The sequence below is a fragment of the Pseudonaja textilis genome, chromosome Z (genome assembly GCF_049901715.1).
Source record: "Pseudonaja textilis isolate UNSWEBS1 chromosome Z, rPseTex1.2, whole genome shotgun sequence".
In the NCBI taxonomy this organism is placed as follows: Eukaryota; Metazoa; Chordata; class Lepidosauria; order Squamata; family Elapidae; genus Pseudonaja; species Pseudonaja textilis.
The window spans coordinates 109,296,604-109,435,033 of NC_142008.1; the positions used below are offsets into that span (position 1 = coordinate 109,296,604).

Sequence of the window (138,430 nt, forward strand, 5' to 3'; positions counted from 1 at the left end):
TTAAACATTTTAAAGTTATACCTTAATATTTTAGTCTTTTATTAGATCTTTAAAAGTTCTGATTATCTACTTATAATACAAATACCACTATTACAATACTCATGTGTACTTTGCAGAATCCCCCTTTTTTTTAAAAAAAAAAAAAACGCATACATTACCCATTATCCCTAAAAAAAATTTCTTTTCTCCATCTTGTTTTATACCTTTGTAACTTTTTTCCCCCTTTTCCCTTTCCTTCTTAGCCCACCTAAACTTTTTACCCCCTCCTCTCCAAACCTCTGCCTTCTTGGTTTCCCCTTTCTGTTGCATTCCTCTTTCCTTTTGCTTTCTAGCATTCTGTTGTTTTTGCATCTTCTTTTTCTCTTTCATAAATATTTTTTTATTTCTTAAGTCCTTCCTTTTCGCTCCTCTCTTTCTCCTTTCTTTCTTAGTCACACCGTTTAGTTCATTAAAAATGGCTTCTTCTTCCTCGGCTTCTTCCAGCTGTTGTTTAATTTGCTGACACATGACAAGCGCCATATCTAGGAAACAAAGGGCTTTTCCCATAACATCTTTGCCTTCTTTCCTTATTTTTAAATATTGTTTTTTTTAGTTCATCAAGAGATAGAGCCATTTTGAACTGTTTCTTCTCTTTCTGTATCCTCTTATTATTATTAAGCCAATCAGTTATTTCCAAACTTAAAACAGTTCCCAAAAGTCCCAAAATCCCGCAGTCATCAAACAGTCCAGGCAGAGTACAAGCTTCTTCTTTTTACAATTTCTCTTCTAGGGGTGAAATCAAATTAGGGAAAGAAAAAACATCCAATCTGTGCTTTAAATCTTTTTTAGAATTAATTTCTATTCTCTTTATCTTCAAGGCATCTTCTCCAGCAAAGTCTTAGAGTAAAAAAATTTTTTCCCAAGCCTCTCCCTTCCCACTTATAACAAAGGAGTTTAGGTTTTACCTTCTATCAAAAGGCTGGTTTCCCTTGTCCATTTGTTAATTCCATAAGGGAGGGAGAGTAACTTCCCCTTTTCGTCACTTTTCTTCGCAGCTGAAAACATCAATCAGGAACATTGCTAGCAGCATCCAGTCAATACTTTCCCAGGTGTTAAATATGTCCTTAAGGTCCCAGTTCGACCAAGAAAAACTCCTTCTTCTTCCTCCTGCACATTCTTTATCCAGTTGCCGGCTTCTTTATGGTGGCCATAAAGACCGCCGCTCCACCGTCTTGAAAGAAGGGCATTATTGCCGGCTGGGGAGGGTTGCGATACCCCTCAATCCCCGTCCGGATCCCCCCTTTCTTCAGCTGCCCCAACAGGGCAGCCTTAGCCTCCAAATCCATCAGGATCGGAGGCACCAAGGCGGCTAGCACAGCAGGGATCGCAGAAAAAGCGAATCCCTGCTGTCACCGAAGCCGACAAACCAGAAGTCCTTACACCAAACTGGAGCCTGTTGCATTTGAATGCACCATGATGTGTGACTATAGTTTGGGCTTCTGCAGTCTCAGGATCAACCGGCAGCTGTTGATACGCTTGGGCCAGATCTAATTTTGTGAATATTTTGCCACCCACAAGTGAATGCAGGAGATGTTGAACAACTGGCACTGGGTAGGTGCTCTGCTGTAGCGCGTGATTGAGGGTGGCCTTGTAGTCACCGGAGATTCTTATGGACCCGTCAGGCTTTATGGAGGTGACAATTGGTGTCTCCCATCGGGCGTGGTCAATGGGTTCTAACACGCCTTGTGCAATTAATTTGTCCAGTTGCTCGTCAATTTTGGATTTGAGAGCAAAGGGAACGTGGCATGGCTTTAGGCGAATGGGTGCAATGTCGGGGCGAAGATTAAATGAAATAGGGGACCCCTTGTACTTGCCTAGGCTTTTGTTGAACACTTTTCGGAAGTTGTGGATGAGAGCCGCCTCCCAGTCATCGTCTTCAGTATGATGGATGCCAGCCATTCCGATTTCTAATGGCGCGAACCACTGAAGGCCCAATAGACTTGGCCGGTCTCTGTCTACGATGGTGAGTGGTAGAATTGCATTATGTCCCTTGAAAGAGACCTGGACCTGGCGGGTACCTGCGACTGGAATCTGATTGCCTTGATAGTCTTTCAGTATGAGTCTCTGACTGCTGAGGTCTTGGCATCGGATGTTGGGAATTAGCTGCTTGAGTGTTCTCCAGATACCATGGATAGTGATGACCCAGAGTCGACTTCCATGATGCAAGGTTTGTTTTCAATGGTGACCTTTACTCGGATTTTTTTAGCGTCAAGTGATGAAGCGTGGCCGATGGTTATGGTTTGATGAGCCTCCTCTCCTCTGGGTGTGTCGTTAAATCTTCGGGGTCTGCTGTACTGGTTCCACTGGTTGCTAGGGTGGTCCCTCTGTGTGGTGGAGTTGCCATCATTCCTCTTTGGGCTGCTCCCTCTCCATCTGGGGCTGGAATTTCTCTTGTTTCTGCATACCTTCGTGATGTGCCCTCGTTTCTCACAAAAATGACACATGGCGTCTAAAAATCTGCATTCGGATCGGGGATGGTTTCCCCACATCCGGCGCATTGGTAGTTGGATTTACGACCCCTCTGGTCCCGTTGCTCATGTTCTGACCGGAGCCTGTAGACTTCTTCTCCCTCGCTGTCTGAGGATGACTCAACATCTTTATTGATGGGTGGTCGATGTGTACTTGTCTGAAGGTTTCCCAGCATCGTTGGTGGGTTGGCGGTTAGTTCCGCTGGTTCAGCGTGAGATTGTGCTGCTGATTTACGAGTGGCTTCAGCTGCGGTGGCGTCTGCTATGGCATCTGAAAGCGAGATGTCTCCTTGGCCATGATCTTGCTCTGGACGGTTGGGTCTCTGAGGCCAAGGACGATGCGGTCTCTCATGGCTTCTTCGCAGGTTGGCGAAGCCACATAAAACCGCCCAGGTTCCTCAGGTCTGCCACAAAATCCCCAATGCTCTCACCTTCACGCTGGTCCCTCTGGTAGAACTCATGTCTGCGAATGAGAGTTGGCACGACTGGGGCATAATGGTTGCGCAGGATGGGAGCAAGGGTGTCCCAATCCATGGTTTTAACCTCAGCTGGCTTCGCTAAGGCTTTAGCCATCTTAAAAATGGCTGGCCCACAATGGGTTAGAAAAACGGCTCGTTTCTTTGGGCGTGGCATCTTTGAGGTTGTTGGACTCCAGGAACATTTGAAATCTGTCCATATATGAGTCCCAGTCTTCGCTAGCTGGATCGAATGGGGCGGATGGTATAGCGCTGCTGGCCAAGTCGCCGTCGTTGTGCTCTGTCATCCACGTGCTCCTTCAGCTAGCTCAAATCAATAGACTTCATTGCCTCCACATCCCATCCTCGTCGCCAGGGTTAGATCTGGGAGGATGGTTCAAGAATGGAGGCAAGACTCAGATAGCAACAACAGCTCTTTATTAGTGACTTCAGATCTGAGCAACTAATCCCAGCCACAGCAGCCCCTTATATAGGGCTGGCTGCGGCTAGGCAGCCAATGAAGGCGATTTGAGTTTGCTGCTCTTGGCAGGGCCAATTGCGGCAGCCCATTTACTGGCCAATCACATCAGTCTATGGCGACCAATCACGGTCAGCTATCAGCGGGCCAATCAGGTTTTCAGGCTTTCGAGCCTGCTAGTCCGGAACAAAATGGTTCTGGAATTCCTCCTGAAATAAAAGGTGTCCCATCCCATCCTTAAGCTTTGGGAGGACACTTTGACCCTGTTCATTGTTTCCTATTTCCTTCTCTCCAATCTCTTTGTAGGGATCACAAGGGAGAGAGAAGACATGGCTGCCAAGGGAATCCACCTATTCTGGATGCTCATTTCAGTTACTTGGATAGTTTTGAAGACTGAAGCTGATAGTTTTGAAGAATTCAAACAGAAGCATGTAGATTATCCAATAAGATATGTTCCGAATACTTACAGCTTATTGTAAATACATGGAGTCCAGACACCACACCAACTTAAGATACCATACATACAGGGGTGGGATTCTACCAGTTCTCTCCACATCTGTAGAACTGGTAGCTCTGAAGAACAGCAGACAGAAAACATACATAGAATGGGTTCTATGTCTGCTGCTGTTTTGGTCCACCTGCCTGCCCGGGCTCTTACTTGAGCTTTATCTCCTACTTTTTCAACCATAGCTGCTTTGTGCAACACGGCTGCAGTTGAAAAAGCCAGAAAAAGTGCTTTTTCAACCATTGAGCACCCTCACGCAGTGCTGCACAGCTGTCCAGGCAACTAACTGACGATAATATACACACGCACACAGCGGTAGTTACACCGGTCAGATCCTACCTCTGCATACATATATTCATATCACAGAAAGTGACTTAAGAAACATTTGCCCTAAGTGATATATTGGTCAATGGAATTCTGACAATCCTGTTCCTTATACTCATTGTTCTTACATTTCGGATGGATTTTCTGGTTATCTTTCTATTATTATTATTATTATTATTATTATTATTATTATTATTATTATTATTATTATTATTATTATTTATTGTTTGAATAGTTTGCCAGTTGAGTTCAGAACAATTAATTCAGGATAGGTGTTGAATTGATCGAGGCTTGTCAGTGTTCTGCAATAGAGAGAGGGGTAGACTGGGAACTGTGTTCTGCTGTATCGTTGCCTTAAAACCAATGTGATAGTTTTTAGAGAATCATATTTCCATTATTTTGGGTTTGTTCCTGGCTATCTTCCTTTTATAATTAATGCAATTTAATCACACCATTTATGGAGAAACAGTTGTGATTGATCTTTTAATGCATGGGTAATGGAAATATCTCCACATGAATATAATACAATAAATCTTTCTTTAAGCATTTTGTTATATTATCCCCAGTCATTTTATATACAGATCTTGGACCTGATCATACAGAGAGGGAAGTCTCACAAGAGAGAGGAGGGGTGACCCTGAAAGAGAGAAGATTATAACCCAGTGACACATTCAATAGCACTTAGCAATGTAGACTTATATACCACTTTACAGTCCTCTCTAAGCAGTTTATAGAGTCAGCATATTGCCCCCAAAATTTGGGTCTTCATTTTACCCACCTCAGAAGGATGGAAGGCTGAGTCAAGTAATTGGTGCCACACCAAAATGCTGTCAAATTGTGCCATTTGTGATGTGATCAAGAAGAGAGATGCCCAATATCCAATGGAGCATTCGCATTTCCATGGCATGGAGATAGCTTTCGGTCCCTGTTTATTTTATTTATTTTATTTGTCAATCACTTACAAGATAATAGGTATAAGTATAAACATAATTATGAATACATGAAATGGATACATATAAGAAAAATAAAAAGAATCAGTAGGACAGGCATGGTAGGCACATTGGTGCACTTATATATGCCCCCTACAGACCTCTTAGGAAAGGGGTGAGGTCAATAGTAGACAGTCTAAGGTTAAAGTTTTGGGGGTTTAGGGAAGAAACCACAGAGTATTCCAGACATTGACCACTCTGTTGCTGAAGTCATATTTCCTGCAAACAAGTTTGGTTGGTTTACCTTGAGTTTGTATCTATTGTGTGCTCTTGTATAATTATGGTTGAAACTGAAGTATTCATTGACGGGTAGGATATTGCAATGTATGATTTTATATACTGTACTTAGATCGGACCAAAGGTGGCATGGTTCTAGTTTTCTAGGTCTAGAATTCCAAGTCTGGTGACATAAGGTTGTTGCTGCCCAGCATTCAGTGCCATACAGTGAAACAGGATGGATGGTTGTCTTGTAAATCTTAGATTTAAGATGGGTTCAATGATCATATAAACCCTTGCATCAAGGTAGAAGTGGGACAATTGAATGGAGCTGAGTGTTTACTGGCTGAATGCCTTTCCTGATGCCTATGCGAGGTTTACAGCAGATATTTTTTCTTTGCACCTGGAGAGAGAAATATCTGCCACTAATCAGGATCAACCTCGTGCCCACCTTATTGTGAGGCGATAGCTCTACCCCTAGGCCACTCTTCTACTGTTTGTTCATTATGGGTATGAAAAACTTGGACTGCTCTGAAAGACTGAGGTAGCTTATTGGTGATAACCCCATCACCCCAATATTAGTAGAATTCAGAGGGACTGCAATGTCACCCTGAAAAGGAGGATATTTTAAAATAAAGAAATATTAGAAAGCAATGCAGATGTGCTGCTGCTGTTCTTTTTAGAGGTCAGAATTAGACTGAACCACAGGTTAATTGTACTATGTTTTAGCTAATGAAAGATCAGATGATTTGAGATAAGTTTAGAAAATGAGATATTATTTCATTTTTTCTCCCTGATGTTTTGTTTTAAATTCAAGTACTGTGATAGCCTGTCTGTTGATCCTTTTAAGTGATGGTAAACATTTTTTAAAAATACTGTGGAATATACTATAATTTCAGGATGGTGGAAAATGATCTTAGAAAACTTACAGATGTTGGAAATATTTACTGTACTTGCTGAAAGTATAATTACATATAATTATGTTTTTTGTTTAAATCAAGGCTCACTGTATTTATGGTTTATATAGCCAACCATCTCACAAAATGTGATGTTTCAAAGTGACCAGAAATTATATCCCCAATGATAGAAAAGCAAGGGCCAAATGTGGGAAGAAAGAAAGTCCTCATGGATGGTATGTCCAATTTGGGTTTATACCACAGCTTCTACGTCAGGTTTTAGAGAACACTTCAAAATATTGGAATTGGGTAAAAATATATACATTCATAAAAAGAATGGAAACAACCCTATTTAGTTTCAGGAAGAAGACTAATGTAACTTTTTCTTCTGATTCACTGAGATAAAAAGTCTTAGCCACATTTCTTTCCTCAACCTTCAACTATCTCCTCTTCCCCTGTAAGATCAGGTCCAGGATTTCTCTGAATGAAAGACTAAACAAAATATAAAAGGATGTTTAAAGAAATATTTATTGTATTGTTTTCTAATAAAGGATCAATCACACCACATAAACTAGAAAATAAAGAATATGTTCAAATTCCACAAAAGAATGAAGAAGGTGCAGCACAATCAGATTTGCAAGATTCGTTTATAATCACTAATTATAATAAAGTAACTTCAGCCTTCCTGTGGGGTTTATTTTCTGGCCAGGCCCACCCATTAGGGCTGACAGATGTTCCTCTAGAAATGGGGTGATTGGAACTGCAGTAATCATAAAAGAAGAACCACCAGGAACAAGACAGAGAAACCCAAAAGAATGGAAGGGAAATGTGACCCTTATGAAAAATAGGGTTGGCTTTAAGACAACATTAGAGCAACCCACAATTCCACTCAACCTCTCTCTCTATGGCAGAGCATTGTCATTAAAGGGGTCCTGAGCAAACCAACATCTGGTTCTAATCAGAATAAACAGAATTAATTTCAACGGGCAATCCTTTCCGACAATGCATAACAATCTTGCGAGTATTACTAACACCCGAAAAATGCTCAAAAATCTTTGAACAATAAGTATAATGAACAGGATTTTCTGAGATATGTTTCCCAGTATATCTGTTAGGGCAAATACGTTTTAAATCAGCATCTGAGAGATGAATAAATATATTAGCTTCATAATGGCCTCTGGACGTCATTATATTTTTACAATAATCTGCAGAAACTGTCACTGGATAATCTACATGCTTCCGTTTGAAGTCTTCAAAACTGTCAGCTTCTGTGTCCAAGACTATCCAAGCTATCGAAAAGAGCATCCAGAGGAGGTGGATTCCTTTGACAGCCATGGCTTCTCTCTCTCTCTCTCTCTCTCTCTTTCTCTTGTGGCCCTACAAACAAAGGGGAAAGATGGAAACAGGAAACCATGAAGAGTGCTTCCTCAGGGCTTGGAGGAGGTGGCATGATACACCTTTTTTTGAGGATGAATTCCAGAGTCACTTCATTGCATCATTTCTTCAGATTAACCTGGGAGTTGGTGACATTTTTATATCTGAAGATTCTATCTTATGTTATTTATTAAAGGAAAATATAATATATATGAATGATAATACAAACAGATATTGTGATAAAAATGGAAGCAGTTCAGCCTGCTCAGTAAGCTGTGACCACAGAGGGTTAAGATACAAAAAATATCCATGGGCAGACTGATATTTTTGACAGAATTGGTTGTGGGAGAGATCGTGGATAGCAAATACTTCCTAATAAGACAAAACACAATTAGAATTATTATAATTATGTATTAGACATCTTGAGACAGGGAGATCCAAGAATAAAATTCATATTCAAAGCGATTGTCCTGCAGAAATGCTTATGAAACATTTGAACATGCTTTTGTTTGTCCTCTTTGAAAATGGAGACTATTGAGGGCCCAATATGGCTTTAGACTGGTATCTCTTCATGCATATTAAAAAAAAAATCCCAAGAAAGGAAGATCTTCTTACAATTTATTCAGAACATTCTGATTAAAAAAGATTTCCTCTTATTCTAGGGAACCTAGATCCTCAACTTACATTCCATATTGTAGTTAACAAATCAAAGAAGACTACAAAAGAGAAGTTAATTGTATAGGACAAAAGAAATAGAAAATCGTAGAAAATCAGTTGCATGTTGTTAAACCTTTCACATATGTGTCTTTTTAAATTAATTCTGATAAAAGCAGCATCATAAAATTTAAGATGTTAATGAGGAAAATAAAATCAAATAGTTTGGAGTTCACAAAGAGATAAACCAGATACCAATTAACAAACACAGCCCCATCCTCTCCTGACCTGGAGTTTTTATTGTTGCAGTTTATGAATGTTAAAAGTTACAAATCAATCCATACAGCAAAGGAATAAAGGGCTTTCTACATTCCAATCTGTAATGGTTTGTTTACCATTAACATCATTTAAGAAAGAAATAACTCAAATTAAAACACAACAGAACTGTGTTAGTTAGCAAGTACAACTATAGTACAGACTCCGTGTTGTATGGCCATCACTATCCAGCATAAATATTATACACTCTCACACAGTGCTTTGATTATCTAAATAATCAAACATGTCTTTTTTCCTTCATCTTTTCTCTCCAATCTCTGCTTTAACCCACCAGTTAAACAAGTCCCGTTACATTCCAAAATATTCCCATCCATTATCTATGCATAAAAGGATTAGTCTTTCAGAAAATTAAATTAAAGATTCCTTTCAAATGCCTTAATGCCATTGTTTAATATCTTCCTCTATGGGAACATAAAAAGCTTCCTCCCTTAAAATCAGCTCATATTTGTGAAGAATTGAATCCAGTCCCTTCTGAACATTCTCTTCTTCTCCCTTCTTTAAAGACCTTCAGTTCTGATCCTTTCAATATCATATTTGTTATTTCCTGAATATCTTCTAGTTTCTCTGAGTTCTCCTTTGGAAGTTAAAACTGAACAAGACAAGGATAATAAATGTTGTATCTGGAAATCACATACTGAGTGTGAAACATGTAGTTGAGTATTATAGCAGACTGTTTAGGAATGAGTTGTCTCGGTTTCTTTAAGAAATTTAGAAAATGAAATGATTAACAATTCTCTTCTGGACTGGAAAAGATTTTATGTGAAGGAAAGGTTTGTACCCAAGAAAAGCCTCCTCAGGTGTTCAAAACACAACTGAATGCTTTCTCTGAAAAATGGGATCATTTCTTACTTTGAGGTGTGTTTCTACAAGTAGAAGATGCTGCTAGTAGCCTCATGTTACTAGTCAGGGTCATTTCACCCTAGATTCATCCATTCTGCTATAGATATAGTCAGCACAAGGATAGAATTAAATAGAGCTACACCAAGTAATTCTTTTGGCAAGAAGATCATTAAAAAAACAGATAGTGTAGATTCTTTCATCAATAGATTAAAATTCCAAATCCTCCCCTAAACTCCTGAAGTCAAATAATAAAATTGGCATATTTTGCTTTCTGAGTTCTCTCAGACCTGTTATTCTCTGTCAGCCTCATGAGATAGGGGAGACAAGAAATACAATCAGATAAACTAATTCTACTTCATTATATTAAAGAGAAACTGGAAAGTTTAAAAGTCCTTCTCTTCCCACATCCCATTTTAACCCCCAAATTAGGGAGGGCTTCTCTTAACCCAGCCACATTCCTGCTTAGCTACCATTTATCTCTGTGTTTTGGGGGTGCATCTCTTTGTCCTATGCCCTAATGTCATTCTCTCATTCCACTCCATTCTTCATTTACTTTCATCATTTCTAGACCACGAATGTGAAATCCTATGATAGTTAATACCAACCAATTCCTGCCTTATTTATGCCTCTTCAGATATGCTTAATGTGGCTTCATTCTTTTGCTTCAGTTCAATTCTTGTCTGGAGTTGTGCATCTCCAAATCACGAATGTCACTTATAGCTCTGATCTATCTGAGCTAACATATAACATTTAAATGTCTTCCTTCTGGAATTTAACTCACTAATCTATGCTATTCTTCTTACACCTCACACATATTATCACTTTGCTGCAAGGTTATGGATAGTTTCAGCTTTGAACAAAAGTGAAGGTTCTTACCTACTGCAAGGTACAGAAGATCTCTTCAGACAATAGGCTGAAAATTTTATGCTTGAGTGTTTTTGATGTTGGCTTATATAGATATATGGAGAGTGCTTTGTGGCATCATGGAAAAGAAATGGAAAGAAATAAATGGAAAAGATAATGAAGAATAATGTTGCCACACTTCAAACAAGTTAATCATCGTAAAAAACTGTTCGTCATTTTCTTAGGAATAGAACGGTTATATTTCCTTAAGAACAAAGAACATTGAAGGTAGATATGCTATACAGGATATTCTTCCCTTTTCATCTGTCAAATATTAACTTTCTTCCATCTGTCTTCATAGTGCCTGAAGCACTCTTCCTAACCTCACATGCAGGCCCTCATTATCATTGTGATACAATGTGCAGAATTTCAAATTCAAAAAATTATCTGATGATCTGGTGCATTTCAAAGTCTTGATATAAAGGGACCAACAATTTCTAAATAGGCATCAAATGGGGCAACTAAATATACTTTATTTAATTTGTACAAAATTACTTGTGTCTATTTAGGTTTTCAGGAAGATTACTATATAGAAGATGTCTGCAACAGTTGTAAAGGAAAATGGCTTTATTCTTGCCCCCTGACACATTATTTCTGAGTGTGATCATTGTCCATCCTTGATGATCAGTTTTGCAAAATGTTGAGTAAAAATAAAATATTTTCTTTGATCACATTATGTACCAACTACTTCTGAATCGGGCTGAAAGATGATTAAGGAGTGTGTTTTATTTAATTATACAAAGTTGCATATGTCAATTTAGGTCTTCAGGAAGAATTATCATAGAATATTTTTGCAACAGATATATAGGAAGCTGCTACCACTATTGTTTCCATGTGTCAAATTATTTGTGAATGGGATTTTTTTTTACTCTCTTCTTCAGATAGCACAACGTCTGACAGATGAACTGATTTAGAGAAACTATTTTGGGATTCTAGAAACCAGTACTAATGTGTCTCCTAGTTTTTTCATTTCCTAAAAGACTAGTTTGGGTGTCAGATGTATGTTGATAAGCACTCCTGAGCATTTTTATTGCTGTTATTTATGCAATAGAATATGTTTGTGGAGAATCATTTCAATCATTTTAATTTTTTTTCCTCTTAGATTGTTAAGAATTTAAAAAACTAATAGCCCTCTATTCCATGAAAGGTTTAGGCTGTCCTATGATGGACCAGAAATTTGTGGAGAATCATTCCCAAAGACTCAGGTTGGTTTTACTTGGAGTCCCACAAGTAATTTCATCATCTTTAGAAACATTTAATAGTATAGTAAGATCTTCAGAAATCTCTTATATAGATCTTGGAGGAAGAGAGGTACTTAAACTGACTTAGGGGTGCTCAGAAGATTGAAGGGAACAAATGGATATAGCAGTTTGAAGAGGACCAATGGATGCAGAAGCATCCATTGTAGAGAATAAAAATTGTGATCTTGAGCATCAGAAAATCCATTAGGTCTCTGAATTCCCTCTGAGTTCATTTAAAGGGTTTTGAAAGCCCTAAGTTTAAAGTTCAGAATTGCATTGGATATCTTGATTCAAAGATACAGTTTGAAAAGATTTATTGAGATCAATTCAATAAATGTGAATATTTGCTAACTTAAGAAAGAGCTAGCTATCAGTTGGGAAGTTGCTGTGACCTGTGGAGAGATCCAGGATATTTGCCATACTGGATAGTTTTAGCATATAGAAAACAGTTCTAAATATGACTCAAGAATTATTATTTTTTTCCCTCCAACTTCTTTATTGTCCTAAAATGCAGCCTCGTGTAAGGCACATTGCATAAATTCATTGTATATACTGGCCTTGCACTTCACGTAGTTGACAAATGGGATAGGAGGAGATAAAGTGTCCATAAATAAATTAGTAATTGAGTAAATATTTGCAGTTCTCTGAAAGTACATCTGCTTCTTTCCAGTGTCCTATATGGATCTGATTCTTTGCTACTTTGTGTTGTCGTGCCTGTTATTTATTTGGTGTATCAGACATCATGGCTGCTTAAATTCAAGGATGGGACAGAGTTTTCCAGCTTCAATTGCAAAAGTAATAACTAATTCAAGAAAGAAATTGTGCTATGCAGAGCTTTTATATCTCTAGTTGGCATGATTTATAAAGGCAGAAAAAAACCAAAGAAATAACAACAGGAGAATTTTGGACAGGGATGGGATTCAAATTTTTAACAACCAGTTCTGTGGGTGTGGCTTAGATGGTGGGCATGGCTTGGTGGTCATGTGACTGGGTGGACATGGCTTGGTGGTCATGTTATTGGCTGGGTGTGGCCAACTCAGTATCATTCACATCGAGGCATGCATCTCCTCGCCTGGCCTCTCATGACTGTGGAAATGCTGCAACAATCGTAAGTGTGAAAAAGTCACTTTTTTCAGTGTCATTGTAACTTTGAACAGTCACTCCACACAAGCAAAATGCCAGCAAAGGAGGGAGAAAAAACTCCAGAGGCATTCCTGAGACAGGAAGTCTAGTCCTGCCAAGAATGTAATAAGGGTTAACGGAGAGGCAGTTTTTGTAAGCAACACCAGAATGTTTCCTTCCTGCCTTCCTTACAGGATTAGGCCAGTAATTTCTTCTAACAATTGGTTCTCCAAACTGCTTAGAATGTTAACAACCAGTTCTAGCAAATAGGTGTGAACTGGTAGAATCCCACTCCTGATTCTGGAGACTGGTGGAATGTAATAATGTTAACCTAACTAACCCTACTTTTAATCTACAACGCATCACTAACAAATTTGTCTTCTAGAAATCTCTATATGGAATGTTGGAAGAATTATCCTTCTGGGTTCAGTTCCAAGTGGGGAAAAAGACACTGGAAACATGGAGGCTATTTGGAAAGATGATTTAATGGTGTACAGGACCACATGGCTTGAAGCTCCAAAGAAGGATGATCACATGCTCCAAGGTGAAAAAAGAAGATCAAGAAGGGCTGATATGCTGAGAGTGCCTGGGTTTTATAATCTTTGTTGGGATTTGAATTGGAGCTTGTATTCTGATTGGTCACACTCCCATGGGGCCATGCAGGGACAACTCTGTAGGCTGTCCTGAGTTCCAGGCTTGGTTGAGCCTTGCTGGATGATGATGCACTGAAAGGGCTTTCGGGCAATTGCTATAGTTTTATCTGGGTATCTTTGTTAGGTAAAGTATTCTGGCCCAGGACTTAATGGCCTGCCCATTAACAAAGATGGGGGTGAGCTTCTGCTTCTGAGGTGTTTCTGCTCTTGAGTTTCTACTCTTTTTAGGGGAAATATTCTGCCTTTTTAATATTTCTTAGGATATTTCAATTTTCTAGGAGAGGGTTGGGTGCTAACTTCCTACAGGAGCTTACTGAATATGTGGCATAAAGGGAAGAAGTGGACTGAAGAGCAAGTTGATTTCAGATAAGATTTCATTAATCAGGGGAAAAATGGTATTCCAGTCATGAGACTGTGGAAGAATAAAGTGCATGAGAAAATTCCATGCAACTTTGCTACCTTCTTTTCTTCCTCTAACATACACACGGCAGCACTGTCAATAGACCAGGCAAGCCCATAGTGCTTGAAGCATTGTCCCTAACTATGTGTCTGAGCCATTGTAGTCAGTCCTTTGTGATAAATTCTGTTTACCTGATGCTGGATTCTTTAGAAAGACTAGGAGAGGAGTGCCAGGCTTCTAATCATTTAGATCAATTTAAAACTTAGTGGCATTGTTATGCACCATCCAACTTTCCAACTGAAAATAGCAACCTGCTTTTATTCTTAAGGAAATAAAATCTTCCTATCTCTACAAAAATAGAATATCATTTTTTAAAATGTTTTTTAACTTGCTTGAACTTTGGCATTTGAAGCCATTTTGTATGGATAAAATTTGTAACTCATGAGATTTAATCTAAAAATTAATCTCATTCCTCAGCCAATATCCCATACTATTCATTAGATCTCATAATATGGAGTTGTTTAGCATGTAAGCTATTAGTAGTGTTCAGTAGACTATTTGCACAGTTAAAGTTAGGATAAGTTAGGATTAACTTAGTTAAGTCACCCTGCCAACAAAAAGTGTCTATAGTTAAGGCTATGTTTTCCCAGTTGCAATGTATGGCTGTGAAAGTTGGACCACAAGGAAGGCTGAGTGCCAAAGAATTGAGGCCTTTGACCTATAATGCTGGAGAAGACTCCTATGAGTCCCTTGAACTGCAAAGCGATCAAACCAGTCAGTCCTAGAGGAGATCAACCCTGACTGCTCTTTAGAAGGACAGATGCTGAAGATGAAACTCAAATACTTTGGCCACCTAATGAGAAGGAAGGACTCACTGGAGAAGAGCCTAATGCTGAGAAAGACTGAGGGCAAAAGAAGATGGGAACGACAGAGAATGAGGTGGCTGGATGGAATAACTGAAGTAGTAGGCATGAGCTTAAATTGACTCCGGAGGATGGTAGAGGACAGGAAGGCCTGGAGGAATGTTGTCCATAAGGTTGTGATGGGTCAGACATGACTTTGCAACTAACAATGCTTATTACAGTCCTTTTATCTCCAGAATTTTTCTGGTGTTATTTAATTTTTGTTGTTGTTGTTAATCATCATAAATCTTGCTAACCGGGTTGCTCAGAGTCTTCTTCCTTCAATTAGTTTTTTTGTTTTGCAACTTCTGTTCAATAACTCTGATGCATCATTCAATGCATCAGAGTTATTGAACAGAACAAACCACTGTGCCAGATTCAACAAACTAATGAACAGGTATTTCAACAATGATGGCAAAGATTCAGATTCAGACAGAACAATGGAAAGAAGCAGATGTATTTTCAGAGAACTCCAAATGTTCCAAGCCTTCTTAATTCTCGATTACTGATTGGGTTCCTCTGTCTCCTCTGAGCCCTTTTGTTGAATTACTGAGCCAATATATGCAATGAGTTAATATAATCTGCTCTACATCAGGCTGCATTTTTATTGTTTTATTAAAGTTCTATAGCTACCTATCTCAACCAATGATTATGGACAGCTTGCAATTCAAAATTGCAATTTTGAATTATAAATGAAATTTAACATTACAAGCTTTTAAAATGATAAGATCATTCAAAAATAAGTATACAGCTGGAGTTGAAATTGGAGGAAAGAAATACCCCTACTACTTTGTTCTATACCACAGCTGTCAAATTCATGGTGTCAACATTGCCATCATGTGACTTTCATGACATTTTTCACCTTTGTGGAGCTGGTGTGTGCATGTTACAACTTGTCATGTGTGCCACTGAACAATATCTATTATTGGAAAACACACACACACACACACACACACACACACACACACATAGGGAGAGAGAGAGACACACACAGAGAGAGACAGAGGGACACTGGGAGACAGATAGAGACAGAGAGACAGAGATTAAAAAGAGAAGCTTCAGAAGAAAAATGAGATTAAGAAAATCATAAATGAAGTTTTCAAATCAAATCAAATCAAACGTTTATTGACAATGCACAACATGTGTACAATGAAATTGTGCAGCCCCCCCACAAAGAAACACAAAATACACCTCAATAACTCAATAAATGAAAAAATAGAATCCCTAAACCAAAATAAGTAATAACTCACACACATTCCCATATATCTATATGTATGTAACATTATATTATATTACATTGGTATGAACATGTTGCATGTTGTGCTGGCCCTGGAAATCTATTATATTAAACCTAATTATGGTGTTATGTTGTGTTAAGAAGTGACAGCCCACAGATAAAAGCTATTTTTCAGCCTATTTGTTCGGCTGGCTATACTTTTATATCTCCTTCCCGATTGTAGGAGAGTAGAGAAGTGCTGACCAGGGTGTGAATCATCCCTGAGGATTTTCTTCACTCTGCTGAGGCAGTGGGTCCTGGCGATTTCATCCAGTGGTAGCAGGGGACAGCCCTTAATTTTTCTTGCTGTGCTCATTACACTCTGTAATGCTTTTTTGTCCACGGCTGTCAAGCCAGCATACCATACTGTAACACAATATGTAAGGACACATTCTAACATAGACTGGTAAAAAGTAAGTCATCAGTCATTGTTCCACCTGATATTTCCGCAAGACCCTAAGGAAATGGAGTCTGTGTTGAGCCTTCCTGACCACCTGGATCATGTTATTTTTTGTGGTGAGATCTTGGCTAAGGTGGACTCCAAGAAATTTGAAAGAGGAGACCCTCTCCACACAACCACCCTTGATGTAGAGTGGGGCAGGGTCCGGAAGCCTATCACTATCTCCTTTGTCTTTGTTTTTAGATGCAAGTTGTTTTCTGAGCACCATGTGGATAACTTCTGGACTTCTTCCCTGTATGCTAATTCATCTCCTCCTGTAATAAGACCCAGTATAGTGGTATCATCTGCATACTTTAATATCACCTTAGATGGGTCAGAAGATAGGCAGTTGTATGTGTGCAACGAGTACAGGTAGGGACTCAGCACACAGCTCTGTGAAGAGCCAATGCTGAGCTTCCGTGAGGAGGATGTGAAAGACCCAGCTCTCACTGTTTGTGGCCTGTCTGTCAGAAAGTCTTTAATCCAATCACAAGTGAGAGAAGGGAAATTCAAATCAGTCAACTTTTCGATGAGGATGTCTAGCAAAATGGTGTTAAAACCTGAGCTATAATCTATGAAAAACATTCTGAGGTAGTTCCCAGGTTTCTCTAAATGACTCACTACAGAATGTAGAGCAGTAGCAATGGCAGTAGCAACCTGTCGACCTATTTCCTCTGTAGGTGAACTGATATTGGTCGAAGTTTGATGGAAGGCATGGCCTGAGGTGTTGAAGAACCAGTCTCTAGAAGCACTTCTTCATTACAGATGTTAGTGCAATGGGTCTATAGTCATTCAGGCTGTTTATTGATGTTTTCTTTGGGACTGGAATGATTGTGGCTGCTTTCAGACATGATGGAACACTGGCTGTTTGCAGGGAGATGTTAAAAATCCTTAGGACCTCTGATAGTTGATTAACACAGGTTTTAACCACTATTCCAGCACCCCATCTGGACATGCAGATTTATTAGAATTTATGGTCTTCAATACAGTTCTCACTTCGTGTTCATGCAAGGTGAGTGGCTGGGAGTTGGAGGACTGGTGGGCTGGAGCTACAGGGTCAGGTCTCTTGAACTCATAGTGGGCCAAAAAGGTGTTCAACTCTCTGCCAATGAGGCATCAGAGTTGACTGTCTTCATCATATTGCCCTTATAGTTGGTTAGATGCTGCAATCCCTGTTAGATGGGTTGGCACAGGAAAAGAGAGGCAGAACACAGCAGGACTTGTAAGCAGACTTTATTTGAAGCCAGTTCGAAAAAGCTGCTCAACCGCAGCAGGCACCAGCTTTTATAGCTGGCGCTGTCCAAAGCTTCAGTCACTGATGTAGCTTCATTTTTTCCACCAGTGGCTGGGCCAATGAGTGGAGTCTATTAGCCGACTCCAATCTTTGGCCATATTTGGTCATATATAACACCCCTCCCCTTCTAGTTAATGTTCCTCCAATTGGTGCTCGCCTACTGTACATAATCACGTATGTAAGCAGGGCTTTGATGGGTATGACTGGAGCTGTGCACCTCACTTGCTCCTGGGGTGGTGGCCTGAGTGGATGAGTCCTCTGCTGCTTCTGTCCCCGCCAGTGGAACCATCTTGAAACTAGCTACTGGTGTGGCAGGGACTGTTGAGCCTGAGGCCTCAGAAGGACTCCCTCTCACAAGATACGTGTCTCTGATATTATTGTTCAGAGTCTGTGTCTTCGGGTATGGTGTTTGTGATCTGTGTTGTTCAGTTATTGCATATCGGGTGTTTGGTTAGTTGTCCTCATTTGGGACCCAGCCCCATAGCTGATCAATGTATCACTCCCATAGCTTCCCTTCCTCCATCTCTACTCTGTAGGACTGGGGCCCTGTGCTTTCGATTACCCTAGCTGGCACCCACGTTGGCCCTCCAGTGCAACTGTGTGCCTAGACTGGGTTCACTATGGTGAATTGTCTGCATTTCCCCATAGAGGAAGAATAACCACAAAATACTTTCTCAAAGCCAGGTCATCTGTCAGACTCCAGACTTCGTGTCTAAAGAAAGACACAAAAAACCTCATTCAGAAATAATTTGTCACAGGACAGCAACACTTTCCTTTACAACTGTTTTAGAAATCTTATATAATAACATTCTTTCAAAGGGAAATAGAACTTTATACAATTAAATAAGATGAAATTATTTCTCTCATTTCATTTCTATTTAGAAATAGTTGGATGTTTCATATCAAAAGTTTGTGTTTTGTTTTTTTGCTTAAATTTCTGTAGAAATGATCAGCATAGACTGGCAATCATGACTTAAATGTGGGTTTAGGGACAGTGCTTCAGGCCCTATGAAGGCATAGCAAGGAAAGTTAAAATTTGGCAGATGAAAAAGGAAGGACATCCTGTCTTCCCGGGTGTTCACAAATATTACACAATGCAGACAGCATGTACTCTCCAAGAGACCAGCTTCTATTGTCAATTTCTATCCCATGATGCCTGATGTCACTCTCCCTATTTTAGCCACCACTGAAAACTCTCAAGCAGACAAGAATTTTCATCCTGTGGGTCTGAAGATATATTTTGTATCTTGAAACAGGTAAGAAACTTTCTTTGGTGACATGACCAGGTTTCCAGAGGGGAGGATCTTTCTGATCCCAACTAGGAAGAGATTATGCAGTAGCATTAAGACATTTTAAAGTAACCTTTAATTTAATGTTAAGAAATAGTCTTACCACAATGCAACTGGATAATGAAAGGAATTGTCTTGGAACGTGATGAGTCCTGCTTCATTGTAGGGATTGTAGAGACCAGATGCAAGAAAAAAATATAGTTGTTTAGAAAAAAGATGTTATACGCCAAATTATAATAATGAAAGAAGAGTGTTCAAGTATTTCAGAGCCATTTTAACAGGACAATCACTTTGGAATATGAGTTTTCTCTTTGGGCCTATATATCTCAGGGATCAAATCCGTTAATTTTTTTTTGTCTTATTAGGAAATATCTGCAATCCAGGATTTCTTCTACAAATAATTCTGTCAAAGATATCACTTTGTCCAGTATGTTTTCTCTACCTCAAGTTTTTCAGCATACTCAACCCCTTTCTTTCTTTTTACAATATTTGATTGCTCTGTTATTCATACTTTGTACTGTCTCCCTTAACAAATAAATAAAATATAAAGTTACCAAATGGAAATGACACAAAATTGCTCTGGAATACATCCTGAAAGAAAAGGTGTCTCATCCTATCCTACCCCTACGCCAAGCATTGGGATGGCATGTTGAGTATGTTAATTGTTTCATATTTCCTTTCTCCCACCCTTTCATAGGAGCCCAAGGGCAAGAGAGAAGCCATGACTGCAAAGGGAATCCACCTTCTCTGGATGCTCTTTTCATTAGCTTGGGTAGTCTTGGAGACAGAAGCTGACAGTTTTGAGATCTTCAAAAAGAGGAATGTACATTATCCAAAGACCATCCCTCCAAAAGATGTTGACTACTGTGACTACATGATGAAGGCCAGGAACGTATGTCACTTAAGAGTTAATGCATTTATTCATGCCCCAGAAAGTGATTTAGAAAGATTTGCCCTAAAGACTATGATGGTCCATGGACATCTGCCAATAGTTTCCCACTTACTCTTTGTTATGATTTTGGTAGATATTTGAAGCTTTCTTTCAATCTCAGGATTGAAACATATTGTCAAAATGGATTGCCCATTGAATTTAGCACCATCAGGGTTTTTTTTCTTGATAAAATTCTGCACCAAAGAGAAAGTTAGATCAAGGATTACGTTTTGCTGAATCACTGCATTAAATCCAAACTGGTAGTTTTCAGAGGGTCACATTTCCCTTCCATTCTTTTGGGGTTTCTTTCTGTCTTTGTTCCTTGCCCTTTTCCCCTTATGATGAATGAACTTCCAATTGCCTGTTTCGGGAGAGAGTTCTATCAGCCCTGATGAGTACACCAGTCATGGAAGTGATCACCAAATGAATGTTAAAGCCCTTGTATTGAAATGGGCTGTAAAAAAAGAATCTTATAAGTCTCATTGTGCTGTTCCTGCTTCATTCTTCTCCATAGCAATGTTTGAGGTTGGAATTTGTTCTTTATTTTGTAGCTGAAGTGATGTGATTATTGGGGGATAAAGGAAATATTCCCTATCATGAAATACATTTTTCTTTAAGCATCCAATTATATTTTGTTCAGTCTTTTTTTCAGACAACTGTTGGGTCTCATCATGAATGGAAAAGAGGATGAAGGTGGGGTGACCAATAACTTTGATCTGAGTGAATCAGAATAAACATATTCACCTTCTGAAACTGAATATTTCTTCATTGGCTTTGTTTTCACTCTTGTTACAAACATATTTTTTTTCACTGTCAGATACTGTGAAGTCCTCTTTGAAGATGTAGTGGCAACTATGGTTTAACTCAATTGGAGCATCCCTTCAGTAAGGATTTTCCTTTCTGCTAACCATTTGGCTTTTGCTCTCAGGAAAAATTCCTCCCATAACTCTCCATAATCTTGCTTTGCTCCGAAAAAGGCATAACTACACCAATAAAAATTGCTTTGTTTTTTTTAAAAATGAAGTTGTGACATCCTAGCTCTGATTTGCTATCGTCATCATGGGAATATGTGGCACATAATCTTCCCATGTTGCTGTCCATTTAGGGCTGATAAAGCTCAGAATTGGAGCCTTCTTGTCTTTCTAAATTCTGATCACATACAGCCAGAAAGATCTCCAGTGAATAATAATGAACCCCAGCCTTCATAAATAGGAGCCCTGTCATTTCCATTTCAGCAGGTCTTTAGATGTGTCTCCATAAAAGCTACTGGACACATTTTTATAAATTTGGGGAGATTTGACAAATATGGCTATTTTTTAACAATGTAGCTATGGAATAAAAAAAACAGTGTTCAGAAATAAACCAGTTTTGGGTTGTGTTAATTAGATAGGCAAAGAATATTTATTTTTTAACCTCCTGTTTTACTTCCATATTTCACAATTCATTAAGACACTTTTTTCTCCCTCCTTAAACGTCTGCAGAAAAGGTCTATTCATTTTATAGATAAGGCCCAGGAATGTCTTCTGTCTTTTGGAAGATAAATCAGCTAAATGTTGGAAATGCCACCAGACACTGTGTCATATTATCATATGCAGTAGAAATGTGTAGAAGCCAAAAAGTATTGGACAAAAATACATACATGGTTGGACAATATGATAGAACAGCATATTGATTTGAAACTCAAAATATTTTTATTGGGGATTTTACCAGAAACTTATAGTAACAAAAATGTATATTTGATGATTCATGTATTAACTGCTGCTAGAATTGTATTTGCACAAAGTTGGAAAAGTAAAGAGATTCCTACAGATGAGAACGTGATTAGGAAAATATTAGAATGTACAAAAATAAATAGGTTAACACTTGCAATTAAAGAGAAGGAACATGTGACTATTTTACATTGGTTCTGTCTTGTATTTTTCCACAAGAAGAAATCTTGCTGGAAAGCACGTATTCAGCTCAGCAGGAAAGCACTGACAAGAAGGAAGTTAAATAAAAGAATAACCCGAGACAATAATGTGTATTCAAATAAGATATGCCTGTCTATAGCAGCTATAGAGGATGTGACTCATGTCACGTAAACTGGTCAAAAAAGATTAACATTGTATCTCTTTACCTTTCTGTAAATTTCCTCTCTGACCCCCTCCCTTGAATTAGCACAATAAAAGAGGACAGCAAAAGCCTGGGGAGAGAGAAGAAGGAAAAAGGGGAAGAAAGGAGGAGGAGGAGGAGAGAAGCCTGGATTTTTCCATCTGTTCCAGGGCAGCGAGGGAATCCCATCTCCCCAGGCTCAAAGTGCTGCCTCATTTTGAAGATTTCTTGTGTTTTGTGTGTTTTATTTCTTGTGCTTGCTTGGCAATCACTCTTTTGTGAGTCTTGCCTAGCCTCACCCTTGCGAGGGTCCCACTGTCTCGCCATGGAGAGGGCTACTTTAAATCTCACCCTGGAGAGGGTTATTTTCTGAGAGGAATTCAGCAATCAACCAGAAAGGCGAAACAACAGACCGGTCGCTCAACGCGACAGCTGGGGGCTCGTCCGGGATCTCTAATCGTCTGGGATCCCTTCGCCTTTCAGGTTCCAAGGTGTGACTTTTGTCTAGAAGTGCATCTTCTTCACCTCATTCTTATTCGCCTGGAATAGGCTACGTCGACAAAAAGGTAAGAATGGGCTCCTCGATTTCTCAAGTTTCGCCAGGGCATAGGGACGAACTTTATAATCTAGTGAAGAAAGCTAATTCCTTTCAAAAACCAATGGTACCACTGTGTACCCTATTTCTAAGAAATCTTTAAATAAATTTATAATTTATATTGAGGCTCACTGTCCAGCCTATCCATCTGCTGGAACTCTTAACCATTCTGACTGGGAAAAATTAGGAAAATATTTACATAAAGTTCCCAGAGCTCCCATGGATATACTTATTTCTTGGAAAGCAATAATGGCTGCTATTACAATTATATATCCTCCTTCTAGTCTTCCTGAAAATTCCTTTTCTCCTGTTTCTTCTGACTTCCACTCTTCCAATTCAAAAACTTCTAAGCCTCTTGCAGCTCATTTGGAATCAAACTCTTCCTTACCACCTCCTTATTCAGATATTTCTTCCCCCACTCATCCCCCTCCTCCTCCTCTTCCTTCTCTTTCTGATTCTCCTATTATGAATCCTATGGGAGGAATCATAACCAATCTTTTGTCATCACCTCTATCTTTAGAAACAGAAGAACCTTCTGCTTATCCTATGACTATCATCCTGGGGGAGGAGGCAATGTTCATAGTAACATTGAGTTTAAAGTTTTGAAAAATATAAAAGATGCAGTTACAACTTATGGATTGCATTCTCCTTTTACTAGGGGAATACTTGATTCTTTGGTTACAGCTAATACAGTTATGTTATTGTATGATTGGAAAATGCTTTTTTCTATGCTTATGACTCCAGCACAATATGTTGTGTGGCAATCTGAATACTAATTGAGGGGTCTTCAGCTAGCCCCGCCACAAAGGCTGAACTAACTGCCACAACGTTTCCTGTGGTATTGTTAGAGGATCTTGTGTATGATGATCCTGGTGCTGTTTTTACTCTTCCTTTAACTGCAACGCTTTTCAAACCTCTTCCTCCTTCCACACCTGTCTTGCTTATTCCCAATTCTTCTCTTACAACAGAGGGTGTGGTTGCAGCTCCTTACTTATATGATTCTTCTGCTCTTAATAATCTTGCATTGGCTACAATAGGAGATCGTTGCTTTTCTTTAAAAAAGGGGACAGTAGTTGCTACACTTCCTCTTTTTGAACCTCTTTCTTGGTTTGCATTGCAGCAACCTGTTCAAGCTTTAAAACCAACTCTTTCTGTTACACTCAGTAGTCTGCCTAATCCTAATTTGATCCCAGCTGGATTTGATCTCATAATAATAGATTTAAAGGACTGTTTCTTTTCTATACCTCTGGCACAAAAGGATAGAATCATCTTTGCATTTACAGTGCCAGAACTCAATAACTCTAAACCCACATCTAGGTATCAATGGAAAGTTCTTCCACAAGGTATGCTTAATTCACCAACCATGTGTCAATATTTTGTCAATGAGGCTCTGCATCCTTATAGATCTCAATTTCCTAATTTTTCTTGTATATCATTACATGGATGATATCTTAATTGCAGCTGATGGGCCAAAGGGACGGTACAAAAACTTTTCCGATCCTCTTGACCACATTAGCAAAAGCAGGTTACATATAGCACCTGAAAAATCCAGTCTCACTACCCAATGCAATATTTAGGTCACAAGGTTTTAGCTTCCTCAGCATCTCCACATATTCCTTCACTCACACTTCCACAGCCAACCACATTGGTTCAATTACAACAGTACTTGGGAATTATTAACTGGGCTAGACCATATCTTGCTCTAACCACACAGATGCTATCACCGCTTTTTCAAGCACTAGTAGGATTAAAAATCCTGCAGATAAGGTCTATCTTTCAGCTCAGCATCTAGAAGCTTTAAAGCAAGTAAACACAGCCCTAGCAACTCAATGGGTAAACCGTGCACTTGCAAACACACCACCTTCTCTTGCTATTATTTCCACTCATCAACTACTGACTGCAATAATTGTTCAAGTATCTAATGCAAAAAATCTTCATTTCTTGGAATGGTTACACCTACCACATACTCCAAAAACCTCTATTTTTACTAAAGCAGCACAAATGGCTTTTCTTATACAAAAAGGCGCAAGAGAACCAAAGCCCTGATGGGAATGGATATTTTTACATTGTATATTCCTTTTAAGATTAGTCAATGGGAACCTCTTTTTCAGACCTCCACAACACTACAGGATGCATTGGAAGATTGGTGTGGCCAAGTGTCATGCCACCTTCCATCTGATTCAAGACTGCAGGTGTTGAAGACAGTTCCTTTGTTTTACAATCACCTTTTGTCCAACAGCCATTGAAGGAAGGCTTAACTGTCTTTACTGATGGTTCAAAAATATTGGAGCATGTGCATGGTGTGAAAATGCTCAATGGAACAAACGTTTAACTGCCCCACAGAACTCAGCACAACAAGCTGAGTTAGCTGCTTTTTCTTTGGCCTTGTCTCTTTTTCCACAGGAATCTTTAAATGTAATATCTGATAGCATGTATGTTACTCAGATGGTTGCTCATATTTTCGATGCATATATTTCTCCTGTTACCCCTCCTTCTCTCATGACACTTTTTTACAGCTTCAGACACTGCTGAAAAGCGAGGGAAACCTTTATTTGTAGCTCATATCAGAAGTCATCAGCAATTGCCTGGATTCCTGGCAGAAGGCAATCATATGGCAGATGAGGCTTGTAAAATTATGGCCTCCTCTCCTCTTCCACAACAGCTTTCAGCTGGGAGAATCATGACTATTTCCATCAAAATAAGAAGGCCTTGGTACAGCAATTTGGGATTACGTATCAAGAAGCCACAGCAATAATTCAACAATGTCCAACATGTAGCTTGCAGGCCAAAGGTATCCCTGAAGGTGTTAATCCTAGGGGTACTCAAGCCTGTGATACATGGCAAATGGATGTAACTCATTATCCTCCCTTTGCTCCCTGGAAATACATTCATGTATCAGTTGATACATATTCAGGGTTTATTATGGCAACATTACAAAGAGGAGAGGCTACTAAAAATGTTATTAATCACTGTATTCGGTCATTCGTAACGTTGGGATGTCCAAAAATTCTCAAAACAGATAATGGTCCTGCTTATGTCAGTTCTCCCTTTGCTGAGTTTTGCCATAAGTGGCCATCACCATAAATTTAGCATACCTTTCAATAGCCAAGGTCAGGCTATTGTGGAAAGGGCAAACCAAACTCTGAAAAATGCCCTTGATCGGCAAATAGGGAAAAAGGCTTAGGCCCCCAACCTCCCGGCGTTACAAAACATCTTGAACATTACTCTCTATTCTCTTAACTTTCTTAATCTTACTGGCTCTCCTTCTTCCACAGCGGCTTCTCGCCACTTCACCAAGCGAGTAGTTCCCTCTTCCCGTCCTCTTGTTTATTTCAGACAGCTTCCAGATCCTGCGTGGAAAGGTCCTGCACAGCTCATCACCTGGGGAAAAGGTTACGCTGCTGTCCAACTTCCTGATCGAGTGCTTTGGGTTCCTGCTCGCTGTGTCAGACCTTACCATGGCAAACCTGACTCTAATTTTTCTTCTGATATCAATATTTCCTGTCTTTTCTCAATTCAGGGCATCTCCTGATGCTATTTTTACTTTTCTTGCTGACACTGTTACCTTTATTTTTAAAGATAATCTCCTTTCTACATGTAATTATGTTTTACAACACAATGGTAGCTTTCTTTCGCCTACTTCTGACATTACTGTTCACTATTACTATTCTCCTTGTTTAATATTTTTAACTATACATGTTACTCTATCTACTATAGGATCTTATTCTTGCTTAGGATTTTTTCACAATCACACATACTTCAATCACACTGTTCTATTACTTTCCACTCCTTCACTGGCATCTCCTCCACTATCCTCTGCTTTTCCTACATTGCCATCTCAAGCTAATTCTGAGACAACTTTTCCTGGAGACAAACTGCAATGGCATCTTCGTTGCTGCTTTCCACCCTGTGATGTCACCAAATGCATATTGCATCATTCATCTTCCTGGGTTCCTGTTCACTACAAAACACCTGTCATGCGAAGACGCCACCTCATCCCTGATGACACTCATCGTGTGTATCCACAGGTCATATCTGGTGGGAAGCACCTACCAAAAATGACTATATTCATATTACCCGTGCTCAAGAACATCTTCCCTGCTCTTCAATGCCTTGTTGTGGACAGAGACTAAATCCACTCAGAATCACATTTACTGCAAAAGGAAAGACACTTACAAAAAAACAATGGATGGTTGGGTTTACTTGGGGAGGATGTCAGTGGGATAGTCAAGGAGATGAAGGGAATATTTTTACAATTCGTCTTTCTATATCTATGTCTAATTATGATATTTCAAGGACAGCCATGGTATCAAAGCATGTTTAATTTTTCTCCCTGGTTAACAGCACTATTATCAGCCTTAATAGGTCCTCTTGTGTTATTGCTTCTTGCATGTACTATTGGTCCATGTGTAATAGGACGTTTACTAAAATTATTGAAGGATCGTTTGAAAACACTTGACAATGAAATTAACAATACTCAAAAAACAGTTAGCTTTCTTACATCCAGCATTGAATCAAAAGATCTGGTCAAAAAACCGCTGTTGGAATGGTACTCTGACCAAGAGTCAGAGGAGGAAATAGACATTAATAACTTCTTTTCTCCCAAAGAAAATTTCTTAACTAGGTCCAGCCACGACTCGGGGGATGAGGACTTCTCCTCGTATGAGCTGGTTCTGCAAGGCATCAACAAACCGAAGGGCTTGTTGCCACCTTGTGAGACTACTCTGGAGGAGAAAGAACTCTATCTAGAGTCATGAGCAAAAAAAAAAAAAAAAAAAAAAATTATTAAAAGAAAAGAGGAATTGTGACTATTTTACATTGGTTCTGTCTTGTATTTTTCCACAAGAAGAAATCTTGCTGGAAAGCACGTATTCAGCTCAGCAGGAAAGCACTGACAAGAAGGAAGTTAAATAAAAGAATAACCCGAGACAATAACGTGTATTCAAATAAGATATGCCTGTCTATAGCAGCTATAGAGGATGTGACTCATGTCATGTAAACTGGTCAAAAAAGATTAACATTGTATCTCTTTACCTTTCTGTAAATTTCCTCTCTGACCCCCTCCCTTGAATTAGCACAATAAAAGAGGACAGCAAAAAGCCTGGGGAGAGAGAGAAGAAGGAAAAAGGGAAGAAAGGAGGAGGAGGAGGAGAGAAGCCTGGATTTTTCCATCTGTTCCAGGGCAGCGAGGGAATCCCATCTCCCCCAGGCTCAAAGTGCTGCCTCATTTTGAAGATTTCTTGTGTTTTGTGTGTTTTATTTCTTGTGCTTGCTTGGCAATCACTCTTTTGTGAGTCTTGCCTAGCCTCACCCTTGCTGAGGGTCCCACTGTCTCGCCCTGGAGGGCTACTTTAAATCTCACCCTGGAGAGGTTATTTTCTGAGAGGAATTCAGCAATCAACCAGAAAGGCGAAACAACAGACCGGTCGCTCAACGCGACAGGAACAAACTGAATATCATATGATATGGGAACTATTCTACCAATGGCTAGAGAATAAATATCAAAAGAATAGTGAAATATAGAAAATGTATCAATAGAATTAAATAAGTTAAGATGAGGATTGTTACAGCATAAGATATGCTATGTATATCAATATCAAGTGAAGAGTAGACAAATAATGAATATGGCTGAAAATTTTAATTGTTATTGAACAAGACATTTTTACCCAGATGACTGTTTAATGGAAGATGGATTGTTTGTATTAAAATAAAAAAAAATGTATAAAAAAAGTTTGGCTGAATCAGGTGAAATCAGGTGAGAGGGGAGGGAGGGGGGAAGTAGATAGCCCAGCTAACAGTCAAAATGAAAAGTTTTCCTGTGAGAACCAACGCCATTGCAACAGGTAGCTGGGGAAGGAGGAAAGAGACCTGCCAATGTACTCATTTGACTGGTGACAATTGGGAAGGGGGAGTTTTATTCTATTAATTAGGTGAAAACCATGGGAACTGTGGTTAATTAGGTGAAAACCTTGGGAACTGTTAGAGTTGGTTTTCATTTTTCTCTCTGAAGTTTGATTTCACTGCTCTGAAGAATCATGGACATCTGCTCAAAGGAATCTTTTCATATTTGTTCCTCAAAATGGAACTCTCTCTTTATTATGTATTAACATCTTCTTTTGTGGGGTAAAATTTAATTCCTGAAATTTGTGTCTCCTTGTTCAGCCATCCAAAGAACTACCTGAATGTTTCATCATTACTCTTTTCACATTAGTTCGTACACCAAACTAATACACTTTTGTAACATTCAGGGCTTAGCCTGTTCTATAATAGATCAGATATACATTTTGGGACTCCGTCCAATGCCACTAAGCATCAGAAAATCCAGTAACCTTTTGAATTCCCTCTGAGTCTATTTAAAGTGATTTCAAAGCCCTATATTTAAAGTTCAGAATTGCCTTGGAGATCTGACCTAAAGATCCCATTTAAGTTTAATCTTCCTGAAAGTGAACATTTGGCTCAAGACTTAAAAAATGCAAGTTAGCAGTTGACAGTTGGGTTGACCAATGAAGAGATCCAGAATATTTGCCAGTCTGAATTTCTTCAGGGTTTATAAAATAGTTATAAATATTTCCGTCAGCAAGAAATGTTTAAAAATATATCTCCAATGGACCTCTTTGCCTGTCCAGAGAACTTGCAACTCCTGAGGTTCTTTGCAAGGTTTCCAGCACCGGGAGCAGAGGGGATCGATGCTCTCCAGTACAGGTGGCCCCAGGGGCTATTGTATATTTTCCCCCCTTCCCCTGATCCCAGGGACAATCACAAAGTTACTGATGGAGAGGGCGGAGGTTTTGTTGGTAGCCCCTTACTCGTCCAGGAAGCCTTGGTTCGCTGATCTGGTAGGCCTGTCGGTCACCAGACCTTGGAGAATTCCCCCGGACAGAGTCTCCCTCAGCCAGGGTCCTATTATATCCTATTATAGTTTGTTTTTTGTTTTTAATAATTTTTGTTTCATTGAAGGAGGAAATGTTGGCATGATGGTCAACAACATAGGCAAATCTAGAATTTGGGTCCTAGAGGTTATGGAAGAACAAGTTGCTTGAGAAAAATGCATGCAACCAAGGTACCTTCTTTCTTTTCTTTCAGTCTTTCAGCCACCATTCACCTGGCAGAACTGTCAATAAAGCAGCAACCTTGACACTGTCAAAGTTGATCAAGTTGGCTTTAGTCTACCAGATATTGGATTCTTCAGAAAGATTAGGAGAGAAGAGAAAGGCTGCTAATCTCTAAGGTAAAATTAAAAATTAAGCAGCATTGTGATTAGCAAAATAAGATAGATTGGACCCTGAGACCCTTTTGTCTGAGTTGTAGGGTCTCTCCCCTTAAAGGAAGGTGAACATCCAAGAAACCACTATACAACAGCTACTCCTCCTCAATCTTGAAAGGTAAAGGATTCTCTTGTTGGTTACCCTAGATATCATCTATGTGACCCTGTTGAATTTTAATTTCATCTAATGGCCATCCTTCCATTTCCCTGGAGAATTCAACATATGAAGAGGCTAAAGTTTACTCAGCTATCATAGTTCTAAACTTAAAAAAATCCCACTCCTGTTGCATAGACCAGAGTTAACTCACTGGGGTTTTTTGGGTGGGTGGGGGGTCCTAACAGATAACAGATAATCAGAATTGGAAGGGACCTTAAAGGTCATCTAGTCCATCCCCCCCATTTCCGTCAAATGGCAGTCCAATCTCTTCTTGAAAGTCTCAAGAGATGGCGCTGCCATAACTTCTGAGGGCAGGCTGTTCCATTGGTTGATTGCGCTCACTGTCAGAAAGTTTCTCTTTATTTCCAGGTTAAACCTCTCCTTGTTCAGTTTTCATCCATTATTCCTTGTCTGGCCTATAAGTGCATTAGAAAATAGCTTGACCCCCTCCTCTCTGTGGCTGCCCCTCAAATATTGGAAGATTGCTATCATGTTTTCCCTGGTCTTTCTCTTCACTAGACTAGCCATGCAACCATTCATGGTATCTTAGTATCTTCCTGCAACCATTCATAGTATCTTTTAGTCTCCAGTCCACTAATCATCCTGGTTGCTCTTCTCTATGCCTTTTCTAGAGTCTCAACATCTTTTTTATAATGTTGTGACCAAAACTGGAAGCAGCACTCTAGGTGTAGTCTTACTAAGATTTTATAGAGAGGTATTATTACCTCACTTGATCTTGATTGTATCTATCTGTTAATGCAATTTAGGATTGCATTAGCTTTTTTGGCTGTTGCTGCACACTGCTGGCTCATATTTGCACCAGGGGAGGCTCGTTTGAATTTCATCGTACACATGTTGTGCATTGTCAATAAACGTTTGATTTGATTTGAAAACTTCATTTATGATTTTCTCAATATCATTTTTCTTCTGAAGCTTCTCTTTTTAATCTCTGTCTCTCTGTCTCTATCTGTCTCCCAGTGTCCCTCTGGTGTGTGTCTCTCTGTCTCCCTATGTGTGTGTGTGTGTGTGTGTGTGTGTGTGTGTGTGTGTGTGTTCCAATAATAGATATTGTTCAGTGGCACACATGACAAGTTGTAACATGCACACACCAGCTCCACAAAGGTGAAAAATGTCATGAAAGTCACATGATGACAATGTTGACACCATGAATTTGACCCTGTGGTATAGAACATAGTAGTAGGGGTTTCCTCCAATTTCTGAATAGTATACTTATTTTTGAATGATCTTATCATTTTAAAAGCTTGTAATGTTAAATTTCATTTATAATTCAAAATTGCAATTTTGAATTGCAAGCTGTCCATAATCATTGGTTGAGACAGGTAGCTATAGAACTTTAATAAAACAATAAAAATGCAGCCTGATGTAGAGCAGATTATATTAACTCATTGCATATATTGGCTCAGTAATTCAACAAAAGGGCTCAGAGGAGACAGAGGAACCCAATCAGTAATTGAGAATTAAGAAGGCTTGGAACATTTGGAGTTCTTTGAAAATACATCTGCTTCTTTCCATTGTTCTGTCTGAATCTGAATCTTTGCCATCATTGTTGAAATACCTGTTCATTAGTTTGTTGAATCTGGCACAGTGGTTGGTTCGGTTCAATAACTCTGATGCATTGAATGATGATGCATCAGAGTTATTGAACAGAAGCTGCAAAACAAAAAACCTAATTGAAGGAAGAAGGAAGGAAGTCTTTGAATGTCCTGGTTAGTGAGATTTATGACGATTAACAACAACAGCAAAACTTTTAAATAACATCAGAAAAGTTCTGAAAACAAAAGGATTGTAATAAGTGCTGTTAGTTGCAAAGTTATTTCCAATCCAAACATGGGTCACATAAAAATTAACACATTTATTCATGTCTCAGAAAAGAGTTTAAAAGAGATTTGCCCTGAGAGGTACGTTCGTCCATGGATATCTGCCAATAATTTTCCACTTACTCTTTGTTTCAATATTGGTGGATTTAGTGGTGCTGATTTAACTCACAGGATTTTCATACATTGTTGGAATGGATTACCCACTTAATTTAGGACATTGGCTAAATAGTTTCATAATACCAAATATTGATTTCATAAAGCCCTTTCTCTTGTTAATATCCTGCAATAGAGATAAACTGATAATTACACTTTGATTCACTGCCTTAGATTCCATCTGATAGTTCTCAAAGGTTCACATTAATTCCTCCATTGTTTTAGGTTTCTGTCTGTCTTCTTTCTTCCTGGCTATTGTCCTCTTATGATTAATGCACTTTCAATTGCCCTATTTCAGCAGAGAGATCTATCAGCCCTAATGAATAGACCAGTCTACAAAGTGATCACCAAAATAAGGCTAAAGTCCGTGTATTGAAATGGACTGTAATAAAAGAATCTTGCCTGCTTGTGCTGCTCCTTCTACATTTTTCAACACTGTGACCAGGGTAATTTTGAACTTGTTCTTCATTATGGAGTCTAAGTGATGTGATTGAACCTTTATTGTGGGGTAATGAAAATAACTCCCTGATAATCTTATATACAGTATATAAAAGCTAAATACCACTCGCACATCATCACAAAATCTCTAGAACTGTAAAGCCTACAAACTTGAAATTTGTTTTATTATTCATTATTATTTTCACATTAATTAATAGCCTTTTGTAACATGAATGATTTAGGCTGTCCTATGATGGATGAAAGATATTTGTGGAATTTCATCCAAAGGCAGTAAGCATCAGAAAATGTGCTAACCCTCTGAATTCTCTCTGATTCTGATAAAATGTTTTGAAATTCTAACGTTAAAGTTCAGAATTGCCTTGGAGATCAGATGTAAAGATACAGTTTAAGGTCAGTGTTCCTGAAAGTGAATATGTGGTCAAGGCACCTCATGTAGGGTGCATTACATTAACTCAGTGGGTGGGTGGGTCATGTGGGCAGTGCAGCCTTGTGTTTCCACACAGCCTGGATTAATTGCTTTGGGAGGAGTGTTTTGGGGAGGATATTTCTCTGTGGACCACCAAAATTTTCCTGCGGACCACCAGTGGTCCCCGGCCCACTGGTTGGCGACCACTGGGATAGATCCAGTGTTACTATAAAGATACAGAGATTGCCATGCTACAGAAAAGACACAAGGAGGAAGTCAAACATCAGGAAATTATAACAGAAGATGATGCAACTTTATTTGCATGTACACATGTGGAGTTTACCAAGGTTATTGTGGCTTATCATTTAATGAAATCATCAAGTTGTTTTCAAAAAGAATCAGATCAATCAGGAAGGCTATAAATTGACTTGGAGAATACTGATATTGCCAAGCAATGAAGCCAGCTCAGCCTGAGCATATGGAGATGTAGGAGAGCAGAACACATGAGGGAAGGTTGCCAAGGCACTGTAGAAAAGGATATCTTTGGTTCCATCACATTTCTTCCCTTCTTTCAAGTGTGGGTAATATAGTGGACTGGAAGGCCCTTGGAACATGTGACTCGGATCTTCCTGATCTCACTTCTCCCTTGATACTTGCAAAAAATTGTTCTGCGGTGGTTACTCTTGATGCAGATGGTGATCGGGAACAGGGTCTTGCTGGTCTGGTTGCCATCCAGTTTTTTTCCTCTGGAGTTGCAGATGGCAATCAGCCGTTCGCTGCTGGCATGGATGAAGGTGTTGCTCCGTTGACATTTCAAGCCTTTGCTGCGCATCATTCGGTTGCAGTAGTTGTGATCATTCTGAAGGTCCGTTTTGGGGTTGTCCACATGCCTTCTGATAAATTCTCTATAGGATGAAGCTTTGTTGGGGAGGCAGATGGAAGTAGCTGAGAGACAGAGCAGGAGAAAGAGAGCCCCAAAACAGTAGGCCTTAAGAACCATGGCTCAGTCCTGAGACAGTAGCTGCAAAATATGATATAAGAAAATAAGATAAAAAATAATACAAAGTCATGGTGACATGGTGAATTAGAATGCAGTACTGCAGTCAAACTCTGCCCAGAGCCTGGAGTTTGATCCTGGTTGACTCGGACTTCCATCCCTCCAAGGTCAGTTAAATGAAGACCAGATTTTTGGGGGCAACCTGCTGTAAACAGCCCAGAGGGTGTTGTAAAGCACTATGGAGTGGTATATAAATCTAAATTCTATTGTTATTGCTAATCCCCAGGTAAAATATACCTCTTACTCAGAAAGCAAATTGATATTGTCTGCATAGAAGTATGTAGTTGTGTTAAAAAGACATCACTTAAGTAATAAACCAGATTCCCCTATTCCTGATGTGCAACATCTTTTCACCCCCTCTGCTTTTTATTTATTTGGTAGATGTCTAGCTTGCCTACCTTGATTTTTTAAAAGATGTTTCTAGCTTTATTTTACAATTTTCGTTCAAGAGATCAAGTAGGCATAAACAGTATACTTTTCTTTCAGTTTCCCTTGTAACAACTCTTGAGATATTAAAGTTCAAACCATGTCCAAAAATGTTAGGCAATTCCTGGATGCCTGGCACTCAGACAAATCAGCCATCAATAGACACATAGATATAAATAACAACTACATAAAGTACTGAGAGACGTAGGCCATAAATCATCCATTGAGCTTCTGTGGCTGAGGTGGGACTTGAATTGGGTCTTCCAAATGCCAATCCAATATTCTAACCATCGTAGATCACACTGGCTTTATAATGTTGCTCAATTAAAAGAAGTTCTTCAAAAGCTAGAGCAGTCTGCCTAAAACAGACACCATCCGTATATGTTGGATTATAATTCATTATAATACTGCCATGCATCAAAAGCATATCAGAAACCACCATTACAACCACATGAAATCAGCATAGTACATAAATCAACCAAAGCTCTCCAAAACACCCTAAGTCAACCAAAAGTCCCAACAGCCCCAGAAGAAGAAAAATAGGAGTTATCTACAACATAGAGTGTAAGACTGCAACAGCCACTACTTAGGACAAACAGATAGATATTAGCAGAACACATCCATGAACACCAATTAGCAGTCAGAAGATATGATTAAAACTTTAATTTCATGATGCGGACATACCCATGTTTCAGCTTCTGGACCAAGCCAAATCCAAAAATACTAGAAAATTCCAGGACCCCTAGCACTCAAACAATATTGGCCATCAATAGACATAGTCACAAACAACATCTACACACTGTTCAAAAAAGAGTATCAACAAGGACAAAAAAAATCAAAACACATCTCCATCAGCAATCAAAACCCAGATGAACATAACACCAAGATTAACATCAGACTAATAATCAAGAAGTAAGCAATACCCCAATCTAAGAACTGTGAAACATGCTAACAATAAACAATCGAACTGAAGAACCTCCAACACTAGGAGAAAGCTACTAGAATATAAAGTGAGAGCAAACCCCATTTCTTACTAGCACTGATGATGTTACCTAGTTTGGGTAATGAAACATCTGTAAGAAAACAACCAAATCCAGAGATCACCAAAGACCACCCATTTCAACTCTGAGCTCAAATATTCTCCCTTATCATTATAATTTCCATTACCCCAATTGTTTCAGGATGATGGATGTTGCAGTCCAACACATCAGAGGTGGTATTCAGCAGGTTCTGACCAGTTCTGGAGAACTGGTAGTGGAAAATTTGAGTAGTTCAGAGAACCAGCAAATACCACCTCTGATTGGAGATTTTACAATATCCTTCCCCTGCCACACCCATCAAGCCATGCCCACAGAACCGGTAGTAAAAATAATTGAATCCCACCACTGTAACACATGTACAATACTCTAGGTTGAGTACTGTATACTTATATCCTTAGATATAAGATAATACTGTGGGAATTAGGTGTTCAGCAGAGTGATGGCATAGAGAAAAATACTGTCCCTTTGTCTAGCTGTTTTGGCATGCAATGCTCCCTGGTGGCACCCCAAGGGGAAGAATTGAAACAGTTTATGTCCAGGATGTGAGGGGTATGCTGATATCTTCTCAGCCCTACTTCTGACCTACGCTAAAGTATACTTTTTTAAAAAAAATCTAGAAATAGCTTAGTCTTAATACAAGCCAACCTAAACCAGTTCAGAAACTCATATGGACCAAAGCATATTTTATCTGTGGCCCTCTAAGTTCCCTTTTTTTAGCTCTACAACTATGTTACTAACTTAACTGCAGTGATTCACTTAACAGTTGTGGCAGGGAAGGTTGTTAATGAGAATAGAATAGAATAGAATAGAATAGAATAGAATAGAATAGAATAGAATAGAATAGAATAGAATAGAATAGAATAGAATTCTTTATTGGCCAAGTGTGATTGGACACACAAAGAATTTGTCTTGGTGCAAATGCTCTCAGTGTACATAAAAGAAAAGATACATTTGTCAAGAGTCATCAGGATAAGTCATAAGGATAGTCTTAGGGTAAACAAGCAATCAAATCATACAATAACAATCATTAGCATACAAGCAACAAGGTAACAATCATACAGTCATAAGGGAGGAGATGAGTGAAAGGAAGGATGGGAGGATTAATAGTAATAGTAATGCAGACTTAGTAAATAGTTGGACAGTGCTGAAGAAATTATTTGTTTAGCAGAGTGATGGCGTTCGAGAAAAAACTGTCCTTGTGTCTAATTGTTCTGGTGTGCCGTGCTCTATAGCGTCGTTTTGAAGGTAGGAGTTGAAACAGTTTGTGTCCGGGATATGAGGGGTCTGTAAATATTTTCACAGCCCTCTTTTTGACTTGTGCATTATACAGGTCCTCAGTGGAAGGCAGGTTGGTAATAATTGTTTTTTCTTCAGGCAAATTCATTTAACATCTCTCTTAGCAACAGGAATATCGGGCTCAATGATAGTTATAAGTCAAGGACCACCTTTACAAATCAAGCAAAACAGTCTTCACATACACACACACAGAGAGAGAGAGAGCAACAGTGCAACAACTCCAGGCCTGGAACCCAAATTGGGTTTTAAGAGATTTCCAGAACTCTAGAATAGACGGCAACATCAATATCTGTGAAGGATACTATTCCAGAGGGTTAAGGCTTCAACAGAAAATGCTCATTTCCTCAATCCCAAAAGTTGACAATGTTTAACAGAAAAGACCTAGAGTGTACCCACTTTGGAACATACCTGATACTCCTTCCTCCTCCGATTGTCCCCAGAACAACAACCCTGTGAGGTGAGTTGTGCTGAGAGAATGTGACTGGCCCAAGGTCACGCAACTGGCTTTTCACAGCTAAGGTGGGACTTGAACTTGTGGTCTCCTGCTTTCTAGTCTTGTACCTTAACCACTAGACCAAACTGAAAATGACTGGATATATCTCTCAGATATTCAGACCTTATGCCCTACAGGGCTTCATAGGTAATAATCAACACCTTGAAGTTAAAACTCTTCAAGTTGAATAAGATCTAAGAAGCTCCTCTACTGAACTGTGCATCATAAGTTCCTAAGTTCCATATTTCCATGCCTTTAAATACCATGTTTTCAGTTACCATAAGCGAACTCAATTACCTCTGAGTGTTATTTATTAACAGATGCTAGCTATATGGTTAAATAGGTCTCTCAGGAAGTTACAGAGTCAGAATAGAGAGCTGGAAGGATCTGCTCAAGCAGGACACCCTATACCAGTGATGGCTAACCTTTTCATTGTCGTGTGCCAAAAGTGAGGCCCGCATGCATACGCAGTGGATCTCTTCTGGGCGACAGCTCGCATGCCGGCAGAAATGGCTCTACGTGCTACTTCTGGCATGCATGCCAGAGGTTCGCCATCACGCCCCATACCATTCCACATGTGGCTGTCCAGACTTTTCTTTAAAAAAACCTCCAGTGGTAGAATACCCACAACTTCTGAAGGCAAGCTCTTCCACTGGTTAATTATTCTCACTGTTACAAAGTTTCCCCTTAATTCCAGATTGCTTCTCTGCTTGATTAGTTTCTATCCACTATTTCTTGCCTTGCCTTCTGGTGTTTTGGAAAATAAACTGACCCCCCACCCTTCTTTGTGGCAGCCCCTCAAATACTGGAATACTGCTATCATGTCACCCCAGTCCTTCTTTTCACTAGACTAGCCACACCCAATTCCTGCAACTGTTCTTCATATGTTTTAGCCTCCAGGCCTTTGTGCTTTTTCTGTTCATTCATTACATTCATTGTTTTGATAAGCTGTCTATTTTTGTAATAGTGTAAACTCTCTAGAACTGTTCCAGGTCAAAACTCACCCAATTTTTCAATTTTCCCTCCTTCAGGTTCCCTTCAAGAAGAATCCAAGGTTCAGAGAATTGAAGATATCATCAGAGTCCTTTTCTCTTATCAAACTGACTGTTACATATTGCAATTCTGTGGTGGTTTGAAGAGGTTTATACATCCTTTTTCGATGTTCCCTAGTTTTGTAATCTTGCGTGTAGCAATCTTCTTGGGGAAAATATCTGCTGAACTATATACCATGGGGATAGGTGAGCCCAGTAAAAATACTTCATCTCACAGAGACACAGACAAAAATACACACAGATATACACATTCTAAATCATCCTTAGAATTTAACCCCTAAACCTTGTATTGTTAGAGCTTGTATCTTTAAGCAAAATGTATTTAGAATTAACTGCTTTCATTTGTCAAATAAGATAACAGTCCCACCATCTCTATGAAGGCAGGAAGCCTTAGTAAAGGAGTACAACAAAAAATATGAGAAAACGACTTCTTCCTGTGCATGCTGATATTCCTTATCTATCAATTGGCGTGCTTAAATCTAGGAAGCCCTCTCTTTCAACAGCTATCTAATAACTTTGACATCAACACACAATGAAAAGCCAAATAGGCTGCTGAATTCCCAGATACAGGTAGTTACATACCTACATAAAAGGTGCCAGGTTTTGACCTTCTTCACCAGTATTGGTCAACTCTGAACAAGATCCGTACCCAACATGGTATCTGCCAGGACTCATTGTTTAAGTAGGGTGTTGTCTCTACTCCTCAGCATGACTGTGGTGCTCCTCAGCAAAATATCCATCATATTGTGTCCGAATGCACACCAAGAGCTGACATCATCCCAATGTCTGATTATTTTTCAGCATAGACCACCCTGTCCTTTAATGGCAGGCTGGACCAGACATTAACATTTGAACCACTATAAGTCCATGTATTTGCCATACGCCAAATAAATAAATAACGGTCTCACTTGCACATAACCATAGCAAAAGGGTATTCTAGCTTCATATTATTTAGATTATTTATTCAGAACATGAGTAAAAGAAGCTTAGCTTATCCATAGTTGCACTGATGCAGAAGGAATACTCCCCACCATAGTTCAATACAGTCCAAAAGTATGTTCAAAGTGGCCAAATTCTGTCACTCAAAATCTTAGAGAAAAGTCACCAATGACAGTGATTTCAAACAAAATTGATACAGGTGGATCAGGGACCCTCCATGGGAATAGTAACATTCATGTTAGTTTTGTTTTTCTGTTGATTTGAGAAAGAATTTTGTACTGTTGAAGACCATTACAACATATTTTTACTTGAAGTCAAAAGAGTCATCAAACTATATGTACCAACAACAACTCCCCCCCCACAAAAAAAACCCAGATTACCCATAACAATAAGGAAACTTCAATCCAAAAAGAGATAACTCTGGGGAAAAAACAAATTTGGTCACGTTGCCAACTTTAAAAGCTGATACAAAAATTTATGCCACCAGATAAAGACTGAATGCACCAATTATTACATCAAACAAGAGAAAAACCTTCTACGCACCAATTCCACCCATGCTTTTTACAATTTTGTAAACAAACAAAAAGACTCAAGGTCCATCCCATCCCTGATAGGGCCTAATGGTAAAGACTGCAACGATGACACCATTAAAGCCAACATCTTTAACACATTCTTTGGCTCAGTATTTGTAAACAGCAATGGATCATGCCCAGTATTTCCTAGCCAAACCACAGAAAACTACAATGATCTAATACATATTCATTTTACAGAAGACATTGTTGAAAAAGCACTATGCAATCTAAAACCATCTCTGTCTATTGGACTGGACAGAACATGTGCCTACTTCTTTAAAAAGCTATCCATTGCCACAGCAGAACCTCTAAGCATAATCTTTGAAAAATCTTTTAGGACCAGCTCCTTACTTAACCTATGGTCACAAGCCACAGTCATTCCCATCTTCAAAAAGGGAGACCCCAGCCTAATTGAAAATTACAGAACAATCTCCTTATGCTGCGTCACCTGTAAAGTCATGGAATCAATTATTAACCAATCCATTATCCTCCTCTTTGAGACAAACAACCTACTCTCTAATAAACAATTTGGTTTCAGAAAAAAATTATCCTGTAATCTGCAACTCTTACACTGCAAAAACATATGGACTACACAACTCGACCAGGGCAAAACAATAGACACAATTTACATAGACTTCTGTTAAGCCTTTGATTCAGTGGTACATGACAAACTACTACTAAAACTAAAATTGTATCTCTGGACACCTGCATAACTGGATAGAAGCATTCCTGTCAAACAGACAACAAATGGTCACAATTGGGAGTGTCCTATCAAATTCTGTACCTATCAATAGTGGTGTCCCCTAAGGCAGTGATCTAGGACCAACTCTCTTCATACTCTACATAAATGATCTCTATGATCATATCAATAGCAACTGCGTTCTCTTCACTAATGATATAAAGCTGTTCAATACCACAGACAATACTGCTACCCTTCAAAAAGATCTTGACTATGTATCAGAATGGTCAAACAAATGGCAACTTCAAATCTCAACAAATAGATACTCTGTCTTACATATTGGCAAAAAAAATCAGAAAATAAAATACAAGCTGAATAGTCAAGACCTTGTTGATGATACAAGTTCTGTAAAGGACCTTGGAATACTCACTTCAAATGATCTAAGTGCTAGAGCCCACTGTAAACTACATAGCCAAAAAGGTATTAAGAGTTGTTAACTTAATGCTATGTAGCTTTTTCTCTGGTAATATCACACTACTAACTAGAGCATACAAAACATTTGCTAGACCAATACTCGAATACAGCTCATCAGTCTGGAACCCACATTACGTATCTGATATTAGCACAGTTGAGAAAGTCCAGAAATATTTCACAAGAAGAGTTCTCCACTCCTCTACTCGTTGTAGAATACCTTATGCCACCAGACTTGAAATTCTAGACCTAGAAAACCTTGAATTATGCCATCTTCAGACTGATCTAAGTATGGTATATAAAATCATACATTGCAATAACTTATCTGTCAATGAATACTTCAGCTTCAACCATAACAACACAAGAGCATACAATAAATACAAACTCAAGGTTAACCGCACCAAACTTGATTGCAGGAAATATAACTTCAGCAACAGAGTGGTCAGTGTCTGGAATATGCTACCTGACTTTGAGGTTTCTTCCCCAAACCCCCAAAACTTTAACCTTAGACTATCTACTATTGACCTCACCCCTTTCCTAAGAGGTGTGTAGGAGGCGTGTATAAGCGCATCAACGTGCCTACCATCCCTGTCCTATTGTTTCTTTTATTTTTCTTATATGTACCCATTTCATGTATTCATAACTATGTATATACTTGTACCTATTATCTTGTAAGTGATTGACAAATCAAAATAAATAAATAAGTAAGTAAGTAAGTAAGTAAGTAAGTAAGCTAGTAAATAAATAAATAAATAAATAAATAAATAAATAAATAAATAAATAAATAAATAAATAAATAAATAAATAACACAAAGCAGAGGCTAAAACATATGAAGAATGGTTGCAGGAACTGGGTATGTCTAGTTAGTACAAAGAAGGACTAAGAGTGCATGATAGCAATGTTCCAATAGCTCAGGGGCTGCCACAAGAAGAGAGAATCAAGCTATTCTCCAAAGCACCTGAAGGCAGGACAAGAAGCAATGGGTGGAAAGTAATCAAGGAAAGAAGCAACCTAGAACTAAGGAGAAATTTCCTGGAAGTTAGAACAATTAATCAGTAGAACTACTTGCTTCCAGAAATTGTGCATGAACCAACAATGGAAGTTTTAAAGAAGAGATTGGACAACTATTTTCTGAAATGGTATAGAGTTTCCTGCCAGAGCAGGAAATTGAGCTAGAAGACTTCCAAGATCCCTTTCAACTCTTCTCTTCTCTTCTCTTCTCTTCTCTTCTCTTCTCTTCTCTTCTCTTCTCTTCTCTTCTCTTCTCTTCTCTCCTATTCTATACATAACATAACATACATATATATGCACAATTCATATTGCATTTTTTAAAATAGCATTTGAAAGTAAAATATTAATTTCATTCCCAAAGAAGAAAGGAATACAATGGTACAATATTTATTTACTTTTTTTACAATACTATGGACTGAAATGTCATGACTATGCAAATCCCTATAATTTGGTCTATAAACAATCAATTAAAACTACACTCTTATAATGGAATCATATTGTCTGATCTTCTCCAGTGATAAGGAGTTATTCTGAAAGTGGAGAGGTGATCAATTTCAATTAGCCAAAGCTAAAATCTTGCATACAAATGTCCTTTCAACATCCAAGATGGCTTGCCCATTAATCTACATCAGGGCTGTCAAACTCCCAGCCCACAGGACAGATGCATCATGTGCTGGCCATGTCCACACCCAGTTTAGTGAAAGGGGAAAATGTCCTGATACGTCACATGATGCTACTGTGATGTGAGTTTGACACCCCTGCCCCACATCCAACACCCTACTTGTTGCAACTGTTTGAGCAAATGGCAGATATATGGGTGTGAATTAGACCTGCCACCCATCCCTATAAAGCAGAAGCCTGAGAGCCTTTCTGAGTTACTGCAAAGTAAACTTTTAACCTACCAGAACAAGAATATTATTCATCTTTACAGCTGTGCAGGATTTGGATTCAAAAGAGAAATAATGGTTGAATGGTAGCCATGTAGCTTCCATCAGCACCTCCTTAGCTTCAATGTAATAAATTGTTGACAAGCATAGCATGGCTGCCCCTATATACTACAAACCCTCTTCTCCTTTAGAATCTGGATAACTGCACTGGATAACTGTAAGGAGTAAATGTATACGTTATCAGCAATGTGTAAAAAGCTGGCATTGTATAGAATGCCTAGGAAATCTATAGAATGTGTGGCTACGTATGAAATCTCTGTTATTTTAATATGTTATATACTTTTCCTAGACATCATATATAATACTTAGACTTTATGCAGAATGACAAAAACTATTTAGGCAAAGTATGGCAAGAGAGTCATGAAAAGAGGTTAGAGTTATGAGTTAGGCTAACCTTTTATTGAAAAGACAGATATGAAAATGAAAGACAAAGGGCAAAATAAATTACAGGACTTCCTTATTGAAAAAAAAAGAGAAAAAGACTAGCATTGATCTACTTTTTGCAACAAGGAAGGCTAGAATGGCATTTTAGCATTTTATCCTTTGTTGGTTTGCCTTTTGGCATTGCATAAAAAGCCTAGGATGTTAAGCATTTCACACTTTGATGTCCCATTTTTGGCATTGTATAGATTTCCTAGGCATTCTGTGAAATACTTAATTTCAAACATTGACAGTAACATACATATTATATTGAATTCATTTCATTTTTATTTATTTTGTCCTGGCCCAGTTTGGTGTGTCAGCCAGAGGCCAAGTATGATCTGCATTCTTTTCATAAAGTTTGACCCATTTATTTTCTTTAATTCCTGGATTTTTAAACTGAAATAAAGTCATATAAGAAATGATGTCTGCTGTTTGAAGAAATAACAAGTCTTTGGCAATGAACCTGTCAAGAAACATAAATTATGGAAACACATATCACCTAATATGTGTCAACTGCAAAATAGAAGCCATTATTTATCTTCTAGTTTCTTCTGGGTAAATAGCCATAGCCTACTTTACCTCAGCTAATGTTGTAATTTTCTTCTGTTTGAACACAGAAACCACAATATCTTTCATTAAGACACACAGGTGGAAGGGGAAGTTCTCTCGAGATATGTTAAAAGAAGGGCCCCTAAGTTGCAAAAGTTGCAATATGATGTAGCGGATCAAGCAGTCAATCAAGATCGGATACATCTAGAATCCTAAAGAGCCTTAGAGGGGGGGAAATGGGAAAAGAGGGGTAGGATCCTTTTTCTCATTTTGTTTTCTTTTTCGTGATTGTTTTTAGCATTATATTTCCCAGGAGTTTCACATCGTATGACCTTCTCCACCTCTCTATGGTCACATGATCAGAATTCAGACACTTGGAACCTGACACATGTTTATGACAGTTGTCAGCGTCCTGGGGTCATGTGATCATGTATTGTAATCTTCTGACAAACAAAGTCAATGGGGGAACCCAGATCCTCATAACAGCCTTGTTACTAACTACAGTGATTCACTTAACGACTGGGACAAGGAAAGTCATAAAATGGGGCAAAACTCTCACTTAGCAACATAGAATTTGGGCTCAATTGTGGTCATAAGTTGAGGACTACCTGTGCATTTTGCTGCTCATATGACAAAAAATAACAAATCTAGGTAACATGACAGAATACACAAAATTTAAATCTCTTATACTTTATCAGTTCCTCTCTGATCATATTAACTCCTTTAGTAAGTTGTCTTTATATTCTGAAGCCCCAGTGCCCATTTCAGCCCCCACCGCTTTCCTACTTTTTTTGAAACAAACATTGTCTAAATTTAAAAGAAAAAGCAAATGCCAATCAAGATTGGATACATCTAAAAACCTAAAGAGCCTTAGAGTGGGGGATATAGGAAAAGAGGGGTAAGATCCTTTTTGTCACTTTGTTTTCTTTTTCATGGTTGTTTTTAGCATTATATTTCCCTGGAGTTTCACATCTCCAGTTAGAAACAAAACAAAAATTTCTAAAACATTGGACAATTTTTGGCCCACTAGTATCCAACAGGGTCTAAGTAACAAACAAGTGTCACGGCATGACAATTCACATTTCCTGAATTTTATCATTACCACGTTAGGGATTTAGGAACCTGCCTATGACATCTTTCTTAAACCTTTCTTAAACCTTTAAAACCTTTAAAACCTTTAAAATATAAAATAACATTTTAAAATAAGGTCCATATGTCTGGTGTAAGATTATTTCAGTTGTTCTTACCTGATGTTATTGCAAAAGCCTATCTAAGTACACAACCGTATACTTGTGTAAGAATACGGTTGCCTTATCTCCTGTAAAAGTCCATTTCAAAGCTGCTTCTTCACCATCTCCCAGAAATATGCCGAAAGAAATCAACAGTCAAAGTTACAGCAGTTGAAGATTTGGGACATCACCATTTCTGAGGAGACCCTTAAAATTAGCAGAAAATTGGGGAATATTCCTCAATATTCCTCACTGTAGGAGATTCATCACCGGAAGCTTTCAAGAAGAGACTGAACTGCCATTTGTCAAAAATGGTGTAGGGTCTCCTCCTTCGGGGTGGAATGGGGGGGTTGGACTAGATGACCTACAAGGTCCCTTCCAACTCTGTTAATCTGTATTGCCCACATTTGGCATTCCTGGGTACTTCATTGAAGAACTGGTTTTATTTCATTGTTCAAAGTTAATGCATTGGGGTGTCCTACACCAGTTTCTTGTATACACAACCTGGCTAACTAGAGCGATGGAATAATTTCTCAGGAACAGTGGATAAACATAGGAGAAATATGTTCAGTTTTCTCAGAAGTTAACCATTTTGTATAAAAAGCTTGATTTCTATTCTCTCGACTCAGTCACCCAAAGAACAAAAGAAAAGTGAGCCACATGCGGTCACAAAGATACATATAATATTCAGGTAGTCCTTGAGTTACAACCACAATTTATGTTGCTAAGTAAGAAATTTGTTACGTGAGTTTCATCTCATTTAACAACCTTTCTTGCTACTTTTTTCAAGCAAATCACTGCAAATTAGTAACATGGTTCCTAAGTGGATCTGGCTTTCCCCATTGATGTTGCTTGTCATAAGGTCACAAAAGGGGATCACAAGGCCCTGCACTGCAACCGTCATATTCATATACAAGTCAGTTGTCAAACATCCAAGTGCAAATTTTATGACCACCAGGATGCTGCAATAGTGTGAAAAATGATCGTAGGTCCCTTTTTTCGGGGCTTTTGTAACTTTGAACAGACATTAAATGAACTGTTGTAAGCTGAGGACTACCTGTAATCATACATACAATATATACGTACATATTTTAATCTTTCTCCACTTATCTCATCTACATCTTGGCCAGTGGTGGGATTCAAAACATTTTACTACCAGTTCTGTGGGCGTGGCAGGGGAAGGATTCTATAAAATCTCCATTCCCTCCCCACTCCAATAACCTGCTTTCCAGCTCTGTTCTCCTCTGTAGGGCAACAAAAGAACAGCCAGCTGATCAGCTGGGACTTGGGAGGCAGAGAATAGATGGGGGATGGTCCAGAGGTGGTATTTGCCAGTTCTCCGAATGAGTCAAAATTTCCACTACTGGTTCTCCAAAATTAGTCAGAATCTGCTGAATACCACCTCTGATCTTGGCCTTATCTTTTCCCAAAGTTCTCACAGCAGGCAAGACGTCTTGGTCATCTGTTTTTGTTTTGGACATTACATTTGGACAACACATATTTCAAATCTGCTTTCAACAAACCACGGTTATTTCCTTACAAATATTCCTTCCAACATGCATAGCTAAATGTCCATGGAGATTCTCAGTCATCCAGGTTGTGGTTGTCCCAAAGGTGCTTTTTCAAGAGGCAACTGGACTTTCTGGTTTTCATTTGAAGACCTTTCGTTTCTCATCCAAGAAAAATTGAAAACCCACCAAAAACCTTAAACTACAAAAAGAATGGAAGAAGCTTCTTGGATGAGAAGCAAATGTCTTCAAGGAAAAACAAAGTCCAGCTGCCTTTTGAAAAAAGCATCTTTGAATATTCCTTCCAATGTTCCTTCTCTTTAGTTTCATACCAAATCCTTTCATCACTTGAATCTTTAATCCTATTTTCTCTCCTGGAAGCTACTTGCACCTGCTTTCTAAACAATATTTTCTATCAAAATGGCTCTGCATTTTGTGTCTCATTTATCAGTGACCCCAACTTCCTCCCTTTGACCCTGTACTGGCATATCTTTCCTCCCATATATATACACATTACACATAATCTTGCCTTCAACCTTTTCAGTGATCTTTTGTAAAGGAAAAACATCTTTTTCTCAAAAAAATTACCTATGTTAAAAATGTACCTTTAGTCCTTGACTTAGAACAGTACATTTAGTGACCGTGCGGGAAAAAAAGTGATTCATGAGCATTTTTCATGCTTATGACCTTGGCCACCTTTCCGTGGTCACATGATCAAAATTCAGACACTTGACACCTGACTCATATTTATGAGAGTTGTCAGTGTCCTGGGGTCATGAGATTACGTATTGTAATCTTCTGACAAGCAAAGTCAATGGGAGAACCCAGATCCATATCACAACCTTGTTACTAACTACAGTGATTCACTTAACAACTGGACAAGGGAAGTCATAAAATGAGGCAAAACTCAAATATCTCACTTAGCAACATAAAATTTGGGCTCAATTGTGGTTGTAAGTTGAGAAATACCTGTATATTTAAACAGATAGCAGATAATCAGAGTTGGAAGGGACCTTGTAAGTAATCTAGTCCAACTCCCCGCCCAAGCGGGAGACCCTACACCATTTCTGACAAATGACAGTCCAATCTCTTCTTGAAAGTCTCAAGTAATGGCACTCCCACAACTTCCGAGGGCAAGCTGTTCCATTGGTAGATTGTTCTCACTGTCAGAAAGTTTCTCCTTATTTCCAGGTTAAATCTTTCCTTGTTCAGTTTCCATCCATTATTCCTTGTCTGGCCTACAGGTGCTTTAGAAAATAGCTTGACCTCTTCCTCCCTGTGGCAGCCCCTCAAATATTGGAAAACCGCTATCATGTCTCCCCTGGTCCATCTCTTTACTAGACTAGCCAAGCCCAGTTCCTGCAACCGTTTATTGTATGTTTTAGCCTCCAGTCCTCTAATCATCCTGGTTGCTCTTCTCTGTACTTTTTCTAGAGTCTCAACAACTTTTTTATAACATGGTGACCAAAACTGGATGGAGTACTGTAGGTGTGGTCTTACTAAGGCTTTACAGAGTGGTATTAGTACCTCCCTTGATCTTGATTGTATCCCTCTGTTAATGCAACTTAGGATTTCATTAGCTTTTTTGGCGGCAGCTGCACATTGCTGGCTCATATTTAGCTGGTTGTCCACTAAGACTCCAAGATCCCTCTCACAGTTACTGCTATTGAGCCTGGTTTCACCCAGTCTATATGTGTACTTTTGGTTTTTCTTGCCTAAGTGTAGGACTTTACTTTACTATTTTGTTATCTATATTACAAAAAAATAACAAATCTAGGTAACATTTGACATATAAATGACAGAATACACAAAATTTAAATCTCCTATATTTTATCAGTTCCTCTCTGATCATATGAGCTCCTTTAGTAACTTGTCTTTATATTCTGAAGCCCCAGTATTCATTTCAGCCCCCCCCCTTTTTTTTCCCCTTCTTTCTTTGAAACAAGAATTGTCTAAATTTAAAAGAAAAAGCAATTGTCTTCATTTGTTTTCTCTTCTGAGATAGAAACATGATCAGGAAGAGTGAAGTGTACTGAGGCCTTTCCAAGATCACAAAGAATGCACAAAGAACATCTCTTGAACTAGACCTTGAGTGATTTATGCATGTGTAACAATGTGCTACTCCTAAAGCAGTGATGAAATGCTACAGGTTCAGCCAAACAGGTAGCAAAAAAAGCACTGATGATCAGCTGAAAGGAGAAAGAAGGGAAAAGCATAGGATCGGCTCTCCCTGCACTGTTCCCTTCTTTATCCTCTCAGCTGATTAGTGTGGCAGAGCCTCAGCTGGTGTTTGGAAAGCTGCACACTTCTTAGGTGCACACGCACGCACACATAAGTAGGGAGACCGGTAGAATCCCACCATTGTCCTAAAGTTAATTATTTCTACACTAAAATTTCTCAAATGCATTCCCTAAGTACTATATAGCAGCTTCCACAGTACCCTGTAAAAAGAGATGCCATCCTCCCTATTTTTTATCTTAATTCTCCACATGATTCTAGAATAGCATTCTGACCATTAGGATATCAGGTTAAGCAGAGTTCTTACACAAGGCCTAAAATAAGAGCTTCAAATTATCATAATTTGGACACAGTTTGCAATATCCTATCTCTCTTGGAACTAGGAATGGTAGAAGGAAAGAGGAGAGGAGAAGGACCAGGAATAAGATAAGCAGCAGCCTCAGATAATAGTAGTGTTGATATAGCCAGCCATGAAAGGCCAGGCTGAGGATGGATCATCCTGGAGAAAGTCTATCTCTGTGGTTGCTAAGAGTCAGCACTGACTTGGTGACACATAATCAATCAATCAATCAACCAATCAATATTTGCTCTGGCTATCCATAGTTGGTTTTCAGTTAAATTAAATTCAATTAAACCCATCCATAGTGGTTTTCAATTAAATTTCAAACATATTTGAATTTCTTCAGCTGCCTTTTTTCTCTCAATCTAACAGGATAACAAAGTTGGAAGGGACCCTGGAGGTTTTCTAGTCCAACCTCCTGCTCAAGCGGAAAACCCCTGTTCCATTTCAGGAAGATGGTTATCCAATATCTTTTTTAAAACTTTCAGTATTGGAGCTTCCACAACTTCTAGAGCAGGGGTCCCCAAACTTGGCAACTTTAAGACTTGTGGATTTCAACTCCCATAATTCCTGGCTGAGGAATTCTTGGAGTTGAAGTCCACAAGTCTTAAAGTTGCCAAGTTTGGAGTCTTCTGTTCTAGAGAGAAGTTGTTCCATGGATTAATTGTTCTAACCGTAAGGACATTTCTCCTTAGTTCTAGGTTCTCTCTTGGTTCTCTCCTTCATCCTTTCTCGTTCACAACTGACTTTGCTTCATAGTTCCATCAAGCAACATGTTTCTTAGCTCCCATTGATATAACTACATACCCTTTTAGAACAGAAATCTTCCCACATTTTTTCAAATGGCCCTTTTCCTTATATTCATTTTCCATTCCTTCTATCGGAGTAAGGAGGAATTTCCTGACAGTTAGAACAATTCATCAGTGGAACAACTTGCCTCCAGAAGTTTTGAATGCTCCAGCACTGGAAGTTTCTAAGAAGAGATTGGACATCCATTTGTCTGAAATGGTATATACTATGGGGTCTCCTGTCTGAGAAGTGGGTTGGACTAGAATGCTTCCAAGGTTCCTTCCAACTCTGTTATTCTGTTATTAATCTAAGCTTTGAATATTTTTCTACAGGATTTATACTTTCGCCTTGGCAGTCCTTACTATTTTCGTTCTATTTTTTATTCTTTTCTTTATCTCCTATGTCAATATCCCCTTTTAATATTACATTGAGGGTATCATCACTCTTGTGACACCTTTGTAGCACCTGCAAGTATTTGCTCACATTAATTCTACCTCTTTCTGCAATCAACGTTATTTCTTCATTGTGGTTTTAGGGCCCCACAGCTACAGTTGAAACCTAACTACCCTGGTTTCACAAGATGCCTGTATACCATATTTGGTATAGGAATATTTCCTCTTTTCCCCTCTTTAATCCCACCCCCAATTCAACAGAGCTCTATATAATCATTTCAATGGCACCCTGTAAAAAGCGAGGCTATTCCTGAAGAAAGTGGTAACTATCACTCAAGACAGGATTACAACTGGTAAGTTAAAGATTAACTTTTAAACTCAAGCATCCCCAACCTGTATCTATGCCTGTAACTACTTATTTATTCTCTCAGGAAACTGAAATTAATTTCATCACAGATAAATTACAGGTAGTCCTCGACCTACGTTCCCAATTGAGTCCAAACTTTATGTTGTTAAGTGAGACATTTAAGTGAGTTTTACCCCATGTTACAACCTTTCTTGCCATAGTTGTTAAGTGAATCATTACAGTTGTTAGTAAAACTGTTGTTAAGTGAATCTGGCTTCCCCACTGAAGGTCGCAAATGGGGACCACATGACCCCAGGTCACGGCAACTGTCATAAATATGAGTCAGTTGCCAAGCGTCTGAATTTTGATCATGTGACCATGGGGATGTTGCAATGGTTATAAACATGAAAAATGGTCATGTCCCTTTTTTCAGTGCATCGTAACTTTGAACAGTCACTAAACGAACTGTTGTAAATCAAGGACTACCTACACTCTATTTTAATTCCACTAGATGACCACTAGATGTCAGCAGAAAGGTGTAGAATCTCTCTTTGAAGTAGTTATCCAGATTTTTACACCCAGATGTGGTAACTTTAAACATGGAAAATCCAAACACAAACATAAGTGAAAAGACATCAAAATGTATTTTTAAAAAATGGGTGAAAGTATCTCCCAGTTGTATGCAGCACTTTCTCTATGCAAGATGGCATCACTGAAAGCAATTTTTTTTCTCACTTTTGTATGCTTCCTTTTTTCTACCCAGTGATATGTACATATTATCTAAATCATTTTTTAATGCTTCCTGAAACTCTTGCTCCAAATCGATGTTGATTTGGATCAAGTTGATATTTGGGAGGACGATTACAAAAAAATTCTCAAACCTATTATCTAGGCTGGAAATTGTGAACTTGACTTCCTTGATATGTCTACATGGTTTTATAATGGCCTTAACTGTGTCCCCTTTTTTTACTTTATAAGTTTACAGAGAGAAATTAAGGGATATTGATTATTCAGTATGAAATCTTTCTGATATTTTGATCTTTTACATATTCCACATTGTTGTAAGCGGACTAGAATTGAAAATTTCATGAGCATGCCCTAAAATTTCACAAGTAAATGGAGCTGCTCCCCCAGTGGTGTGATTCAAAAAATGTTACTACCAGTTCTGTGGGTGTGACTTGGTGGGCATGCCATGGATTGGTGGGTGTGACTTGGTAGGCATGGCTTGGTGGCGTGGCAGGGGAAGGATACTGCAAAATCCCCATTCCCTCCTCACCCCATAACCTGCTTTCCAGCTCTGTTCTCCTGTGCAAGGCAACAAAAGAAGACACAGCCAAACAGCTGGGACTCAGGAGGCAGAGAATAGATGGGGACGTAGCCAGTCAGAGGTGGTATTTGCTGGTTCTCCGAACTACTCAAAATTTCTGCTACCGGTTCTCCAGAACCGGTCAGTACCTGAGGAATACCACCTCTGGGCTCCCCAAATAAGGCAATAACAATTCATTTGCATTTTGTTGCCCCCTTCCCAAAAAGTTATAAATTCCCCAGAAATTGAACTCCATTTATTGAGCATTTACTCTTACCTGTGGTGTTCTTGGTGCTGTCTGACCTTAGTTGTTTGGTTGCAGTCAATGTAGAGTTTGCTTCCTGTTTATATACATGGTAGCTTTCCCTGCAAGTTTTGGTGGGGTTTCTCCATACTTGGAAACCACACCCCTACTAGCCAAGGAGGAAAACACCCAATTCCTCCCCACCCATCACTGGCAGGTGAGCTATTGTATATAAACAGGGAACAAGCCCCACACTCCCTTGTGCTGATGGTGTAACCTAGTTGGGTAATGAAACATTTGCATGCACACAGCCAAACTTAGGAAGCACCCAGAATTCAACAGTTCAGCCCTGAGCTGCAGATATTTTTTTTCTACTTTTCCTTACTTTTATGTAAAAGAACAGCAAAATAACATGAGGATTATCCAATGTAAGCTTAACAGAGTGGTTCCTTTACATGAGGAATAGTTTACACTGAAAAAAATATATAACAATGTGTCTTAATGCCTCATTGAAACGTATAGTACCTTGAAACAGGTAGATCTACCCTCATTTTTATGCTTGCAGTTTCTTAGTTCTCCTTTTCTTCCTCTTACTTTCTTCCTCTTCCCCTTCCTTTTCTTATCTTCCCTCTGGGCCATTTCTACAGATCCAGATATCCCATCATGACCATCTTCAGATTGCTCCTCCAGCTGGTTGTTCTTCTTGGGGCTCTGCTGGTGCACTCCGGAGAAGCCGCAACTTTCCGAAGTTTTGCTAACAGCCACATTGATTTTCCCAAAACCAGAGCCAATAATCCAAATGCTTACTGTAACTTGATGATGCAGAGAAGGGGGCTGAGTCGAGGAAGATGCAAACCCAGCAACACTTTTATCCATGCCTCTAACAACAATATCATAGCAGTTTGCCGAGGTGCCGGAACTCGCCATCAAAGGAATTTGTTCAACAGCAGGAATAGTTTCTCAGTGACCCACTGTAGAAGCACAGGAAGATACCCAAATTGCAATTATAGGGGACGTTCTATGAACCGGAGGGTCCGCCTGGGCTGTGTCCGCAGGTTGCCTGTTCACTTTGCGCGGCTTATATAACAGGTAGTGTATAACATGCCACCTGCAGAAGTCCAAGGATATGATGGTCACAGCATCTGAGTGCTTCCTTGCTACTGCTCTTTCTGCAATGAACCTCTTAGTGCATTTCCACCACAGCTTAGCAATAGTTCCTTTTTTCCCTCCCCCAGCAAAGTCAACTATCAAATATCATAGGGTCAAGTTGAGGAACTAGAGATCCCCATCTCAAATATTTCTTCTCCTTCTTCTCTCCTGGGCTTTCCAGATGAATTTGTTCACATGATTAAAAAATTTTCCCCACTAGGATATGAGCTGGATTGTTGTCTGTTTTTCGCAAGTCATTTCAGTCTACCCTTAGCATTTCCCTTGCAAAAAAAAAAAATCATGGTCTGGAAGTGGCTTGGAGATCTGTTAATAGTGAAGAGACAATTATTGCATCAGGGACATGAACTTGTGAATCAGCCCCACTTTCCTGTAAACCAATACAGAAAAGTGTGTGTGTGGGGGAAATCAGGCGTGCATTCAGACCTTCCATTAGGGCTGTGTGACCGCTCAAGTTTAGAGGGGAAATGGTTTTCCCTCTAAATCTTAGTAGGACCTTCAAACAAAGGCATGTTTTCCTAGGATCACTTTGTAGATGCTGAGTCCTGGAATCTGCTTCCAGAAATGCAAATAAATGCTTCATGAGCACTCCTGGGTGGTCTGAAAACATCTTCTCCCGCTGCCACAACTATCATCACATAGTTTTGCATTTCCTTCCTCTCACTAGCTCTGAGAGTTGATAGGATTAAAAATGCTCCATTCTTGGGGAACTACAATCCTTCTAAAGCATTCCATAGCATGTGGAGTCCGTGGTCTAATCCAATCTGCTGAAGACCTGGAGATGACAGTGTGCATAAAAAAAACATTGCAACTATCTTTGGATAAAGATTGCCAGCTTTTATTAAGTTCATCTCATGTGTGGCATACTTGCCAAAAGATTATTTGGGAGGTGGGGTGTCTACTGTGTTCTGTACTTCAATGTAATATCTTCTTACAATAATTATTGTGTCTCATCCAATTAACCAAAGATTGCTGTGGTGTACAATGCAAATATTAAGATTGTTATTATTTTCTGCATGCCACTTGTCCCTACCCTAAAGAGGCTGCTAGAGCTTAAACTACGCCTGCTGATTTCTCTGAATAAACTAGATGACTGCAAATTGCAAATAATAAGAGTATTTTGTTATCTTTCTAAAATGTGTACTTTCTAACGCGACTGATTTTGAACTAAGTAATTATTTTCTGTTACAAGTTTTGAGAAAAATGCTGCTTTGCTTCACAGACAATACCACTCCCTTTCAGGGCGTTTCCAATTACAGGCAGACTACAAAAATCTTGGCTATGATTCGTAGGGGGGACCTTAAAAATTACCAGTCAGTCAACAACTAATGTGTGTGTGTGGGGTGGGGTTGTCATTAAATTGACTGCAGAAGAAGAATCACCTTAATTTATTTTAATTGAAAATGGTGAGGAAATTAAATTTCACATCTGCTTCATCTTCACCCAATACTCTTTGAGGCAAAACTGTCCAGCGGGCCACCAAAAAGACAAAATGCTTGGAAAAACACATGCTTTCTCTATTCCATAATATAAGATTCTAATGAACCAACATAACCCTCAATTCTGAACCACCACTTGCAGTGTGAAAATAGTAAGGAAATGATTGGATGGTTTTCAATATTGTTACAGTGCAAACCTTCAGCCCCTTCAGTTGCCCAAACAATGGGCGTGTATAAGCCGTGGACAAACTGGCTCATTGGCAGACAGAGATAATAGTTGCTCCTCTATAGTTCTTCATTTATAAGAAAGGGTGATGACACATAATAAAAAAGGCAACAAAGGTATCATACGGTAGACAATGGGGGGAGCCCAGCAAGATCCCAGGCTGTGAGAAGAGGCCTAGAAAGGTCCCAGGCGGGCGGGGGGAGCGCAGCAAGGTCCCAGGCAATGAGGAGAGGCCCAGAAAGGTCCAGGGAAGCAGGAGGAGGTCCGGAAAGGTCCCAGGCGGTGGGGGGAGCCCAGTAAGGTCCTAGGCAGTAGGGGTGGGTAGCAAGGTCCCAGACAGCGAGGAGAGGCCCAGAAAGGTCCAAGGCAGTGGGGGGCACAGCAAGGTCCCGGGCAGCGAGGAGAGGCCCAGAAAGGTCCAAGGCAGTGGGGGAGCCCAGCAAGGTCCAGGGCAGTGCGGAGAGGCCCAGAAAGATCCAAGGCAGTGGGGGCAGCAAGGTCCCAGACAGCGAGGAGAGGCCCATGAAGGTCCAGGGCAGCGGGGGGCAGTCCAGAAACATTTCAGGTGGTGGGGGGAGCCCAGCAAGGTCCTAGGCAGTGGGGAGGCAGCAAGGTCCCAGGCAGTGAGGAGAGGCTCAGAAAGGTCCCAGGCACTGGAGCGCAGCAAGGTCCCAGGCAGTGAGGAGAGGCCCAGAAACGTCCAGGGCAGCGGGGGGAGGTCCAGAAAGGTTCCCGGCGGTGGGGGGAGCCCACCAAGGTCCAGGGCAGCGAGGAGAGGCCCGGAAAGGTCCCAGGCAGTCGGGGGGGCAGCAAGGTCCCAGGCAGAGAGGAGAGGCCCAGAAAGGTCCAAGGCCATGGGGGGAGGTCCAAAAAGGTCCCAGACAATAAGGAGAGGCCCAGAAAGGTCACAGGCATGGGGGGAGGTCTGGAAAGGCCCTGGGAGTTGAGCAAGGGCCTAGCTCAACTCATAGGCTTACCAGTGAGCAGGCAGATCAGGGCTGCTCAGGCGGGGCACAGGCACCATGTGGGGAAGTCAGTTAGAAAGTCAAGCCACGAGGACCTAGAGTGCCACATAGGAAGGGAGGAGTGACTAGATGGGGCAAGCAGTGAGTGGGCAAGCGGCATGAGCGAGTGAGCATTGGGTGGGCAGGGCAATTGAGTGACCAGCAACCAGATGATCGGTTTGGAGGTATGGCAAGCCAGAAGTTACTACCGATTAAGAGACCCATGCCAAATCAACGTTACCGGTTCTCCCGAACCAGTGCATACTGATTGAATACTACCTTTGCATTCAGCAAAAAGGCCATTATATAGTATGATTGTGAATAATAAGAAAAATAAATAAATTTAGCTTTCTTTTATTAAAAGGAAACAGTGCCAACATTGGAGAGTGGGGAGAAATGGGACCTTCAACATATACTTTACAAATAATAAGAAATCTATTGCTTTACTTTTCAGAAACTTCAGTGACAAAATGACACAGTGAAGCTGGTACTGAGAGACATGGAGAGGCACATCATACAGCAGATTGCTCATAAAGTTTGTGGTGTGTTGGAAAAGAATTGATATAATAAGTGGGGAGATCAAGCAAAAGCATCAGAAGGGAAAGAGAACAAGCTGGAATTTTTCAAGATGGGAAAACAACAATGGGGTTTTAAAGAGATTTCCCATCATCAAATTATATGTATGTATACAGAGGTGGGCTACTGCAGGTTCGGACAGGTTCACCCAAACCCCTTGTTCTGATTCCACATGGTTTAGAGAGCTGGCAAATTGGACTACTGGCTGGCCGCCCCCCTTTTTGGCGGCTTTTTTTCAGCCATTTTCAGGCTGATTTTGCCTGGAAAATGGGCCTGAAAATGGCCCCAAAACTGGCCTAAAACCAGCCTCCCAAAAACTCAATCTATTTTCCAAGGTGTTTTCAGTCCGTTTTTTGTGCAGTTTTCAGGCCGATTTAATTGTACTTATTTCTGCAATCAACATTATTTCTTCATTGTGGTTTTAGGGCCACACAGCTACAGTTGAAACTAACTGTCCCAATTTCACAAGATACCTGTATACCATATTTGGTATAGGATTATTTCCTTTTTTCCCCTATTTAATGCCACCCCAATTCAACAGAGCTCTATATAATCATTTCAGGGACACCCCATAAATCAGAAGCTATTCCTGAAGGTAACTATCACTCAAGACAGGATTACAACCGGGTAAGTTAATGATTAACTTTTAAACTCAAGCGTCCCCAGCCTGTAACTTATGGTTGTAACTATTTATTTATTATCTCAGGAAACTGAAATTAATTTCACCACTGATAAATTATAGGTAAGCCTCGATCTATGTCCCCAATTGAGCCTAAACTTTATGTTGTTAAGTGAGACATTTAAGTGAGATTTTCCCATTTTACAACCTTTCTTGCCATAGTTGTTAAATGAATCATTACAGTTGTTACATTAGTAACATGGTTGTTAAGTAAATCTGGCTTCTCCATTGGCTTTGCTTCCCCATTGACAGTCACAAATGGGGACCATATGACACTGCAACCATCATAAATATGAGTCAGTTTTCTACTTTTCTTTACCTTTATGTAAAAGAATAGCAAAATAAGACTAGGATTATCCAGTATAAGTTTAACAGAGTGGTTCCTTTACATGAGGAATAGTTTACATTGAAAAAAATGTAACAATGTCTTTTAATGCCTCATTGAAGCATATAGTTCCTTGAAATGGAACTCTCATTTTTATGCTTGTAGTTTCTTAGTTCTTCTTTTCTTCCTCTTTTGTTCTTCCTTTTCCCCTTTCTTTTCTTATCTTCCCTCTGGTCCATTTCTGCAGATCCAGATTTCCCATAATGATCATCTTCAGATTGCTCCTTCAACTGGTTGTTCTTCTTGGGGCTCTGCTGGTGCATCCCGGAGAAGCCTCAACTTACCAAACTTTTGCTAACAACCACATTGCTTTTCCCATTGATCCGAGTGGCTACTGTGACTTGATGATGCGGAGAAAGGGGCTGAATCAAGTGAGGTGCAAACCGATCAACAATTTTATCTATGCCCCTCCCAGCCTTATCATAGCAGTTTGCCAAGGCGCTGGAACTCACTACGAAAAGAATTTGTTTGACAGCAGGAGAATTTTCTCAGTGATCCACTGTACAAACACAGGAAGATTCCCAAATTGCAATTATAGGGGACGTGCTATGATCCAGAGGGTCCGCCTGGGATGTGTGCAAAGGATGCCTGTTCACTTGGCACAGCTTTTATAACAGGTGGTGTATAACATGCCACCTGCACAAGTCCAAGGATGTGATTGTCATGGCATCTGAGTGCTTCCTTGCTACTGCTCTTTCTGCAATGAACCTCTTAGTGCATTTCCACCACAGCTTAGCAATAGTTCCTTTTTTCCCTCCCCCAGCAAAGTCAACTATCAAATATCATAGGGTCAAGTTGAGGAACTAGAGATCCCCATCTCAAATATTTCTTTCCCTTCTTCTCTCCTGGGCTTTCCAGATGAATTTGTTCACATGATAGTTTAAAATTTTTCCCCACTAGGATATGAGCTGGATTGTTGTCTGGGCAGGTCATTTCAGTCTATCCTTAGCATTTCCCTTGCAAAAAAAAATCATGGTCTCATCCAATTAACCAAAGATTGCTGTGGTGTACAATGCAAATATTAAGATTGTTATTATTTTCTGCATGCCACTTGTTCCTACCCTAAAGAGGCTGCTACAGTTTAAACTACGCTTGCTGATTTCTCTGAATAAACTAGATGGCTGCAAATTGCAAATAATAAGAGTATTTTGTTATCTTTCTAAAATGTGTACTTTCTAATGCAACTGATTTTGAGCTAAGTAATTATTTTCTGTTACAAGTTTTGGGAAAAATGCTGCTTTGCTTCCCATTCAGGGGCTTTCGAATTGCATGCAGACTACAAAAATCTTGGCTATGATTCCTAGGGGGGACTTTAAAAATTGCAAGTTGGTCTTTTCAATAGTATCTGATCTTGTTTTAAGTTCTTGTATTCCTTGCATGATCATCTGCAGGGTCACTTTTTCTTGTTCTTTGTCTTGTTTTAACATTGTCTGTATTGAACGTTGTCCTCCAGATGGTGGGGATGCAGAAGTAGTAGTTGAGGAACCAGGGAGTATAAGTTTCCTACTCATTTTAAACGATTCAAAATCTTCAGATTCTTCTAAATCTTAATCCAATTATGAAGTGGCCAATTATAATCCAAGGTGGAAAATAAAAAATAAAATGGTAGAGAAAAAAAACTACCCAATAGTAATAAAAAAAAAGACTTCAGGTTCTTCTAAACCTTAATCCAATCAATAGTTAAATTTAAAAAGAAAGAAAAGGAGAGAAGAAGAAAAAAGGCTTAAAAAGAACAAAAAAAAGGAGAAAAAATTATTCGGGTTCTTCAACACCTTAATCCAATTAAAAAATCTCAAGTAAAAAAAAATGCAGAAAAATGAGCCAAAAGGGTGGATGGTAGAACAAAAAAATGCTAGGAAAAAAAAAGAATTTTTTTTTGAGGCTTTCCCTTTAAAATAAAAGGCAAAGTTGAAAATATTACAAAAATAAAGGTTTAGAAAAAAAAAATACACTAAAGCTGGTAAGGAGGGGTAGCACTACTTAAAAGAAATAAAAAAGAACACACTGCACTTTATTTAGTTATCCAAGGCTCTTATTATAACTTTCTTCTCCAAAGACTTACCAGCTTTTCTTTTTGTAAGCTTGAACACCAAGTTTCAAATGTTGATAGAAATCCAGAAGAACACCTGCAATAACACTCTCTCGTGCTCTTCCCTCTATCTTATCACAAAGCAATGTCCTTGAAAGAGAGTCTCAGATCTTTCTTTCTCAGCTTTCTCAGCTTCATCTAAAGCATTTTCAAGCCTCTAGTTGGCAGTGTTACAAAGTTTCTTTACTCTCACTTTCTCTCTCCTTTCCCAAGCAAAACGTAAGTTTAAAAAAAAGGAAAAGTTATATAAAAAGAGAAATAACTAAAGGGAGCCTCTAGCCCCAAAATATTGCAAAATCAAAAAGGAGAAGAAAACGCGGGTACTTACATGTATGGCATTCAGCTTTGTTCGGGTATTTTCCCACGTCATTGTAGTTGTGCTTTTAAAGTTGTAGCAACGTTTCAGCAGAATCTCATCTGCCATTATCAGGCTTCTGTACAGAAGCTTCTCCTGGATCAACATGGACTTTGCAGTATCCCTGGGATCTACAGGATGCGCTCTTCACTATCACTGTCTCTTCGGGATGGTTTAGATCTGTTTAGACCGTCCAGGGGCAAAGATATCAGCTGCGATCTCAGATCTCCGAGATCACATGCCGTATCGTAGCGACACCAGCTCCACCCTCCTGGTGACACAGCATAAAGAGATTGGTCTGTAATTTTCAACTAGGCTGGGGTCTCCCTTTTTTGAAGATGGGGATGACCGTGGCTTGTGACCGTAGTTTTGGCAAGGACTGGTCCTGAAAGATTTTTCAAAGATTATGCTTAGAGGTTCTGCTATGGCAGTGGATAGCTTTTTTAAGAAGTAGGCACATGTTCTATCCAGTCCAATAGATAGGGATGGTTTTAGATGGCACAGTGCCTTTTCAACAATGTCTTCTGTAAAATCAATATGTATTAGATCATTGTAGTTGTCTGCGGTTCGACTAGGAAATACTGGGCATGATCCATTGCTGTTTACAAATACTGAGCCAAAGAATGTGTTAAAGAGGTTTGCTTTGATGGTGTCATCATTGCAGTCTTTACCATTAGGTCCTTTTAGGGGTGGGATGGATCTTGAGTCTTTTAGTTTGTTGTTTACAAAATTGTAGCAAGTGTGGGTGGAATTGGTGTGTAGAAGGTTTTCCTCTTGTTTAATGTGATAATTGGTGCATTCAGTCTTTATCTGGTGGCATAAATTTTTGTATCAGCTTTTGAAGTTGGAAACATGACCAGATTTGTTTTTCCACCAAAGTGATCTCTTTTTGGATTGAAGGTTCCTTATTGTTATGGGTATTCTGTTTTTCCTGGTTTTGGGAGTTGTTATTGGTACATATAGTTTGATGACTCTTTTGATTTCTCGTAAGAATATGTTGCAATGGTCTTCAACAATATTGCATCCAGTGAATAGAAATTGCCAATCAAGGGAAGAGGGATTGTTGATTATAAAATCATAGTTGCCTTTTTTGAAGTTATAATTGGGGATTTTGTTGTGATGATTTTTGTGTGGACGTATGTTGAGACAAAAGTCAATCATGTTGTGGTCACTGTTGGAAAAGGGTTCTTTAATTTGTATTCTGTAAATTGAATTCAAAGTGTTGCAGAAGATGAGATCGAGACAGTTGTTAAGCCTAGTATTGTTGGTTACTAGTTGTTCCAGTCCCAGATTTGTTACAGCATTGTAGAAGGTTGCATGTATGGGTTCAGTTTTACATTTATTTAGAGTCCAGTTAATATGACGTAGATTGAAGTCACCAAGAAAAATAAAAGCAGGGGTGGGATTCAAATTTTTTAACAACCGGTTCTGTGGCCGTGGCTTAATTGATGGTCCATGTAACTGGGTGGACGTGGCTTGGTGGTCATGTTATTGGCTGGGCGTGGCCAACTGAATATCACTCACATCGAGGCGCACATCTCCTCGCCTGGCCTCTCATGACTGTGGGGATGCTGCAATAGTCGTAAGTGTGAAAAATGCTCATAAGTCACTTTTTTCAGTGTCATTGTAACTTTGAATGGTCACTACACACAAGCAAAGTACCAGCAAAGGAGGGGAAAAAAACTCCAGAGAAGTTCCTGAGACAGGAAGTCTAGTCCTGCCAAGAATGTAATAAGGGTTAACGGAGAGGTAGTTTCTGTAAGCAACACCAGAATGTTTCCTTCCTGCCATCCTTACAGGATTAGGCCAGTAATTTCTTCTAACAACCGGTTCTCTGAACTACTTAGAATGCTAACAACTGGTTCTACCGAATAGGTGCGAACTGGTATAATCCCACCCCTGGATAAAAGCGTGTAGGCAGGATGCTGCCCGTGTTAGTAGTGTATTTAGTTTGTTTACATGTTCGATGTCATAATCAGGAGCTCTGTAACATAGTAAGAACCGAAATGTGATATTTAAGGTCAGTTCACAGATGATGGTCTCAGGAAGAGCAAACTCTTGGGTTACTTGGATGTTTTTTAGATGTAAGGACTTTTTATAGAAGATAGCAAGACCTCCTCTACGGATTTCACGATCAGATCAGTAAACATGATAGTCTCTTGATGTCAGAGGTTACCTGGATTTGTTACTTTTTGTAATATGGACAGCAAAATATACAGGTATTCCTCAACTTACAACCACAATTGAATCTAAATTTTATGTTGCTAAGTGAGACATTTGAGTTTTGCTCCATTTTATGACTTTCCTTGTCACAGTTGTTAAGTGAATCACTGTAGTTAGTAACAAGGTTGTGATGTGAATCTGGGTTCCCCCATTGACTTTGCTTGTCAGAAGATTACAATACATGATCCCATGACCCCAGGACACTGACAACTGTCATAAATATGAGTCAGGTGCCAAATGTCTGAATTCTGATCATGTGACCATGGAGAGGTGCCCAAGATCGTAAGCATGAAAAATGCTCATGAATCACTTTTTTTCCAAATGGTCACTAAATGAACTGTTCTAAGTCAAGGACTACATGTACATTTTTAACATAGGTAATTTTTTTGAGGAAAGGATGTTTTGTTCTCTACAATAAATCACTGAAAAGGTTGAAGGCAAGATTATGTGCAATGTGTATATATATGGGAGGAAAGATATGCCAGTACAGGGTCAAAGGGAGGAAGTTCGGGTCACTGATAAATGAGACACAAAATGCAGAGCCATTTTGATAGAAAATATTGTTTAGGAAGCAGGTGCAAGTAGCTTCCAGTAGAGAAAATAGGATTAAAGATTCAAGTGATGAAAGGATTTGGTATGAAACTAAAGAGAAGGAACATTGGAAGGAATATTCAAAGATGCTTTTTTCAAAAGGCAGCTGGACTTTGTTTTTCCTTGAAGACATTTGCTTCTCATCCAAGAAGCTTCTTCCATTCTTTTTGTAGTTTAAGGTTTTGGGTGGGTTTTCAATTTTTCTTGGATGAGAAATGAAAGGTCTTCAAATGAAAACCAGAAAGTCCAGTTGCCTCTTGAAAAAGCACCTTTGGGACAACCACAACCTGGATGACTGAGAATCTCCATGGACATTTAGTTATGCAAGTTGGAAGGAATATTTGTAAAGAAATAACCGTGGTTTGTTGAAAGCAGATTTGAAATATGTGTTATAAAATGTAATGTCCAAAACAAAAACAGATGACCAAGACGTCTTGCCTGCTTTGAGAACTTTGGGAAAAGATGTAGATGAGATAAGTGGAGAAAGATTAAAATATGTGTGTATATATTGTATGTATGATTACAGGTAGTCTTTAACTTACAACAGTACATTTCATGTCTGTTCAAAGTTACAACAGCCCTGAAAAAAGGGACCTACGATCATTTTTCACACTATTGCAGCATCCCGGTGGTCATAAGATTTGCACTTGGATGCTTGACATCTGACTCATATGTATGATGGTTGCAGTGTCCCACGGTCTTGTGATCCCCTTCTGTGACCTTCTGACAAGCAAAGTCAGATGAGGCAAAACTCACTGAACAAATTTCTTATTTAGCAACATAAATTGTGGTTGTAATTCAAAGACTACCTGCATATTATATGTATCTGTATGACCGCACTTGGTTCACTTTTCTCTTGTTCTATGGGTGATTGAGTCAAGAGACTAGAAATCAAGCTTTTTATACAAAATGGTTAACTTCTGAGAAAACTGAACATATTTCTCCTATGTTTTATCCACCGTTCCTGAGAAATTATTCCATCAGTGTAGTCAGCCAGGTTGTGTATGCAAGAAACCGGGTGTAGGACACCACAATGCATTATCTTCGAACAATGAAATGAAACTAGTTCTTCGCTGAAGTACACAGGAATGTCAAATGTAGGCAATACAGATTAACAGAGTTGGAAGGGATCTTGTAGGTCATCTAGTCCAACCCCCCCACTCCACCCCGAAGGAGGAGACCCTACACCATTTTTGACAAATGGCTGTTCAAACTCTTTTTGAAAGCTTCCAGTGGTGAATCTCCCACGGTGAGGAATGTTGAGGAATATTCCCCAATTTTCTGCTAATTTTAAGGGTCTCCTCAGAAATGGTGATGTCCCAATTCTTCAACTGCTGAAGCTTTGACTGTTGATTTCTTTCCGCATATTTCTGGGAGATGGTGAAGAAGCAGCTTTGAAATTGACTTTTACAGGAGATAAGGCAACCGTATTCTTATACAGTATATGGTTGTATACTTAGATAGGCTTTTGCAACAGCACCAGGTTAGAACAACTGAAACAAAATAATTTTATACCACACAGAACTTCAGTCATATGGACCCTATTTTAAAATTTTATTTTATATTTCAAAATTATTATTTTTTCTTTCAAGGGTTTAAGAAAAATGGCATAGGCATTTTCCTGAATCCCTTACCTGGTAATGATAAAATTAAGGAAATTTGATTTGTCATGTTGGATACGGTTGGACCAAAAATTGTCCAATGCTTTACAAAAAAAAAAGAATTTGTTTCTAACTGGAGATGTGTGAAACTCCTGGGAAATATAGTGCTAAAAACAACCACGAAAAAGAAAACAAAATGAGAAAAAGGATCCTACCCCCTTTTCCCCATTTTTTTCTCCTCTAAGGATCTTTACATTTCTAGATATATTGAATCTTAATTGACTGCTTGATCTACTACTTCACATTGGCTCTCCCTACTCAGTAAAACTGAATCTTAATTGACTGCTTGATCTACTACATCACATTGGCTCTCCCTACTCAGTAAAACTGGGTTAAAGTAGTGCAAAAGTAGGCAATTTAAATATAGGGCTTACTACAGGAGCTGTGAAAATTTTCCTTGACAGGATTTGTTCATTCACAAAATAGCTTCCATGCTAAGTGTGTTTAGTCCTTCAATGTCCATTTAATGGAAGACAGAGAAAGTGGCTTTCTTTCATCTCTGACAATCCTTCCACATTTTCTATCACCAAGCAATGTTTCAAAAAACTTATATGTGCATGATAGAGATCTGGCTGATAGTAGCATTTTAAAGCTTTTGAATTGGTCAGGGTTCAAATGAATATTAATAATCTCACCATAGTAGGACTGACTCTGTCTATCTGTCTGTCCATCCGTCTGTCCATCTATATCTATCTATCTATCTATCTATCTATCTATCTATCTATCTATCTATCATCTATCTATCTATCCATCCATCCATCTATCTCATCTGTCTATCATCTGTCTGTCTGTCTTCCTTTCAAACTTCTCACGGCCCATGTTGGAAGCTCAGTGGGGCCATATTATCAATTTGTTTCATAGGCTTCAAATATAGGACTAGCTATAGCCCCCAAAACGTCTTCTCAAGCTTCCAGTAACCACAATAACGTCTTCCATCAGTTCCCTCTAATTCACTTTTCATTATATTATTTCTGAAACTTTGTGGGGGTAACAGGTGAGAGCAGGGGCATGGTTCTATCGGTTATTTCCACTTCTGTAGAACTGGTAGCTGAAGAGTGATGACAAGATGGAAAACAACAATGGAGCTTGAGAAGACAGATTTCCCTTTTTATATGTATATGTATATGTATGTAGGCAGAGGTGGGCTGCTGCAGGTTCAGACCAGTTTGCCCAAACCCCTTGTTATGATTCTGCATGGTTCGGAGAAATGGCAAATCGTACCACTGGTTGGTGCCCCCACCCCCACCCCATTTTTCAGGCTGTTTTCACCATTTTCAGGCTAGAAGCGGTTATATGTCTGCTACTCTTTTGGTCCACCCGCCCGCCCAGGCTCTTACCTGACCTTTATTTCCTGCTTTTTCAACCGCAGCTGCTTTGCACAACACAGCTGCAGTTGAAAAAGCAGAAAAAGGGGGCTTTTCCAACTGCTGCTCACTTGCACACAGCGCTGCTCAGCAGGTCGTAAATTGCACACGTGATGCAGAGCAACAGAACTGGTAGTTATACCGGTTGGATCGCATCCCTGGATGAGAGGAATAAAAGAAAGCCAGCAAGTAAATGTTTGCCCCTTTTTCTACCTGCAGAAAAAAAAACAGAAACAAAATGGTTGCTATGTTGTTATTGTTGTTTGTAAAAAAAAAAAAAACCAGAACAAAACACCTTCTAGTTGCTGGATTGCATTGTTTGGCATCAATATTCTGCCTTAGCTAAAGGGGGAATTTTTCCTGGCTTGAGTGACAGAATGACACAGTGAAGCTGGTACTGAGAGATATGAGGCACATCAGAGAGCAGATTGCTCATAAAGTTTGTAGTGTGTTGGGAGAGGATGGACATAATAAGTGGAGAGACCAAGCAAAAGCATAAGAAGGGAAAGAGAACAAGCTGGAATTTTTCAATTTCAATAGTGATGACAAGATGGAAAACAACAATGGAGCTTGAGAAGACAGATTTCCCTTTTTATATGCATATGTATATGTATGTAGGCAGAGGTGGGCTGCTGCAGGTTCAGACCAGTTTGCCCAAACCCCTTGTTATGATTCTGCATGGTTCAGAGAAATGGCAAATCGTACCACTGGTTGGTGCCCCCCCCCACCCCATTTTTCAGGCTGTTTTCACCATTTTCAGGCTAATTTTGGCTGGAAAATGGGCCGGAAAATGTCCCCCAAGTTGGCCGGAAAATAGCCCCCCAAACCCCAGCCCATTTTCAGAGCTGTTTTCAGGCCGATTTAATTGTACTTATTTCTGCAATCAACATTATTTCTTCATTGTGGTTTTAGGGCCGCACAGCTACAGTTGAAACTAACTGTCCCAGTTTCACAAGATACCTGTATACCATATTTGGTATAGGATTATTTCCTTTTCCCCCCTATTTAATGCCACCCCAATTCAACAGAGCTCTATATAATCATTTCAGGGACACCCCATAAATCAGAAGCTATTCCTGAAGGTAACTATCACTCAAGACAGGATTACAACTGGGTAAGTTAATGATTAACTTTTAAACTCAAGCGTCCCCAGCCTGTAACTTATGGTTGTAACTATTTATTTATTATCTCAGGAAACTGAAATTAATTTCACCACTGATAAATTATAGGTAAGCCTCGATCTATGTCCCCAATTGAGCCTAAACTTTATGTTGTTAAGTGAGACATTTAAGTGAGATTTTCCCATTTTACAACCTTTCTTGCCATAGTTGTTAAATGAATCATTACAGTTGTTACATTAGTAACATGGTTGTTAAGTAAATCTGGCTTCTCCATTGGCTTTGCTTCCCCATTGACAGTCACAAATGGGGACCATATGACACTGCAACCATCATAAATATGAGTCAGTTTTCTACTTTTCTTTACCTTTATGTAAAAGAATAGCAAAATAAGACTAAGATTATCCAGTATAAGTTTAACAGAGTGGTTCCTTTACATGAGGAATAGTTTACATTGAAAAAAATATAACAATGTCTTTTAATGCCTCATTGAAGCATATAGTTCCTTGAAATGGAACTCTCATTTTTATGCTTGTAGTTTCTTAGTTCTTCTTTTCTTCCTCTTTTGTTCTTCCTTTTCCCCTTTCTTTTCTTATCTTCCCTCTGGTCCATTTCTGCAGATCCAGATTTCCCATAATGATCATCTTCAGATTGCTCCTTCAACTGGTTGTTCTTCTTGGGGCTTTGCTGGTGCATTCCGGAGAAGCTGCAAATTACCAAACTTTTGCTAAGAGCCACATTGTTTTTCCTAATGATCCAAATGTCTCCTGTGACTTGATGATGCACAGAAGGAAGCTGACTCAAGGGAGGTGCACACCCATGAACACTTTTATCTATGATGATCCCAAATTTGTGATTGCAGTGTGCCAAGATGAAGGAACTCACTATCAAAATAATTTGTTCGACAGCAGGAGAAGTTTCATAGTGATGCACTGTAGAAGCACAGGAAGATTCCCAAATTGCAATTACAGGGGACGTGTTAAATTCCAGAGGGTCCGCCTGGGATGTGTGCAAAGGATGCCTGTTCACTTGGCACAGCTTTTATAACAGGTGGTGTATAACATGCCACCTGCACAAGTCCAAGGATGTGATTGTCACGGCATCTGAGTGCTTCCTTGCTACTGCTCTTTCTGCAATGAACCTCTTAGTGCATTTCCACCACAGCTTAGCAATAGTTCCTTTTTTCCCTCCCCCAGCAAAGTCAACTATCAAATATCATAGGGTCAAGTTGAGGAACTAGAGATACCCATCTCAAATATTTCTTCTCCTTCTTCTCTCCTGGGCTTTCCAGATGAATTTGTTCACATGATTAAAAAATTTTCCCCACTAGGATATGAGCTGGATTGTTGTCTGTTTTTCGCAAGTCATTTCAGTCTACCTTTAGCATTTCCCTTGCAAAAAAAATCATGGTCTGGAAGTGGCTTGGAGATCTGTCAATAGTGAAGAAACAATCATTGCATCAGGGACATGAACTTGTGAATCAACCCCACTTTCCTTTAAACCAATACAGAAAAGTGTTGGGGGGAAAAATCAGGCGTGCATTCAGACTTTCCATTAGGGCTGTGTGACTGCTCAGCTTTAGAGGGGGAAATGGTTTTCCCTCTAAATCTTAGTAGGACCTTCAAACAAAGGCATGTTTTCCTAGGATCACTTTGTAGATGCTGAGTCCTGGAATCTGCTTCCAGAAATGCAAATAGATGCTTCATGAGCACTCCTGGGTGGTCTGAAAACATCTTCTCCCGCTGCCACAACTATCATCACATAGTTTTGCATTTCCTTCCTCTCACTAGTTCTGAGAGTTGATAGGATTAAAAATGCTCCATTCTTGGGGAACTGCCCTTCTTATAAAGCATTCCATAGCATGTGGAGTCCGTGGTCTAATCCAATTTTCTGAAGTCCCAGAGATGTCAGTGAACATAAAAAGAACATTGCAACTATCTTTGAATAAAGAATTCCAGTATTTATTAAGTTCATCTCATGTGTGGCATACTTGCCAAAAGATTATTTGGGAGCTGGGGTGTCTACTGTGTTCTGTACTTCAATGTAATATCTTCTTACAATAATTATTGTGTCTCATCCAATTAACCAAAGATTGCTGTGGTGTACAATGCAAATATTAAGTGTTGTAGAGCGATGGTAAGGAAGAGGCATGAGACCAGAGCGTGCAACTAACAGGCTTTATTGCAATGAATAAAGGGTTGTCGCGTCTGCTAGCTAACTCGCAGACCAGCGGGCGACAACGGGCTGGCTCTGCCCAACAGCCGGCTTATATAGCCGGCTGTCAAACGGAGCCAACCAATGGGAGCTGCTGGTGCTCCCGCTCAAACAGTGGACCTGGTTGGGAACTCCAACCAGTTCCACAGACATAACACTCCTTTCCCCCAGCTGGGAACATGCATAGTCTTGTAGATATGTGGGTTGTCTTCGCTGGCGACCAGAGCGTCGCAATTCGGGTGAACTGCCAGCCGGTGTCAAGTCCTGACTCTCGGGACGTGCCCCAGCGGTTGTTGGTGCGTAGGCTTGCCCTGGTGTGGTGTCCGGCGGTGCTGGTGAAACCCCCTGCTCTGGATGGTCCGACCGAGTCTCGAAGTCCGGCTGGTCAGCTGGGTTGCTCAGTGGTTGGATCGGTGACTCCGGTTGTAGACTCGGGTTCTCCATCCAGCCCTCTCGCTCGTCAGGGAAAACCAGGTTCCGCAGGGGATCTGCATCCGGCGTGGGTGAGGCGTCGTTGGCACTGGCAGGTTGGCACGGGTTGGCATCTGTCACGCCCGTCCGTCACCTTCTGAGTTGATCCACGTGCCTCCGCCACAGACGACCATCCTCCAGGAGGACCCGGTAGGATCTGGGGCCGGTGACCGACACGATTTGTCCTGGCACCCACAACGGGTCTCCCGCGTAGTTCCTGGCGTATACCAGGTCTTGTGGGGTGAAGTCTCTGACCAGACTATTGGACCCTAAGGGGTGTCTGGGCAATAGTGGGGGTGTAGCCTGTCTAGGGTGGTTCTGAGGCGTCTCCCCATTAAAAGTTCGGCAGGAGATTTGTTGGTGGTAGTGCAGGGTGTTGTGTGCTGGCTGAGTAGGAAACGAGACAGTTTAGAGTGCCAATCCTCCTGGCCAAACCTGGCGAGTGCCTCCTTGGTTGACCTAACTGCTTCTCTGCCATCCCGCTGCTAGCGGGATGGAATGGTGCTGTAAGGACGTGCCTGATGCCCAAGTTGGCAGTGTACATGCTGAATTCACATGATGTGAACTGTGGGCCATTGTCTGAAACCAGGGTGTCTGGAAGCCCGTGGGTGACAAATAAGCGAGTTAGGGCTTTCACTTTTGCCTGAGTGGTGGTGGTGGGAAGTAAGGCTACATCAATCCACTTGGAGTATGAATCCACGACCACCAAGAAGGTCCTGCCGTGCACAGGCCCAGCCAGGTCGACGTGCAGGCGGGACCAGGGGACATTAGCACTCTCCCATCTGGTGGGCGTGGCAGCTGGAGGGGCGGCCCTGGTTTGTTGGCAAGGTTGGCAAGAGCTTACCCAGTTGGCAATTTGAGCGTCCATACCAGGCCACCAGACATAGCTGCGGGCCAGGGCCTTCATTCTTACGATGCCCGGATGTCCCTCGTGCAGCACTTTCAGGATGGGTACTGCAGGGATGCAGGGATGACCTCTTGTTCCCCACAGTAGACAACCTTGTAATTTTGACAGCTCCTGCTGGCGGGTTTTAAAGGGGACAAAATCAGTTGTACATTGAGTTTCCGGCCACCCTTCCCACCCAGTCCAGAACCTGGGCGATGATTTTGTCCTTTTTCGAGTGCGCCGCGATGTCCTCGGCTGTCACTGGAAGCTTGAGTTCGTTGACCTCGAAAATGGCATGGATGGGCGCTGGGTCTTCGACTGGGACTGGCAGGGGGCAGCGACTAAGGGCATCGGCGTGGCTCAGGGTCTTGCCAGGACGATGCACTAACTTGAATGAGTAAGCGGCCAGAAACAAAGTCCATCTGGTCATTCTGGGTGAAAGTACCTACGGAGTTTGCTTATCTCCAGACAGAAGTCCTAAAAGAGGTTTGTGATCAGTCACTAACTCAAAGTGGTGGCCAAACAAGAACTTGTGGAACTTCTTAACTGCAGCCACTGCGGCCAGGGCCTCTTTATCGATCTGGCTATAGTTCCTCTCGGTAGGAGAAAGAGTCCTGGAAAAGAAAGCAATTGGTGCCTCGGAGCCGTTGGGGAGTCTGTGGCTCAGGACAGCCCCAATGCCAAAAGGGGATGCGTCAGCGGCCAGGACCAAGGGAAGACGTTGATCGAATTGAACTAGGACCGCTTCTGATGTGAGTAAGGATTTGACTGATTTGAAGGCATGGGCTTCCTTGGGTCCCCAGTGCCAGGGTGAGTCTTTATCTAGTAGCCTATGTAATGGTTCAGCTACAGATGCCTTGTGTGGGAGGAATGAGGCGTAAAAATTCAAGAGTCCCAGGAAGGCTTGTAGTTCAGTCTTGTTGGTAGGTGTGGGTGCCTCATGGATGGCCTTCACCTTGGATTCAATGGGGTGGATGCCAGAGGCGTCTATTCTATAACCCAGAAAGTCCACCTGCCTAGTGGCGATGGCACACTTCTCCCTCTTAAGTTTGAGGCCATGCTGCCTGAACCTCTCTAGCACTGTCCTGACTCCCTGAATGAGCTGGGGTCTGTTCATGGCTGAGACTAAAATGTCATCGAAGTAGGGGACCACTCTAGCACCCCTTGCTTAAGTAGTTTGTCTAGTTCTGCGTCCAATTTCGGACGGATGGCAAAAGGCACCCTCCGGGGTTTTAAATGAAGAGGGATTGCCTGGGGGTCTACTGAAAATGATATGGGGGTGCCCGAATAGCAACCCAGCTCATTGCTAAATACATCGGAAAAATCTGAAAATAGTGTATCTACATCAGAAGTTGAGACAGCATGGATCCCAGTTACACTAAGGCTGAGAGAAGGAAACCAATCAAGTCCCAATAGACTAGGGAGGGTACCATTAACAACCACTAGGGGCAGATGGCCTTTAAAGGTTCGGAATTGAACAAGGAACTTGCTTTTCCCGAGGACAGGAATGTTCTTGCCCTGGTAGTCTCGTAGCGTCAGGTGGCATCTTTGTAGCTGTTTCCTTGACAGCCTGGGCTGGATCCTCTTCAGGGTATCCCAGGAGATGATTGAGAGCGCGGATCCCGTGTCCACCTCCATCCTGCAGGGTTTACCTTCTAGGAAAACAGAAATTTTAATTTTATCAGGGGTTTGGGAAGTATGGTTAGCGTGGTAGCAGGTATAGCAGTCTACCACTTGCCTTTGGGAGTTAGAAGGTGGTGGAGGTCTTTGAGGTAAGGATCGCCCTGCTTGGCAGACTCTAGCGATGTGACCCTTCTTTTGGCAGTTCAGGCAGATGGCGTTTCTGAACCTGCAGGATGCCCTAGGGTGGGAGCCTCCACAGGTTAGGCACATGGGAGGTTGTTTGGGGGTGAAGTTGCCTCTCTGCCCCACTCCTACCTGTGAAGGCTTCTGATGATTTAGGCGGTTAATGTCAGACGTGTCTGTGGGGTCATCTTCGCTGATTACCTCTTCGGAATGGACAGTGTGCGTGCTGGGTTTAGATTGATTTCCTGAATCTCAGCTGCTGACTGGGCTGAGAGCTCAGTAGCCAGGGCTTCCTCCATGGCTAAGGCTAGAGTCAAGTCTTTTTCGCCAGCAAACGCCTTTGGAGTCTCAGATCTCTTACCCCACAGGACGATCTGATCCAGCAGCATGTCTTCCAAATATTCTTTGAATGCACTGCAAAGCGGCTGTTCTCAGGGTGGCCATGTATTCGTTGATCGACTCCCTCTGCTTGCTTCCTGACTCTGAAGGCATACCTCCTGGCTATTTGGGACGGTTTGGGCGAATAGTGATTTGAAAGTATTTCCTGTAGCTCGTCCCATGGGACGCTTCTGATGGCGCGACTAATGCTGTGGCAGTGTCGAAGACGGTGGCTCCGCAGTAACTCAGGAAATAGGACTTCTTCCTATGCTCCGCAGCGTCGGCTAGACCGATTGCGTCAAGAAAATGGCTGAATCGATTTTTGTAGGAGTCCCATGTTTCCTCGTTTGGTTTGAATGGAGGGAATGCTGTATTCGCGCTCATCGTGGAAGGGAAACAGGTTCGTCTGCTTCAAATCGCTATTTGAATTTGAATTTGCGCTCTTAAAAGAATGCGGCTGCGGTTGTCTCTCTGGGCTGCTTAGCTCTTTTTGAAAATCGCGCTCTTGGTGAGCGTGGGCGGCCTCGGCTGCTGTGCCTGTGGCTCGTTTCAGTGAATCAGCTCAAACAGTATCAGTTTGAATTTCGCGCGCTCTTTGCGAGCGCTGGGCGGCTGCGGCTACAGCGCCTTGGTTTCTCTCTCTGTGACTACAGCTCTCTGAAATAACGCGTCTGGTTAGCCTTCGACCATCCCATCCTCGCCGCCAGTGTTGTAGAGCGATGGTAAGGAAGAGGCACGAGACCAGAGCGTACAACTAACAGGCTTTATTGCAATGAATAAAGGGTTGTCGCGTCTGCTAGCTAACTCGCAGACCAGCGGGCGACAACGGGCTGGCTCTGCCCGACAGCCGGCTTATATAGCCGGCTGTCAAACAGAGACAACCAATGGGAGCTGCTGGTGCTCCCGCTCAAACAGCGGACCTGGTTGGGAACTCCAACCAGTTCCACAGACATAACATTAAGATTGTTATTATTTTCTGCATGCCACTTGTCCCTACCCTAAAGAGGCTGCTAGAGCTTAAACTACGCCTGCTGATTTCTCTGAATAAACTAGATGACTGCAAATTGCAAATAATAAGAGTATTTTATTACCTTTCTAAAATGTGTACTTTCCAATACGACCGATTCTGAACAGAGTAATTATTTTCTATTACACCTTTTGAGAAAAATGCTGCTTTGCTTCCCATTCAGGGGTTTTCGAATTGCATGCAGACTACAAAAATCTTGGCTATGATTCCTGGGGGGGGTCTATTGCAGAAATTCAGTTATATTTGTTAATACATTCTGTACATGATTTCTCTATTCCATAATATAGGATTCTAGTGAACCAACATATTAACTTCAGCTACTTCTCCATTTCCAAGCTGCAATGTTTTCAGTGAAACCCACAAGGTTTTAATTGGAAGGTTTGTTTGTTTTATTTTTGGCAGTTTATTCCAATTTCCTTTGAAGAAATCATGCCCATGAAAACATAAAAAGTTGCAGCAATTAAAACACAACTAAAAAACCATAATGCAATGCACTAAAATGTCTTTTCAAGCCTGGGCTACCTAAACTAATTACATATTGATACGATGCACACCAATAAGTCAGAAGCTACTCCCTCAATTCTGAACCACCACTTGCAGTGTGAAAATAGTAAGGAAATGATTGGATGGTTTTCAATATTGTTACAGTGCAAACCTTCAGTCCCTTCAGTTGCCCAAACGATGGGCGTGTATAAGCCATGGACAAACTGGCTCATTGGCAGACAGAGATAATAGTTGCTCCTCTATAGTTCTTCATTTATAAGAAAGGGTGATGACAAGGGTGATGACAAGAAACATGTTACATCTAAACCTTATCAATTTATTGACTTATTCTCCACAGCACCTGAGGGCAGGGCAGGAAGCAGAGGTTGGATGCTTCTCAAAGAGAGATGCAACCTGGAACTAAGGAGAAATTTCCTGACAGTGAGAACAATTAATCAATGGAACATTTGCCTCCCAGCGTTGTGGGTGCTCCATTGCTGGAAGTTTTCAGATTGAATGACCATCTGTCTGGGATGTATAAGGTCTCTTGCCTTGGGCAGGCGGTTGGACTAGAAGACCTCCAAAGTTCTTCCAGCCCTAGGATTTAAGTCTGTGTCTGATTTTTTTCATTCTTTCCCCAAAGTCAATTCTGAACATCTTAGTCCCTTAACAATCTAAAGAGTCTTGTAGAAGCGGGAATGGTCCAGATGTAGACTACACATTGCACAAATTGGGAATGACTAGGGGGGAGTGATTAAGTGACTTTAAGCCGATTTTACCAAGAGCCATGGTGTTGCTGTGGTTAGAATGCAGGGTTGCAGGCTAGTTCTGCCTACTGCCAGCAGTTCAATTCTCACAGGCTCTTCAGTGAGGATTGGTAAAATGTGGACCCAGATTGTTGGAAGTAATATGCTGACTCTGTGAACTACTTAGAGAAGGATGTAAAGGACTAGGAAGTGGTATATAAGTCTGCTATTGCTAATAAGGTGTTTTTCTCCATCTGTTTCCACTTTCTAGATGTTGAAAAACACTGCCCCTGATCCTCAGTCTGGGATGTTAAGAACTGAATTCCAACACATAGGAAGGAAAAGAAAGATGAGGAACAATATCATTAGCTACTTACACAGCTTCTCTTTGAGAGGTTGGATTATTATTCTAGGTAGTGGAGCACTTGGTTGGTGTAGGTGGCCTTTCAGTAGACTTGTGTTTCTAGTTCGCCATTACAATCTCCGCTACTGAGGACATATCCAGGAAACATATTTATTGTTTTCTTCTTCCCTGGTGAATTTGTTTCCTTTGAAGATGTTATGGATGGTTTTGTGTGTGATCTCTAGTTGGTCCCTTTTTATTATGGTCAAGGCATCATCTGCATACTAGATCTTTATTTTGGGTTCAGTGTGCGCTATTGATTCCAGGAGTTGCATTACAATCTCTGCTATGCATACAGAAAGCAGTGATCCCATAAATGTTCTTTTGACTTGTTGATATGTTTGTCCATCAAATTGAAAGTATGTCATTAGGCAAGGTTTGATAAGAGGCTGCAACTGGCAGTCCAGGTATGGGTGTGGGAAGGCATGGCTGGTTGGTCATGTGACTGGTTGGGTGATGTCACTCATCACACCCAGCCCCACGTCCCAGCCACTTTCCTCAAAGGAACAGGAAGGATTCAATCAGTTGGGGTTAATCCTACCACTGGCTAGCCCCACCCCTGCCCATTTTTCGGCCTGCTTTTGGGCCATTTTCAGGCCATTTTTCAAGCTGTTTCCAGGATGTTTTGGGAGCATTTTCAGGCTGTTTTCAGGCCATTTTTGAGCCATTTTCAGGTCATTTTTCCAGCCAAAATCAGCTTGAAAACAGCCTGAAAAATGGTCTGAAAACAGCCCAGAAAATGGGCTGGGTTTTGGGGGATGTTTTCAGGCCAGTTTGGGGGCCATTTTCAGGCTGATTTTCCAGCCAAAATCAGCCAGAAAATGGCCAAAAACAGCCCAAAAAACAAGCAGTGCAAGCTGGTGGTCTGGTTTGCCAATTGTCCAATCCATGCAGAATTGGAACAAGGAATTTGGGCAAACCTGTTTGAACCTGCAAAAGCCCACCTCTGCATACGTTCATATAATTTGATGACGGGAAATCCCTCTTTAAAGCCCCATTGTTGTTTTCCCATCTTGTCATCATTACCGACAGTTGAAAAATTCCAGCTTGTTCTCTTTCCTTTCTTATGCTTTTGCTTGGTCTCCCCACTTATTATATCAATTCTTTTTTTTTTTTTTGAGTTTTAAAATGAACTTTATTTGCAATGGATTAAAAAGATATAAACCTAAGAGTATACAGAAATAAAAAATGGTAAACATACTAATATGACAGTAAACATATTTCTTTCTATTACATTTGATAATAGGTTTGATAGTTCATAATAAACAATAATATATAATTGGCATGTATTTCCCATGAATTGTTTACATTGCCCTTGTGGACTGCCATTATGTTTATGTTGACTCATTGCAACCCTGAAGATATTTGTCTACAACTGTTTTCCTCCTTCAATCAAGCAACTCCTAAGGGTTGCTAAGGAAGCATCCATGGCTGTTGCTGTGTAAACAATCCACTTTTTTACCAGTCTCATTGCTTGGTGTCTTCCTTCAACTTAACCAAGTACATCTTTCCTTAACTACCATTCCCTTGACAAGTTCTCTGTGTAATATTTCAAATCTTTCTCTTCTCATCTGAGCTTCTAATGAAATTTATTATTCATTGCTGGATATTGATCTAAGCAAGTTGTTTCAGCACTCCTTTCTGAGGTTGAAATTTTCTCTTGAATTTGCAGTCATTTTGAAAAACTGAATGTTTTTCCTCTACATTTTTATTTTCTTTCATGCTCTTAGGTGGTTGAAAATTTTATTTCAGTTCTGCATCACCTAGAGTAGTGGGCCCCCAAAGGCCTGGGATGCTGCCCAGTCCAATTGGAACTGGACCGCACAAGTGGTAGGCAAGTGCATGCACGTACTGTCACTTGCATGAGCCATGGGCAAGTGTTCATGTGTATATTCATGCCAAGCTCTATTTGTGTGAGTGAAGGCCACATGTACCTGCCACATGCACAAATGGAGCTGCGCCTGTGTTCCCCTTGGTCGCATACAACCATCCCCTCTTCCCAATCCTGGTGGTTCACCAAGCTGGAAAGTTTTGATACTGCTGATCTACAGAAAATATTGAGTGTGTGTGTGTGTGTGTGTGTGTGTGTGTGTGTACATACATACATACACACACACACATCTCTGTGTACAAATAAATGTCACTATTTGTGCACCTTTATGTCTATTTATATATCTGTATGTGTTTGTATATAAATACAGCCACAGTCACAGACAAATAAACACAAAACATTCAGTTTATTACTAGATAAGGAGACCATTCAGTGCACAAACCTCAACGGATGAAACTTAGCTGCATATCATCTTGTCATTATCTGAGGTGTCTGAATGTTGGATGAAGGAGTCAGAGGATCACCTAGAATATTAATGTCAAGTTCAGGAAAACCAGGAAGTCCAGGCAGTTCAAAAATATGTATTGCAAATTTACATTCTCTACAAGAATCTTAACTACTAACAGTCAAAGCAATTTGGCAATAGATAATGGTCAATGGAATTCAAGATGAGCTGAACTGAGATCTCTTGTGGGCATAACAGGACTCGAGACTGATAACCTGTTTGACCCCTCACTCGGGGTCAGCCTGATCATCTGCTACTTTTCATCTCTCTTCTGCTTCTAATCTCTGCAGATTCCTGGAGTCTCCCACCATGCTTGCCTCTAAGCTCTCCTGCATGTTGGTAGTCTCTTTGGCCTTTCTTTTGGGGGCTCTGCTAGTCTTCCCCAGCCAAGGGCAAACCTGGTCAGACTTCTAGAAGAAGCACATTCACAGCACCAGTCCAGTGGTGGGATTCAAAGATTTTTACCACTGGTTCGGTGGGCGTGGCTTGGTGGGTGCACTTTTCCTGTGCGCACACACTTTGTGTTTGCGCACATGCCAAACGTGCACTTTGTGCAGGCACAGATGCATTGCAACTCACCTCCCGCAAGCCTGCACTCTCCCTGTCACTTTAGCAGCTGCCGTGTGGCACTCTGCTGTGCCGTGCAAAGCGATTGTACTTCAAAAGCAGGGAATAAAGGTGAGTATGGGAGTGGGCAGGTGGACCCAACAGCAGAGTGGGGGAGAGAACTGGTTCAGTCTCCGCTGCTCATTGGTGCTACCAGCTTGGCAGAACCGGGCTGAATTGGTAGAATACCACCACTGTGCCAGTCCATACCTGCCTGTCAACCTCGACTTGTGTTGTGAAAATATGATGTGGTATTGACAGATGACCTATCCTGTATGCAAATCCCACAACACTTTTATTCATTCGTCTGATGACATAGTTGAAAAAATATGCCAAAACACCTTAGGCCAAGCACTCACCTGGTAGTCTCTTTTGCCTTTCTTTTGGGGGCTCTGGTAGTCTTCCCCAGCGAAGGGCAACCTGATCAGACTTCTAAAAGAAGCACATTGACAGCACCAGTCCAGTGGTGGGATTCAAAGATTTTTACCTCCGGTTCGGTGCCCAGGCCCTGCAAAGATATTTTCACTTTGGTTTTATGCGTGGATACCGGGAGTGTTCCTTTATTTAGCTGCACCTATGAGGGATGTGTATTGTCAGAATGTATTCATGTAGCCTGTGAAAAAATACATCCCGTTCACTTCATTGGAACTGTATGAGAAGAAGAGAAGTAAAACTCATCTTCCTAAAGAAGACCTCCAAAGGTTGGACCAAAAATTCGGCTGAATTTTCCTTTATCTTTTCTCTTGCATTTTATCAAGCATGCTTTTGAAAGAAAATGTATTTTAATAAAAAAATTATCTCTTTAAACAGATATGGAGATGTGAAGCCAGTAGCCTGGAGCTTCCTATTTGCATGGCCTACTTCCTTCTGTCTCTATACAGTCTGAGTTAGCAATGCAGCTGCCCTTTTTTCCTGTCCTCTCCATCTTCTCAGAATCAATCCAATTAATCTACTGAGATTGTTGAACCTCCACCCCATACCTGGAGGTGCTAGAAAATTAAGGGGGAATTCTAATTATATACAATAAAAAGTAAGCTGAAATTGTATATTTCCTACCTGAGGGGGGAGTTGGGTCAGAAGACCTCCAACCCTATAATTATGTTATTTTGTTAAAATGAAATAATCTCCAGAATACTGCCAAGTGTCCACCACAAATCAACATTCACGGGTATAATTCTGTCCTGAGTCCTTGAATCTGGGAGTCAACATTTAGTAACTAAAGATGTGACTTTGGGATCTGTATCAAGTAAAGCAAATAAATTTCTCAAACTTCCCTGAGAATATTGTAAAAAAAACAGCCATATCAATTTAAGATTGTACAAATCTATGTCAAACTAGCCATTGAGTAGGACATGTTCAATAACCTTGAACAATAACATGTTCAAGCTTCAAATAAACCTTGAAAAACACCAACTGTGGCTAGTTTAATTAATTTGTATGGTTTGTATTTAAATATTTGTTTTTAATTTTGATCATTCTAATTCCTAAATACATCTCTTCACAAAAATAATTGTAACCAATAGCCCATCCATTTCCATTTTTCAACTCAAATTTTCTTGCATAGCCCAAACATTATCAACAAAAGCAAAACACTCAGTACTGTTGCCAAAACAAGCAAACAAATCAATGTTGACATGTTCATGAATTTAGCTGGCACTGAATATTGACCTTAAACATAAATCAAAATTATGCAACTAAAATTCAGTTACAAAAGCTCAGATTCTGAAAAGTAACCAGTGAAAGGATAGCAATTGCATATCAACCCTAATCTGTGGGTTACCTATCCTTCTATTAATCTCATTTCTTTTTGATAGTAATTAATTAACCCTATCAGGAATCTATTCTAAAAAGAAACATTAAAATATGAATGATATTATAAATCGATATTTAAAATTCAAGCTAAAATTTTAGAAATGGAAAGCAACCTTTGACCTCTGATCTTCTTTTATCTTCCAACTACCATCATTTAAAAACAATAATAGGGAATGGAAGGGAGAGTAGGATAGGATAGGATAGGATAGGATAGGATAGGATAGGATAGGATAGGATAGGATAGGATAGGATAGGATAGGGTGGGGTTGATTGGGGTGGGGTGGAAAGGGAAGGGAAGGGAGAGTAGGATAGGAATTGGATAGGATAGGAATTGGATAGGACAGAATAGGATAGGATAGGATAGGATACTTTATTAGCTAAGTGTGATAGATACACAAAGAGCTTATCTCTGGCGCATTAGCTTTCAGTATACATGCAAAACATAGTAATAATAGTCATAATATCAAAGTAATAATAATCACAATAATGATACCAATAAGAGAAAGTAATGGAACAAATGAGAAGGATAAAAGTAACTACATGGGAAAATATACTTAGATATTAGACAGTACTGTTGGAATTAGGTGTTCAAGCAGAGTTTTTTACAGAAAAAAACCCCATGTCTTTGTTTTGACATATAATTCTCTGTAGCAAACAGAATATCCAGCCATTTTCCTCTTCATTTTAATTGCTATTTTATTAGTGGAGCTTTTTTTTAGATGTACTAAAGAAACAGATATTTCTTTTGTATCTTGGAAGATATTCCTTCTTTCTGAAACCCTCTCAGCTTTGAAACATCTCTCTGTTTTTCTTCAACTGCATGTATTAAGTTCATCAGCTCCGTTCAAAAAGACCAACCAATATTTTTGGGGGGGTCCACAAAAGATTCTGGATTGCAGAGGTCAATTAGTACTCTCTTTTCATTACTGAATATTTCGGGTTTGTTTTCTAAATATTATCTCTCTGTTTTATTCTTCTGAAAATGTAAATAAATAGAAAGACACAATCACTTGCAGTGTATGAACTGATCCAATCCCACTTAGAGTAAATTATTCATTGTGTAATCAGTGAACAACTGGATGGGGCAATTCTAAAAGTCCTTGAAAAAGGTTCTGATTTAAAAAAAACATTGATGTTTTTGAGGAGTTGAACAAAAACAACCAATCAATTTACTGCCAGTCTAACTCTAAGGCTGGTTAACATGAGCAGGTCAATAGCAGGAACATTGGCAATGAATTGGTTGACTTAGAGAAAAACAAACAAAGCAATTTGAAACCTATCTTCCAATGTTACGTCTCTAAGAAACTCACCATTTCTGTTGACCTAGGAGGCCAGAGTCCTTTTTATTATCTAGATTTATAAGAGTATGAGATCTGCTATTTCAAGATGGTGAAGTGTCCAACATAGGAGCTACAAGTTTCTGTACTTCTAAAAAGGACCTAGATGGACAATATATCATAGACCAGGATGACTCATATTATCTGAATGAAGATAGTTGTTGTTAGTTGTGAAGTCATGTCCAACCCATCACAACCCCATGGACAACATTTCTCCAGATCTTCCTGTCTTCTACCATCCTCTGGAGTCCATTTAAACTCATGTCTACTGCTTCAGTGACTCCATCCAGCCTCCTCATTCTCTGTCATCCCTTCTTCTTTTGCCCTCAATCTTTCCCAGCATTAGGCTCTTCTCCAGTGATTCCTTTCTTCTCATTAGGTGGCCAAAGTATTTGAGTTTCATCTTCAGCATCTGGCCTTCTAAAGAGCAGAAGGACTGACCAGTTTGATCACCTTGTAGTCCAAGGGACTCACAGGAGTCCTCTTCTCCAGCACTATAGATCAAAGGCCTCAATTCTTTAGCATGCAGCCTTTCTTATGGTCCAACTTTCGTAGCATTACATTGCAACTGGGAAAACCATAGCCTTGACTATATGCACTTTATGACTATATTACTATACACATGAAGATTAGCAGTGCAATAATTGGGAGTGGAAGGTTGATGTTTTTAGTGGACAAGCAGTTTAAGTAAATACAGTAATTAAAGGAAACTTTTTTAGATTATGTCTGTAATCGAACCTGCCCATTACAGTTGTAATATGAGTCAGAAACATAACCAACTTATATTACAACCTCTTTTGCAGAGGTAATTAAGCAAAGATCATAGCTATAAGGTGAATCCATTGTAGATCTACTGACCTTGATGGGGCTACTTCCCAGATATTTCTGCATCAAACATCTTTGCATTAAATATCTGTAGATCTTCTTTGGGGAACACCATGAATAGCAACAAGTCAGGGAAATACATAAATTTGGAAGATATACTTAGCTTTGTGTTAATAGAATACGATCCTTTATTGGCCAAGTATGATTGGACACACAAGGAATATGTCTTGGTGCAAATGCTTTCAGCATACATAAAAGAAAAGATACATTTGTCAGAGTCAAGAATCATAAGGTATAACACTTAATGATAGTCATAGGGTACAATAAGCAATCAAATCATACTAGGAAACAGTCAATATAAATTGTAAGGATATAAGCAACAAAGTTACAGTCTTACAGTCACAAGTGAGAGGGGATGAGTGATAAGCAGTGATGAGAAGATTAATAGTAATAGTAGTGCAGACTTCGTAAATAGTTGGACAGTTTGAAGGAATTATTTGTTTAGCAGAGTGATGGCATTTGGGAAAAACTGTACTTGTGTCTAGTTGTTCTGGTGTGCAGTGCTCTATAGTGTCATTTTGAGGGTAGGAATTGAAACAGTTTATGTCCAGGATGTGAGAAGTCTGTAAATATTTTCACAGCCTTCTTTTTGACTCATGCAGTATACAGGTCCTTTATTGAAGGCAGGTTGGTAATAATTGTGTTTTTCTTCAATCCTAATTACTCTCTGAAGTCTGTGTCTGCCTTGTTGGGTTGGAGAACCTAATCAGACAGTTATAGAGCTGTAGATGACAGACTCAATAATCCCTCTGTAGAACTCTACATAATTCGACTTTCTCAAAGTAGTCATTATTGATCTCCAAGAGTTGATGAGACTATCCAAGTATTATTATTATTATTATTATTATTATTATTATTATTATTATTATTATTATTCCTAGTTTTGCTAGTTAAAGTAGTATTTATTAATTTGTAGTCATTTAATAAACATTTGGGTTTTGATGAACAATCTGAAATTTCATCAAGTTGTTGATAAGCTCAAGAGTTTGGGGAACTTAAGGAAATTCAATTCATTGTAAACTCCAGCACCCATATTTGGTCAGAAAGACATTTAAAGATAAAGGTAAAGGTTCCCCTTGCACATACATGCTAGTCATTTTCAGCTCTAGGGGGCAGTGCTCATCTCCATTTCAAAGCCGAAGAGCCAGTGCTGTTCAAAGATGTCTCCGTGGTCATGTGGACGGCATAACTAAATGCCGAAGGCCCATGGAATGCTGTTACCTTCCCACCAAAGTGGTCCCTATTTTTCTACTTGCATTTTTACATGCTTTCGAACTGCTAGATTGGCAGAAGCTGGGATAAGTAACGGGAGCTCACTCCATTAGGTGGTGCTAGGGATTCAAACCATTGAACTGCTGACATTTCTGATCAACAGGCTCAGCATCTTAGCCACTGAGCCACCTTGAAACACATTTAGGGGCAGTCTAAAAGTGACCATTTGATTTATATTGACATTACGATTTATATTGACTGTTTCCTAGTATGATTGATTGCTTATTGTACCCTATGACTATCATTAAGTGTCGTATGATTCTCGACTCCTGACAAATGTATCTTTTCTTTTATGTATACTGAGAGTATTTATGCCAAGACAAAATCTTTGTGTGTCCAATCACACTTGGCCAATAAAGTATTCTATTCTATTCTATTCTATTCTATTCTATTCTATTCTATTCTATTCTATTCTATTCTATTCTATTCTATTCTCATGGAAACCACTAAGGACCCAGACTAACCTTAAAAGCCCAGGACTCTTTTAAAAGTGATCTCTAAATTGTAATTTCAATGACTATCTATGGAGAAATGATTATATCCATGAGGCAGAACCATATGGAATATATTCCATTGTTTTGATTAAATGTTAATTAAATTGCATTAAAATTAAGCCATAGTTTGTTTCCCTTCTGGTCCCAACTACTTTTGAGACAGTGGTCTATAGCATATAGAGCTCTCAGCCACAAAGAAGACATGGATTTTTGGAAAACAATCTCCATTCATTTCTACCCAGACCCACCTTCTCCTTAGAAGATCAGTTTATCTTTCTAGAGAAAAAGTAGCAGTAAAGAATAGAAAGGAGACATTCCACATAGAATCCAAAGTCCATAGAGAAAGGGGAGGATCAGGTATGAGTTACAAGCACCTGGACGTGACTTCATAAAAGTCTCTTGGCCCATAGAAGTGCTAAAAGCTCAAGAGGCTTCATTCCAAGGCTTGTATTCTGAAATGAAACATAGACCTTAGGGTATAAATAGGAATTCTTCAAATGAAAGTGATCAGAAGACATCTAAACTTTCATTTCTCTTCCAAGGAAGGGCTCTTACACATTGACAATTTTTTCACCAGGAGGGTAAGTTTGAAACCACTTTAATCTATACCAGAGGTCCCCAAACTTGGCAATTTTAAGATCTGTGGACTTCAACTCCCATGCTGGCTGAAGAATTCTGGGAGTTGAAGTCCACAAGTTGTCAAATATGGAGACCTCTAATATATACTGTTATGAGGCTACTTTATACATAGAACTCTTTCATCCTGTGTTACTCAGGAGGGACAGCCTACCAATGTATTTTCTATCCTTCCCATCTTTTACATGTCTATATTTACGTCCATGGAAGGGCTTCTTCTTCTAGAGATCACTGATCCAAAGGAGAAAGGGAGGGAGGTTTTGATTAGCAGAATAACAGAGTTGAAAGGAACCTTAGAGGTCTTCTAGTCCATCCCCCTGCTCAAGCAGGAAACCTAATGGTTGAAAATCATGTATTTGTTCTAATCCCAAAACAGATGAAGCCCACTGCCCAGATACTCATCTCCAGCTGCTACATGTTGCACAACATTAATTGCCCTGAAACTTTGCAGGATACTATCAAAACTGGAAAGCTGAAAGCAAAATAAGTTTCCTGTAAGAATCTGTTCAAATATTAGAGGAAAAAAGAGTTGAATATATTCATAATGTCTGGGGTTTTGTGCTTCAGTGGAAGACACTGTCTAAATCTGGATAGGATAAGACCTTATTAATAATTTACTAATATAGTATCTTGTTTTGCCTTTCTATGGACCTGAGTCTGAGTGGGAAGACTTACTGAGACTAATGCCTTCTGCGTTCTATGCATTCTATGCATTTATTCTCTTCTCTTAAATTCCAAGAACTGAAGTTATAGTTGGAGTGGTACCAAAACTTACTGTGACAGCACATCTCATGATCTTGCAGGAACACCCTGACAGATATATGAAGGGCTAATTCAGATGTTTTAGCCTTCCAGCAATAGGTGAAAACACTGAGGTTTCATCAGTGGATATACTCAGGGGTGGGCTTCAAAAAGTTTGGAAGGGCCCATTTCCAGCCTCCCCAAATTTCCAGGAGGCCCGTTTTTCATTGTCCCTGAGCCTCCACATGTGCCCTGCACTTTCTGGATAAGATAAAGTACGATTCTTATTTACATTTCCTTGGGTTCCTGGAACTTAGATCAGAACAAAGCTCTAATAAGAAATATAAGAAGAAATATATTTAATAAAACAATGGCCCGTAACTAGGCTCATTTTCAGTTTTTCACCAATTATATCTTTAGGAAATAAAAATGGAAAATTTCAGTTAGGCAAACTAGGATAGCAATTTTCTCTGCCCAAAAGAATAAACATTTGAGATAAGTGAGGAGAAAGTCCAGTGCGTGACTTAGAGGAAAGTCCAGGTCAACAAGCCACTGATTCATTACAGTGGAGAGGTCAAGGCAATGTAGCCTATTCCTGCTTGCCAAAACAGTTGTTGATCTCCAAGGAAAAAAATATGTAAGAAACCCTAATGGATGGGACCATCTCTGCTTCTCAGAAGCTCTCAGGAATTTTCCTTTTGGCAGGAGGAGAGAGAGAGACTTCTCTCAAAACAGGCAAAAAACCCCAAACCATCAACTTTGGGAAATATTGGAATGGACAATTTGAGTTCCCAGGACTGAACCCATCTCCATGGAACACTTCTGTGGCCCTGACAGGCCTTCTAACCTGGATTCATTATAGTCAGCAACCAGATCGTAGTCATCCATTTTAAAACTGCAAACAAAAAAGAGAGTTCAGAGTCCACCGTTCAAAAACATTCTTCAATATATTGTAAGCCAACCAAAGTTGGATGACTGTATGAATTTGCTGAATAGAGATAGATGATAGATAGATAGATAGATAGATAGATAGATAGATAGATAGATAGATAGATAGATAGACAGACAGACAGATAGACAGATAGAAGATAGAAGATAGATAGATAAATAGATAGATAGATAGATAGATAGATAGATAGATAGATAGATAGATAGATAGATAGATATAGAGAGATAGATAGATAGATAGATAGATAGATAGATAGATAGATAGATAGATAGATAGATAGATAGATAGATAGATAGATAGACAGACAGATAGACTTACAGATAGGAGATAGACAGATAGAAGATAGATGGATAGAAGATAGATAGATAGATAGATAGATAGATAGATAGATAGATAGATAGATAGACAGACAGACAGATAGACTTACAGATAGGAGATAGACAGATAGATAGATAGATAGATAGAAGATAGATAGATAGATAGATAGATAGATAGATAGATAGATAGATAGATAGATAGATAGATAGATAGATTAGAACAAACAGTTGTACTGTCTCATGGTCATATGATCACATTTCTAACTGTTAAGTTTGGGAAAAGAGAGGCTGAACCAGAGCATGAGTGCAACAAATACTTTATTATAACAATAAAGGGCTGACCGTGCTTGCCACGCCTGGAAACTGGCTCGCAGCAATCAGCAACTGGTTGGACCCCGCAGCCTGCTTTTATAGCTGGCTGCTGGGGAGAACCAACCAATGAGTGAAGGGAAGAACGCCCACGCAAAGTGCATGGACCTGAGTGAGAACTCCTAGAGTTCTCAGGACATAACACCCTTCCCCCAGATGCGAACACGCATAGTCTTTGAGGTAGGCAGGAGGTTTATGTTGGCGCCCGGAACGGCGCAGCTCTGGAACGTTGTCTGTCCGTTCGGGGTCTGCCTGGGAAGGCAGAGCCTGCAAAGTGTCACCAGTGTGCCCCTTGGTTCGGGCATGCCCGGGGCTCGTAGGGTTGGTCACTGGGGACGTGCTCCCGTAGACTGGATCGGGCTGGTCAACCGTCTGGGCGCCGCTGTCCGTGTTCGGGCTTTCGGGATCGGCTGTTGGTGTGAACTGGTCGCCGGGCATGATGTGGATGTGGGGCTGATGATGAGGCCTCCCTTCGTCTGGTGACTCTGGATCCCTGCTGGCGAGGGTGCTGAGGCGCCTACGCAGTTGGTCTATGTGCCTTCTCCAGACACGGCCATCCTCCAGTCTGACCCGATACGACCACGGCCCGGTGATGGCTACGATCTCGCCTGGGATCCACAGGGGGTCTCCAGCGAAGTTCCTCGCAAATACTGGCTCCTGTAAGATAAAATGTCTAACCCCCAATGTGGAAGCGAGGGGAGAGTCAGGGCAGTATTGTGGGTGAAGTCTGTCCAATACAGTCCTCAGACGCCTGCCCATCAGGAGCTCAGCTGGGGACTTATTGGTGACTGAACAAGGAGTTGAGTGTTGGCTCATCAGGAACCGCGAGAGTTTGTGGTGCCAGTCATCCTTGCTGAACCTAGCCAGGGCTTCTTTAGTGGTCCTGACGGCCCTTTCAGCCAATCCGTTACTGGCAGGATGAAATGGGGCTGTGAAAATGTGGCGGATACCCAGGTTGGCAGCGAAACGGCTGAACTCGGTCGATGCGAACTGTGGGCCATTGTCGGAGACAATGGAGTCGGGTAGCCCGTGCGTTACGAACAGGCGTGTTAACACATTGGTGATTGCTAGTGTGGTGGTCGTGGATAGCTGTGCTACATCAATCCATTTGGAATAGGCGTCCACGACCACTAGGAACATCTTCCCATGCAAGGGCCGGCCAGGTCGATGTGAATTCTGGACCAAGGAGCGCTGGCGCTTTCCCATCTGGTAGGGGTGGCAATGGGGGGAGCAGGACGGGATTCCTGGCAAATGCTGCAGGAACTTACCCAATTGACAACATCCTCGTCGAGACCCGGCCACCACACGTAGCTGCGTGCTAATGCCTTCATTCTCACGATGCCAGGGTGTCCCTCGTGCAACGCCTCCAGAACTCGGGTACGCAGTGAGGTCGGGATGACCACTCGAGTGCCCTATAGTAGACAGCCCTGCAAACTGGACAACTCCTGCATGCGAGTCTTGAAAGGTGTGAATTTGTTTTCAACATTGCCACCCGGCCACCCCTCCTCACCCAGTCGAGCACCTGGGCGGCGTTTGGTCTGCCTTGGTTTTAGCAGCAATGTCAAGGGCAGTGATGGGCAGGTCCAACTGGGTGATCTCGAAAATAGCGTGGACAGGAGCAGGGTCTTCAGCCGGAGCTGGCAAGGGGCAGCGACTGAGAGCGTCAGCGTGGGACAGTGTTTTACCCGGCGGTGTATAAGTCTGTAGGAGTAGGCTGCTAGGAAGAGGGTCCACCTTGTCATCCTAGGGGAAAGGACTTGAGGGGTCTGTTTGTCCCGGCTAGTAGGCCCAGGAGGGGCTTGTGGTCCGTGACCAGCTCGAAAAAATGGCCAAAGAGAAATTGTGAAATTTTTCACGGCTGCAACAGCTGCTAGGGCTTCCTTATCGATCTGGCTGTAATTGCGCTCTGTTGCAGAGAGCGTCCTTGAGAAAAAGGCGATGGGAGCCTCGGCGCCATTGGGAAGCCTGTGACTTAGTACCGCCCCAATTCCAAAAGGGGATGCGTCTGCTGCCAGCACTAAAGGGAGGTTAGGGTCGAATTGAATAAGTACCGCCTCTGACGTGAGTAGTGATTTGACGGCGTGAAAAGCATGGTCTTCTCTGTGCCCCCAGTGCCACGGTGACTTTTTATCCAGTAATCTGTGTAGGGGTTCAGCTACTGATGCTTTATGGGGCAAGAAGGATGCGTAAAAGTTCAATAGCCCCAAGAAAGCCTGTAGTTCCGTTTTGGAGGTTGGAGTGGGTGCCTCGTGGATTGCCTTAACCTTGGACTCCAGGGGGTGAATGCCAGAGGCGTCAATTTTATAACCCAGAAAGTCCACCTGTCTAGTGGCAATGGCACATTTTTCTTTTTTCAACTTGAGGCCATGCTGTCTGAACCTCTCTAACACTGCTCGAACTCTCTGGAAGAGTTGGGGTCTGTCTCTGGCCGAGACTAAGATGTCGCCGAAGTAGGGTACTACACCAGGAGGCCCTGCAAAATCCGCTCCATGAGGGATTGAAAATACCTGGGGCAACACTTACGCCAAATTGGAGACGCTTGCATCGGAAGGCACCCCTGTGAGTGACAATGGTCTGGAGTTCCGCTGTTTGGTTATCAACAGGGAACTGCTGATATGCTTGAGACATGTCCAATTTAGCAAAAATGCTGCCTGGTTCGAATGTGTGTAATAAATGCTGAATGACGGGCACAGGATAAGCGCTAACTTGTAGAAATTTATTGATTGTCGTCTTGTAGTCCAAGCAAATTCTCAGGCTACCGTCTTTTTGAGGGTGTGACAATGGGCGTCTCCCATTTGGCGAAATCTGTTGGCTCAATGACCCCTTGTTTTAACAGTTTATCCAATTCCGCATCTAGTTTTGGCCGAATAGCGAATGGGACCCTACGCGGTTTTAGCCTGATTGGGACTGCCTGGGGGTCAACTGAGAATGAGATGGGGGTACCGTTATAACACCCCAGCTCCTCGCTGAATACATCTGAGTAATCAGCGAATAAGGAGTCAGTGTCTGAGGTTGAGACAGCATGGACTCCTGTTAGCCCTAGGCCGAGATGGGGAAACCAATCGAGCCCCAATAAGGTGGGGAGATTGCCGTTAACTACCACTAGAGGTAGGTGACCTTTAAAAGCTTTAAAACTGACAAGGAACTTGCCTCTGCCGATTACAGGAATGGTCTTCCCTGGTAGTCCTTCAGGCTAAACTGGCATCTCTGGAGCCGGCTAGTGGATAGGCTTGGTTGGAGCCTCTTGAGGGTGCTCCACGAGATAATTGAGAGCGCTGACCCTGTGTCAACCTCCATGCGGCACGGTTTACCTTCTAGGGAAACGGAGAGAGAAATTTTACTAACAGTGTGGCAAGTGTGCTTGGCAAGGTGGTGCGTGCGACAGTTCAATACTTGCCTCTGTGGTCCCGAAGTGCGGGGGGTGCCTTTGTGCTGAGCTTTGAGGGGCTTGGCAGACTCTCGCGATGTGTCCCCTTTTATGACAGTTATTGCAGGTGGCTCCTTTAAACTTGCAGGTGGCCCTCTGATGAGATCCCCACAGGCTAGGCACAGGGTGATGTGCTTGGGTGGACCGATGTTTTCTTGTTTGGCTCTTACCTGCGGCCGTCTGTCGTTGGAGAGGCGGTGGACGTGTTTTCATCACTGATGGTTTCCTCTGCTACCACCTCCTCGGAGTGGACTGGAAGTGATGTCAGCTTGGCACTTGGGCCATGGATTTCGGTGGCTGAGTGTGCTGCCAGCTCAGCTGCCAAGGCCTCCTCGACTGCTAGTGCGAGGTTGAGGTCTTTTTGGCGAGAAGGCACCTTTGCAGGTGGAGGTCCTTGACCCCGCAGACTAATTGATCGAGGAGCATGTCCTCCAGGTAGGTTCCAAACCCACAATGCAGTGCTGCTGTTCTGAGAGCGCCATATACTGATTGATGGTCTCCTTGCCTGATTGCTTCCTCATACGGAAGGTGAATCTCCTGGCAATCTGTGAGGGCCTGGGAGAATAGTGGTTAGTGAGGATTTCAAGTAACTCAGACCACGGAACGTTTTTCAACTCACGTGGAGCCACGAGTGCCGTGGCAGTATCGTAGACGGTGGCTCCACAGTAGATTAGGAAATACGATTTTTTCCGATGCTCTCCAGCATCCGCCAGGCCAACTGCATCGATATAATGATTAAAGCGGTTCTTATACGACTCCCACTTCTCCTCATCTGGTTTGAACGCTGGGAAGACTGGATTGGAACTCATGGTGCTGGGACCGGTTGAACAACCTGTGGAAAAAATCTCTCTGGGGCAGCAGACAATGTTTTAGTGCCCGTGGCAGGCAAGTGATTTCAGCTCAGGAGAGGCTTTTCGCAATCCTCTCTTTCTCTCTGGGTTAACCACGTTTGGCTGTTAGCCGTTGGCGGCATTTGGATTCGCGCCTGTGTGGGCGTCAGTGACTGGACTACAGCGCTGTGCTGTACCTTTTAGGTTTGAAATTCAAATGACAACCGTTTGAATTTCGCGCCTAATACTGAGTGGCTGCGGCTCGCAGCGCTTCACTTTCCCTGTAGCTGGGCTAACAAGCGGCTACAGACGCTTCTAACTTTCGATTCTGACCGCTCTCTCTGGCTGCGGATCAGCGTTCGCTTCTTATCGCTTGCTGGCCGCTTTCTCTGTCGGCGGATCAGCGTTTGCTCTTTTTGTTTGCTCTTTTTGTTTACTGACCGCTCTCTCTGGCTGCGGATCAGCGTTGCTCTTATCGCCGGCCGATCGCTCTCTCTGGCTGCGGATCGGCGGCTAGTGACTCAGCGGTTGCAAGGTGCTTCTGGTAGCCATCCCACCCTCGTCGCCAGTGTTAAGTTTGGGAAAAGAGAGGCTGAACCAGAGCATGAGTGCAACAAATACTTTATTATAACAATAAAGGGCTGACCGTGCTTGCCACGCCTGGAAACTGGCTCGCAGCAGTCAGCAACTGGTTGGACCCCGCAGCCTGCTTTTATAGCTGGCTGCTGGGGAGAACCAACCAATGAGTGAAGGGAAGAACGCCCACGCAAAGTGCATGGACCTGAGTGAGAACTCCTAGAGTTCTCAGGACATAACACTAACCTTCCCAGCTGGCTTCTGACAAGCAAAGTGAATGGGGAAGTCAGATTTGCTTAACAACTGCATGGGACAAAACTCCATGTTAGTTGTTAACTAGTAACTTCCTTGTCTGGCAACAAAATTTTAGGCTCATTTGTGGTTGTGAATCAAGGACTACCTGTATATATACAGTCATACAAATGTACAAATACAGGTAGTCTTCAACCTACAACAGTTCATTTAGTGACTGATAAAAATTACACCACCAAAAAAGTGGCTTATGACCATTTTTCACACTTATGACCATTACAACATCCCCATGGTCATTTGGATGCTTGACAACTGACTCACATTTATGATAGTTGCAGTGTCCTGGAGCCATCTGACCTACTTTTTGCAATCTGGTGACAAGCAAAATCAATGGGGAAGCCAGATTCATTTAGTAAACGTTATCAATTTAAGGATTGCAGCAATTCCCTCAACAAATGGGGTGAGAAAAGTTATAAAATGGGGCAAAACTCACTTACCACATTTCTCACTTATCAACATAAATTTTGGGGTCAATTGCAGTTGTATATTGAGGACTACCTGCATACACACAAACTTTCAGTTTGGCACGAGGTACAAACTCACTGCACAAACTCCAAGGGCCCACAGTTCAACTGCACATCTGGTCACTACCTGAGAAGTTTTAATATTGGATGAGGAAGTCAGAAGATCACTTACAACAGAATTCCCCAACCTTTCCGGGTTGGTGGCCTGGAGTGGGGAGGAGTGGTGAAAGAGGGGTGGTTTTGTGGGAGGGGCAGTTAAAGTTAAGTTAGTAACCCAGTTGATAAATGAATATGACTTCCCCATTGACTTTGCGTGTGAGATGGTCGCAGAATGGGATCACGTAACCTTGGGACCCAGCAATAGTCATAAATATGAACCAAGCATCTGAATTTTGATCATGGCCAAGCATCTGAATTTTGATCACAGGATCATGGGGATGCTGCAAAAGTCATAACGGTGAAAAATGTTCATCAGTCACATTTTTCAAGCTGTTGTAATCTTGAATGGTCACTTTTCTACTGTTGCAATTCAACAACTACCTGTGTACACACAAATATTTAATTTAGTTCCAGATAAGGAGACCATTCCAGTGCACAAATCACAAGGGCTCACCACCAGTGGTGGGATTCAAAAAAATGTACTACCAGTTCTGTGGGCGTGGCTTGGTGGATGTGGCATGGCTTGGTGGGCATGGCAGGGGAAGGATACTGCAAAATCTCCATTCCCTCCCCATCCCACCCCACTAAACTGCTTTCCAGCTCCATTCTCCTGTGCAGGGCAACCAAAGAAGACCCAACAAATCAGCTGGGACTCGGGAGGTAGAGAATAGATGGGGGTGGAGCCAGTCAGTGGTGGTATTTGACGGTTCTCCAAACTACTCAAAATTTTGCTACCTGTTCTCCAGAACTGGTCAGAACCTCCCGAATACCACCTCTGCTCACCACTCAACTGTTTATCTTGTCAATACCTGGGAATTCTTAAGGTTGGATGAGGGCATCAAAGGCACCCAGAATATTCAGCTCTTTTCTGCTTCTGATATCTGCAGATTCCTGGAGTCTCCCAACATGCTTGCTTCCAAGATCTCCTGCTTGCTGGTGCTCTCTTTAGCCTTTCTTTTGGGGGCTCTGCTGGTCGTGCCCAGCCAAGGGCAAAGCTGGGCTGCATTCAAGAATAAGCACATTGATAGCAAGAGCCAATACCCACCTCACAACATGAATTTATATTGTGAAAACCAGATACGGAATCGGCGCATGACCAGCCCTCGTTGCAAACCCCACAACACTTTTATCTCTGCACCTGCATCCGTAGTCCAACAAGTCTGCCGAAACTTCAGTGGCCCAACTGCCATTACCAGCACAGTTTCTTTCAATTTGGTTGATTGCAGGTATACCGGTGGCTCTCCTCCAAATAGCTGCAACTATCAAGGAAGAATGTTTACAAAATACATTGTTGTCACCTGTGTCAATTATGTTCCTGTTCACTTCATTAGGTTTGTATGAGAAACGAAGTAAAATTTACCTCCCATCTCCTGAAGAAGACAGTGGAAATTTGGTCTAAGAATTCAGCTCAACTTTGCTTTATATCTTCATTTCAATTATATCAAAATATGCTTTTCAAAGGAAAATGTATTTTAACAGAAATTATCTCTTTAAGTAGATCTAGATATGTAGTTTTGGAGGCAGGACTTCCAATTTGCATGGCCTCTTTCCTTCCACCTTCTCTATAAGAAGAATAAGTGTTGTACCTTATGATTCTTAATGAATGTATATTTTCTTTTTATGTACACTGAGAGCATATGCACTAAGACAAATTCCTTATGTGTCTAATCACACTTAGCCAATAAAAAAATCATTCATTCATTCATTCATTCATTTGATGTGCAGTTAAAAACATAGCTGTCCTCTCTTCCTGCCCTCTCACCTTCTCAAATTAATCTAATGCTAAGCAGGGGTGGGATTCAATTTTTTTAACAACCGGTTCTGTGGGTGTGGCTTAGTTGGTGGTAATGTGATTGGCTGGGCGTGGCCAACTCAACATCACTCACGTCGAGGCATGCATCTCCTCGTCTGGCTTCTCATGACTGTGGGGATGCTGCAATAGTCATAAGTGTGAAAAATGGTCATAAGTCACTTTTTTCAGTGCCATTGTAACTTTGAATGGTCATTCCACACAAGCAAAGTACCAGCAAAGGAGGGGGGAAAAACTCCAGAGAAGTTCCTGAGACAGGAAGTCTAGTCCTGCCAAGAACGTAATAAGGGTTAATGGAGAGGCAGTTTCTGTAAGCAACACCAGAATGTTTCCTTCTTGCCTTCCTTACAGGATTAGGCCAGTAATTTCCTCTAACAACTGGTTTTCTGAACTGCTTAGAATGTTAACAACCGGTTCTAGTGAATAGGTGCGAATTGGTAGAATCCCACCCTTGATACTAAGCCTGAATCCTACTGGTAGTAAAGATATAAATCTGTCTGCACATTTGTACAATAAACTGTTTTCTTCTCAATACAGAGTATTGCTGTGGCTGATTAAAGATCAAAGTGTACCCTATGTCTTTTCTTTCCATTCCATTCAGCAAAAAGAAGGACCAGGGGTGATACGATAGCAGTGTTCTAGTATTTGAAGGGCTGCCAGAAAGATGAAGGGGAAAACCATTTACCAAAGCACCAGAAAGCAAAGCAAGAATCAATGGATGGAAACCGTGGTACGATTAAAAAAAATTACTACCAGTTCTGTTGGCATGGCTTGGTGGGCGTGGCAGGGGAAGGATACTGTAAAATCTCCATTCCCTCCCCACTCCTGAGGGAAGGTTACTGCAAAATCCCATTCCCTCCTCCCCTCACTAACCTGCTTTCCAGCTCCGTTCTCCTGTGCAGGGCAACCAAAGAAGACCCAGCTGATCAGTTGGGACTCGGGAGGCAGAGAATAGATGGGGACAAGGCCAATCAGAGGTGGTATTTGCCAGTTCTCTGAAATATCAAAATTTCCACTACTGGTTCTCCAGAACTGGTCAGAACCTGCTGAATACCACCTCTGGATGGAAACCAATCAAGGAGAAATAGCAACCTAGAGCTAAGGAGAAAATTTCTAACAGTGAGAACTATCAACCAGAAGAATGATTTGCCTTTGGAAGTTGTGGGTGTCCCATCACTGGAGTTTTCAAGAAGGGACTGATGGCCACTGGTCCAGGGATGGCCTGCTGGGGGCTCGCAGGGGCTCAGGGGAACCCCTAGCTAAGACTCTGCAGAGCTTGGAGAGCCCCCAGTAATCTCAAAATACAAGCAGCCTAGAATTATAAATGGACACCTTTTCAGCTTTTGTCCTTTCTGGGCGTTCAGCCAACAGCATTTCACAACTCGTAAAAGTGTCAAGCTACACAAAATGCTTCTCGAGGGCTAATTCCCACATAATAAGAATCATATAACTCACCAGAAACACTAAGACTCCAAGATCCCTCTCCAAGTCACTGTTATTAAGCCTGGTTTCACCCAGTCTTTTATTTAAGTATTAAATGCACGAAATAATAAATAACTTTTTGGTGTATTATATTTTTTTAGGTAATTAGGGAAAAGAAGCAACATCAAGTTGGCCACACCCACCCAGTCACATGACCATCTAGCCATGCCCACCGAGTCACATGACCACCCAGCCATGCCCACCCAGCCAATCATTAGGTCAGAGATCCCCTTGCTAAAGAATTTGAAGCCCCCCTGCACTGGTCTGAAATGATATAGACGCTCATGCATGAGACACCCACAAGGTGGGTGAAGGCAAGGCATTTTTCTGGTTGATAGCTGATAGTTGCCATTGAAATTTTCTCCTTAGCTCTAGGTTGCTGTTTCTCCTTGATTGGTTTCCATCCAGAGTTGGTATTCAGCAGGTTCTGACCAGTTCTGGAGAACCGGTAGCGGAAATTTTGAGTAGTTTGGAGAACCAGCAAATACCACCTCTTACTGGCCCTGCCCACATCTATTCTCTGCCTCCCGAGTCCAAGCTGATTGGCTGGGTCTTCTTTTGTTGCCCTGCACAGGAGAAAAGAGCTGGAAAGCAGTTTAGTGGGGTGGGGAGGGAATGTGGATTTTGCAGTTTCCTTCCCCTGCCACACCTACCAAACAAAACCTACATAACCGGTAGTAAAAAAAATTGAATCACACCACTGGTTTAATTAATGAACATGTTTAGACAATGTTCACGTATTCTAAACCCTTATAAATAGATTCATTTTTTAATTCTGGCAGGTTCAGTTTTGTAGTTTCCCAATCCCCACCCCCAATGGAATAAAGACCAATGATTTTGAAATTTACATGTGGATAAACAAAGATGGAGATTGTGTTATGCATTGTAATATCAAGGGGAAAACCCTTGATATTACAAGGTTCAAAAGTCACCTAGTTCCTCTCTATTATACAATGATTATAAAAATTTACTTTCCTTTCAAGAGTTGAACAAACATTTTATCCTGGGAGTCATGATTTGAAGATTATTTGAATGTGTTTGTGTACTTTTTTCTTACCATTTAGAAAAATGATTTAAATTTTTGTCATCTAATGGTATATTCTCTTTTTTATGACCCTGTACTCCCTTAATTCAGGGTAGAATGACTTAATTCAATGGTACATGACAAACTACTCCTAAAATTGTAATCATATTGTATCACTGGACACCGGCATAACTGGATAGAAACATTCCTGTCAAACAGACAACAAATGGTCAAAATTGGGAGCATCCTATCAAATTCTGTACCTGTCAATAGTGGTGTTTACTACCAAGGCAGTGTTCTAGGATCTTCATACTCTACATAAATGACCTTTGTGATCATATTAAGAGCAACTGTGTTCTCTTTGCTGATGATGTAAAGCTATTGAACACCAGTGACAATACTGCTACCCTTCAAAAAGACTTCGATTATGTATCAGAATGGCAACTTCAAATCTCAACAAATAAATGCTCTGTCTTACATATTGGCAAAAAAAATCAGGCAATAAAATACAAGCTGAATAGTCAAGACCTTGTTGATGATCCAAACTCTGTCAAGGACCTGGGAGTACTCATCTCTAATGATCTAAGTGCTAGAGCCCACTGTTACTATATAACCAAAAAGGCATTAAGAATTGTTAACCTAATCCTGCATAGCTTTTTCTCTGGTAATATCACACTACTAACTAGAGCATACAAAACATTTGCTAGACCAATACTTGAATACAGCTCATCAATCCAAAACCCACATTATGTATCTGATATTAATACGGTTGAGAAAGTCCAGAAATATTTCACAAGAAGAGTTCTCCACTCTTCTACTTGTTGTAGAATACCTTATGCCACCAGATTTGAAATTCTAGACCTAGACAACCTAGAACTACGCCACTAAGGTCTGATCTAAGTATAGTATATAAAATTATATATTGCAATGTCCTACTTGTCAATGAATACTTCAGCTTCAACCATAACAATACAAGAGCATACAATAAATACAAACTCAAGGTAAACTGCACCAAACTTGATTGCAGGAAATACGACTTCAGCAATAGAGTGGTCAGTGTCTGGAATATGCTACCTGACTTTGTGGTTTCTTCCCCAAATCCCAGAAACTTTAACCTTAGACTGTCTACTATTGACCTTTCCCCTTTCCTAAGAGGTCTGTAGGGGGTGTGCATAAGCACACCAATGTGCCTACTATCCCTGTCCTATTGTTTCTTTTTATTTTTCTTATATGTATCCATTTCATGTATTCATAGCTATGTTTATATTTATACCTGTTATAATTGCTTGACAAAATAAAATAAATAAATAAATAATCAGGATGACTGTACAGAATTGGGCATTTACTGGGCAGATGCCCTTCCTGACACCTACACAGAGTTCACAGCAGATATTTTTTCTTTGCATCTAATTTTATACTATGACATGAATATATATTAAGACAAATTTTGATCCATACAAGAGAAATGCATTCTTTAGTGGCATCTCTCTCTCTCTTTCTCACCTTCCATGTGTGTTATTTGTGTATGTGTGTAAAATCACAGTTCAAGAACTGATTTCAAACAGAAAGCAAGCAAAACCCTCTGTATGTAAAATATTCTCTTTTTATCTTTCAGATTAAGCATCACAGGAATTGATCATGCTGGGAAGGAAATAAATGAAATGATTCATGTCCATGTATATAAATTATTTTATTCCTTAATTGTTCCATTAACTGATACCACTTCCCCTGAAAGGCGCTTTGGGAAACATGCAGGGATGATCAAGACTCAAAAAAAGTGTCAACATAATTGAGTATTTTATTATTTTAATTATTAGGGAACTTTCCCAAAGAATCTGAGGTGTAAATAACCGTCAGCACAGAACATAAAATTGCCTTTCCAGAGTTTCCTGTTAAAATTTTGCATGCAAACACAAGACCAGAAATGCTTAATACCAGGTATTATGAGTTATATTGAGCATGTTCTGTACGAATCATGATCTAAAAGAATGTCTCTTCAAAACTAAGGTCCTGATGTTCTGTTCTTCTGTAAGTCCAATTCATGCAAACCTCTCACCTTTTGGACTCAAGGTACTTCCCTACAATTCATACTTGCAGATGTAGGCATTCAGTGTGTAACATGCAGTGTTATTCCATTTAGTGAAATCTACGAGGAATAAAAACAAGTAGAGATTAAAAATGGGATATGTTTAGCCAGCCAGCCTTTGGAACTCAATGAAGCATGGTATGATTAACCCAAAATGGACAGGTGCTCCCTCAAAAGCAAAAAGGAACTCTACCCCATAGTTTATAATCTTTTGTAAACTAGAGTTGGATGAAACCTTGCAGATTATCTAGCCCAGTGGTGTCAAACTCGATTTCATTGAGGGCTGCATCAGAGTTGTGTTTGACCTTGTGGGGGAACTGTGGATGTAGGCAGGGTGGGTGTGGCCAGCTCAATGTCACTCATGTCGGGGGTGCCTATGGTGATCCAAGTGCTTTGCCAGCAAAAATGGAACACAGAAGAGCCATGCACAGCCCTCCCAAGCTTAATTTTGGCTAGCATGGGGTTGCACGAGGCCAACACAGCCGAAAACGGAGCTTGGGAGGGTCGCATACAGCCCTTCCAAACGTTTTGCTGGCATAGGCACTGTGGGCTGGTCCTTTGCTGTTTCCAGGTGGCCCCACAGGCCAGATCTAAGCAATCTGAAGGCTGGATCTGGGCCCTGGGCCTTGAGTTTGACACCCCTGATCTAGTCTAATTACCTAGTCCAAGCACAAGACCCTATACCATTCTGGACAGATGGCTGTCCAAACTGTTCTTAAGAAACTCCAATATTATTGCACTTACAACTTCTGAAAGCATGCCATTCCACTGATTAATTTGTCCTCACTGCAGGAAATGTCTCCTTAGTTCTAGGTTAGATCTTTCTTTTTCATCCATTACACCTTGTCTTGCCCTCTGGTGCTTTAGAAAATAGGTTGTCTCCCTCTTCTTTTATTTTTATTTTTTTATTATATTTTTTTGGTTTGTAAACAAGGCCACTGTGGTCTGTTCAACAAACGACATTAAAACAAATTTGACTAACAGTCTCCAGATCAGGCTGATTGTTGGGAACTGAGATTTAGACTTGTTTCTCTATGATTTGCTCTGAAGATCTTCCTTCTATGACTGTGTACATATATTCCCAGAACAGGTGCTACTTCATTCACCACTCTGTAAGTGATTCAAAGAAGGGCAAAGAATGTTACTGAACATGAGAGTGTGGCATGCTTGCAATAGGTTGGAAATTTTCACCTTTACGATTTCTGATGGGTGCTTCTTCATATTGATGATAGGACTCTTTTGAAACATTGGCTCCATGTACAGGACGGACCAACTCAACACAATATTCCTTTGTTCTCAAGTTGGGTTTTCCCAGCATCCATGCCTTATAGTTGTAGGTGGATTCATCAGACCATCTCCATTTTCCATTCTGCATGGTGAAAAGAGGGGGGAAATGCAACAGGTTCAAATCTGAATAAAGCTTTGATTCCAGATTGATCTCCATGGGCTTTGAAATAAAAGTTGGAAAAACCAAGAAAAGTATGGGAGAGAGGGGAAGAAATAGGGAGATCTCAAAGGTGCTTTTTCCAAAGGCAACTGGTCTTTCTTTTTCTTTTTTCCCTTGAAGACATTTCCTTTTTCATCCAAGAAGCTTCTTCAATTCTGTCAGAACCAGTGGTGGGCTCCTGCCAGTTCAGACCGATTGTAGCAAACTGGTAGTTCCAGTGATCAGCTGGCCCCATCCACCCCCATCCTATCCTGTCCTATATTTCCAAGTTTTTCAGCTCAGCTGATTCGCGTGTCACAGTGAATTGCTGTACCTCAGCTGTTTTACTCACCAACAGTGCTCTAGAACAGCAGTCACCAACCAGTGGGCTGCAGCCAACTGGTGGTCCGCAAGAAAATTTTGGTGGTCCACAGAGAAAGGACACCCCAAAGCAACCCCACAAAGCAATTAATCCAGGCTGCGGGGGGGACACAAGGCTATGCCTCCCACATAGCCTGGGAACACAAGGCTTGCATCATTTGCATTAGGAACAATATGAAGTACTGAGGGGAGGGGGGAAAGGGGGAGGGGGGGAACTTGCCCGGCCACCAGGTTGCTTCTTTCCGCTTCTTTGGTCTTCTGCTTTTGGCTGCACACAAGGAAAGCAGCAAAAGTCTTTCTTTCTGTCCCCCAAACTCTGGTAGAAATGAATCTTTGGGACCCTGCAAGGCATCCTGCTCCAAGAGGCTGCAAAGACTCATTTCTGGTGGAGTTTGGGGAAGAGAAAGAAAGACTTCTGCTGCTTTCCTTGCATGCAACCTGACAACGGAACTTAAAGCAGGCTAGGAATGGGGCTGCCTTGGAGGGTGTGTGTGTGTGTGTGTGAGAGAGAGAGAGAGAGAGAGAGAGAGAAAGAGAGAGAGAGAGAGAGAGATCCATTGTTGCTGGGGAATTAAATTCACAGAAAGGGGGGAATTTGCATGCCTTGACTGCTACAGAATGACCTATATCAGGTAAATGTTAGATAGTACTGTGCATTCAAATGTTTGTCCTGTAGTGACTGGAATGAAAATGGAGTGGAAATGAGTATTTCATGCTTGCTGACAAACTTTCATAAGTGTGAAAATATAGGGGGAAAAAATACTAGTTACACATTACTCTTAACAAAGACAAAACACCAGGGCTTTGGACTTTGGATCCCCCCAAACCCAAAGGATGAGAGAAGCCCTTCCTTTCCCTTCACTCTGCCCCACAATTCCCATTTATTTTTATGTTTAATATAAAAATAAATTTTTATATTAAATATATTATCTTTTTTTAAAAATTCATATTAGTGGGCCTCAGGAATTAAAAGTATAAGTTTGGTGGTCCCTGAGGTCCAAAAGGTTGGTGACCCCTGCTCTAGAAGGTAAGTTTTAGAATATAAAATTGGTGGTTTTCAGATGCTGCGTACACACTCACAGAACATATTGTTAAACCGGTTGCAGCCTCCGCTTGTCAGAACTGAAGAAGCTTCTTTGATGAGAAGCAAAATATATTCAAGGAAAAACAAAGAAAGTCCACTTGCCTTTTGAAAAAAAGTACCTTTGGGGCAACCATGATCTGGATGACTAAGAATCTTCATAGGCAAATAGGGAGATTCCTATGACTGGGGTGGGGGGGTGGAGAGAAGGCCAAAGGACAGAACAGTAAAAAAAAAATAAGAACCTAGAAAAGCCAATTTTTATTATTTGAATTCCAGACTGCTTGGCAAATAATGCCTAATCTCTGGCATTACAACAAGGATCAAGGGGAGAAAAAAAATGGATAGCCATCTCCAAGGCCTTACATTGTGTTACCATTGACTAGCTCAGTTTTTTTTATTTGTACCTGCCTTACATATCCAACACAATTTCCTCTTATTTTCTCCACAACAACCTTCTAAGGTGGGTTGAGCTGAGAAATTGTCCCAAGTTACCAACAAGTTACAAGTTACCAAGTTACCAGCTTTCGTGGCTAAGGCAGGACTTGAATGCATGGCCTTCTGCTTGCCAGCCTGCTGCTTTAACCACTAGACCAAACTGTTTCTTCAGTTGATAAAATGTCAAAGTTTCAAGTATAGCTTTTGGGGATACAAGATTCCTTATATCTTCTGAGCAGCCTTGGGCAGAAGCATCACAACTGTCCAATTTAAACTCCTTGTATAATCCTTCCTGAGGTAGAGATTACTACTGGCAACTAGAGGACACCAGAAAAGGGAGGTTTGACTTGGCTATCAAAATGAACCAAGGGAGGGGAGAACTCGGAAACATTTCTGGAAAGTAAATATCTTCTCTGAAGGATGAGTTTTGTTCCCACGTTTTAAAGTTTGATCAATTATATGTCTCGCAGAGTTCTACCTGGAAGCACAGATGGCCTAGGATACCACAAAAATATTCATGGATGATTGGAAGATTATGTGATCCATATGGTTTGGAATCTGGATATTGCAGTCTCAACACATCCCTACTGCTTGTTGAAAATTACTGGAGGTTTTTCTTATCTCTTGTAGGAAAATAACCCTGATATACAAATTGTGTGAAGCCCTTTCACCAGGAAAATAATTACCCAGTGATGCTAATGTTACATGGATGAGAAGGTGGATCAAAGCTAATGTCTCGAGGAAGAAAGAGAGTAGGTAATAGGAGGAGGGGAAAGAAGATATTTGAAAAACAATATTTTGATACAGTTTACGCTTTGAAGTGAAAAAGCAAATTGGAAGTAATGCTAAGCCAACAGTGTGTGACAGCAGCCAAAAAAGCCAATGCATTCCTAGGCTGCATCAGTAGAGGGATAAAATCAAGATCATGTGAAGTTTTAGTGGCACTTTACAAAGCCTTAGTAAGACCACACTTGGAATACTGCATCCTGTTCTGGTCACCATGATATACAAAAGATATTGAGACTCTGGAAAGAGCACAGAGAAGAGCAACAAGAATAATTAGGAAGCTGTAGGATAAAACATGAAAAATCATTACAGGAATTTGGTATGTCTAGTCTAATGAAAAGACTAGGATAGACATGATAACAGTGGTCCAATATTTGACGCAATCCTAAAAAGAAGCGCAGGGGTGTCAAACTATTTTCCAAAGCACCAAAAGGCAAGATAAGAAACAATGGGTGGAAACTAATCAAGGAGAGAAGCAACCTGGAATTAAGGAGAAATTTCCTAATGGTGAGAGCAATCCACCAATGGAACAACTTGTCTTCAGAACTTATGGGTGGTTCACTGGAGGCTTTCAAAAAGAGACTGGATAATAATTTATCAAACATAAGAATCATGAGCCAAAACTGGCCCATAATGTGGTCAGATCTGGTCCACAGAGCCATTCTGGAAAATGTAAGGGGCTGGCCTACATCACTTCATCACAGTCTACCCAATGCAAAGAGGAAACATTGGGGCAGCATGGCTTCGATCTGCTCTATCCAGTGCAAAGAGGAAATATCGGGCCAGTGTGGTTTTGGCCCAGTCTATCCAGAGCAAAGAGGAAACATCAGGCCAGCATGGCTTCAATCTGCTTTATCCAGTGCAAAGAGGAAATACCGGGCCAGTGTGGCTTTGGTCCAGCCTAGCCAGTGGAAAGAGGAAACATCAGGCCAGTGTGGCTTTGGCCCAGTCTAGCCAGTGCAAAGAGGAAACATGCCAGCAGTTGGGAGACGTCAAGCTTGTCATGCCCACCCAGTTGGTCACACCCATCCAGCTGGCCATGCCCGCCTGGCCCCCTGAGGTCAGCCACAACCCTGATGTGGCCCTCAAAGAAATTGAGTTTGACACCCCTGTTATAGGATCTCCTGCTCAAGCAGGGGGTTGGACTAAAAGACCTCCAAGGTCCCTTCCAACTCTATTATTCTATGTTCTATGTCTTCAAAGGACAGGGAATGCTTATGTAAAGAACATGAAGAATACATAGACACAGACCTGAACACAAAGAAAAACACTGATGAGAAGAATGAAGAGGTTTGCCAGCAGTATAACTATCAAAACAAGCGAAGGGCGACTCAGCTGCAGGAAATGAAGAGTGGTCCCAAATCTTATGTGTCTTCCATCAATGTCTTGGAGAGAAAAGTAGCCCAAGTAGCCAAACAGCAGGATGCCAGTACAGAGGCCAGCAAGCAGCTTCAAGGCTGTGCTGAGAAGAAGATGAAGGAAGTTAGCCTGTAAGTGGAAGATGAAAGTTGTAATGATAACAACATGGCTTCCATGGAACTTCCAAGATGATATAGTTTGGAGTTGGGAAAGGATCAGGAAAAAGTCTAGTTCAGCTGTCCTTTCTGAATGCCAAGAGGGTCATAAAACACATTTTCTCAAAAAGTTGATCCACAGATAAATCAGGGCAGGGGTGGGATCTGACAGGTTTAACTACCGGTTCAGTGATTTACAATGTGCTTCCCTGCACTCTGTGTGCACGTGTAAATTGTCATCAGCTTGCTGCCTGGACAGCTGAGCAGCACTGCATGCAGGGAAGCAGCCTTTGAAACAGCACTTTTTTCCTGCTTTTTCAACTGCAGCTGTGCCTCGCACGGCAGTTGAGGTTGAAAAAGCAGGAAATAAAGGTCAGGTAAGAGCCCGGGCAGAGTGCATAGAACCGATTCTATGTCTGTTGCTCTTCAGAGCTACCAGTTCTACAGAGCCGGACAGAACTGGTAAAATCCCACCCCTGAATCAGGGTGAAGAAAACAATCATCGATGATGGACTCCCTGTGCATTATTCATTCTTCTGAGCTTTATACCCAATTAATTGATCTCCATGTCATCTGTAGTTCATATCCTATCCTCCACAGCCACAATGCCCAATATAAGATGGTAGTAGAAATGTATTCACTTTGCATCCATTTAAATGTTAATATCTTCATCTAAAAAAAAATTCAGTGACGGTCACAACATTCCTTATTATGGTCAAAGAACAGCATAAATTAAAAGTCACATTTTAGAAGAACAGGGTTGGAAGGGACCTTGGAGTTCTTCTAGTCCAACCCCCTGCTCAAGCAGGAAACCCTTGTTAGGAATAACATAGGTTACCTAATGTAGTTTGGGTAAAATAATATATATAAACTATGATAGTAATTTTAAGTGTGTGTCACTTTAAACTGCAAAGCATATAATTTTGGGTGTGGTGTTGAACCGCCATAAGAGGAAGCAAGAGAACCTGACGATTCCCTGACGATTACTGGTCTGATGAATTGATGGTTTGTTAACTGCGTGTTTTCCCTGCTGCTTAGTTGCTGAAGGAAGAGAGGAGTTTTGACGTCTTCATATCTCTACTGCGAGGAGATATATTACTTGACTGATATTTGTAAGTTTACTGACCTCTTTTTCAACACTGGAATTTGCAACTGAATAATCCCCGGACGGACTGAACTAGTGAATGATATATGAACTGTTTGACTATGCTATAACTCTTACTGGAATAAACTATTTAACTAGCACTGTGTATCTGTTTTACTGAGTGTAAGCTACAAAAACGTTTATCTCAAATATTTTGCCTGCCTGCCTGACTGCCGTGCAGATTCTGCTAGGGTGTATCCCTAACACTGGTTATGGGCCCAGCTGCACAGTCAGACCAACCAGGATATAACAGGCTTATATAAAGTGAGAGTTAGTGTAGTTACACAATATTGTAAACAGACAGCTGTGTTTTATTAATTATAGTTTAATATCCAGAGAAAGATGGCACAAGTCAATTTACCAAGTTTGTCTCTAATATCCAAACTGGATGGAACAAACTATGTTTCATGGTCTATGAAATGCAGCCTACTTCTATGCAGAGAAGGTTTGTGGAGTATAATTCAAAACCCACCAGAGGTAGATGCTTGGGATCCAGAGGATGAAGATGATGCCCAGAAAATACAAGAATATAAACTGAAGAATGAGCAAGCTCTCTGTATAATAGGACTGACACTCTGTGACCAGCAGCTTGTCCATATTCATGGAGAAGAAACAGCTGCTAAGTGTTGGGAGAATTTTAAAAAGATTTGTGTTCGAGACAGTGTAGGAGCACATATAAATCTTACACAGAAGCTGTTCAGAACACATCTTCAAAAGAATGGAGACATGTTGACTCATATAAACACTATGAAGAGGATTTTTCAGGAGCTGCAGGAAAAAGAACTTATCTTCACTGAACTGCATCAGGTTTATATAATTTTGTCTTCGTTAGATGAGAGCTATGACGACTATGTAACTTCATTGGAAGTACTGCCAAAAGATAACCTCACATTAACTGACATTACTGGCAGATTAATTGAAGAAGCCAGGAGAAGGCTTGAAAGGGATCAACTGAGAAGGGAACAACCACAAGAAGAGGAATTATCTTCGTCAGCCTACACAATTAGAAAATGTTTTAATTGTGGAAGAAAAGGACATTTGGCTAGATTCTGCAAGAAAGAAAAATGCCACAATGCCAGCCAGAATGCAAAAAGGCATCAAAAGGATAAAAAATGCTTAGAGTTAGCCATGTATAGCAACAAAACTGTGAACAATAATAATTTTTGGGTGGTAGATAATGGAGCATCGCACTGCATAATGAAAGATAAGAAAAGATTTATTAAGATGTCCACGAGTTCACAGCAGATAGCGTTAGCTAATGGCTGGAAAATTAAAGCAAAAGGTGAAGGTACTGCACATTGTTCTTGCATACAAGAAAATGTAAAAATGTTATATGTACCACAACTTAAGTTTAATTTGCTTTCGGTTAGAGTTTTGATTAAACTAGGTTATGTAGTTACCTTTAGGGGAGAAAACTGCATAATAGAAAAGGAAGGTAAAAAAGTGACTGCAACTTTAAAAGGTGAATTGTATGTGTTAAAAGATAATCATTTAGAGGTGGCTAACACAGTGTATAATAATGTTAAATCTCATGATGAATGCATACATTTGTTACACAGACGTTTAGGGCATATAAATTTTAAAATGCTCAAGCAAACAGTTGAACTGTCTAAAGGTATAAAACTGAAGCCTTGCAGTAAGTATTTGCACTGCAATGCTTGCAGTCAAGAAAAAAGCAAGGTAATACCAGCAAATAGAATTAATGGATTTAAAACTAAGGAGCCTCTAGAGGTCGTATTTGCTGATATTATAGGTCCTAAAAACCAAGTGTGGGAGGTGCTCGTTATATATTAAGTATAATGGATCATTATTCTAGATATGGTTTCTGTTATTTAATGAAGAATAAAACGGAAACATATCAAATTTCTTTAATTGGTTGAAGTTTGCAGAAGAAAAACTAAAAGGAAACTAGTAACTCTTGTAACTGATAATGGCACGGAATTTGTAAATAATAAATTCCAAAATAGATTGAAGATGGCAGGTGTAGAACATAAAAAGTCTGCACCATATAGGCCACAACATAATTCCTTTATAGAAAGACGAGGCCAAACACTACAGGCAATGACTCGTACTATGTTGTCGGATTCAGGATTACCTGAAAATTTGTGGGGAGAAGCAATAATGTGTGGTAATCATATATTGAATAATGTTGTTAACTCAACAACAGGTGAATTACCATGCACCCGGTGGCATGGTAGAAAACCTGACCTAAGCTACATGCATACATTTGGAGCACCAGCATGGGTGCATATTCCTACACAACTGAGACATAAGGGGCAGCATAGGGCTAAAAGATTATTTTTTGTAGGTTACGAATCTAACCACAAATCTTACAGGTTCTGGGAAGAAGGTACATCTAGAGCACAATTCCTTGAACATGTAGGATGGGAAAAACTGGAACAAGATTCGAATAAAGATGTAATCATAGAAACCTACAAAAGATCAAACCAACATATCAGTAATAAGAAGAATCCAATTAAGGAGGAAGTGCAGGAAGAGCAAATAGGACCAGAACAGGAAGAAATAAGTGAACAAGAAGAAATAGATAACCAGGAACAGGTAATACATGACAGTCCACCTGTAAGCCCTGTAATACCTAGATGTTCAACACGTGAAACCAGACCACCTGACAGGTACCAAGCAAGTGTAGTTTGCCAAGTTAGTAAAGTTCCAACTACTGTGGAAGAACTTAGAATGTATCCTGCAAAGGATCAAGAAAATTGGCATAGAGCAATGGAAAAGCATTGATTGGTTGGAGGTCAATTAGACAGCAACACATAAGTATGTCCACAATGGAAGCAGAATTTTCCTGTCTATCTTTATATGTACTGATTTAATTCTGTATAAACAGTTATTATTAGATATGGGATTAACTGTTAAAGATTCCACTGTAGTGTATGAGGACAATCAAGCAGCCATACGGATGGCTACAAATATTGCTGTGAAAACGAGATCTAAGCATACAGATCTTAGATATCTGAATGTAAGGCAATCTGTAATGGATGATTTAATAAGATTGGAATATTGTATGACTGAACAAAATATTGCTGATCAGTTTACAAAAGCCCAAGGTGCAGTAAAACACAAAGAAAATTGTGATGACTATGGGTTGAGGTTGTAAATAGATATATATATATTATTATATTACCCAAAAGGGGAGAATCTTAGGAATAACATAGGTTACCTAACGTAGTTTGGGTAAAATAATATATATAAACTATGATAGTAAGTTTAAGTGTGTGTCACTTTAAACTGCAAAGCATATAATTTTGGGTGCGGTGTTGAACTGCCATAAGAGGAAGCAAGAGAACCTGACGATTCCCTGACGATTACTGGTTTGATGAATTGATGGTTTGTTAACTGCGTGTTTTCCCTGCTGCTGAGTTGCTGAAGGAAGAGAGGAGTTTTGACGTCTTCATATCTCTACTGCGAGGAGATATATTACTGGACTGATATTTGTAAGTTTACTGACCTCTTTTTCGACACTGGAATTTGCAACTGAATAATCCCCGGATGGACTGAACTAGTGAATGATATATGAACTGTTTGACTATGCTATAACTCTTACTGGAATAAACTATTTAACTAGCACTGTGTATCTGTTTTACTGAGTGTAAGCTACAAAAACGTTTATCTCACATATTTTGCCTGCCTGCCTGACTGCCGTGCAGATTCTGCTAGGATGTATCCCTAACAACCCTATCCCATTTCAGACAAGTGGTTGTCCTGTCTCTTCTTAAAAATCTTCAGTGTTGGAGCACCCGCAACTTCTGGAAGCAAGAGTGTATAGGGAAAAATCATCACATCAGCCATGAAACATTAAATTGGAAAAATCAGTTGTAAAAACACTAAGGCTCTGGATATTCTGGGTAAACCTGAATAAAATGATAGAGCACTTTTTGCTTGGACAGAAACTTGGAAAATATTAGGCAATTTTAATGAATAACCAAAAAAAAAGTCTCATAGAAAATTCTTCAAATACACACTTCTTCTGAATTATTTTCAAATCATGCAATGCCCTAAAAATATATCAAGAAAGGTGTGTTCAAGATGCACTGTTAGAAGATGCTGTACATGCCTGCATTTCCATACAGAAAATTTTAAATTATTTGCAAGCTGATTCCAAAAAGGACAGATCATATTCGAAGAACTGTATGGTTGGGACTGGAGAGAACTATATAAAATTTGCTCATAAGAATCTAAAACTGTAAACCAGAAATGCATGAAAAAACATGGAGAGAAAATATGAGGTATCACTAGATGAAATAAGAGGAAGGAACACTCAGAAAACCATGGCATTGAAAATAGCAGAAAAACAAAGACTTCTGAATTATCATTAATATTCTATATTTCGTTCATGGAAGGAATTCTGAAGTTTTCCACAATCCCTCATTCTAGGTTATAGGAACAGGGACATTCTTTATTGGCATATACTCTCAGTGTACATAGATTGACTAGATTGACATAGACTAGATTAAAACATACTAGAGACATTTTCATATTACCAAGAAAGCCCCATTGATTGGACTAATGAACTCAACTTCAAAGAGGCGTTGAGGTGTTTTTTCAAGAGGCAACTGGACTTTCTGGTTATTCTTTGAAACTGCTCTGAAAGAGGGTTAAAGAGGCTTTCTATGTCAAAATTGAACAGCTTTCTCTCAACAGAGGGAGGGATATGACATCATCTATCTCCAATCTATAACACAGTCCTTACAACAGTTCCAAGAAGGCTCCACACCAATTTGCACCACTCAAGTGACACAGGTAAACCTCCAAGTGACCTTAATGGCCCGCTAAATGAATGCAAATGACCAGCTGTCTGCAACGAATATAAATCCTTCGATTTCCCTCCATCCAGTCAGAGCTGAAGAAGTTTCTTGGGTGAGAAGCAAAACATATTCAAAGAAAAACCAGAAAGTCCAGTTGCTTCTTGAAAAAGCACTTTTTGGACAACCATGACCTGGATGACTGAGAATCTCCATAGAAATCCATTTTAATTACATGTCATGAAAAGTATAATGTATTAGAAGATATGGGTTGAGCAGAGTAATAGACAGCTTCTAGTTACTTACATGTCTAATGTCATGCAATCCAATCCACACATTGCTGGGTTTAATCTGGTAGGACATGATGTGATTAGCCACTACTAGAGTCTCTGCAAGAGTGAGAATAGATGCCAAATGGGCCCCACGGTGGTAACTCTGGCACTCAATCTGGACAACACAAGAGGGGGGGAAAGCTTTGAATGATACTGCCTTTTTCTTCTGTATCTGGCTAGTCAGTGACATGGGCAGGATCAATGCAACATGAACAAGAGTCATAAAGTGACACCAAAACTCCATGGCATTATGATGTTTTGATTCCAATATCTCTCCTGGGCTGGAAGACAATGCCATCCTGCTTCAGACTAAGCTATTGAGTTTATCCAGCCCTTTCTACTTTCTGCATGATGAAAAATGTCTCCCACCCCCCAGTCTAAAGTTTCATATATTCGGAATAGTCATATCTGGTGCAGGACCAGATTAACATTAGGCATTTTAGATAACTGCCTGAAGTGAAGCTATTGGAAGATAAAGTTCTCTGGATTTTCTCTTGAACAGTTTCCATCCTATTGAGTTAGTATTAGGCACAAGTAACCAGGATCAGAGTCAAGTTCAAAGCACTATAAATTTATTACATGTTACATATACAATAATCTGATCTACTAATGGTAAAGCAAATTAATGCTAGATAAGAGTCAATGGAATTCATAGGAGGGCTGGCGTCGAGTCTCTTGTGACTCTGTTAGGATTCCAAACTGATGACATATTTGACCCCATCTTCAGGTCATCTTCTACATCTAGCCTTCCAAGCAAAATAAGGTTTATTTATGATTAGCCTCAACATTTTCCTGCATCTTGCAATGTTTTTATGTTGTAAGCTGCTTAGAATTGTTGGATACAAGATAGGAGGCAAATAAATTTTATAAATAAATAAAATTCCCACAGTTGTCTGATTCTGAATGTGGAGGAAGATGTAGTTTTGTGAAACTATTGTCCAATTGTCTGCCTGGTTAGCTTCCATATAGAGAAACAAGGGGAAGGCATCAGATAGCAAAAAGATGATTGAGACCAGCCCAGGAGAGATAGTCTAAATGCAAGATCTCATATTCAGAACTTCCTCTTACCTCAGCTTCTGTCCATGTCTTCTTGGCCTCAAAATATCCATAACAATTGCCCTGGTACTGTAGCCACTCTCTGGCACAGGTGTCAGCACTAACTATATGGGTGGGATATAGATAAATAGGAAGGACAGGAAGTGGAATCAGAAGAGGAATAAGCTGTTACATATCTATCTACTTGTTTGTCTTATTTATTCAGGCTGTTGGCTAATCTAGATATACAGGCTCTATAATAGTGTTTATCAACCTTGACACTTTAAGACTTCAACTCCCATAATTCCTCAGCCAGCTTAGAGGAGCTACTACATAAAACATAAATCAGAAAACATGTTCTTTTGTAAGTGTGCACAAAGTTGTATTTTAGTCATGTGTTCTTAGTTAGGAAGCGTTTATTCATATTTTGCAAACTCAAATAAGGAAACCCTCCAAAATTTAAACCAGCTCTACCATGGATATATAGTACTGTATAAGTGAGTATCTTACTACAAATTGAAGTTTCACTTTAAGAGGAATAATGTATTTATTCAAATGAAATAAATTTGGCTAATACATTTCTACAGCTTCGTTTGCTCTAATATGAAAAATGCCATACCCTGATCGATGTTATAGGTTTGGGAATGAAGGAGGCAGTGCTACATAAAATAATATATAATAACTCACCTCCAAAGAAAGAGCAGGAAAGCAAAAAGCTGACCAGGAAAGCACTCGGATAAATAATCAATCCCATTTTCTATGTTCACCTGAAAATACCAGAGTGATACAGCCAAATTAACAGCAGGACCTTATTAGGAACATCCATGCACAAATTCAAACTTGCTCTGTATTTGCAATTTTCAAGATTCAATATTGCGTAATATTTTGCATTGATAGGTTTTCAGCCAAGTAAATTAATTTGTATATACAACTCAGTGTTACGTTAAACTGTGGTTTATTTGAATTGATGGTAAAGACCTCGAGTCTAGTTTATATTAGAGACAAAATCATGAATCTTGTAACCATAACCATTCCAGGTCTCTGTGGTGGCAGAAATCACCACAATTTCTTAGCACATTGTTATTTTTTAAGATAAGAGGAGAACATAATTAAACATATGAAGGAACAATAATCATTAAGTAGCCTTACATAAATATATTTGACACCCCCAAATCAATTCAGATATTTTTGAAACACTGAACGCATTTGTCAGATTGAATGGGCCTAAATAGGTCCAAATTAATTTACGTAATGTGGATATTGCACATGTGATTTAATGCTCCAAATCACATTCAGAACTTCAAATTAGATGGATTTTTTCATCAGACTGAACATATGGATAGGATGGGATTCAGTTTGCATGTTTAAATTTTAACTATATTTAATTTCTAGTAAATTAAAATAGAAAATGTATTCATTTTCTCCTTCAAGTTTGACCTACCACTTTTAAAAAGCTTTTGTCCAAGCCTATACATACACAAAAAAATATTTGTCCACCCTTACGTAAACTATGATTTACAAAGAGACCAGGTGCCTACATTATGTAAAGTCAGAACTAAACAAAATGCATTGTCACATAACATAATTGTGAACCTAGCTCATATTCATCTCTTAAGTTGGTAGACTTTGTTTTCAAGTTGCTCAATCCTAGGGAAATTTCCAGCATTATCTCTAACTTAAAATTTTACAAGTTGGTCACAGTTAACATTGTATTTAACCCAACTGACATTGGTGGGGGTTTTTTACATTTGCCACCCTGCAAACAAACACTGAACATGTTGCCCTCAAGTATGTAGCATCTCAAAGGTACAATTCCCCAAACCAGAGACTCTTCCACCCAGTAAAATAAGCTGGGTCTCAACAAAGGAGATAATTGAAACCAAATATTATAAAATAAAGTAGTTAACCTCAGAAAAATCATTACCCTTCCTTCAAAGCCAGACATCTTTTATGAGCATTAATTTTCTTAATTAAGGTGTTAGATTTCTGTCTACCCATGATTTGGAATTTTTCCCTTTTTTTTTAAAGAGCTCCTTCAGTAAATCTGAATTTCTGATGAGAGATCACCATCACCACTACCACCATAATGTTTATGATTGTTGTTGCTACTCCTGAGAAAAATCTTCTTAATGTTAAGCTTTTTGTCAGTTAGAAGGCCTCCTGAATGGTGCAAATGAACAAAATCAGTGCTTTAAAAGTGGTATATAATCTGGTAGTCCTTGAGTTACAATGGCAATTGGGACTGGGATTGATACCACTAAGTGATGCAATCATAAAGAGTGATGTCATTGACTTCAATGACTTAGCTACAGCAATCCAAACAGTTCTGGTCATCTTGTAATTGCAAGATGTGCAGGCCCTTATGTAGGAAGCAAAAGGAGTCCCATGTAAGGAATGCAGGAATGTCACATGGGGGAGACCTAGCGCTGGCCACATGTGGAGGAGTTGCTATGCTGAGATAAGATCAGCACAAGCTCAGAAAGGCTAGGGAAGGGAGGTAATGATGGGTAGATGCATGTGCATGAGCTTTGGAAGACTAGGCAAGGAAGGCTTGCCTAAAAAGAAATCAGAGAACAGCAACAAATATGATTAGGAGACTGGAGGCTAAAACATATAAAGAATAGTTGCAGAAATTGGACATGTCTAGCTTAATGAAAAGAAGGACTGGGGTGATATGATAGCAGTGTTCCAATATCTAAGAGGTTGCCACAAAGAAGATGGAATCAACCGATTCTCCAAAGCACCTGAAAGCAAGACAAGAAACAATAGATGGAAACTAATGAAGGAGAGAACGAACTCAGAAATTTCCTGACAGTGAGAATAATTAATCAGTGGAACGATTTGTCTCCAGAAGTTGTAAGTGCTCCAACATTGGAGGTTTTGAAGAAGAGAATGGACAACGGTTTGTCTGAAATAGTTTAGGGCTCCCTGCTTGAGCAGGAGGTTGGATTGGAAGATCTCCAAGATCCCTTCCAACTCTTTTATTCTATTAAGGCTCTTATGTGTGCAAGTGCAGGTAGGCTAGGGAAAGAGAGCACAGAATGTGAACAAGAACAAAGGGAGAAAGGAGAGTGTGGTACGTGCAAGCAGGCAAAAGGGTGGAAGAAGGGTGGACTGTGCAAGCGAGCAAAAAAAAGCAGGGGGGAAGACTTACCAAAATGGCTTGCAACCTTTTCTGCCAGCTTCCTACTGACATTGTATGAGGGAAACTGATGGGAATGGTCACAAATGGCAATCACAGGCCATTCACCAGTCATAAGTAGAAACTGGTTGCCAGGTGATCAAATTCTGCTCATGTGATCTCAAGGCATTGCTGGAATTTTGAGGAGCAGATCTAAGTCCCTTTGGTCAGCATCATCATAATTTCCAATGGCCACTGAAGAAATATTCATAAGTTGAGCACTTCCTACAAACCATCCTTAAATGGCAACAAGAATCCTATAGAGAAAAAAAGCAGGTAATTTAGGTCCTCACCTGAGTCTTCCACAAGAAATTATGTTGTGGTTTCCTGCTGAAGGTGATCTTAGAGGTTTTGTTCTCCACAGGTGTCTGTTATATAGATGTCAAGAAGATCTATGATGAAATAACAAGGGTAACAGGTTTCAGGAAATGCCTGGATGTACTACCATTGCAAACCAGGATGTCCAGTTACTAAATCCTATAACAAGCCCCAAGGTGAATGTCTCTGTCACAGGTGACTCAGAAGTGGCCTCTACAATTTTCAGACAGAAAACTTCCTCTCTGGAGGAATTCAATTACCTTAGATTGAACTTATCTACCATGAAAGATACATTGTAGGAGGTGGTCCACATTTATTAATGGTCACCCAACCTTTTCTTAGATGGACAAAGCAAACTTTGTCATTAGCAGAGCAACCAGATATTTTGAACTGAAGAAGCTTCTTGGATGAGAAGTGAAACATCTTCAAAGAAAAACCTGAAAGGTAAAAAAAATTACCCAAGCCATAGAAACAATATATTGTATACAAACTGCAAAGGTTATGATAAATGGAGAGTTAACAGACTTTATAGATATAAGAAAAGGGACCAGACAAGGCTGTCCACTGTCGCCTCTGTTTGTGGTAACACTGGAAGTGCTGAATAGGAACATCAGAGAAGAAAAAGAAATGAAAGGAATGAAAATTAAAAAAGAAGAGTACAAATTGCAAGCCTTTGCAGATCCATTGGAGTTAGCACCTAAGCTAATAGAAAAGATAGCAGAGTATGGGAAAGTAGCAGGTTTGAAAATAAACAAAGACAAAACAAAGATATTAACAAAGAACTTATTAGCAAGACGAAAGAAAGAATTGGAGGAAGTTTTGGGGATCCAGGTCACAAATAAGGTTAAGTATTTAGGGATACACATAACACCAAGATGTAACACACTCAAGGAGGACAATTATCTTAAACTCAAACAACAGATTGCGACAGATTTGATAAAATGGAAAAAATTACAATTATCATTGATTGGGAGAATATCTACACTTAAGATGAATGTATTGCCTAGAATCTTATATTTATTCCAGACAATTCCAATTAGATTAGGAAAAGAATTTTTTGAAGATCTAAATAAAATAGTACTAAAATACATTTGGCAGGGGAAGAAAGTGGAAATAAAACTCAAACTGTTACAAGATGCAAGAATAAGAAGAGGATTCACTTTGCCCAGTTGCGAATCATATTACCAGGCAATGAGTTTGATGTGGGTAAAGGAATGGATAATACTAAGGAATACTAGACTTTTAAATTTAGAAGGACATGACTTGCTGTTAGGGTGGCATACCTTCCTCTGGTATAAGGGAACTAAAACACAGGGGTATTTTAGAAGATATTGTATTCGAGCAGCATTGTTTTTAAACTGGGAGAAGATAAAAAAGCAATATTATTTAAAAATTCCACTATGGTTATCTACTATTGAAGCTTTTTCCTACCCAATAATATATAAAAAGGAACAAACAGTTAGATACGGTGAGATATTGAATGAAAAGGGTGAACTTAAATCTATGCAAGCGTTGGAAGAATAAGGTGTAAAAATGAATTGGTTTTCATATTTGCAAATACAATCTAGATTTGATAAAGATATTAAAACAGAAGGTATCTATGATAAGTTGACTGATTTAGATAAAATTTTGACAGGTACTGATGAAAAAGTAATTTAAAAACTTTATGGACATTTGTTGGAGTTTAAATTAGAGGAAGAACAAGTAAAAGAAACAATGATTGTTTGGGGGGAAAATGGATATAGGATTGACCTAGATAAATGGCAAAAATTGTGGTCTCAAAATTATAAAATGACAATGTCAACTGCATATAAGGAAAATTTGTATGAGATGTTTTACAGGTGGCACTTACCCCCACGAGAATTGTGAGAATGTTCAAGAATAAATTGGATAAGTGTTGGAAATATCATCAGACACCTGGTTCATATTACCATATGTGGTGGACATGCTCGGATGCCAAAAGATACGGGACTATAATCCACACATGGCTAGAAAAAATGATAAAACAACACATAGACTTTAAACCTGAGTTATTTTTATTGGGAATTATACCAGAAATATACAGTAAAGAATTGAAATATTTGATTGTAAATGTTTTAACAGCAGCTAGAATTGTATTTTCTAAGAATAGGAAAAATGAAAAAATACCTATGCAGGAGGAAATTATTAAGAAAATCATGGATTGTGCTGAAATTAGTAAATTGACATTTGAAATCAGAGAACAAGAAGATAAACAATTTTATATGATATGGGATTTATTTTATCAATGGTTAGATAAAAAGACATGGTAAAGAAATATATTAGGAAGCTTTACAATAAAAAGTTAATAGATTGATATAGAATGCAATATAAAATATATAATCATTGGAGGAATGTATAAGATTAAATTATAATGAAATTTAGAATATCTTGCATAAAATGATGGAAAAATAGTTTAGTCAAATGAATAATGAATGATTGATAAATATATAAGCACATGTTACATTGACAAGGTGAGAATTTATACAACGTGAGTAATGGCAAAAAAAAAGGATAGCACAAAAGATTGTAACCAACTGACACACAGTATGTATATAATTGAATAATGGTTTTATGTTTTTATGTCTTGTTTGTATGTTTGTTGTAAAAAATAAAGAAAAAAGAAAAACCTGAACTTCTAGTTGCCTTTAAAAACACCTTTGGGACAACCATGATCTGTCTGGATGACTGAGGATCTCCATAGATAGTTATTTTGTGGCAAATGCTCTTTCCTAGTTTTGCAGGCAACTTTATCATGTATAGATATGATGGCACCATGCCCAATGGTGAGTCACCGAAAAGATGGTCTTCTAAATTTGTCTATCCAATAAGTCATTCTTTTATCTAAAAATAATTCATCTTTGTGATCTTTATTTTAAAATTGAAGAACTGAATAGCTCCAAACTAAACATTGGTAGTTTCTCTGGGGCTCAATAGATTCTTTTTTTAGATGAAAAGTCTTTTGAAAATAAAAAGCAAAGTGCTATATAAAAAAAAACCAAAGGCAAAATAACATGATGAAAAGGAAGTTGAAGGAGAAGATACATTGAGAGGTTTTGCAGCTGACTATGTCTCATACCACTTATGCAACTATTGCTCTTTCATTATAGTGCAAAACTTAAGGTGATCTTAAGAGAGAGTAGTAAAATACTACATATACATGCAAATATCATTCTTGAGTTGTAACACTGTTTCCCATTTCAGCTTGCTTTTGAAGGCCACCAGGAAATGTATCAGTCTGGAGGGAAACCCCTTTGACAGTTCATATCATGAACTGTCAAAAAAAAAGGAAGTTTCACCTTTTGTGATTATCTTTCAGTTTACAACATTGGGTAAGAATCTTTACACCACTAATCTTTGTTCACAAGTTAGATATCTTTAATAACATCCACAGATGTTGGAAAATCCAGGGAAGAGAATGAACTGGCTACATGAGATAGATGAATTCTTGCAAGGTAGAAGGATTGTTCTTATAGGCAAAATGTTTGTAAATGTCCTAGGACTGTGTTGGCAAACCTTTTCCGTACCTCGTGCTGAAACCGGAGCATGCCGCGGGGGAATGCGGAAAAATGGAAGAGCAGCTCCCTGATGCACACATGTGGGAGCACCAGAAACTGGAAGAGCAGTTCCTTGACACACAAGCAAGAATGCCAGAAACCAGAAGAGTAGCTTCCCTGGTGTGCATGCACACACCAGGAAACTGAGTTTCCAGTTTTTGGCGTACGCATGCATGCTGGCCACCTAGTCTTCCAGTTTCTGGCATGCATGCATGTGCAAAGACCAGCTGGCACATTGGAAACCGGGGAGCAGCCAGGGAGCTGCTCTTCCAGTTTCCAGCATTCCCACATGTGAAGACCAGCTGGCCAGCTAGAAGAGCAATGGGCAACAGCTGGTATGCCCTGAGAGATGGCTCTGCATGCCATAGTTTTGCCATCATAATCCTAGGAGATACCATCAAGGATGGTTTATGTAAATATTAAAACAGGGGGAAGCTGATTGCTTAATTACTGAATTTACACATAATCATCTACCTATGTAACAGGCTGTGATCATTATGGACCTGTCAACCATCAGACATAAAATCTGGCCTGGATTTCTGTTCTGCTACAGAGTTCTCAATGCAATGAACAGAAAACTCCATTGGAGTCGAAGAAGAATCAAGAAACAAACCACAGTCTGCAAGGCAATTTCAACAAACAATAAGCCAACTCTGGTTTAATCAGAGTTACAATCAGAGTTCAAATACCGGAAATCCAAAAAAATACCTTTGTTGATCAAAAAGACAATTTAGTTTAGAAACTGAGTTAAACAGAATTGTCAAGCTAGAATTCCTAGAACTATATCCAGATACCAATAGCAGGAAAGCATAGTTATCTGGAGAAACTTCATCCTACTCATGAATAATCCTTTATTCACAAAAAGTTGCTAAATGTTTCTCTGTGCAATCCAATGTTCATTTGCCTATACTTCCTGACATTCCTTGGTGTTTTGATATTGTCCCCCTAATCAGATGTGTAATCTTTGAAAACCTAAATACAGAGTGTACAGGCTCATGAATCACTGCTTTTATCTAGTTTCACATTGAAGTAAATTCTTCAAGCTTATCTCAAATATATAAAGTGTGTCCGACTTTCATGCATATATAAGCAAATGTCCAGAGGCAATCAATTCGCAAACAATTATCAAGAGTGAAAATCTGAGCTAATTTCCAAAGAAAAGCTCTTTACATCTAAGACTATATGCAGATAATTGATGGAGATCTTTATTGGCTTGTGCTATCTTTAGTAACTTTATAAAGCCTGTATTGTTTCCTAAATATCAATAGCGTTTGACATTGCCTGAAGAACCTGGCTATGTTTGAATTCCTTTGTCAAATAACTCCTAAGGAGCTCTTCTAAGTCCAGTTGTCTCTTGGCACAGAGAAATATTTTTACCCATCCTTAAAATGTGAGGAGAAAAGAGGTTACAAGAGAAGAATATATAAACAAATCCAGTAGCGAACACTTTCTTCCATTTGAGGAACAAAGTATTATTATAATTAATTCACTGGCTGCAGTAACTCTAAAATGAGACACCAGTGTCTTGGGTAATGCAATTGACTCTACATGGTGTAATCCTTAAAGAATATTTGAAAACTTTGTTGTTGTAAAATGTGGTTAGCAGGTTGCCAATTAATACACAATAGAATTTATTTCACTCATATCAAAACATGGAATTTGTTGATGGTTGTTCTCCTGATTGACCTTTAAGATATTTTTGAGTTGTGAAGTCCTAAAAAGACTGAAATTTGTCTGAAATAATGAACCTGTCTGGAAATTATTGTGGGATGGTAAGCCTATTTTTAATATGTCCACAGTTTATTTCTCAGGCCCAGGAATGTGTCTTCCTAAATTATAAAATCTGCTTCTTCAACAGTTGCACCCAATGCACAGCATAAACTCATTCTGTTTTTAAATGAGAAATGATGAGTTTATTAGCTAGGCCTTTTCAATTATTTGAATTAATTTTAATTGTTTTCATCTGATTTTGATTTTCTGTGTCCTATGTTTCATTAGTATTGTTATGTTTTTAGCCTCACTAGAAGGCAAAATCATGCAATTGTGTCTCATTTACTTTGGCCACATGGCAGAATTCACTGGATAAAGCCATTATGTTTAGAACAGTTAGCAGTAAAGAAAACCAAGCCGTTACTCAACACTATCAAAGCTGACACCAGCCAGACAATAGAAAAACTCAAAGAAATAGAGTAAGATCAAAAGATGTGGAGAGACCTGGCCCATAGAATTGCCAAGAGTCAGATGGAATGGATAACATCATCATCTTCATTGTCATTAGACATTCTGGGGGTAGCTGTGAGCAGAAATGCAAAACAGATGGAGAAGAAGGAGAAGGAAGAAGAAGGAGTCTTGTGTGGAAAATATTAAACCAGGGCGTTGCACAAAAATAGGGTCTTGCAGTGGATTAGAGAAATCTTGTGCTCCCACCAAGCTAATATCTGGAATTAAGTATCAATGAAATGAGAAAATGAAAAAATGCTTGATATTCTTCATTTGACAACTCTTCTCAAGGATTATGTCAAAGGGATTATTTTAGCAATACTTACATGTCTAAAGTAAAAGATAATGCCCTTTTTCCGTGCTACATGATCATGAACTACTTCCTGCCACTTTGGCCTTTATTTATGCAAAATTGAAAAGGACGGATCAGGATTTCCTTGAAGGACTCAGGTCATTAGTGTTGCACCATGTCTCCCTGGGTTGTATATAACTGTTGCTCAGAAAGCAAGAGAACATCTGAGAGAGATCCAGCTCAGCTGCCCACTACTTCTGCCCGTCCAGGAGAAGAATATCGCAAGGTGAGTGGCTGAAGAGATGCACACTATAGTGTAGCAGAACCAGATACGGAATGCATAAAAGCATAGCAGTGATAAGGTCTTATCACAGCTATGCTTTTAGGCCTTCCATATGAACAATGAACTATGAACAAAAGTTATATTCTCACCATAGCAGAAGTTTTATTAACCTGGTTTAGTTACAATATCTGCTTCTCAGTGTCTCAAAGAGAAAAGCAACTGCAACTTTATAAGAAATCAAATGCAAAACTTCATTTCCATAAGAACACTAGGCTCTTAATTCATGATATTTATTTACAGTGCATTTCAATACATGGAAAAAGACTATACACAAAAAATATTCTGTAATACATGTCTATATTTCTGGCAGTTGACATTAGTTGTAGCTTCTTCTCAGGTTAAGAAAGAAACTGATATTCCTGACATTGCTGCCCTGATGTATAATATGAGACATAACCATAATTTTGTTTGTAATGTCTGACCATATTCATAACTTTGCTCTAAAATTTATAAAATAAATTACTCAGGAGAGATCTGGGGCAAGATCTGAAGTACATGGTGTTCTGCTAGGATCATTGAGTCCAGGTTGTCCCAAATGTGTTTTTTCAAAGAGCAACTGGACTGTGCTTTTCCTTGAAGACATTTTGCTTCTCATCCAATCTGTTTCTTCAAGTTAGTTTCTTGGATGAGAAGTGAAAAGTCTTCAAGGAAAAACAAAGTCCAGTTGGCTTTTGAAAAAACACCTTTGGGACAACCATGACTTGGATGACTGAGAATCTTCATAGACAATGGATTCAGGTTTACCCTATGTAGAGTCAACAAGAGGTGGTATTCAGCAGGTACTGACCAGTTCTGGAGCACCGGTAGTGGAAATTTTGAATAGTTAGGAGAACTGGAAAATACCACCTCTGACTGGCCCTGCCCCCATCTATTCTCTGCCTCCCAAATCCCAGCTGATCAGCTGGGTCTTCTTTGGTTGTCCTGCACAGGAGAATGGAGCTGGAAAGCAGGTTAGTGGGGTGGTAACCTTTCCCCAGGAGTGGGGAGGGAATAGAGATTTTACAGTATCCTTCCCCTGCCATACCCACCAAGCCATGCCCAGCAAGTCACACCATGCCCATCAAGCCATGCCCACAGAACCAGTAGTAAAATATTTGAATCCCACTACTGGAGTCAACTTACTGAAATCAGCATGATTTCCTTGAACTTGCTAAAACATAAATATAGTAGATGTTGTTCTGTACCATATCAAATGTATAGTTTCTTCAGAATCCAAATAAGCTGAAAGCAGGATAGGAACTGCAATTTAAAAGAAGAAAAACACATATTCTTCTTTTCTTCAATCCCAAAGAATGGCAACTAAAGAATGCACTTCAGTTATTTAGTGTTCCTTTCTATCTTTGAAGGTAAACCAAAAGATGGCACTCCTCACTTACTTCAGCCTCAGCCTTCTTGGCGTCTTCTTTGCTGGCCCTTTCCTTCAAGGTAATTCCTTTGATATTTTTCAGTACCATTGGATGGTTGTCTTTTAATGCCCTTCAGGCTTTTTTATAGTATTGTAAACAAGAATTGTTCTGACATTTTAAATTATCTGTCCAATAGATGTTAAAGTGATGCTAAGCTAACAATGACTATGCTTCATAAAAATATAGATGTAGGTCGTTTTGAGCAAAACGTTCCTAGGCAAAGATTACATTACACTTAACACTACACTTTCAGGAATTAAACAGGGGAACTTTGGCATCTAATCTTTATTGACTAACACTAAATTATGATGTTCAATAATGTTATATCTGGAACACATTAGCCAAAGTTGAATTAACTCCTCCCTGGGTTTGATATCCATTATATGGAGAGGTTCTTTTCATCTTCTATAATTGTCTTGGGGGGTCCAGGAATAGTATTTCTTTCTGGGGTACTCTTGGTTCTAAGTTAGAGAGAGCCAGTGTCAATATTAAGGAAAAGACAAAAGATGTGGACTAGCGTTGGATGTGTCATTCTAGATTCATCAAAAGTCAATTGAAATTAATTGTCCTCTGAAGCTAGAAGAATTTACTTATTATATCAATCTTCAAAAATAAAAGGGCATTTACATTGGTGTATTACAATAGCTTATCCTCATTCTTATAGAACAGGGTTATCAAACTCAATTCTATTGAGGGCTGCATCAGGGCTGTTGTTGATTTCAGGGGAACTGGGAGGGTCATGGCTGACTGGGTGTGGCCAGCTTGATGCCACTCATTGGGCATGGCCAATTGGGTGGGCATTGTTAGGGATACACCCTAGCAGAATCTGCACAGCAGTCAGGTAGGCAGGCAAAATATGTGAGATAAACGTTTTTGTAGCTTACACTCAGTAAAACAGATACACAGTGCTAATTAAATAGTTTATTCCAGTAAGAGTTATAGCATAGTCAAACAGTCCATATATCATTCACTAGTTCAGTCCATCCGGGATTATTCAGTTGCAAATTCCAGTGTCAAAAAAGAGAGGTCAGTAAACTTACAAATATCAGTCCAGTAATATATCTCCTTGCAGTAGAGATATGAAGAAGTCAAAAACTCCTCTCTTCCTTCAGCAACTCAGCAGTAGGGGAAAACATGCAGTTAACAAACCATCAATCCATGCAATCCAGTAATTGTCAGGGAATCGTCAGGTTCTCTTGCTCCCTCTTATGGTGGTTTCACACCACACCCAAAATTACATGCTTTGCAGTTTTAAAGTGACACACACTTAAACTTACAATCATAGTTTATATATATTATTTTACCCAAACTACGTTAGGTAACCTATGTTATTCCTAACATTCTTCCCCTTTTGGGTAATATAATAATATATATATATATATATATTTGTTTTCTGAGGTTCTCGCGGGTATTTATATGTGGATCTTTGGTTGTTAGGGTTTCTCCCGCGTAGATTCGAAGTATCTAGGCAACGTTTCGATGAAGTCTCATTCATCATCTTCAGGCTTCTGTCTCCGGCTCTGTGCTTTTCAGAGTAATGTGAGATTGCAGCTGCTTCCTCCTTTAACTGCCAGTGGGGTGGGACTTGATTGGGTGGGGGCTTGGCTGTGTTCTGATTGGGTGGGGGTGTGTTCTCATTGGTAGGGGGTTTGGTTGTGTTCTGATTGGTTGGGGGTTAGCCGTGTTCTGATTGGTTGGAGGTGTGTTCTGTTCAGGTGGGGGCTTGGCTGTGCTCCGGTTAGTCTTAGTACCTACGAGTACCTAACATGAAGAAGGACACCAGACCCACACCCATGAGAGCCACACAAGATGCCACCACCACACTTCCATGTAGAAAACAGACTCTCACCCACTCAGAAGATGAGACACGACCATGGACCAGAAGCTGCACTACAGCTGCATCACTACCCACTTCAAACCCCTCCGAGCCATACATGAAGCAAACCGACACCCACTATGAAGATGCAACAGGACCACGAACTAGAAGCCAAACAGCAAGATCACAACTCACCAGCTCAAATCCCCAGCAACTAAGACTAACCGGAGCACAGCCAAGCCCCACCTGAACAGAACACACCTCCAACCAATCAGAACACGGCTAACCCCCAACCAATCAGAACACAACCAAACCCCTACCAATGAGAACACACCCCACCCAATCAGAACACAGCCAAGCCCCCACCCAATCAAGTCCCACCCCACTGGCAGTTAAAAGGAGGAAGCAGCTGCAATCTCACATTACTCTGAAAAGCACAGAGCCGGAGACAGAAGCCTGAAGATGATGAATGAGACTTCATCGAAAGCGTTGCCTAGATACTTGAATCTTACGCGGGAGAAAACCCGAACAACCAAAGATCCATATATATATATATATATATATATATATATATATATATATATATATATATACAACCTTAACCCATAGTCATCACAACTCTCTTTGTGTTTCACTGCAGCTTGGGCTTTTGTAAATTGATCAGCAATATTTTGCTCAGTCATACAATATTCCAATCTTATTAAACCATTTTTTACAGATTGCCTTACATTCAGATATCTAAGATCTGTATGCTTAGATCTTGTTTTCACAGCAATATTTGTAGCCATCCGTATGGCTGCTTGATTGTCCTCATACACTACAATGGAATCATTAACAGTTAGTCCCATATCCAACAACAACTGTTTATACAGAATTAAATCAGTACATAATAAGGATAGACATGAAAATTCTGCTTCCATTGTGGACATACTTATGTGTTGCTGTCTAATTGACCTCCAACCAATCAATGCTTTTCCTAATAGTATAGCCATTCCTGAAGTTGATTTCCTAGTGTTTATATCTGTTGCAAAACTTGCATCAGCATATGCACTTAAAATCAAAACGTCTTTTGGCTCCAAATACAATGCATAGTGCATTGTCCTTTTTGCCCTTTGCCGCTTGCCAGTGTCGTTCAGCGGATTCAGCGTTGAATCGAGCCAATTGATTAACGCTATAGGCAATATCTGGCCTTGACCAATTACTAATGTACAATAGACTACCAATTAGCGACTGATAGATAGTCTTATCGAATTTTGAACTCTGAGCATCAGTGCGGCAAAATTCCTGACTCATTGGAGTTTTTGCTGGTTTACAAAGTTCCATCTTATATGTTTTTAGTAATTGATAAATCTTATCCTCTTGAGATATCTTATAGCCACCGTTGGTTTTATTTATTGTCAATCCGAGATACTGTTTTATCTCTCCTAATTGCTTTAATTTTATCCTCTTACCTAATAATGATATTATTTCAGTAGCTTCATTATTAGTTTTTGTAATTAAAGCAATATCATCTGTAAACAACAATAATAATGACACTATTCCATTTGTCTCTCTTTTAAATAAACATGGATCAGCTAAACCTGCTTTAAACCCTATATTGTTTAACTCCTTAACAATATATTGGTTCCATTCGTAACCAGATTGTTTTAATCCATAGAGACTCTTTTTAAGTTTCCAACAGTCATTATTAGTTTTATCACCCTTAATCCCTACAGGTTTCTTTAGGTATATAGTGTGCTGCAATGGTGCATGCAGATAGACAGTTTCTACATCTAAATGATTTATGATATAGTTTTTCTTAGCTGCCCACACTAAAGCTGCTCTCAAGGTTGTCGCTTTTAGACTCGGTGCAAACACTTCATCATAATCACATGCAGTTTGATTAAATCCTTGAGCTACCAACCTAGCCTTATGGGTAACAGTCCCATTTTTACCTGTTTTTAATTTAAATATCCATTTGCATCCAATGGACTTTTCACCTGGAGGTAATTTAGCATTCTCATAGACTCCTATCTGTTTTAATGAATTCAGTTCCTTTTGCATTGCTGTATGCCAGTTCTCTTGATCCTTTGCAGGATACATTTTTAGTTCTTCCACAGTAGTTGGAATTTTACTAACTTGGCAAACTACACTTGCTTGGTACCTATCAGGTGGTCTACTTTCACGTGTTGACCTTCTAGGTAGTACAGGGCTTACAGGTGGACTTTTATCTATCACCTGTTCCTGGTTATCTATTTCTTCTTGTTCACTTATTTTTTCCTGTTTTGGTCCTATTTGCTCTTCCTTTACTTCCTCTTTAATTGGACTTTTCTTATTACTGGTATGGTGGTTTGGTCTTTTGTAGGTTTCTATAATTACATCTTTATTCGAATCTTGCTCTAGTTTTTCCCATCCTACATGTTCCAGGAATTGTGCACTAGCACTACAGTAAATTCTAGTTGTACCCTCTTCCCAGAACCTGTAAGATTTATGGTTAGATTCGTAACCTACAAAAAATAATCTTTTAGCCCTATGCTGTCCCTTATGTCTCAGTTGTGTAGGAATATGCACCCATGCTGGTGCTCCAAATGTGTGCATATAGCTTAGGTCAGGTTTTCTACCATGCCACCGTGTGAATGGTAATTCACCTGTTGTTGAGTTAACAACATTATTCAATATATGATTACCACACATTATTGCTTCTCCCCACAAATTTTCAGGTAATCCTGAATCCGACAACATAGTACGAGCCATTGCCTGTATTGTTTGGCCTCGTCTTTCTATAAAGGAATTATGTTGTGGCCTATATGGTGCAGACCTTTTATGTTCTACACCTGCCATCTTCAGTCTATTTTGGAATTTATTATTTATAAATTCCGTACCATTATCAGTTACAAGAGTTACTAGTTTCCTTTTAGTTTTTCTTTCTGCAAACTTCAACCAATTAAAGAAATTTTGATGTTTCCGTTTTACTCTTCATTAAATAACAGAAACCATATCTAGAATAATGATCCATTATACTTAATATATAACGAGCACCTCCCACACTTGGTTTTTTAGGACCTATAATATCAGCAAATACGACCTCTAGAGGCTCTTTAGTTTTAAATCCATTAATTCTATTTGCTGGTATTACCTTGCCTTTTTCTTGACTGCAAGCATTGCAGTGCAAATACTTACTGCAAGGCTTCAGTTTTATACCTTTAGACAGTTCAACCGTTTGCTTGAGCATTTTAAAATTTATATGCCCTAAACGTCTGTGTAACAAATGTATGCATTCATCATGAGGTTTAACGTTATTATACACTGTGTTAGCCACTCTAATTGATTATCATTTAACACATACAATTCACCTTTTAAAGTTGCAGTCACTTTTTTACCTTCCTTTTCTATTATGCAGTTTTCTCCCCTAAAGGTAACTACATAACCTAGTTTAATCAAAACTCTAACTGAAAGCAAATTAAACTTAAGTTGTGGTACATATAACATTTTTACATTTTCTTGTATGCAAGAACAATATGCAGTACCTTCAGCTTTTGCTTTAAGTTTCCAGCCATTAGCAAACGATATCTGCTGTGAACTCGTGGACATCTTAATAAATCTTTTCTTATCTTTCGTTATGCAGTGCGATGCTCCACTATCTACCACCCAAAAATTATTATTGTTCACAGTTTTGTTGCTATACATGGCTAACTCTAAGCATTTTTCATCCTTTTGATGCCCTTTTGCATTCTGGCTGACATTTTGGCGTTTTTCTTTCTTGCAGAATCTAGCCAAATGTCCCTTTCTTCCACAATTAAAACATTTTCTAATTGTGTAGGCTGACGAAGATAATTCCTCTTCTTGTGGTTGTTCCCTTCTGAGTTGATCCCTTTCAAGCCTTCTCCTGGCTTCTTCAATTAATCTGCCAGTAATGTCAGTTAATGTGAGGTTATCTTTTGGCAGAACTTCCAGCAAAGTTACATAGTCGTCATAGCTCTCATCTAATGAAAACAAAATTATATAAACCTGATGTAGTTCAGTGAAGATAAGCTCTTTTTCATGCAGCTCCTGAAAAATCCTCTTCATAGTGTTTATATGAGTCAACATGTCTCCATTCTTTTGAAGATGTGTTCTGAACAGCTTCCGTGTAAGATTTATATGTGCTCCTACACTGTCTCGAACATAAATCTTCTTTAAATTCTCCCAGCACTTAGCAGCTGTTTCTTCTCCACGAATATGGACAAGCTGCTGGTCACAGAGTGTCAGTCCTATTATACAGAGAGCTTGCTCATTCTTTAGTTTATATTCTTGTATTTTCTGGGCATCATCTTCATCCTCCGGATCCCAAGCATCTACCTCTGGTGGGTTTTGAATTATACTCCACAAACCTTCTCTGCGTAGAAGTAGGCTGCATTTCATAGACCATGAAACATAGTTTGTTCCATCCAGTTTGGATATTAGAGACAAACTTGGTAAATTGACTTGTGCCATCTTTCTCTGGATATTAAACTATAATTAATAAAACACAGCTGTCTGTTTACAGTATTGTGTAACTACACTAACTCTCACTTTATATAAGCCTGTTATATCCTGGTTAGTCTGACTGTGCAGCTGGGCCCATAACCAGTGTTAGGGATACACCCTAGCAGAATCTGCACAGCAGTCAGGTAGGCAGGCAAAATATGTGAGATAAACGTTTTTGTAGCTTACACTCAGTAAAACAGATACACAGTGCTAATTAAATAGTTTATTCCAGTAAGAGTTATAGCATAGTCAAACAGTCCATATATCATTCACTAGTTCAGTCCATCCGGGATTATTCAGTTGCAAATTCCAGTGTCGAAAAAGAGAGGTCAGTAAACTTACAAATATCAGTCCAGTAATATATCTCCTTGCAGTAGAGATATGAAGAAGTCAAAAACTCCTCTCTTCCTTCAGCAACTCAGCAGTAGGGGAAAACACGCAGTTAACAAACCATCAATCCATGCAATCCAGTAATTGTCAGGGAATCGTCAGGTTCTCTTGCTCCCTCTTATGGTGGTTTCACACCGCACCCAAAATTACATGCTTTGCAGTTTTAAAGTGACACACACTTAAACTTACAATCATAGTTTATATATATTATTTTACCCAAACTACGTTAGGTAACCTATGTTATTCCTAACAGGCGTGTCCACCTTGACGCCAATCCCCAAACTGCTGGTATATTTCCTCTTCGCACTGGGTAGACCAGGCTGAAACCATGCTGGCCTGATGTTTCCACTTCGCATTGGGTAGGCCGGCCTGAAGAGACATGGGCAGGCCCTTTACATTTTCCAGAATGGCCCCATGGGCCAGATCCAACCACATCACAGCCGCATCTAGCCAGCCGGCTTTGTGTTTGACATCCCTGTTATAGACAATAAAAGAAATTCCATAATGTATGAGAGTTTTCTCTTGTGGCTAGGGTCACTTATGTGTCCACCTAAACGGTTTATTTGAAAAAGCTATAGTTCCTTCCAATATTACCAAGATTTACCACAAGTCCATTTTTACTTGCCAGTTCAGATCCAGAGACAATATCAAAGTAATGAATTTGTAATGTCCATAGAATCAAACATTTTAAAATGTATTTATCACCCAGTAGCTAAAAAGCAGCATCCCAATTTGTCTTTAATAGAAAAATCAGGATAAATTTGTTTCCTCATTTCATATTTGGGAGTTATTTAATATTAATTTATATCAGTTTGGATGTGTTTATGTATGCGATCTGATCAGATAACATAATAAGGTAAAATAAGCAATCAAGGAAGAATTCAATGGAATGCGAAGTCCCATTTCCCAGGTTAATGTAGAGTGATAGTTAAAAATCATAATTCACTGCCATCAAGGATTGTTATAGCCACCAGTGTTGATAGTTTAAAAAGAGGACAATACCAAATTCAAGATGAACAGGACTATCCATGGCTGTTAGATCTGATCATTGTTTACTACTTCTGAATCACAGCTACCATATAAAACATTAGGTATTTAGAAAAAGCAATGGAAAAGCCCTCTAGCCTCATCTCCACACATGGAATTTTCTTGAATGTCCTTAGTTTGCCACCATGTGTCACAAAATCTTGAATTACAGGAGCCATTAAACCTAGCAAGATGTTCTGTCTTCTTTTTCACGGTCCTCTTTAAATGCAATGGAGACCAACGCATATAAAACCTAGTAGCTCTGAAAAAAACATAATGAAAGGTCTCTAACCTGGGGTGGGCTGCTGGTGGTTCATGAGGGTTCAGGAGAGCCCCTAGCTAAAATTCTGTGCAGTTCAAAGAACCCCCAAATCCCACTCCTGACTGACCCCGTCCACCCCACCCCACCCCTCCCAGGAGTCTCCACATGGCCCGTTTTAGATGCAGGTAAGTGCAGGGCATGAGCGGAGGCTCAGGGAGGGTGAAAATGGGCCTCCTGGAAGTTCGTAAGGCTGGAAATGGGCCTGTTTCTGGCTTCCAGAGAGCTCCCAGAGCCCAGAGAGGGCGTTTTTGCCCTCATGGAGGCTCAAGGAAAGCCTCCAGAGCCCGGGGAGGGAAAAAAATACCCTCCACACTATGGTGCAGGAGGCTGATTAGACCACGCCCACCATAGCCATGCCCACCCAGCAACCAGGCAGAGAACCCATTGCTAAAATGTTTGAAGCCCACCTTTGTCTCTAACCCTTTCTTTTGCACAAGGAATCCTCTTGAATTCTCCTAGTTGACTACCAGTTGAGGATATTGTTGAAATAGTCATCCCAATCTAGCAAGATGCTTCTTTTGTTCCCAGAATTCTGTGTAATCATCATGTTCTTATGTCTTTTAATATTCTTTTTCATCACGCTTTTTAACATAGTGGAGGCTGACACTTGTGCCAGAGAATGGCTGCAAAACCAAGGCAACTGCTATGCCTATTTTGATCAGAGGTTAACATGGCATGAGGCTGAGGTAAGAAGCATTTCTTCCACTCAACATCTATTATATAGAAAATATAGAAAAAAGTTTGTAGGGTGATGGATAGATTGGGATTATCTCTGTTGCAGATTTTGAGCTATAATATATATTGCACCATCTTATATTTGAACCACATATATTCTTTATCAACACTCTCAGTAAAAGTACTCTTAAAGTTGGATCTGGAAAGAAAGATGCATTAGTGTAACTTCAAGATTTGACCAAGTTGATGTGTAAAATTAACATCTCCCCAAAAGACCTGAAAACATCCCTTCAATTCTTATTATACAAATGATTGACCACATTTGGAATTCTACAAAGCTTAACACATGGGAAGTTTCACAGATCCTGTATTGTGGAAAATGATCACAGAAGTCATATTCTTTTTGGCTTTCTTCAGATTGAGTGCCAGAGCTATGGCCGTGGGGCTCACCTTGCCTCCATCCTTACCAAAGCAGAGACTCTCCTGGTAGCTGAGCACATATCCACTTACCAACAGGAACTCAGTAATGTCTGGATTGGACTCCATGATGTCCGTCAGGTGAGATCATCTAATTTAACTCTGCCTTTATTTATCACTACCAGGGCTGTTTATTGACTTGCCTAAATCCTGTAGATGCCTGCTCATACTCCACCACTAAAAAAACCAGTTCTTCTAATTATAGATAAAAATTACCAGTCAATTTTTTAGACAAAGCTCTCATTCTCTCAAGCATATTTTCTTTCCAGACTGGGAAGTGGAGATGGGCTGATGAATCCACTTACAACTACAAATCCTGGATGAACTACCAGCCAGATAACTATGACAAAAATGAGCATTGCGTGGAGCTGCGACGATCCACAGGTAAGTAAACCTCCCAGAACTTCTCTGAACTTCTTCAAGATCTTGCAACTTCTCTCAGTCTATAGGGAATCATAGGTCTGTCAGTCTGTCTATCCAGTCAACAGTGGAGAAATTATCTGGTCTAATTTTAGGATGAAGTGGGTAAACATTTTCACAGAATGCCATATAAGAGTCAAATGTTCTTATACGTTCAAAAGATGGAATTGAAACCAAACTACATCTTTCTCTTCTTTTTTTGTTTCAAGTTTTTACAGTGTGTAAAAATTCCAATTTCAATTGAGCATTGTGTTGTCTGGGTAGAAATATTTTTAGGATATAATAATCAAAATGTTTACAACAATGTTCATTACATTGATGTTAATTATAGTAGTATCAGTAATATTAAAAATATTATTTACTTAACCAATTCAACATGTCTTTCTTATATCACTGATCCTATCTATTTCCCTGTATCTAGCTCCTGTTTTTTCCAGCTAGCCATTGATTAAAATAAGTCTCAAGTCAGAAAGCATTCAGTTTCCTTCTTTTCCTTGATTATAAGTGTTAGCCTATCCATTTCTGCACATTCTAATATTTTTTTTCATCACATTTTCATCTGTTGGGATCTCTTCACCAAACTACATCTTTCTTAATTTGTCTCAAACACAGACATGTACAATACAGGTAGTCCTTGACTTACGACCATAATCAAGCCCATAGTTTATTTTGCTAAGCGAGACAGTTGTTAAGTGAATTTTATGACCTTTCTTGCCACAGGTGTTAAGTGAATTACTGCAGTTGTTAAGTTAGTAACATCATTGTTAAGTGAATTTGGCTTGATTTTGCTTGTCAGATGGCCATAATAGGTAATCACATAACCCTTGGACACTGAAACCGTCATAAATATGAACCAGTTGCCAAGCATCCAGGTTTTGGTCACCTGACCATGCAGATGCTGCAATGGTTGTAAGTGTGAAAAAATGGTCATACGCCACTTTTTTTCAGTGCTGTTCTAACTTCAAATAGTCACAAATGAATTGTTGAAAGTTGAGTAAATATATAGTAAATACAGAGTAAATATACAGTAAATGTATATTGGAATGAATTCTCATTCTTCTGAATCCTGCACTTTGGAGAAAGAAAAAAAGCCCTTTTCTGCATCAAATAATAATAACCCTTTTCTCATTTCTGTTTCAGGCTTTAAACTATGGAACGACATTCAATGCAACATACGTAATGCCTACATCTGCAAACATGAGTTGTAAATATGACTGAAGCTTCTCCCTGCTCTTCCCAGGATGCTGGTGTGATGTAGTAAAGTATTTTCCCACTTATCTCATTACCTGCTCATATTGCATAGAGAAGAAGTTTTCTTTCATCTTCTTCAAAACTGAACTCACAAGAACCGTCGCTTTGGTTCTCCTGAACCTTTCTCATGACACAATACAATATTAATAAAAATATTCTGAAGCATATCTTTTCTGAAGTTGTCCTTTTTGGTTTATTTATTTCTCCTCTTCCACAATAACAACATGCAAAGGCGGACAAGACATGTTTCATTCATCTTTCTCTGTTATGAAGATGTAAAGTTAATATGTGTTGGTCATTTATCCAATGCCTTCCTGCTCAAATTTCATCTTCTACATATCTATTCTATTAAAACCATGGACTTTCTTTCTATCTGGAATTTTGCTTTGTTTTGCATTTTGAAGTCCATGGGTAATCCAAAAGCTTTGACAAAAAAAATTCTTGTATTGCACGATTAATATGTGTTAACTGAGTAGATTAACTTCCAACTTTTCCTATAATTTCCTTTAGTTTAGTTTACTTTATTGTCATTACACTTCATACAACGAAATCAAACACCATCTTCAGTGCGCATCATGACCATGAAAATAAACACAAACACACATCCTTCACCCTCCACACATTGAACTGAAACCCCCCGACATCACACCAATAATGCACTATACAGCAGAATTCAAAAGAGCTACTGCCCTGGGATAGAAGCTGTTTTTCAGCCTATTTGTCCTTGTTTTTATTATTCTGTACCATCTGCCAGATGGTAATAGTTCAAAAAAAGTGTTCCCAGGAAGAGATTAATCTTTGAGAATGTTTTGAACTTTCTAATGGCAGCAGGAGCTATAAAGCTCTTCCAAAGTGGGGAGAGGGCAACCAATGATCTTCTGGGGAATGACATTAATCTTTTGGAGTGCTTTCCTATCTGCCACTGTGCTACTCTTAATAAAAAAAAAAAACGCTGTGATATTCTTAAATAAAAGAAAGTTGCCAATACCTATCATTTTTTCACCCTAAAATATTTTTAATGCCAGATAAATATTTAGCAAGCCTCTAAAGATGCTACAGATTGTCTTTGGAGATTACTAAGAGATATTAACAACATCTATAGACTATGCAAAAGAGACAATCAACCAGTCCAAAAAGAGAGCAAAAAGACTCCAGTACATCTCCATGAGTAATCAACTCCCAGACCAGCATAGATTAACTCCAAGAAGGTTAACTTCAGACCAACAATCAAGTATACAATAATCAAAAAACCATCAAAGAGCCATCAGTAAACGGCACAACTGAAAAATCTCTAAGACTGCCCACACTCACAAAGACAGGAAAATCACCAGAATATAAACTGATAGCAAACAACCCTCCTTACTAGCACTGATGATGTTAGGGTTACACTCCTCACTAGCACTGATGATGTTACTAGTTAGGGTAATGAAACGTCTGCAAAAAGCAAGCAAGCTCAGAGAGCACCAAGGATCCCTCATATCTTTGGGATACAACATGACAGTTTCCATTTAGTTGGACTTAAATTAAATGAATCTAACAAAGTCAAGTTGAGATTCAGAAACTGGACATTACAGGGACCTGCCATAGCCATCTTGTCCCAAAGTTGATTTTTCAAGAGGCAACTGGACTTTCTGGTTTTTTTTAAAGATGTTTCACTTCTCATCCAACAAGCTTCTTCTGAAGAACTAAAGAAGCTTCTTGGATGAGAAGCTAAACATATTTTTTTAAAAAAATCAGAAAGTCCAGTTGCCTCTTGAAAAAGCAACTTTGAGACAACCATGACCTGGATGACTGAGAATCTCCATAGACACATAGCCATCTTGTTGCTCACTTCTGTCTAAGAGATTAGTGTTTTCCTTCTCTTTAATGAAAAGTTGCCCTCTTTATCAAATAATAAATGAATTGCAAGCTATGCAGTTAAGCCTCATAGTAATAGGGACTTTAACAATCAACTAAAGAAGATAAAATTTTGTCTTTCTTACCTCAGCAGATGTTGTCATCTAGTCGCTCTGTCTGAACTCAGGAGTTAAATAGATTCCAAGGTAATTAATTCTTGAATGGGTAGACATCAGTATTATACACTGAACTCAGAAATGAAGATATATTACAGAAGGAGACAATTCATACTTTGACCAGAAAAAAGCACATAGTTAGATAAGATTACATTAGATTCAATATTATTGTCATTGCACATGAACACAGGCAACGAAATGCAGTTAGCATCTAACCAGAAGTGCAAAACAGCAATGAAGTATAAATATATACAGTATATACAGATATACAAAATATATTACTATATATGGATATACAGAATATCTATGAATATACAGAATATATGTTTATGAAAGGAATATATACGACGTTACAGAGTGTTTATGAACACATTGAATATAAGTATAATGCACAGAGAGTTTATACAAGATATATTATATATTATCAGGGGAAGTATCAGTGTGTTGGGGGGGGAATAGATGAGTTGAGGAGTTCAGTAAGGAGACCACTGTATGATAGAAGCTGTTCCTTAGCCTGCTGGTCTTGGACTGCAGGCACCTGAACCTCTTCCCAGATAGAAGAAGGGTAAACAGTTTATGGGCTGGATGTCCATATACCATAATTCTTCAGAATTTGTCTTGATTTTATTTAATTATCCCAACTTTCTCTATGGTCCTACTTCCCTCATCTCATTTGGGAAGGTCAGAGGGCAGCAGTTTTCAAAAGTACCTAAACCATAACCTGACCATGTAGTAAAGTATTTTCCAATTAGTACACCTGGCCTGCCAAACCCCTGAAATTTACCATTTTTAGCTTATTGCTGCAATGACCAAGCTGTGCATCATAACTGATATTGCCACCCAAGGAAAATTTGTCTTCTGCAAAGACCAACACCTATCATTGAAAAGGAGGACACAAGAAGCCAGAGATGAATTTCATTCCTTACTGATAAGAAGAGTTAGTGGAAATTTGACCCTTCACAAATAGAGGAAATGGGACATGAAAACTATCTGCACTTAGAATTAAAGATTCTGATAGATCACACAACTAAATCAATTTGATTGGAACCTGTTAAAATCACTCCTGCATGGGCATACTTATAACCTTTCTCCAACCTTATAGCACACTAGATACCAAGAACAAAACTGCCATATTTATCTGAGTCACCTGAATTGCATCTGGGGAACATTTAAGTTGAGGGTAAACTCTTCACATCATAAAGTCTTTAGAAAGCTGTCTTTTTATTGGTGTAATAAACAAAAAAGGAACAGACATAACACGCACAATACACAAAAAGAGAACTTAAAAAAAACATTTTAAAACAACAACATTTTTAAAAAACAACAAGAAGAAAAACAATATGATTATAAACAGAATTTCTATAAAGATTCTCAGTCATCCAGGTCATGGTTGTCCCAAAGGTGCTTTTTCAAGAGGCAACTGGACTTTCTGGTTTTTCTTTGAAAACATTTTGCTTCTCATCATTCAGAAAGCTGAAGAAGCTTCTTGGATGAGAAGCAAAATGTCTTCAAAGAAAAACCAAAAAGTCCAGTCGCCTCTTGAAAAAACACCTTTGGGACAACTATAAAGAGACTGAATCTCAAGAGGGGAAAAAAAATCCTCTGATTTTGAAATCATAAATGAATCCTTGACTGCATGAAATAACCTTGTCCAGATTTGCTTCTACATTAGAGTGAAATAAGTTCAAAGATGGGAAACATATCTCATCCATCCAAACTATAAAATCAGGGACACTAGAGTCTTCTCATCAAAGGAAAAACATCAATA

General features: G+C 39.9%; 3 protein-coding genes, 2 long non-coding RNA genes and 1 pseudogene across 10 annotated transcripts; 3 read left to right on the forward strand and 3 right to left on the reverse strand.

Moving 5' to 3' along the window:
* Positions 1–7,267: 7,267 nt before the first annotated feature.
* On the reverse strand, positions 7,268–18,093 carry LOC148124245 (angiogenin-like). The gene is made up of 4 exons (XM_087917242.1): positions 17,971–18,093; positions 10,451–10,545; positions 8,043–8,112; positions 7,268–7,720 (listed from the first exon to the last, which is right to left on the reverse strand). Exons 1-4 carry the CDS (start codon positions 18,091–18,093, stop codon positions 7,325–7,327), a joined length of 684 nt encoding a protein of 227 aa, XP_087773368.1. The 3' UTR covers positions 7,268–7,324.
* Positions 18,094–18,900: 807 nt separating this feature from the next.
* On the forward strand, positions 18,901–20,782 carry LOC148124246 (uncharacterized). The gene is made up of 2 exons (XR_015740390.1): positions 18,901–19,060; positions 19,791–20,782. It is a non-coding gene; the product is annotated as an uncharacterized LOC148124246 (long non-coding RNA).
* Positions 20,783–33,182: 12,400 nt separating this feature from the next.
* On the reverse strand, positions 33,183–85,914 carry LOC113449564 (ribonuclease pseudogene; annotated as a pseudogene). 5 transcript variants are annotated; one of them, XR_015740122.1, is made up of 3 exons: positions 85,780–85,852; positions 78,928–79,076; positions 33,183–34,008 (listed from the first exon to the last, which is right to left on the reverse strand). The product of XR_015740122.1 is annotated as a ribonuclease pseudogene, transcript variant X4 (transcript). The 5 variants fall into 5 exon arrangements; XR_015740123.1 differs by lacking the exons at positions 78,928–79,076; positions 85,780–85,852 and adding an exon at positions 52,369–52,392; XR_015740120.1 differs by lacking the exon at positions 78,928–79,076 and having other exon boundaries at positions 33,184–34,008; positions 85,780–85,914.
* Positions 84,874–94,849, forward strand: LOC148124247 (uncharacterized). Its single transcript, XR_015740124.1, has 2 exons — positions 84,874–84,949; positions 94,036–94,849. It is a non-coding gene; the product is annotated as an uncharacterized LOC148124247 (long non-coding RNA).
* A 5,842-nt stretch (positions 94,850–100,691) lies between these two features.
* On the reverse strand, positions 100,692–113,207 carry LOC113449563 (regenerating islet-derived protein 4-like). The gene is made up of 4 exons (XM_026720649.2): positions 113,141–113,207; positions 112,487–112,578; positions 111,393–111,533; positions 100,692–100,919 (listed from the first exon to the last, which is right to left on the reverse strand). The coding sequence occupies exons 1-4, from the start codon at positions 113,205–113,207 to the stop codon at positions 100,692–100,694; spliced, it is 528 nt and encodes a 175-aa protein (XP_026576434.2).
* Positions 113,208–122,214: 9,007 nt separating this feature from the next.
* LOC113449539 (C-type lectin Cal-like) lies at positions 122,215–134,686 on the forward strand. The gene is made up of 6 exons (XM_026720634.2): positions 122,215–122,325; positions 123,729–123,807; positions 132,422–132,513; positions 132,920–133,060; positions 133,249–133,363; positions 134,540–134,686. The coding sequence occupies exons 1-6, from the start codon at positions 122,215–122,217 to the stop codon at positions 134,605–134,607; spliced, it is 606 nt and encodes a 201-aa protein (XP_026576419.2). The 3' UTR covers positions 134,608–134,686.
* Positions 134,687–138,430: the final 3,744 nt, after the last annotated feature.

Excerpts from the sequence above, each read along its gene's own strand:
- LOC148124245 (XM_087917242.1), bottom strand. The coding sequence starts at position 18,093 with ATGGTTCCACTGGCGGGGACAGAAGCAGCAGAGGACTCATCCACTCAG. Across the intron at positions 10,546-17,970 it reads CTGCTTACATACGTGATTAT|CACTCTCCATATATCTATAT; the intron begins GTACAGTAGGCG and ends GATGCCACAAAG. Across the intron at positions 8,113-10,450 it reads TCTTCTGTACCTTGCAGTAG|TATTTGCTATCCACGATCTC; the intron begins GTAAGAACCTTC and ends CTTATTAGGAAG.
- LOC113449563 (XM_026720649.2), bottom strand. The coding sequence starts at position 113,207 with ATGGGATTGATTATTTATCCGAGTGCTTTCCTGGTCAGCTTTTTGCTT. Across the intron at positions 112,579-113,140 it reads TTCCTGCTCTTTCTTTGGAG|TTAGTGCTGACACCTGTGCC; the intron begins GTGAGTTATTAT and ends CCACCCATATAG. Across the intron at positions 111,534-112,486 it reads AGACATGGACAGAAGCTGAG|ATTGAGTGCCAGAGTTACCA; the intron begins GTAAGAGGAAGT and ends TGTGTTGTCCAG.
- LOC113449539 (XM_026720634.2), top strand. The coding sequence starts at position 122,215 with ATGTCTCCCTGGGTTGTATATAACTGTTGCTCAGAAAGCAAGAGAACA. Across the intron at positions 123,808-132,421 it reads TGCTGGCCCTTTCCTTCAAG|TGGAGGCTGACACTTGTGCC; the intron begins GTAATTCCTTTG and ends TTTTTAACATAG. Across the intron at positions 132,514-132,919 it reads TAACATGGCATGAGGCTGAG|ATTGAGTGCCAGAGCTATGG; the intron begins GTAAGAAGCATT and ends GGCTTTCTTCAG.